Raw genomic sequence first — 144,179 nt, 5'->3', positions numbered from 1 at the left:
GGATCAATGGGCCAAAGCCAATGGTAGGAGGTTCAACAAGGCCAAGTTCCAGGTCCTGCACTTGGGTCACAACAACCCCATGCAGTGCTACAGGCTTGGGAAAGAGTGGGTGGAAAACTGCCTGGAGGAAAAGGACCAGGGGGTGCTGGTTGACAGCCAGCTGAATATGAGCTGGTAGTGTGCCCAGGTAGCCAAGAAGGTCAATAGCATCTTGGCTTGTATCAGGAATAGTGTGGCCAGTAGGACTAGGGAGGTGATTGTCCCCCTGTACTCAGCACTGGTGAGGCCCACCTCGAATACTGTGTTCAGTTTTGGGCCCCTCACTACAGGGAACACACTGAGGTGCTGGAGCGTGTCGAAAGAAGGGCAACAAAACCAGTGAGGGGTGTAGAGCACAAGTACTGGAAGGACCGTCTGAGGGAACTGGGATGTTTAGCCTGGAGAAAAGGAGGCTGAGGGGAGACCTTATCGCTTTCTAAAACTACCTGAAAGGAGGTTGTAGTGAGGTGGGTGTCAGTCTCTTCTCCCAAGTAACAAGTGATAGGACAAGAGGAAATGGCCTCAAGTTGCTCCAGGGGAGGTTTAGATTGGATATTGTTAGAAATTTCTTCACCGCAAGGATTGTCAAGCATTGGAACAGGCTGCCCAGAGAAGTGGTTGAGTCACCATCCCTGGAGGTATTTAAAAGACATGTAGACGTGGTGCTTAGGGACATGGTTTAGTGTTGGACCTGGAAGTGCTAGGTTAACAGTTGGACTCAATGATCTTAAAGGTCTTTTCCAACCTAAACGATTCTATGACTCTATATTACCCCATGCTTAGGTCACAAGAAATTGGTGGTCTGGAGTGCCGCAGCACCCACACGCCCAGTCTAAAACATTTTGGTGTACTCTGGATCTTTCAGGGCTAGATCTGCAGCATTTGAGAAATAACCTTTGACAGCCCTAGCTCCTCCAACACAAGAGGCTGAAGTAGCAAGGACAACCATCGCCTGTGGAGAGGTTATTGTGCTGGAAGGGTGTTTGGGCCTTCAGCTATCCATTTCATGCTAGTGCTGCATGTGGAAGGGGTGATAGGGGAGCGAGTGAGACCTGGCAGAAAACACTCTGCCTTTTGGCTGAAAACATTGCCAGCCTCTGCCCACCCCAATGTGCCAGAGCAGGTGGTCTCACTCCAGTCTCCCCAAACAGTAGTTCATGCAGTATAAAAAAAAAAATGCAAGTGTAATTTAACACAACGTGCCACCCCTGCTCAGCCATGGCCCGGGCCTGATCCAACATGGAGATTGAATTACCTCCCAGCTCTGCAGGGGGAAAGCCCTGCCATCACTGGCACATAGCTTGGCATGCAGCTGCCTGTGCCTTATCTAATCCAAGGACAGAGAGGGGGGCCCAAATTCCACTGCTGCCCTGTCCCAGTCCGTATGTAACAAAAAGACTCGTTACAATTCCTTGCAGACAAAACAAAAGTGGTTCAAAAGGACTGTGGTCCTAAGCCCAACATACTCCATAAGCCCTACGGACCTTGCAGCCCCAGGAAAACACATAATACCTGAGCAGCTTGAGGCACGGTGAGCTTCCCGGCCAGTGGCACTCACAAAATGACTGGGGGGTTTGCAAGTGCTTTCCCTCTGTCATCTAAACCCATTTTGTTTCAAAGATGAATGAATTTAAATAAAGGTCAAGCTAAAGTTAGGAACATGTGCGTACGTATATATGGATAGTCTAAACACATACTTTCTAATGTTCTTTTTCTTCTCACCTTTTTCCACCCAATTGTTCCTAATTGAAAATGGACCAAATTGTGCTTACATCTGTATATGGAGATCAGTAAATTTAAGTAAGCTAAAATTCCAAAATGAGATTGACTTTCCCTGCTTAGACTCAAAGGCAGTTTAGAAATCTGGCATGTTGCACGTTGTTGTGCCCTAGCCCTGCTTAGCATCAAGCCCTGGGAAAGCCACATTGATTTTGTCTAGTTATTCCTCTGCTTAAAGCTAAGCAGGGCTTGTGAAGCAAGCTCTGAATCTTAATGGTTTACTTTCTTTTATAAGGTGAAATAACCATGTAATTATATCATAATTACATGGCAGTAAGCAGAAATTACAGGAAAAATATTGCTGAATTACTGAATGCAATTATGCAACTTTACACAGTTACTAGAATTTGCTAAGATTGTGTGTGAATCTAGGCAATTGGTCCTCCCTGGTAACCATATAATTTCATTAAACTGAACTCCCATCTTGGAGGACAGACCAATCATGTATTTATGTTGTAATGATACAGTAATAATTACCACATCCAGCCACTGTATGGAAGATACTGTGCAATCAGTTCTGAAGACTTACCAGACATGATAATTTGAAGATTGCTCACATCATATGCATCATAAATTCTGTAACTTAAGCCTAGATTCTTTAAGTTTCTGACAGCTTCTAACATCTACTGCATGCTTAGAAAGGGAACTGCTTCCTTCTGCCTAAGAACATAACCTTGCTTTGTATTCTGAATCAGAGAAATGCTGTAGCCTCCAGATGTCATTACAAAATTTCCCTGCTTTGATTGTGTTTTAGTCCAATGTAGCTGAAAGAATGGAAACAATTGACAAGATTCCCAACGTTCCTGTGTCCAGCATTACAGGGTACAGTAATTTTCTAATTTTCTAATTTTTAGAAGTTAGAATAATAAATTAGGAATAGAAACCTCAGGATGACATGATACCCACCTCTTGAGCAGCTTCTCCTCCTTGATCCCCTAGCTCCTGAACTCCGTTCCCTCACCCCTTCATTTCCGTCATGGTCAGTTCTACTTCTTGTGCCTGTGTGTGAAGCTTGTTTTTCTGGGTGGCAGTAGCAGCAGAGGTGGTGACAGAAGGCTTGTCCCACTAGACCTCCCCTTCACAGACCAGCCTGATGCATGCTGCTTTCACCCAGCTTTTCCTGGGGATCTACTTAGGTGCCCCCATAACACAAGCCTCTCTGTGCATCAGGAGCATTTTGGCACCTTCCAAAGCGTTTAACTTCGTCATGTTTGGCATCTTGCCATGCATGCAAGAAACACAGCCAGACTGCTTTTGCATTTCCTCCATGACTCCTGTTCCTTAATTTGTCATGAAATCACATTTAGCATCCCAATTTTCACATAGCCAGCATGAAATGATGAGGCCTACCCCTGTGACTTATGAGAAGATAAAGCTACAACAGGAATATTACTTCTCAGTTTGGGCACTACTTCCACCAAAATGAGGACATTGCTGACTTCCAACGAGAGAAGAAAGATTTTTGGCCATTCGCAAGGCCTGATCCATTCTCAAGGCCTGATCCGTTCTCTGTCTGTGCATGTAAGAATTGTATCTAGTCAAAACCTTACCTTCAAGGGTATCATACAGGTTTTATAATCATGTTATCATTCCCTTTCCTTTTCCTCTCTCTTACAAAATTGCTATTGGAATTATTATTGCCAACAGAGGAAACCCTCCCCCAAATCCCTGCATTTAAAAGGAAGAACATTTCCACAGAAGATTTACATAGTGAACATGTAAAAGCTAAATTACAGCTTTAAATGATTGTGAATTGTCACATACAGGGAAAAACTAATCTTTTTCCTCCGTAAAGTATTACTTACACCAGGGCTTGTTGGCAGCATGAAGGGTCTGTGAGCTGCAAGGCCAGATCAGATTATTTCAAGAAAAGAGAAGACATCTTACAGTAAAAGAGCACGTAATGTTAAAGCACTAAGGAGAGATGTAATCTGGAGAAGAGGAGGAAAGACACATCCATTTTAGAGAGAAGAGGAGTTTTTTTGAAGGTGAATTTAGGTGTGGGGAAAAGGTAAGTGACTGTATGGGGGAAAGGATCTAAAAGATTTTAGGCAGGGATTTTCCTGACACAGATTTCCAAATTGCTCAGTTACCTTTCTTTTCCTGACAAATCCAAAGCAAGACAGCCATACCCCTGTCCTTTTCCTACCATTTTGGCACTGCGGTAGAGACAGTCCTGGCTACAGGTCATGAAATGGGAAATTTGGGCTTTCGATGACCCAGGAGGAAAACTAACCTGAATGTCCAAACCGAAATATGGATGCAGAGAAAACCTGTTTTGTTACTGCTTGGTTGTTCTGGCTCACGGTAGCAGCATTCTCATACTCTTCATTTGTGTTCCTGAGTTAGTGCTCTCAGCACAGAACTGAAAACCTCCAAGTTTTTCTCCCAACTATGATATTTTTTTTGTGCCATTAATTTTACTTCAATTTGTCCATATGTGAAATGTTATTGAGATTAATTCCCTACCTCCCAATTACGTTTCACCGACATTTTTCATGTCCACATCTCCTGTCAGAAATCTTTTTAACTACATGAGCACTTTTTTTGTAAATAACTGACCTCACAGTAATTTTCTATTCATTTTTTTTAACACATGACAACATATGTCACCCAAAATTTAGGCTTGCATTGTTTTAAGTAGTTACCAAAATATATTTTGTTACTGAGTTTACAATAAGTAGATGAAAATTTCTAATGGAACATTTTACCACGGAAATCCAACATTTCTAGCACATTTTCAAATGTTTCTTCTGCAAACACTATTAACAATGGTGCAGAAAGATTATACATCTCTAAACATTTTAAAGGTGAAAAAGAATTTTTAGCAGTTGAAACACAGCAGCTACTCATGACTTTTATGAGAAAGGTATACCTTTACTTCATGTATAATCATATAAAATAACTTGCAATTGTGTTAACATGCTGGCATTCCTTTCTTTTAGCAGGAAAAATTAGTATGCATTTATTTAACCTGTCATTACATCATACTGTACATCAGTCACTATGCAATTACAAAGGTAATGGTTACCATGTAATACTGACAAAGCCACTGTTTGGCTTTTGTAATTGGTAGTCAGTAAAATGCATTTTCCACATGATGAATGAAGTAGCCAGCAAAGCAGTCAATGATGCATGAGATTTGCCAGAACAAAGATTAGTTTTAGAGTCCTGTATGAGCTCGAACATACAATAGTGTGCCTGTTTCTTGTTTTTTCAGTTCTGTTACAAAACTCTATAGAGTAAGTTCAGCAGGGGAGAGCAGTGGAGGGAAAAGGAACATATTTTGGGGCAGGGAGGGGAGGAAAGAAACTCGAAGGATAAAATTTGCCATGTGTAAAGGTCAGTTCAAGACCCATGTCGGTCTTAAATCACATTATTTTAATTTAACCCCCTTCTCTTTCTGCAGCAGCTCTGCTATTGGCTGCAGTTCCTTGACAGAGCCAGAGATGCTGGGACTAAAGTGAGGCATTTAGTAGCTGGAGCTGATGCAACATGCAGTCAGCATATCTTCCCACAGGTACATTTATCTCTCTTCCAGACAGATGAGGACAGGCTACCTTTAACTAACAGTTAAACTTGGCTGTCTTCCTCCCCTCACCTCTTATGAATTTGCTCGTGCAAACAGATAAACCCTCCTAGAATCAGTTCCTTCAAGCATTTGTGAGGGCCATATTCATACTTTTCACAGATACGAGTTGATTCATGGGTGAAATACTGTCATGCTGTAAAATCTGTTGAAGAACCAGCTGCAGGGAGGGATTTGGTCTTTTGTACTGAATTACATTAACTTAATGACTAAAAGTTATTGACGTTGCAATAACTTCCATGTTTTGAACAGTAATCTATGTCAGATTTTAGAAGTACTTAGGAATCTGATTCCTCGTACAAAGTATGCATTACAAGCCTACATATCTGGATAAATCTGCTTTTTGGATTTTCACTCAAAATCCATGGGAGTGAGGCATTTTGTGAGCAGCACCTCTTGCTGCTCTGTGACTCTTTGAGCACAGCACTTGTATCCCTTGGTGCACCATTCCCAGAGAGGCACTTGGAGATCTTCCATGGGGTTCCCCTCAGCTGTCCAACACACCATCTTCACTAAGGGATCAGGATGTTGATGACTATAAAATAGGTGAACATTGGAAGTGTGGAAGCTGGCGAGCTAACAAGAGTGCTTTCTGCTCCTGCGCTGCAAAAAGCTTCACGCTCACCCCAAAGAGAAAAAAGCTGCAAAATGTATTAGACTTACCTGACAGCACCAGTCACTTCTCACACAGACACGCCATAAACCATGGAGGCTACTTTTCTAATCCTCAGACTTTCTATAGTATAAAACAGACGACCAGTTCTAGTCCTAAAAGGACCAAACAAACAGAGCTCCACTTTCCCCTTGCAGCAAGTTAAGCCTCCAGTGGCTCTGTCAAACTGCAACCTGAGCTCTGTCTTTTGAGGCCCCAGTCACCCATACCATTAGCCCAATTAGGACAAAACTAAGCAGCTAGGAAAAGAGGAACACCTCTCCTATCTTCCCCCTCACAGGGACTGTGGAAGTGCATTTCTTCCAGACAACTTGTGGGACCCCCAGGAATCTCAAGAGCCAGCTGAGATTAATACACAATAACCACGAATTTGCTCATGCGGGCCTGACTTCGATGTGATTAGGATTTTACCCGGTGCATTATTCTTAGACACATAAACTAGATTTTATAGTTGAGCTAAGGAGTATTCTGTCATGTATTCCCCTCAGAATCCTCCCGTCTGGCTTTTCTCCGTGTTCCCTAAATCCATACATGTACAACTGATTTAATTACTGTGTAAAAAACAGTAACACTTCTAGCCTCATCTGTGCAGGTATTGCATCTCTGACAGGCATCAAACTCACTAGTGAAAGACAACTTACAAGAAACAATTGCTTATAGAAAAATCTTTGCTCTCAGTTTTTCTGGTAATCAATGACTTAAGGAACCTCAGCCATTTGCAGTCACTTTCTGCTTTACATCTAAGGCTTAAGGTACAGAGTTCTGGATTTCTAGGAAAAAAATAAATCTCAGGGAAGGACTGTCTATGCAGCCACTATCAGTTGTATATTTAGTTTTTCAGAATATCTGAAGGCAACCGTGGTACAAGGAAGTATAAAGAAAGAGTGAAAAAGGGATTTTCTAATAAACTGTGTGACAGCTTCCCAAGGTAAAAAGCATATATTTGATTTCATTAGACATCTTACAACAAGAGCAGTAAAAACATTCAAAATGTGCTACGGAGTAGTGTTGCATTAGCAAGGGGATGGTCTGTGTAAGTTATTTTGGCTCTTCTGACTCTATAAATTCTTTTTAATTGGCCTTTACTTCTATCTCTCACACTTTGCAGAAAAGCAAAGAATATGAACAGCTTTGGGCAAAGAGGGAGCTTAGAAAATTAAAACTCCATGTTTCGATTTCGTCTAGATCTAGTCCATAAGAACAGGTTTTTTGAGTATGTTTTCAGTGTCATTTCAGTATTATGCATTAAGAATCCACACTTAAATACGCACACTGTTTTCTGTGTCTTTTAACAACACCAAACCTAAACTGTAAGCTGTTGGCAGTACCTCTTCTGAGCTATTTGCCTGAATTATTTCTGCAGTAAATCTCTACAAATGTCCACTTAAGCAGTAAGGGTCATAAATATCTCATGGAAGCCATAAAATACAACAGAATTTTGGAAGTCATAATTTTAATGGATAAAACTGTGCTATAAAAGAAGGACCTCTGGGACCAAGGCTAAAGTAAAATTTATCTAAGCGAGCTGCGATGCTAATCCATCTGCAAGCGATAAATTATCTTATGTCCCAGGTGTGACATATTATCCAAAGGGTGCCTAGTGATTAAGGACACAAAGGTATAGATGTGGCTGAGGTCCAAGAAAGCCCCAAGCAATTAGTGGTGACTGGAAATTGTCAACAATTCCTCTGAATGTTTGATAGTTTCCTCTGTGCTCAGGTTGGCCAAGGCACACACTCCCGAGTGTCTGTGCTCGGTCTCCAAAATGTGCACGGGGCACAGTGGTAGGGCCTGGCTGGAGACCCACGCAGCTCTGGGCAGGATGCTTACAATCTTTTCAACAATATACTAACACACCCTTCCTCAGCTCCCACTGAAGTCAGGCCAACAATTAGGACCAGGAGAAAAAAAAAAAAAAAAGAAAAGGAAACCGGGAATGCTTTCTTTAAAGTACGTAAATAGAAATATTTCTGTTTGGTCAGAAACAAGAAAAAAAAAAAAAAAAAAAAACTTAAAAAAGTCCTTTCTGTTCTAAAGAAATCAAAAGTAATTCTTGGAAATGCTGAATTGCTTTGTGGTATCATTATAAACTGCTGCAATTCTGAAAAGTCTTTCGAAGGGACCGGCAGAGTCCTCATAAATTAAAAACAATAAAATGTTTAGCCAGCAGGCAGGGTGTGTTGGACTGGATACTCAAATCCGTCCATATCGTTATACAAACTGATTATGTTTCAAACAGTAAAAATGGCGAGCTGTTAATGGCAGCAAGTGTGTTTACATAACTTGGTGTCACTGGAGGAATCAGACACAAACTCCTCGGATTCCCTTATTTGCAGGGAGGATGAACGGGATCCGGATGAAGGGCTCCCCCAGCGAAACCCTGAGCCTGCGCGCTGGAGGGGCCGCGCCGCTCCTGACGCAGGCTGCTGCTCCGTCAGACGGCCCCGGTGAAAGCTTCATCTAGCTGATAAAACACTCGTTTCTGGAAGAGGCTGTCTGGATTATCAACATTATTCACGGGCTGCAGCAGGAGAGGGAGAGCAAAGATATTTGGGGTTGTACTTGCCAGCTGAGAGTGTCTGGCACGAAGAAGGATGACACGCACTCCCTCAGTGGATTAGATGAAGCCTTCAGATTTGAAACCTGTGCTCTGCTTCACACCCAAACCCATGCCGCAATTGCCATGCTGGCAATCCAGCACACAGCTGGATTACATCACAACCCTTTGAAACCCTCCTTGTGCACCAGGTCCAACTTGAGCCCGCTCAATGTCGCAGAGGGATGGTGTGGCGCCTGGTGCCACCAGCGCCTTGGTGCTCGCCCCTGCTTTCCCCTGGTGCTGTCGCCCGGTTCTCCTGCTAGCCTACAGCACACGGGCATGACAGCTGCAGCACTGCATGCATTGGCTGTCATGGAGGGGATTGCAGAAGGGACTGTCTAAAACCAGTCCTCACCACTTTTATTCCCAGATCTCCATCTTGCCAGGGTCCATAGGATCGACCATCTGTTTCGGGGACCTGTGAGAAGGGAAAGCTTCCAGAGCAGCTCACAGACAAGACACAGCATAGGACATGTTATGAACATATGAAGAGGTAACACTGCTTCACTGTATGGCCAGGCTGGGCTGGATGGAGAGGTATCTCCCAAACAGAACTAAGAGTGACCATTTCAGCCCCTGTGGTGAGGTATTGTCCACCCTTGCTGGAGGACTCAGGATACCCAGCAGACCCAGGCTAACACAGTCACACTGAAAGTCTCATTTTGCATTTGGGAGTTCCCCTCAAACTGCCTGTAAGCCTGTCATAGCTCACAGTCACTGCATCTCTTCAGGCCCCACCACAGCCATGCACAGGCATGCTGAGAGTCCAATGCTTTAACTTCCAACAATCTCTACCTGTTCGTTTTCTGCCTGAAATAAGTTGGTGCCTATTTCCACAGCAGTGTGCTGTATGTCCAATTGGAAGGGTTTGGGGCTCTTTATCTGCCTCACTGTAGCTTCCCAAATCCCCTGCTAACACCAGTGTTCTCATGCCCGTACAATCACATTGCAAGAGCTGTGCTCCTTCCCCAAGTAACTTAATGTGGAATAGTTCACCCCTAGAAAAATTACCAGCATTTCTAAAGATGTTCTCATTAAACACTAATCAATATGAGGTTGTTTCTGCAGTCATTTTCCATCACACTCTCTTTTCCCCGATCAGTCTTTTTCATTCCTTGCCAAAAACTCAGGGGTTTGATTAAAGGCTTTGTTATCTTTTGACCTGTCACGGAGATGAAACCACACTGGAAACTTCTTCCCTATCCACTGAGAGTAATCCAGCAGGGGTCAAGCTCCCTCCTGGGTGCCAGGGAGTGTGCTGTATGCCCCGAGGGGCTTAATCACATGGAGAACACCAGATATCATGCAGCAATATGGAGAGGAGAGGCTGAGGAGGATCTGCTTTGCAGGAGAACAGGGTCCACGACTACAGCCCTTCTCTGCCTTGCAGAGGGATTCACTCAGTTGTATTTAGAGTTTGGTTTTGCCATTTTGCTGAGTACAGGCTCCTTCTCTTACCTTTAGGCATCAGGGTAAAGAGGAGTTTGCTTGGATGACATTTGATGCATATTTTAAAGGATGGTTTTTGTAAGCCATTAGAAAATTGGCTTCAACGAATATTAAAAGATCAAGACACAGTAATTTTGCCCTCCGGTCACCTTACGAAAATTTTTAGAAGCTAGACAGGCTGTGGTGGGGAGGAGAAGGACGCAGGGAGAGGAGGAGGGGGGAACACTCTCTGCTATCCAAGGACACTGGGTTGCCACTTACATCCTGCTACAGTTCAGTTTATGAAATGCAAAGGGACCCTTCAGAGGGCTCCACCTGAACCCAGTTTATCAGTATCCTTCCCACATCAAGTTGTTGTGACTCACTGAAAACTACCGCAGAGGGCTAAGCAATCCTCTGGTGCTGTTAACAGTCTGCCCACCGTGCCGCAGCATCCACTGATCAAGGGACAGGAGAGGCAAGCAGCTGAAGCCCCCATGTGAGAGCTACACGCAGCCACCATCACTAATCAGTGCCTTTGACTGGATAGTGAGGCTCTTCTTACCTTCCCTCCATTTACAGTAGCTCATCAGGCTGAGTATCAGATCCTTGCTGGCAGACCAGGGATGATGGGCTATAAAATCGTTAGGAAGGTTTCTTTGGGGTGTCTGCACACTAACTGAGTTGTACTGGATATTTCAGCTTGCGTATGCCACAGAGCCACGGTTCAATAAATTCACACAGTGCTACAGATGTCTCTGTCAAAGTTAAACATAAAAAATGTTAATTTCACTTATTTCACTCCAGAAACTGGAGGGCTATGTGTAGACCTGAATGAATGCAGCTTTGGCAAATATAAAATATAAATACAAAAAATATCTGCTTTGAAAAGCATCTAGGAACTGAAAGGTTTTCTTAAATCAAGAAGATGAGGGGAAAATGTAGGCATTTCTAAAGTTCAAATGTTTTGTTTCAGTGGCCTTAAGACAAAAAAATTTAATTTGTCATTTCAAAATATCATGTTTAGTTTGATGTTGGCTACAACTTTAAGTAAAAGAGACAAGAGTTCAATTTCCTGAAAACAAGGTGGTTTATTTCGGTTTTCCACAAAATCATTTCTTTGAGTTATTTGGGGGCTGGTTAGCTTTGGCCAGTGACCGTAACCCTTGCTGTGCCTCCCGCGATGCGGGTCAAGGTGTGGGGACCCCATACCCTTCCCCGTTCATTGGGTCTCCAGGTGACCTGCACAGCAACTTTTCTTGTGTCTCTCCTCCGTTTTCTGCTTGCCTGGCTGGGCTGAGAGCTCCTTGGGGACCGGCACTGTTGTCAGACACCTACTCGTGTGGCTCCTGGCATGCTGGTCTTTCTGTTTACATAGGTGCTGCTGCAGTGGGAGCCCTTTAATAAATGTCTCCCCTCTCATATAAATGTTATTATAACTGCTGAGCACTGTAGAAAGTCCCACACCTGTCCTCTCCCAAGACTTTGAGAAAGAGAAGGGAACGCGAACCAGCTGCAACTGGAAACCACAAAAGGTTTGATCAGAGTTCATCTCTGAGGTAGCCATACCAACCGTGCTATTCTAACCAACATTTGAACCTACATTTGTAAACAGAGCTGACATTTGTTCCCAGGAGAGGCTGCTGATATGTCATGCACACACGAGCTGTATGGGTGTTTCTTCTGATTCTTACATGCTGGTTACAAAAGGCAAATAGCAAATCCAGGCTGATACCACCTCCCAGCTCCTGTCATGTAGATGTAGCAGGTGGCTGGTGCAGTTGGGTACGTAATGCTTGGATGTCTTCAGTCCTCCAGAATTAGCCATGAGGCTTCACTAAAAGACTCCCTGAACCGTAATATAAAAATAAAATGTCAAACATAAGCTATACAAAAAAGGAAACAAAAGAAAGGCTGTAGTTATAAACGTAATATGAGCTTGCCAAGGTCCAAGCTGCCACAGACGTTGCTGTTGTAGGTTTTAATGTCCTTTGAAATGGAAACCATTAGCATCTCATGTATAACAATTATAAATATACAGTAATTTACAATCTTAACCTGGAGCCCATTGCATAAATCATTGATGTGTTTTACTACTTTTTGGAGGCATTGGAGGAAGGAATAGGATGCTCTTGCTCTCTGCCACAATCCCCATTGCTACCACAACCCCCATGAACACCGTGTGACAGAAAGGAACATCAGTGGGATAGAAGAATCCAGTATAAGCAGTTTTCACTCTTTGGGGGGTTTTATTTTCACAGCCTGTGACCCTTCTGCTCCTCTCAAAGCACGAGCACTGGCAACGGGACCACTAAGCAAGGTGCAAGCACTTGATGGGGCCCTTTCTCCTTGAGACCTCTGCAATGGCTTTTAGTATTTCAGCAAACTGGAAGGTATGCCGTTGCAGGGCTATATTTCAACACAGACACGGGAGGTTGGATCACCCTGGTCCCCCACTCTGGTTTTGACAAAAAGAGAGGAACAGAGCAATCCGCCAATAAGATCCAAAAATGTCCCAGGTCTGGTCCAAACCCAGAAACTCACAGCTAAGGATCAAACTTTAAATCTGGTACAGAACTGTAGACTGTGAAAAATGTGGTGTGATGGTTGGGAGGAATGTCTGCACAACCCTGGGTAGAACTCTTCTGAAACCACAAATCCCACTCAAATCCCACCTAGATGATAAGGAGTCCAGACCACTGAGCTTGACTTTTATTTGACTGCAAGACCCCAGGCAAGCTTATTAAAAAGCGTGAAAAAAAAAAATCAGCTGTGGGTTCTGCCATACCCATTTGTTGAAGCTTGAAATTAGAACCTTTGCCAGAGAAAGCCAGGCCAGTGTGTAATATTACATATCCCACGTGCTGAAAAACAGTGAAATGAGGAAACCTCAGTGGCTTAGCAAGGGACAGCTGTCACAAGAAAGAGGAGAGATATTTTTCTTGTTTTTCCTGTGCTGGACCTAAGCAAACTTCCTCCCCTTCCTAACAGGGTGGCATAACACAACGAGGTCCTTCTGCAAAAACTCACTGAGTTTTCAGACACAGCTTTTTTTCCAGAAACTTTTCCCATTTACTACTTGTAGGATCCACCGCTGCCTTTCTCCCCAACTCATCACCTTCAGGTTGTTCTCCACCAAATCTCCTTCCCTCTCCACAGCACAGTTGTAGACCTCATTTCACAGGCTCCTTTGTCACCTCCTTCAAACACAGCTGCCAATTCCTTTCTTTTCTGTCCTGTCCACCCCTCACACCTGCCCTTCTGGCGCTTTGCCTCTCCTCCTCTGCCCTGAATTTTAATTCCTCCCTTCAGCTGCTGTCTGCGACTCCTACGTCCTCTCCAAAAAGATTTCAGAGAACTGGGATTACATTATGCTGTCCTCTTCCTGGACCATGTCCTGTGGTTAACTGTATCCCCCTCTCTGCCTGTATGTATCCCTTTCCCCACCTCTCATCAGGACAGCCATAATGGGCATCTTCTCTCCTGTATGGGATGTGTCCCTGTGCTTTATCCCCCACGCAGCACTGCCTTGGGCTCCTCCCTGGCTATAGCTTCCTTCCACCTGCCCTTCTTCCAGGCACCCACTTCCCTCCCACCTTCTGGCTTCTGGTTCTCTTCTCTCCTCTCCAGCCCCCCCATTAAAGACCCAAACAGGATCATAGAGGGTCATTTCTTTCTTTATTTTCCTATAGTACTCTGGCCCTGGTTTAAGTTCTATACTCACCAAGAGTAACTGACCTACAAATTCTGCAACATCTTGTCAACGAGGACGCAAGATTGAGTGCCTTCTGAATAGCGTTCAGAGTGCTACATTGATGATTTCTAAGAGAAATCACTGTTCAGCTCTAAATTTCAGTGCTGTTTGTTTTGGTATTTGATAGTGTCCTGGTTTGAGTGACACAGGACTATTTTCTCTTCTAATGCTTAGGAAAACTGCACTTTTAGAAGAATCTAGCATCTGAATTTGTGGAAATATTTACTTTATAGCCAGCTATGGTGTGTGGGTTTCAAGATCTCAGTGTTTTCGTGCTCGCCAGGTGCAGGGAAGAGGAGGAGCGAGACCCGGGCACTTGACCCAAGCTGGTCAACAGCGTTATTTCATACCATGAAAATCACATTCAATACGAATTAGAAAGTTTGCTGCGAAATGCCCGCTCTCCCTTGATGGTGGCAATCCAGAGAATTTCTTGCCCCGGTGCCGGACCCCTGAGGCCTTCCCTTCCTCCCGAAGCCATAGCGCTCGCGGTGTCCCACATTTGCTGTCCATGGCTGGGAGTGCACAGCTTCCCACTGGTATCATTGGCTGAGTGTAATCCTTTTATATTTTATATTGGTATTAGGATCAATACTCATTCTTTAGTACTACTAATGTTAATTATTTAGTCTTATACTATTAAATCTCTTTATATTTCAACCCCTGGGTTTCCTTGGTTTTCCCCAATTTCCCTTCCCGGGTGGGGAGGGGTCATTGGGTGATATAATAATTGTCAGAACGACAATAAATTGTTGTGGGTTTCTCAAACCATAACAGATAGCTAAAGACTATTTGGTACTAATCTATTACAACTGACTTCTATTTTGGTTTATGATGATGCAATGACTGTAGTCATGTAGCAACACAGAGAGAAACAATATGGCACAGAGTGAATTTAACATTCACACAGGTAAGTAAGTAGTGGGTCAGACCACAATGCATTGCATTAACTATGCTTGTCTGACAACTCCGATTGAGGCATAACTCAAAAATATACTCTGACTCTTCCCAGATAAATTATTTCTGTAATTCATTAAACTGCGTGTGCACATCTTTCCAGTGAAGCAAGAATTTCTGAATTTAAAGACTTAAAGAGAAGACTGCAGGGCAAACAAGTAAAGTTGTCATGTGTAATGAAGATAAAGTACTTTTACTATAAATTTAATTATGCAATAAAGTGCCAGTGTGGTGTGCAAGGAATCTGCTCAAGTTTCCCAAGGTTTCATTCATTTTATCTTGCATTCTTGAACACTAGCAGTCAGACTTCCGAGAGAATAGATTAAAGTACATATATTACCTCCCCTCATTACTTGTCTTCTTAGAATGTGTCAGAGACAATGTTAATGTAAATTCTTCAGTTTAAGACAGCAGAAGCCAAGAAGAATTCATGTAAAGGTAATTAATTATTTATTCAGTTTCTGCATAACACATTCAAATATAACATCTCCATTTCTTTGAATAAAGGTATCAGTGGTTTATTGCCAATGTTCATGCACCTTTCCACAAACACATTGCCCCGCATCTTTGGCACTCTGGTTTAGTTATACAGATGTAGATCTCTCAGATACTTTATCTTCGTGACAAATATGATTGTAAACTCAGTGATAATTCTTCTGTTTCTTGTGTATTCAGTGATTTGCTACGAATAGAGGACTTGGGGAATGGCTATGTAGTGTTTACAGAAACAGGATTATAATTGAAGTGAATGGGATTTTCCCTATTCATGTCATTTTTAAGACAATGAATGGGCTTGTATATATTTTTGTGTACAATGATCCACATTTTATACTGATATATCCTGTCAGAGCCACACTGTGCCTTCAGTACAGCTCAAATGAATTCGAACTCCCAGGAAATTCAGCCCACTATTCCTTAGGAGCATTTGTAAATATTTCCCTGAGAAGACAAAAGTAGTCTCAGCGTATTCCTTGAACACAGTCCCATGTGCAGCATCCCCTTCTGTTGCCTGTCATGTTGGTCATTCCAGAAGGTAATCAGGTGGTCTATGGGCATCCCACATTTTGTTCTGCGTTTGGCCTGCAAACTGGTGGTGTTCTGCTGTACAATCTTGTGGCTTGCTGTATACAGATTTGGGCTTGGCTTGTGTTCGCTGTGGTATAAAGTCATGTAGGAAGGATTAGAATCAGAGTCTCAAGTAAGATGGTTTAGAGCCCTATGGAGGTTTTCTCATGGAAGGGGGAAAAACCCTCCCACACAACCACCTCTAAGAAGGGATTACCTGTTTTCATTTACCACTGAAACAAACCCAAGCATCTCTGAGTTGGTTTTGTGGCTAATGCACAGCTGGTATTGTGAGAAGTGCTGTAAGTTGTGGCTCAATCCTCCTCTCAGCTATGCCCATGTAAGGCTGAAATGACTGTTTGCTGAAGGAGTAATCCAGTTTTACACTGGCATAATTGAGGCCAGAATTTACCCAAACAGTAGAATGTCTTTGTCCCAAGAGAGAGAAGAAACTAAACATAGTGAAAACTAAGCAGCAAACGAGCACTACTCAGAGGTGCACTAATTTATATCAGCTAAAACAGTCCTTCATATTAGGCCATGGTTCTGGAAAACAATTTGGTGCGTGCTTATCTTGCGCCATCTGAAGACAGTAAGGCAGTTAAATACGTACTGAATTTCAAGCTGATGCTCCTGAGACTGTAGTGGTGATAGTGAAGACTTTTGATGAGCACCCATCTGTGCTGCAGAGCAACAGAAATTAGGTGAATGTGTTGGGTCACTGTCTGCCCTCCACTGCTGCAAAGCAACCTCTGGACTGAGCATCAGGGTCCAGAGGGACCACATGCTGGTGGGAGCCAGCCAAGTCTGCAGGCATGGCTGGATCAGTAGAAGATCCTGGAAGCTGTAGGCAAGGGCGGTGGTAGGAACCAGCTGTGTCTCACAACTGTAACTGGGAATAATTGGGTTGGGTTCATGTTATGCTCAGCATGGCATTACTCTGTTCCCTTAGAAATTCTCCGTATGCTTCGTAGTCTCTTTCCAAGACCCCATTTTCTGGGCAACTGGGAAAGTAGTTGCTGCAAGAATGTGGCAAAAGCCATGTCCCTTTTTTTTCATATGGTATTTAGTTGTGTAACATGGAAAACTCTATGTCGCACAGGATATTTGGCAGCTCTTGCACTTTATAGAGTCACAGACTGAACTCTTGGATGGCTGTGTATCAACAGCTGAAAAAGCTTGCAATCAGTAATATAATGGTTCCCATCTTCCTTCATCACCAAAGGCTGTTAGTGGGAGATATGACCCAGGAGTTATATGTTCCATAGTGGAAGAAAACTCAAGTACTGTGGAGGCTAGAGATTAGAGTGGATAGGTTATACAACTTTCAAGAGTCCCTAAAAATAATGAAAGGGATTACCTATGCTTTATATCTAAAAAATAAATTATAATAAAGGTTTTTGTTCCTCTTGGTGTTAAGCTTTTCCTGTTCCAGATCTCATATACCTCTCCCTTCAATTGACAACAGACCAAGATTTTTAGATAAATTTAATAGTCTTTTTTGCATCTCTGCCTCTTTCCCAAAGGTGGACTTGACCCTTGTGTAGAAGAGGAGCACAGCACTCTACTGCTGTGCAGACATGCTTGCTGTGTAAGCAGCATATTTACTTGAGACCATGTATGTTTTAAGTTTCATAACAGGACTGCTAAGGTCAGAGATAAAGCTTGAGCACCATGCTGTTTGCAAAACATCTCAGGGTGACTAGAAATGTGCTGGAACAGCCACATTATATACCCTACGGAGCCACAAAACTTTGCTTCTAGGAAGTGAGTCCTGCTTGGAACAACAACTCGCACCAACTATTGTGCAGTAAATTGCACATTTTTTTCCAGCATCAACCTCATATTTTGGTTTTCCCTTGATACCTCTGATGTTTTCACAGGCCGTGAGCTGTTTGTGTATCTCATGTAGAGGACTAGGTTTACTATAGGTGTTAAAATGGCATCATACTGACTAGGAAGTTTTGGCAAGTGCTCTGAAATCAGCCTTTGTAACATGTCACTGTGCCTTCTTTTTTCAGCGTGCACGTCGTAGCAGCATATGGCTGTACATACCAGGGACACTCCAGGGACAGCACAGCACTATGTGGTGGGGTACGGTGGCTGTGCTGAAATTCTACCACTTTGCTAGAGCATCCTTTCAAAAACCTTCACAGCCTGACCCAAAGTCCACTCCGGGCAATGGGAATCTTTTGCATAAGGACACCCTGGTATGATTGTGAATCAAATGTGTTTAGGTGAATGTGCAGTATGTGACTTTTGAGAAAAGTCAAGGTACCACAAAAGGACAGCCGTATGTCTTAGGCAGTAGGCAGGATCAGTGAACTAATGGAACTTTAAGGAGCTACAGTAAAGCTTAATTATTTTCACATGCATGTTTCAAGACAAGAAACTGGCTCTGTGTTTCCATACTAGGTTCAAAGAGGAAAAAATATTATATATGAATCCAAAGATTTATAAATCAGAGATATCTCTTTTCAAAATTTCCTTGTCAGAAAATTGGCAAAATTCTGCCTGTATGAAGTTTCGTATATAACAAAGTGCAATAAGATGAAATACTGTCTTAGGAACAGAGAGACAGGTTCCATGAAACCTCTCTGCAGAAATATACATATTTGCTTAGAAATCCATGGAATAGATCACTTTGGAGCATTTGTCTTTTTATTTTTGTCCTACTTGGCTTTAGCACATACTCCCAGGCACTCAGAGTGTGTTACCACATTGCTTTTGCACTAAGCTGTGTCATGAAAAAAAGGGAAGGTAGTGTTGATGAATCCAGAATATGTTTTGTGCAGGAAATTCCTCTCCTTTCTTCTTCATCTTGAGGGATCATGTTGAATTTCAAGGGTGTTTAAATGGCTTTAACGGAGCTGGTGTGAAGGCAGAAGTAGTTTTTATATATAGCAACTTAGAGCAGGGAGGGAAAGCAGCACGTGTGCACTGGAGGGACAAGGACAGAGCTACTCAGAAACATCGTAAATTAACACAGTGTGATGACAAATGAAAAAAAAGGGACCTTGTTAACAAACCAAATTGTTATTACAATGAATGTTTATTTTTAGAGTTACAGGAGGTATATTTTAGAGTAAAAAAAAAAAAGGAGGGAGGGGGGCTTTCGTTCAACATCTAAGCACACGCTTCTGCCCTGCAATGCAGGGAAACAAGGAGAGCATTGGATTTCACAGATAGCACCACAGACAGCTATTAAGGCCTAATCCAGTGTCACATTTCTGCCCAGTGCTGGCTAACTACCAGCCCAATTTGCTGGCTTTTCTCTCCCTGTGTTTTTTCGTTGTTTCAAGCCATGCAGAGACTTATCCTAATAATGGGTCAGCCGAATGTGTTCAATTGAAGGCCACCATGGGAGAATGGCAGGATATTGTCTTTCCAACAGCAAGTGAATTTCAGGCAGCTTAAGGCGGTATCCATTTCACTATAATGCTGGTTTATGTTACAGCCCTTTTCAAACTTCTAATTGCCCTGTACTGCTGACATTTATAGACATCCCCTACTTTAAATGAAAACACAACACTGAGGTCAGGAGGAGGTTCTGGGACAGCAGAGATCCCAGGTGAGACCAATGGAGGAAATTACTTCAAAACTTCCAAATGCCAGACATGTTGGCGTGGGGGGAGGAGAAGAGAGACAAGAATAAAATCCAGAGGTGAGGGAGACCCTATTCACAGTCCCAAAGTTATGGATGCTTAATAGTGACTCCTACTTAGCCACATGTTCAAGGCCTGGAGCACAGCTAGTTCTCTCTCTCCTCAGTTTCTCCCCACTAGGTACAAACATTTTAAAATATTTATTTATTTATCTGAATGTGTGACTCTATTTTGACCCAGATCTTCAGCTTTGCTAAATTGGTGGAGCTCCAGCAAAGTCATTGACTTTATGCCAGCCGGGAACCTGGTCTCACTGGAGTGAGGAAATGCTCTGCCTATGACAGAGGAGAAAACTCCCAGATTGTCTTTCTTCTGTCCAGGCTTCTTCATCTGAGGGAAACTGATTTAGCGGTGGCTGACGGTAGGAGATGTTGCTACATAGGCTGGCTCCTGCATTCCAACATGCTGCACAACCTGTCAGCCACAACGTGAGGTGCATTAAATGGCCAAAGTGAAGAAACAAGACATGTCTCCCATTCACACAAGGATCTGTTAGAGTTGTAGACTTTGTCTGCTCACTTCACATTACCTCTGTGGAGTAAATGGCTCTGTTATGCCAGGGGCAAAATACCTTGCAAGAACAAAAGTGAAGGGATGCTACCACGATTTTGTGGAGTGTTATTTGTTCTCCACAATTATCCTTATGCATTTCCAGGGAGCCAAAGCCTGTCCCTTGCTCCCTGGATGCTTGGCACACCTGGAGCTGAGCTGGGCAGGGCAGGGTGGCAGAACTTTCTTCAGGAGGAGGAATGCACTTTCTTCATTCAGCCTGTTCAAAGGATGCCCATACGTTCAAGGCATCAGCACATCCTATGCAAGAGAAACTTGCATCAATGCGAAACGATAGAGAAGAAACACTGCAGAGCCACAGCCTCAGTGCCAGAGAGAAAGGCTGCAGCTCCTCAACAAGGCACAGAAGTACATGATACCAGGATAGCTCACAGATCTGTGGAGCACATGCAAGTGGAGAAGACACGGCAGCTGTAGGGACCCCTTGTCTCTCTATCATGAATGCCATGGCTCCTCAAGAAGTCTTAACAGGTCATAATTTTGTTCCCGCTGAAGGATTTCCTACTGCTTTATTTTTTTCCCTTGTGTCACTATCACCTTTTGAAAAACAGGATTATGAACTATGAGACCGTGACGGAGGGTACGTGATATCGGACTAGAACTTGGACAATACATCAGATTACTATGTTTATATATAATTCTATATTTCTGTGATTACAGGTTGATATTACTGACAAATATTTCTAACATTTTTATATAGCAATAAAAATATCTTGTAAACATTGCCAACTGTGTGCTGATTTTAAAGTCCTGTGTTTTATTCTGCCATAGATACACTTCTACACTTTTCTTGGTGTCTTGCACATTATCTAGTAGACATGCACCAGCTACTGTGCAAGGTATTCAATAGCTGCACAGTGACAGGTTAGAGTACTTCAGGCCAGTTATTTAGGTTGCTAATAATGCTAATGATTTAAATGCACCTCCAGTGACTTTCAGTGGGAACAAATGACAAAACATTTTTGAAAATCCTATGACAAATGTCATCACAGCTTTGATTCAGTTGCTCATACACAGATACTCAGTGTCACTCCAGAGATCTTACAATATCTAAGAGGGGGTGTCTGCCACACAGGTCTGGCAGGTATAAATAAGGACCTCCAAGAGAATCATACATTTCAACAGCTTGAATATCTTTATGATAAGGGCAGGGGGTGAGGGTGGGGGAACATACTCTCCTATGTTCAGGACAACAGAGACCTGGGTGACAGTGCTTATGGATCTGACCTCTCCTGGTTGTAGAAAGTTCAAATTCAAAATTATCAACCCAAAGGTAATTTCTGGTAAAGAAATGAGGCTTTCATTATGCAGGAAGAGGTTCACTTTGCTTCCTTGTGGAAAAGAAACGTGGGTGCCACATAGCCTGCCGGTAAAATTCAGAGGAGATCTGCTTACTTTGGTGGGGAGGATGTTAATCTACCACACTTAAAGAAAAAGCCTGGCAAGATTCCTCTTCCTGGGATTTTTGCGATTATGTAAAACCATAGAATAGAATATCACTCAACCTGTCGCAGGGATAGACAACGAGGAGAAACTCAAATTCCTTTGACATGGTGTTTGCCCCAGTTTTGAAAATACCATTCAGGTTTTAATTAACATCTTATTAAGACAATGAAGTTTAAGGCATAAGTGAAGCATTATAAAGCATATCTGGACTTAAAGTAGTTGTTTCTCCCTATGTTTGTAGCTGTTGCTATCTCCAGGCATCAGCAGAAGCTACTTAAGTTCCTCTTCATAGAGAGGACAGTCGAGTCTCATAGGACTGATGTGATACTTTGCAAGCTGGGACATAGGCGGGGAAGTGACTACTGAGCAGAATGCACAGGACAGTCCTCCTTCTCGCCTGCAACTGCTCTCCATGTTTTTGCTCCTCACTTACAGAATCGAGACTTAAAAACCTTGTCTTTCTTTCAGCATCCCACTGTTGTGTCAGGGTTAATCAAGTAGCATTCTCGCTGTGTTAAGCTTTCCCTGGCTTTTCTGCTGGTACCTTCGAAGGCCTGGGCCACAGCGATCTTGTTCGGCTTCACTTTCTGCCCGATCCATCCTTCTTCCACACTGCCTGGGAAACTCCAGAATTGGAGACGAGGAAAGGACAGGGAGATCTCTTGCAAATGTATTCATGCAATATCCCGTCTTTGACTTTTTTTTCCAGAGTGGTGACAACCTGAGTCTGTGTTATTAATAGATCCAGTGACTGCAAACAAACTCACCTGTTATTTTATTTCGTTTTTGTGAGAGACGATATTTCCATTAAAAATTCTCCAACTCTTGCTGGAGTATAAATTACATTTTCTATTTCCTCTTTCTTCTTAATTTCTTCCAAGTGACAACACTGTCTAAGAAGGAAAAATGTCATTCTCCTAATGGGATGTGTCCATTCCCTTAAGCCCTGGTGGGGTTTTATCTGATGCTTTTTTTCCTTCCTGATTCTAGCTGTTCATGAAAAAAGGTCTCTTCAAAACAATGTTTAACATAAAGATATTTATGAATGGGAAACCTATTTCTAATGCAGCTCCTTGTTCTTATACTGTCAGTTCTGAGCAGAAACTCTGACCTATGTTTCCACTGTTTTCAGATTTCAGCTTGTTAAAGGGAGCATTCGGTATGCAGCACAGCCTTCAGCCAACATTTCATTACATTTTGGGATCCAATTACTCAGGCAGAGGGGTCTTTTTGTAAGTTGGTGTAAGTTTCCTTTTCCTGGGGAGGTTTTCTTTTAATTCCCTTCTGTCTGCAATCTCCTACAAGTATTTAGCGATATTTTTTAAATTGTGGCAGAGCTACAAAATAAATATCTTTTTTTTCTTCTTTTTTTTTTTTTTTAAAAAAGAACCAAATCCAGATGAAATGCATCTCCAAGATTTTTGAGTGAAAACAACATTAAAGGATATCTAATTAGACCTACAGTAATAACATCACCATCCCTGTTATGGGACATATATATATATATAAAGGCTTGTGATCTGCTGAGTTAGGAAGTTAGCAAGCTGGAGGGTCTACCACAATTTCTGAGCACCCAATCAGCTACACCACATATTACACACACCATGGAAATTATAACCTACTCTACAGTTTTTGTGTAATCAATTTGGAATGACCAGATTTGCTCTCAAAACAAGACTTCCAGGATGCAAAACCCACAGATCTGAACAAAACCACAACTCCCTATATGCAAACTATCACATTTTTATATAGTATAGTGAATCTAAAGAATTTAAAACAAGATGCAGAAATGAAATGCCGGCAAACTAGTCGTGCTGTTTGCCTACAACCACAGAAAATTATTCTGGATGTCCTATACAGCCTTTAACTTTTTAAGGAACATTTAATGAGTATATAGGAATTGCCATCTATGAATCCAGGCATATAACCTCACCAAATCCTAATATAGCATCTCTTCTGCATGCTGTTGCTTGGCTTCTGTATGCCAACACAATCTTTAAATGGTAAACTGTCCAAAATGCTGATCTGTGCTTGTGAATTTTAAGTAACATCTGTTCTTTACAATTTCAATTACTTTGCTTAACATTGATGTAAATTGTTGGTGGAGTTTGGGAGTTTTTTGGTGGTTTGTTTTTGTGTTTTGTTTTTTTTTTTTTTTAGTTTTCCCTTTCTACTGTATCTATTTGCCATTTTATGCAACATTGAGTTTTGATGCTTTTATTAATCTTGGCAAAACCCAAGAAATTGAATATCATAAATAAGTAAATCTGGTCAATTTGGAATAGCCCATGGCTGCCATGCATTGAAGGAGGCATGGCAGACCAGTTCTGTTCAAACAAAGGTACAAGGCAGCATCTTACTTTATAAAAGCCCCATCTATTTTGCCACATTTCTGTTTCCTCATCCCACATATCGTGAATATGTTGGTTAGTGAAGTGTTCCTCACTAGAAGATAAATTTATCCCAGGCATTGCAGAGTCTGTATTCAACCTATATTCTAGACTAAATCTTTTTCTAGACAATCTGTTTAATACTCTTTCCTTGCTGAGGTTTTAATAAGGAATGTTACCTGTTTTCACATCCAACAAAGTATTTTTACTGATCAATTTCTCTGTAAATCATCTTCTTTCTTTTCCTTTATTTTTGCTTGAGGGGTACAGATTTGAAGCCATCAACCTAAAGCTCAAGACACCTAACTCCCAGACTCTTAAATAGTCCATTTGCATAGCCTGGGGAAAATCTCTCCATCTTTACTGACACGGACAGAGACGGGGGGGGGGGGGGGGGGGGGGGGGGGGGGGGGGAATGGAGAGTGTTGCCCTTCTCTTTTCCACTGCACTGTCCTCCTGGCATTACCCAGCTGAACCCATCTGGCCTCTCTATTTTAAAGATTCAGCCACTGCTGCTGCCTCAGAGGATAGACAGACATACCTTTGCAGCACTTGAGAGTGTGGGTTGAAAACTGCAAAGAAGGTCTAAGTTAGCTGCCCTGAGCAGGCTCTGAGACAAACTAAGAGAGCTCATATGGATGGCCACGTCATCCCAGCAAGGGATGTGGCAATGAGCTCTGGTGGGCTTGTGGTAACTAATTGACAGGGCAACCAACTGATAAACTACTCTGGCTAGTTAAGCAAAAGTACATCTGCCCATATCCTTGGTTCTTCAGGCATAAATAGGAATTACGTCATTTTTCCCTCTAACATACCTTAAGGATAGAAACATTGACGCCTGTAGTGGTTCTATACTACAGGAACAGGGACCATACTAACTTCTGAAGAGATACATTTCTTCACAACAACTGGCCCCCACATTTTTGAGGTCAAATATTCAGTCTTCTAAATTCAACCAATTCACATCACACTATTAGTACCCTCATTTCCAGGACATTTTATGCTGCTATAAATATTACAAGTTTCTTAGGGTCATGAAACTCTGAAGTCATTTGACTAGAGATACGTACACAGTAGATATCAGCCCCTCAGCTCCCCATTTTTGCTTCCCTTTTTTGCCGTTTGGGAGAAAAAAAAAAAAGGATGTTTACAATAATTTTTTTAATGGATTTTTTTTATGACACACTTTAAAATTGCCCAAATCCCTTTGGCAAGGAGGGATAAGAGAGTGTACAGAAACTAGGTGGCAGGGCAGTTGTCTTTATTTTATTAGCTGGATCTTACCCACAGCTGGAGTGGGGCTCTTGGAGGGGCAATGCTTTTAAGACAGTGATATACGAAGGACTGAGAGCAGTGGTAGCTGAAGCTGTGATCTGACTGGAGGGGCTGTACAGCCTTGTGGCCACAACTGCCTCAGGTAATACAGGAGCACATATTGCCCTGGCTGATGGCTCAGGGACCAAAGCTCTCTCCTCTCACCGTTGTGGCAAATCCAGGCTTGCAAGTTATGGCTGCTTTGGATCAGAGAAACAAGAAAATAAGGAGCAACAAGTGCCTGGTTAGAGAAATAGCCAAGTAACCTGAATCAGCTTGCAACAGAGGTGTCTGTTTTGACACATAATAGCACAGTATCTATAGATCTTTTCTGGGCTCCACAAAAATATTCTGCTTTCTGTTGCGCTCAATGAAATAGATCTGGATGCCATGTACCCCTCCTGTTATCACTAAAATATTTGAACACCTAACCCCTTATCTCCGTCATGCTGTGGATCAAAACGATGACTGAGTGAATGTTCTGAAACTTTGTTAGTTTACAGTTATTAAAAAAAAAATATTTGCAAATAGAGCAAATAGGGAAACAGATTTACCATGTTTTAGGAAAATGTGATGGGGATAAGGGGACAAGATTTCCTGTCGTGTTTGGTCCATACTGGGCCAAATAATGGTTAAGCCTAAATCATCTCTGCCTCTATTCTGCAGCTATTTGGAGAAATCAACACTTTTCCTGAGCACTAACAGGAGGTTCTGATGGTTCACTGTTCTCAGACAAAACCGATTGCCCAAGGGCTGGGGACCCAATGCTCCTGTCCTTGGGGCAGAGCTGTCAAGAATGAAGAGAATTTGCAGAACACTGCTTTGTTTTGCTGAAATCGTCTCAAATTCATTACATCTTCAAGAAAACACACGCACACATTGCACAGAGAGTGTTCTGCCATCAGGAAAATATTGACGGGATGTATTCGCAATAAAGAACAAAGGCATAAAGATCAACAGGACTCTGACAAAGAAAAGTATTTAAACATTTTGAAGTATGCGTTCAGAGTAAAACATCTCCATAATCACTTTGTTGAAGTGTATCCAAAATACAAAACTAACCTACTTATTTTTTTAGAAGTGAAGTTGGACAATGTGGTTCTGGTTTTCTTGCATGTCGTGCTGTATCAATGACATAGCTCAATGCAGTACAAAACCTCTGGCCGTTGAGAACAGTTGAATTTAACATGCAGTTTCAACCTGCAAAAATTATCAAGCCCAGTGAAGAGTTTTTGCATGCATGTATATGTACAAGCTCATCTACACATATACAGTCTAAATGCGTTTGCATGACGTCCTAAGCTGTTGCAAGGCATAAAATGACAACACAGCCAAGTAGCCCACCATAGCACACACCCCTATCAAACAGAATAAGACGTAATTGCAAACTGCAGTGTAGTTTCACACAGCTTAAACAAATACATTATTTACTGGTGAATTTCCTGGGAGGGCTGGCGGGGAGCTAAGGAGGTCCTAAAGTTCCTCTCGCATCAGCCCCCTGAGCCGTGTTTCCCAGGGTAGCAGCCACACCACTGGTCAGCTTAGTTGCTCCCACCATATCTGCACCCCGTACTGTCATGTCTCCTCTATGTCCAGAAAATTCCTTTTACCATGTTATAATATATGGAGAACACTCTAGTATGATTTTCAGTCTACAAAGGCAAGTACTTTAAGGAGATGGTCCTCATGTAACCCATAAACTCTGAAGTTTTCCTACCACTGGCAGCATCTACTCATTGTGGGCAGAGGGGAAGTCTGAATTGCAGCAGCCACAGCTCAGTTGCACCTTATGTAAAATACCCTTCTATAGGAATATGTGTGGAAAGATGTGAAGGCAATACATGCCACCTTCCCTACGCCTGGAAACAGTTGTGCTTTCACTCACCCCCCCTAACAGACAGGCAGACATCTGCCTCTGGGAGTGATCTTCTCTCTCTCCACTGTCAGAAAAAAGAAATTTAACAAGTCTCTGCCCAAAACTTAAGCACTATTGCCAAGGATCTGAAATTAGGTGGGATGATTCCGGGTTTCTGTGATGATCTGCCATGGTCCACCTCCATCTAAATTTCTAGATGCAGCTTCAGTAATGAGACATTTTAATCACTGAAACTGTCCTTGCCTTGTCTGACATTACACACTGCCACATACCTATTTGTTCATGACAGTCATTATTGTAAATGAGCCTAGCAGGTAGTCTTGCATGGCACTTCACCATCATGTACCTTGGCCACGTATCCTGAGACTTTTTCCTAGCTTTCACACTGACACGGTAGCTAATTATAAAAGCAAACTGTAAGCCTAGCTGTTTGCCCTTGCCTGTTGCCAAGTAATGTTTGGCTTGGTGTGTGACAATAGTATTAAGATGCTTGTACCAAGGTTGATATATAATAAGAAAATGATGTTCAGAGGAAACAATTGCAATAAGTAACTTTCCTCATAAGGAAAAGAATCAGAAAACTATTCACAGTCTTAACATTTTAAATGCTTTTTCACTTCAGCAATAGCTTGTATGTTAGAGGATAAATTTCTCTTCATGTATTAAAATTGCAACCATCATTTCACTTTCTTTGATATTTATAACAAATAAGGAAATATGTAGCTCTTTTCATAGACTCACAAAACCTAATAATTTCTTGAGGGCTAGACATCCAGCCCTGAAAGATCGGGTGAATTTTTTTTTTATATAAAAGAAAAGAAAAAGAAGATAACATAGCTATCCAAGTAAAGTTTGGGGTCTGTGATTCCAGAGCTGTCTGGTTACTTTATCTGTGACTTTGATCCAGCCAATGTCTACAGCTATGTATAATTTTATGTATTCTGACCTTCGTGCAGCCAATGACCAAGAAAAGATAGCTAGTGCATAATGAATTGCAGATTCACATCCTAATGAGTATCACAGCACAGCAGAGATCATCCTTTTCAACATCAACGTCTTTTCAAGTTGTAATAACCTGACTAAAATTAACATACTTTCTAAGGCATCAGAAAGCAAACAAAAATGAAGCCTTGCTCAGGATATGTATTAAATTTTTGTCTTCAGGATTCTGGGGAAAAGCAGAATTCCAAAATTTCTGAAACCTTTTCCTAGTTTAGCTGTTTATTTTTATATGTGTTATGTTCAGTTTTATATCCTAAACCCACAGGTTTTTTAATTGAGCCACTTAGAATCATATGGGAGAGTTGAGCTGGCATTCCTACTAATGCTGCTCCAGTATTGACAAGTTCCTGACATGTAATCTTTTGCTTTTAAATTCCATTTGGTTGTCAAACTCAGGCATAGATTGCAATAGTTTATCCATACATAGTTTCCTAAATTCCCATTCAGTTGATAGCATCATGTTCTTTTGGAAGTCCCAGGAACTGAGAATAGTTATTATTTTCCTTGCTCAGCAGTCAAAGGAAATCTCGGTGGCATCTGCTCAAGTCGCTGAAACACAGAGGAGAAAAAGAAGTGCCACTGCCTGATATTCATGTGCCTTTAATATAAAAGCAGGAAAGCAGACCTCTTCTTCATTTTTTCCAATTCATAACTGTTCCAGCTATTTATGGCTTGCTCTTTCCACCCAACCTTCTGGAGGCATTTCTGTTCCTCATGACCCTTCAGCACTTTCTCTGGATGCCTCTGCCTGTAAAGAAAGGTAGGATTGGATTTTGATTTATCAGCTAAGTCCCTGATGAGAATGAAAATACTTTTCCTGTTGTGGGTGGAGGAGTGCCTGCAATGGCTTGACCTGCCCTGACAGCTCTCAGTGTTGTCTGAAACATTTGTTTTGGGATGTCAGCCATTTATCTCAATCAGTGTTGAAATTTTTAATAGGAGACTACTGGAAAACAATTTTCTGTTAGAACTGTTTTACCTTTACATAACAAACAACAAAATACTTAACTTCCATATGGAAAAAATCGGAAGAAAAACGGATAATATATTTTAATATTTTACCAGCATTATGCATTATTGGGCCTTGTTTAATCACATTTCTAATTTAAATGAATATCTGGCTCCTCACTGCATCCAGAAGAAAAAATACTTTCACCTCCACCATGTTGTGTACAAAGACACAATAGCAGGTTCTAGAGACAGAACGTTCTATTTCTGGATGGCAGATGCTCTGTAGTGTAATCATTATTCATTGGCTGCAGGGATTTTCAGGCAGGCTGCCAAACAGCCCATGTGCCTCTGCTTATTGCCACATTTCTTAAAGGTAAGCTTTTTAATTGGAAAAGGGAGAGATCATGTGTGATTTGCTATGCAGTGCTTGACAAGTAGTTTTGAAAATTAAATGCCATGCTATTTTTTCACATGCAGGAAACTTTGAAGAATGTGATCTGCTTCTCCGACAATCACACATTAAATTATAAAGCTCCATAGAACACAACTGTTGATAAGAAGAGAGGAAAACTGGGAAATTGTTTACACTGGGCTGCAGTTCAGGTCCTTAGATAAATGCATGCAAAATGTAATGCATATATCCACCATAAAGATCAAGCGATATAGTCACTAATGTATTCCTTCTCCAATGCAAAGTGCTCTCACCGTGTAAGGTTCATCTCTACCAAGACCTATACCTTCATCTATCTTTTGTACAGTATACCACTCCCATATGGAAGTGGATAAAACACAGATCTACAGATGAGTCTAGTTCCAGAATTTGATGGGCCTGAAAAACATATAGTTTGCATCTTCTAGACCCTATCTAAGATTTTACAGTTGTCCAGATCACCAGATCCTTAGGTCTTGATCTGTAGATATAGGATGTAACCCTAGAGGGATAAAACTATACGACTTTGTCTTAAAGGAACTAGAATATGGTAAACTGCAAACTTGAAAGGCCCAATCTTCACTTTTGAATGTCTAGAACCCATAAAAACCATTTCTAGCTTTTAGCTTATTTCAGGTTGACTTGTAAGCCTTGATTTCAGCACCTCCAAATGGAAATGTCTTCCAGACATATAGATATCTTAATAGGTACATAGTTGGAATTCCTCTTCATGTGTGTGTCAGCAGTGTAAATGTGTACATCTGAGCTGATCATCTGAGCTCTTCTTTCAGACAGTTAGAGGCTCCAGTAAGGTGCTGCTCATCTCTTCCTGAAGTAGATTTCTAAAGTAAATCTGTTAACCACACCCTAAAAATGCTTTTTTTTTTTCTTTTAACATTGACAATAAAGAGAAGCTAGGGAACTAGGTTCCATGTACACATCTGCATTGAAGATATTGCACCCACCTTGCGTACTAACCCACAGGACTAATGAAACACAACCAAGTTTAAAAACTGGAAGCAAGAGGGACAAACTATGAGGAAAGAGTAGAAATGCTAACGCATTCATATAGCCTGGTTAAGCTGTGACACAAGCCCTCCTTCACATTTTTCAGCATCAAAAATACCAAGAAAGAAAAAGAAATTTTCCTGATGTGCTGGTGTTGCCCAGCTCTATCTACATCAGCTGACTGGCAATAAGACTGGGTTTGCCTGCAGACTGCAGGGATGACCCAACCTCTAACATGGGAGGAAGGAGACCAGAGGGTACCAGCATCCCACCTGCACTCTAATGCAGCCATGAGGCCCTGTAGGAGCCACCATCACCTCCTGTGCTTGCAGCCACTCCTGGAAGACCCCTTTCGCCATCCCTCCTGCATCTATCTTGAAGATTTTGTGATGTATCACCAGGGGTCAAGAAGACTTTGCTAAGACACATAGGTAGAAATAATGAAGTAGAAATAAGAACAAACACAATAAGTATATGGAAAAAAAAGTTTCCTAAAGCTTCCTGACAGTGAACTCTCAACAGACATAAAAGAGAAGCAGCTCATTCCTTACAGACGTTTTCTTCAGTATCTTCAAGCCTGATCATTGGAGGCGTTATTCAGCAGACACACAGCACTCTCACAAATTCCCAGACCTGGTTGTGATCAAAAGGTGTGAGATCCCCTGACACAGCTGAAAGTATCCCTGCAGGTAATCTGCTGCTTTAGCTACTGTAATAACTTTAGATATCTGGCACTTTGCTCCACTTCTTTTAACCATACTAGTGCACCTGCTCAGCTCTCTTCTCAAGATCTCCTGTGAAGCACCATTAGATTACTGCTTTCCACAAAATTACCAAGACATGAATAAAGATGTCCCGACTCTCATGCTCGCTCCCTCTCTGACTTGTCTTCCCCTTTTAGGAAAGCTGCCTGACTGAAGCTGTCGGTTTAAATTATGTAGACCAAATCTGCTAAGCTTTCAAACAGTATTTTATGAGTAGGCATTGTCTTCCTCCCACTTGGAGAACACCACCTTGGTTTTCCTCTTGCTTTTGCACGCTGATTGTTAGGGTTAGGGTATTCCTTAACAGAGTTGTTTTTTTTTTTTTCAGACTATGTAAAAAAACAGGTTTGTAAAGTCTGCAAAGGATGGAGAAGCTCCATTGTAGGATATGATGCTGAACTAGCCCAGGATAGATTAAAGTCATAGTGGCCAAAGCTGTGCTTCTGGGGGTGGCCGTGGGTTATTCACTTGGCAGGGATTTTTATATTGTTGTGGTTTAGGCCAAACTGGCCATCGGGCAACCAACAAATGCTCCCTCCCTACCCCTCCTCAAAGAGAGAGGCAGTGGAGGGAAAGAGAGACTTATGAGTTTAGAAAGAACTAAACTACTTTAATGAAATAGTAAAAATAAAATAAAAAGAAATAATGAAAAATATGCAAAACCATATCAAGCTCCCAGAATGAAAATCACATCATCAGCTGCCACTGGGAAAGTCCCAGACTGGACGCAGTGATGGATGGGAACTGGATTCCGGATCTGGATTCAGGATCGGGATCAAAGGCAGACGAACAAACAGTCCTCCTCAGATGATGGCCATTGAAAAAAGAGGGCTGACCCTTTGATTCCTCAACTTTTATACTAAGCATGAGGCAGATGGGATGGAATACCTTGTTGATCAGTTTTGGGTCACCTGTCCTCTCCGCTCCTCCCCGCAGGTGGGACCCCACTGCGCTTTTCCACTTCCAACCCTCCTTAAGGGCAAATAACAAAGTGAGCTGCCCGTGGCTGTTATAGCAGTAAGTATAAGCAGGAGCCTCTCTGCATACCATTCCTTGGCATCAACTATAAGCATTGGTCTTATCACTCTGAGAGCAAACAGTGTCTACACAATATGCAGTTAATTTGAGTAGTTAGAAGAGGCCCAGCTAAGAAGTAAAATTACTGAAAAAAATTGGTCCTGTGTTACCTCAAACCAGGACACATATGTACATTACCGCAGGAAAGCATCCTACAGGTGAAGTGGCAGGACAGAAGTTCTTTTCCATCCTCCTGGGAGCATGAGGAGGTATAGGGGCTGGCAAGGTATGGAAGAGAGAAGGAGGATGGACCCGTCTGTCAGGAACATCAGAAGCTCCAAGCTTCTGGCCTTGTTCCTCAGCTCCCCAGCTAAACAAGGGGTCTGAGGTGTTTAGGAACGAAGGAAAGGAGCATCTCAGAACAAAAGAGTCTGCAAAATGTTCTCAAATGTCAAAGAAGTCCTTGGGGAAAACAATAAAAATTTAAAAAATAAGGGGTTGGAGTCTGGTCTGAATGATTAAGCAGTTTTTTCCATCTCTAGTTTCTATGACTTCATACTGTGTGTTGAAATCCAGACTCCACTGAAACTGATGATGAAACTCCCACTGAATTCCAGAAGCCTGGCTTTTATCTGTAGTGTCTAAGGAGAACTTTTGCTAATTCTAAAAGTCCTAAGTAAGTACTATTTGAGGAATTTCCAGCTGCCATAAAAGCTATTGTTGTCTTCCTAGTACTGCAACCATAATTCCATTTGAAAAGAGATCTGTACAAATAAAAGTATTTGTGCAAGTGTAAGGCTGCCTTTCTGTTTCTCACTGTCTTTAACGAGATGTTTCCACTGATCAGTCTGAGAGTTAAAAACTAGTTATCTTACAGATGGGTAAAAAAAACTTAATGAGATCAAAGATTGGCTCTCCAACTCTATATGGTCTGCATGCTGCCTGTCAGCCTTTTTTACTCTAACAGTTCCTGCTACTCACAGTTGGCAGCTTAAAGTGAAGCTCCCATGCTCCACCAGTCTATAGCTACAAAGGGAATAGGGCAGATCTGCAGGGAATTTGGAGAAGCCAGTTTGTTCCACACAGATGTGTCCATTGCAACTGCTATGAAATATGGAAAGCAGAATACTTTAAATGCTCCTTCTCTCTCCATGCTAGACTCTGTCCTCAGCACCACTGCGGCACGGGTGTCCCGGGTTTGGTTTCTTTCCTCGGCTGAAAAAAGGTGACACCATGTCTCCCATGTAACTGCAATTCTTTCGGGTTTGGGAACTATTACGGGGAATGCAACATATCATTTCCCTTTAGCTGCAGTGGTTTAACTTTTCATTTTAGGAATAAAATATTCATGAACATGGTAGGAAGGAACCAGTGTGAGTGCATCTCTGCGGTTTAGTGCCCCTCCCTTCATGATGGAAAAGAGAATGAGAACTTTCTCAGGAGCAGGAGGGTATTCGATACTGCTCTCGCTTCTTGAATGTTGTCAGCCACAGCATGTTCTCTGAAAAGGGTGAGAAGGACTGTTGCCTCTTCCAGTTGTCATGAGGGGAAATCGCTAATGAAACTGCCTTGCATAGACGGGATTTCTGTAGGCATTTTCTCACTTTTGGGCAAGGAAGGCAGAGCAACCTGCAGCCTGTGGATCCCAGGATCACTCAGAGCATCAGTCACTGGGGCTTTCTGGGTTTTCTGATTTTCTTAGGACACATATCCTTCTCATAGTGTTTCCCCTTTCACAGTGACAGCAGGCACTGGAGCATTTCCAGTCCATCCTCTGACACTGGAAGTGCTCAAGCTTCCAGTTCTGGAATGACCCAGCTGTTGCATGGATGAGCATCAGTCCCGAAGGGGAGGACAGGCCCGTGTTTCCTCATCTGTGCCCAGGTTTCTGCTTGCTCCCATGGCACCTGGGTAGCCTTGACAAATGTTCAATCTCAGCTCCCACAAAGCAGCAAATGCCTAAAGCAAATCAAAGAAGTTAGGTTTTCTGAGTCACCCTAGTTTGTAATTAAAGGGAATGAAGAAAATATACAGAACAAGGGTGACAGGTTGTCACAGCTCCACACAGCACAGCACAGTTGTGCTTACTGTTGGCTTTATCCAGGAAACATCATTTGATGAGACTCCTTTCCACATCATCTGTATGGCAGCATCTATGTCACAATCCTTTCTCACTGTAGTGGTTTGGATAATATCTGCATAGTTTCATTCCTACAAAATTCTAGTGGATCTTGACATTGACTCTTTGCAAGAGACTTTTCCAGGTTCTTTCGTTTTTAATTCATTGTCTTCCTACACTGCCTTGAATGTTCCCATGTGGTTATAATTGCTTTTAGCGAATCCATGCGCCTTAAAAGAAGCATACAAGTCAGTACGTTGGCACAGCCCACAACAGACAGATTGCAAAGTTGTGTTCAAGTTTTTTGAGGTCACTTTCTTTACTAAGAAAACTGGAGAAGGATGTACGAAAGAGCAAAGCTAACTTCAGAAAATCCTGGTGACAATTGTTCCAACCTACAAATGCCAATTTAATGTGCCATTTTGTTCATCTGATGAGTAAAATGGTGAGAAAAAAAGGATTTGATCAGAACCATGTGCACAGCAATATGAATAACATTATATGAATATCATTAATAATCTTTCTATCAAAGAGCTGGGGGCTTTTTTTCTTTAGTTTTCCATTTTAGATAAATTTCCATTATTGCCTGTTTTTTTCAGACATCAAGGTCTCCTAAAAAATCCTTAGATAAGGTTTGAATTTAGCAACCATAAAGCAAAACAGATACCTGTTGATGGCGAGGTAGAAGAAAAATTGTTGTGCAGAAAAAAATATTATATGGCAACCAGCCTTCCATCTACATTTCCCAAGACAAATAACTGTAAGGCTACAGTTTTTGACACCTCTAAATCTGTTCCTGGATCGTTCTTCCTCAGGTATTTAACACAAGACATATGAATTGATCAAAATGATACATACACACCAACCTTCCACATGTTGTGAAATAATTAAACTAAAATGCATTAGATTATCACCATATAAATTAGTAATAAGCCATTGTCATGAATGAATTTATATCAATTTGGATATGCTGCAAGTCTGGCCAAACAAGCAAAAATTCCCTCTTCTGGGGAAATTCCTTGGCATCAGCTCTACCCATATTCTAAGAATAAGCAATTAGTTGCTTGTGTTTAAAACAGCAAAGAAAAAATTCATGGAAGCAAATAGCTCTTCCCCACAAATGCTTGCAGACTGAATATTCTGAGAGAGGATCTTTGAGAAGCTAACAGTAAAATATTATGAGACACGAGAAATATTTTGACCAGAAAAATCAGCAAGAAAACAACCAAAATGATCACTTGCGTGTAACAGAAGGCAGAAGTGCCAGGGAAGTTTTTTGCCATGTAAGAGACTGGTTTCTAGCAAGAAGAAAGAACTGAAGAATGATAGTTTTTGTAAATAAGTCAACAAAATAGAGTCTAATAAATTAACTCACATTAACACAAAGTATAAATAAATCCCGTGTTTATATTTGGATGATGAAAAAAGAAATGACATTTAAATGAAAAAGTACAAGTTTTTCCACTGCTATCAATACTATAGTACCTTAGCAGATTGCCTAGAAAATGATCCAAACAAGACAGCAAAGCCTGCCTGTGCTTACTGGAATCATGTTTGCTGGAGAGAACTAGGGTCACACTACTAAACAGAATTAAAGCTGCTATGGCGGGTTTAGTAGCCAAACAACAGAGAATATGTTGGAAATGTATAGTGCATTTGTCAGCTAGACTGTGGCTTTCTGAATACTTCCAAACTATAGACATGGAAAAAAGTTTCCAGGAAATAAGATCTCACTATACCTCCCAAAAAACCCAGACAAAATATGGAAAGATATTTATGAAAGGCTTAGATTCCCCTCTTTTATATATTAGTGTTTGGACTCCATACCCATAAGAAGCCCCAAAGAACGTATAGCTTACAAGCTAACACGCCATCTTTGTGTGCAGTGAATTATGAATGGATAAGTTTTGCAAATGTCTGTACAAGAAAGTGTGCTGTGATGGAGTCAAGGTTGTCTGGGAGAGCACTTGTCTTCCTTTCCTGTGAGATTGTACCTTCCCTGTGATCTCCTGCCTTGTTCACTACAAACATGTCATATTCTGCAGCAAAGGAGCCAGGAACCTCAATGGACAAAAACTGTGTTCTGACCATATGATTCTGTTTCTATGTGAGTATATGTACTAAGGGACACTTCACCTCTTGATCTGGGTTAGCAAAAAGAGGAGGCAAAGAAAGAGAAAAAATGAAACAATGAAGTAATAGAATGAAGTGAAGTGAAGTGAAGTGAAGTGAAGTGAAGTGAAGTGAAGTGAAGAAATGAAATGAAATGAAATGAAATGAAATGAAATGAAATGAAATGAAATGAAAACAAATCAAATCAAAGAGAAAGGGAAAAAATGGAACTTTAGGTAGGTTTCGCAGTGTCTTCTTTAACAAGCATTTTATGGAAGAAAGCAGCCACATGTCTGAGAATTTTGGTTTTTTCTTTCCTTGTTAAGCAATTTATTTTTTTTTTAATTGGGATAACTTCATAGTAGCTTGGTTTATAGTGTGGACCCACAAGCTACTTTCCCTGGCCTACCTGAAAGAGTCATGAGCTACAGTACAGAATAAGAAGGTTTAATGATGACATGAGTGTGGGAAAGGGAACAACTTTGCCATCAAAGTTGTCACTCATGTAGCTATCCTGAGAAAATATGATATACCAACTACACATTTCAGAGATCCTTAAAAATTTTCTGAAGAAGTTGTTGTTGGTGTTGTTATTTTCAGTTCCACTGTCTTGGGGATTTCTGAGCTACAAGTAAATCCACACACAACCTCCTGGAAAACTTGGAATCATCTATTCTAAGTTATTCCTATTCTTGCTCTAATGAATAAAGCTGAGAAAAAAATAGTATTCCTGCTTTATAAGAAGTGTAGAAGTTCTGTTATTAGCTTTAATTTAGAATTGCAACAAATGTATTTTTCAATTTCCTACGAAATATAATTTTTAAAAAACGTTGTGTTACTTATTTTGTCACCATGGCAAAATGTCATATCGGAAGTGCAAGAATTTTTGAAATCTTTACTAAAACTTGGGTTTAGGCAACACATGACAAAGATTAGTGGCATCTGTAATTTGTGTAAACCTAATAAATCAGTTGTGCCACACACAACAAATATGTTGTCAGCTTCAGTAAGACTTTCTATAAGAGTGGGAGCTACTTCACTGATTAAAGGAAAGATAAATGCTGAGTTCCGTTCTCAGATATATTAACACAAACCTGGAATGATTCCAGTTAAAGTCAATCAAATTACTTTAACTTCCCAAAGAAGCTGCACTGTGGTGCAATTGATATCATCACTCAATTTTCCCTCGTGTAGAACATAAGAACAGTGTCCACAATCTGAAAGTCTCTTCTAAAAAATCTATTCATACAATTCTATACACAAGTAGAAAAGATTTTTGAGACTTGCATGTAATTATTTTGCTCTCTGAATTGTGAAGTTTTCCTGCGTTGTATCATGGTCATGCTTTTTTGCATACCAGGAGATATCAGTAATGGCCATTAAAGTGTCCTGTCATTTAAAAAAAAAAAAATAATTACAAAACCGTCATGACATTTGACAGGATTACCATTTGCAAGAAGAAAATTACACAAATGCAAGAAGCTGAAAGGGTGAACATTTTCTTTATTTCTTCATATTAACTTCCTTGGATATTAATCTTCCTACGGTGTTTCCAACACTGGGAATTTTGTGGGGGAGATTGTCAAGAGTGTTTTCTGTCCACTATTAATTGGCTTCTGTTGGTGCCCATGAATTTAGACATTCACTTTAATAGCAGACTTTGTCCAACATGAAGCATACTTGAAAATTGCTTCTGCAAGTTACTAGTGACCGGGAAAAATGTTTTCCTCAGGCTGAGCCCTTCTTTGGTTAAGTATTGTCTCAAAATAGATCCCACAGTGGGACAAATGTGTTTGTTGCTTAGATATGGTCTGCCAGATTTTCATGTGGAATATTTCAGGCCGAGGAGGGAGAATGACCTGTACCGTGCAAGTTCTTCTTGGGCGTTTAACACCCACAGTTTGAAACTCTAGCTCTGTTTATTTTCTCATATAAAAACCAAGTGCTTGTTTCTGGGTCCTAGCTTTGGACCAGACCTCCCTGCCAGTGAGGCCTGGCAGGAATGACTGAATAAGCAACCGCTTTGGGTCATGCTAAAGTAACCCCGGGTTACTGGCTGGAGAGAGCGGCCAGAACTTGCAGTTGCTCCTGGGCTGGCTGACAACTGAAGCCTGTTGTTGCTAGCCCTCCCCCTGACCTTCAGCTTGGCTTTTGGCTACTGATTTTGTTTTGGTCCCTGAATCCAGATCTTCATCCAAAACACTGACTTGGACCATGTGCATCCTATTGCTTAAACAAAGGTCATGTGATGGGCTTTTCAAGTTTGGAGAGTAAATCTTCAGAGTCTTATGTCTTCAGAGAGTGTTTCGGAGCATGCCACCCCTGATGAATTTAATTCAGGTGCTCCCTGGCATCTGGGTTAGATGAGTGCGGATGTGAACAGCTACAGCAGAAAGCCATCCTCTCATTACTGCATCCAGATGTGCACAACTCTCGTATGAGGTGCTAGGACTCATAAGGACATATCCTGTGACTCAGAGTGCTGTATGAAGTGGCACTACTCTGAATTGTTTTCATTATGTGTTAGGAGAGACCCTGTTCCTTTCCAGATGCCTATGCTGAAGTGTTCACAGCCCACCAACTCAGTAACATTTCCTTCCTATTTGTTATGCTCCATATTTCTGTGCAAGATTTTTGTTCTAACAGATGGCAAGATACAGGCTTTACAAACCTGTTCTAGCTGTTGACATGAATCCAGCTTTCATTTTGTAGCCCTGGAGCAGATTTCGTGACGTGAGGTGTACAGTAGAGCAACCTGGCATCCAAGGAAGGCAGCTTGGCTTTGTTAAGAAGATCACACAGATTACAAGTGGATACAGCAGGTTTTAATAACTACAGCATTTCCTCATGCTGATTGGCAATATTGGAACAGAATGCCAGGACTGTACCACCATTCTTTCCGGGGTAGCCTTTAAGAAGTTGCATGAGGGACATGCTCCAATGCAGGTAGGGACACACAATTCAGAAACACGCTATCGAGCCAGAAATGCGCTGTTAGTAAACATCTCCCTATAAACTGTCCTTTAAATTGCCAAAGGTTTGTGGTTTATAACAGTTTAATGCTGACAATTGCAGGGATTGTAATGAAAGGTGAGCTATCGCTGCGGTATTAGTACTATTGAAGATGTCTAAAATTCCTGATATTTTCAACCAAATCAAATATTGGGGCTTCTATCTAGTTTTTTTAAGCTGGGCATTGTGAGGGAAGATAAAAGCGACACTGTAGGTTGCTAATCTCTTATTAGCCTACAGTGCTAATGTATTTTGAGGCTGAGGTGCCACTGGAAGAGCTGAACTTAGCTGAAGAGTAGGACCTTGGTGGGAGTATAACTGCCTGTGTTTGCGGACCTCTTTTGAGCTTTGGTGACAGAGTGCATCGAAGACTGAGGAAATGTGTGTTACAAGAAAATGCTAGGAGGTCATTTTCCAACACGCTGCCTTGAAATTTCTGCTACAAAGGAAATTGGCCTGCACCACTGTGCAGGCAGGGATTGAAATTTGGGCTAATAGGAAAAGGATGATAAGCGAGGTTGCAGGACACCTGCTCAGCAAGCCGCTGTGGGACCTACACACTTTGCAAGTGCTTGGGGCTTAACATTATCTCAGATTAGCCAGTACATTGACGTTACACACTGGGCTTCCAACTCAAATTTTCTCTGAAAACTCGAGGTAAAAAAAAACATACGCATCAATATACCTATGCTTTTTGATCCTGTGTTTTCATCCACAAGAATTGCTGGGTTTCTATCACTAATGCTTTCACTGTGCTCCATTTGGTACTGTAAACCACTCTGAAAATGTGGCACCTCTACTTCGAGGTTGTCCTGAGTGGCAGTGCCAGGGACCAAAAGTGAAATAAAGAAAATGCAGGTTCTCCCCTTAACCAAAGCTTTATGTGAAAAAATCTCACTTCAGTTCAGGGAATATTTTACACTCCACTAAGAGATTTGTCAGTACTAGGCAATAGCTGGACCAGCTAATGGCCCCACAGTAAGAGTAAAGGGCTGCTGTGTGGCTGGCTCTCCTCTGCCGTTCACTCCAGTCTGGTCTTCCTTCTTGTCCTTAGAGAGGTAAAAGAATTCCAGTTTGGGGTTGTCTTGACTGAAAGTTGCTTACTTCCCTCTGATCCCAAAGCTACTAGTGACTGTTCCAGCTCTTCTTGTCTTTCTGTTTCTAGACAAGTTTTTTCCTAGTTTTTCAGAAAGAAAATGGGCCTTCTTCTCAGGGAAACAGTAAGCAATTGGTCCAGCTTCTCATAGTATAGACGGGATCTTAGTGAGCTACCAGACAAAACCACTGGTCTGGCTTACAGACACCAAGAATGTCAGGTGCAACAGATTTGCAGAGACTACTGGGGCAACTCCAAGTGCAAGGCGGTGCAGACAGACTATTAGAAACAGTTCTGAGAAAGTTTTGGACGAAGTTCAAATCACTGAAATGACTAATGTGTTTCAGATTTGGCCAAGAAGCGGTATTAAGGCTTCATTTTCAACAGAAGGGCACCTACCATTAAACTACGTCTTCTCTCTGGCACATCACTTTTTACCAAGTTCACTGTTGCAGCAATTTAATCACTGGTTACTTTTACTACCAAGGCAAAGTGTTATGTGAGGTTTGTGTGTAGATAGGTTGATTCGTTCTGAATGTCCAAAATATGTTTGCTGCAGGCTGGGTTTGCTGCTAAGTAGATAAACCACATCTGAAGCACTAATGCTCTCATAAACTGGCTTGTGCTTTCTGATCATTTCTTTTAAACACAGCTTCTACTCAGCATCAAAAAACATTAGCACTTTTCAGAGAAACCAGATCCCTCAGCTTTGACACATGATTTAGCACCCTGATCATTACACAACACATGGTTTCAAAGTGTCTGTTGCAATTTTAAACATGTGTGATGCTACTTGAACTACACTGTCTTTTTCACAAACTGCCCTGGGGAGTTTATTGAACATATTTTCAATCAGGTTTCCTGGCACTTTAAGTATAGTTTTCTCAAATAGCAGGGAACGTTGAAGCACTACATGAAACAAAATAGTGCAATGTGGACTAAGCAGGTGCAGCTTTCATAGCCTGTACTCGGAGGTGTTGTGAATTCACAAGTGTTTTGAGTTATTCCAAGTTAGTTTTGATCTGTCTTATCCCATTTTGGCATTTGGATAGAGTCTTAAACCGAGTATAACACAAATGCCACGACTGCTGGAAAGCAACAAGAAGTTGCTTCCTGCCACTTTAATTTCCTCCTTTGGTATCCTGAGCCATTTGTGGGAGACAAACTCCTAGCAGAAGCAGATCGAGCACTTCTGAGGTAGCACTTGCTTATACCGATATGGAGTTTTTCATGGTCAAAGGAGTGGGTGAGAGAGTTTAGTTTACAGTGGGATGCCCCCTTTCATCCCGCTCACCACAGGCCCACATAAGTGCTAGTGACAGCACTAGGGAGGGATGTGGGAGTGAAAGACTGAGCCCACAGGACAAGATGAGACCACCGCTTTCAGCAGCAGATTAGATTTATACCAGATTCAAATGATCCTGGAGGTGTGGCATGAATAACACCCATTGCTCACAGCCACTGAGGAAACAAATCAGCCCAGGCTATGCATATTGCTGAATCAACTCCTTTCCTACAGCTTCAGAAACACAAAGCTGTGCTGCCTGCCAGCAACAGGAAAGAGCAAAATGTGGATCAGAAGCTCCAGCCTGCGAGAGGATGAAGGAACTGAAGGAACTGAAGCTCTCTGCTCTCCCCTGAGCATCACTGACTGCAGTGCACCGGGAAGATGATGCTGATGCCACGTTTTTGATGGGCAAGTCCTGGCAAGGATTTCTCCTTGACAGCAGCTTTCTGTGCTGGCTGTCTTGACCACTCATCCTTCCCAGTGACAGGTTTTGTGGATCCACAGCATCATGCAACAACTCCCATGCTGCAAGCAGCCGAGACAACAGCCTTGCATCCCTACATCAGCCAGGGCAGCTGAGTGGGCGAAAGGAATCCCAGCACTGCCTCGTGGCACCCACCTACCCCACAGCAATGTCTGGCTGGAGCTATCTGAAAGCCAGCTAGGTACTTCACAGCTGTGAACTGGGCTTTTCCAGCAAAAGCTCTGTTCTGTGAAGCCTCTTCATCATGTCAGCCTTGCTGGCTTTGGCCAAATAACGGAAATGATGGAGCTTCTGCAAAAAACACTTTTCCTGGGAGTGCATTCAGTTCCCACCAACTTCAGTACCAAAGTCTGTGCTAAATAAGAGACAGAATTTAGTCCTACCTGTCTTAATTTGGGCAGGTACTATTTCCAGGGCTATTCCAAAGTAAATGGGGTAGCTGCCAAAATATCAACCCCTTCACCTTGTGATTGCTCCCTGGTGTGCCCCTGTTTCAGCAGGAGTAGGTTAATAAGGAAAGAGCCTGCTGAATTACCTTAACCAGCTGAAAGAGGTATATGGTGCCTTGGGGGCTAGCTCCAGTCATCCAAGTTTTCCTGCAGACACGGATACTAATTGGCCATGAAACCGAAAGTCATACCTATTCTGAAATGCAGCTTAGTGAGATAAGCAAATCACCGTGGGCTGCTTCAAACCCACTATTCCAGAACTATGGACTGATGAAGAAAAAACTCTTCTCCTGAAGAACGAAACCAAATCTCACCTTGTGTGTGAAAGGATGTAACAGTATCAGTGTCAGTGGTATTTTACTAAGCTGGGGGTTCTGTGCTGTGAAGGCTCAGCTGGAAGACATACACATGCTTTTTGGGGTACTAAAAAGATCTGGTTTAAAATCATGCAATAATCAGAAGTTGTAGAAAGCTGCACAATTAATTAAATCCAAAATTCTCAAATATAGAAAAGAGAGTTGTTAGTTTGAATACACAAGAATAATACAAACGTCTAATCTCAACTGATTTTACCTTTTCTTAGGCAAGACATACACCAGGGATCTGCCACTGTGAAAGTTTGACAAAAATTGTATTTTGAGTCATGACAGTAAAGGTTACTGATCAAGATGAGTTCTGGCACTTCTGAAACATGGTTGCCTGACCCTTGGAAACATTTCTTGTCACTCCAAAACTTGTTATCCCGCTCACGCTGTTTATTCTCTTCCTCAATTTGTCAATAAGGCACGTATCACTATCACCAGTAAGCATACAAGTTGACCTGGCATTTTGTTTCTCACATGGGAGAACTGTTTCATTGTAGGCAGTCATGGTGGTATAAGATGATGTGGGGTTCATAAGATAGCGATCAAATCAATGAAATCATCATCTGGTTAAAGCAGAAAGCAAAACATATGTGAAATAAATTTTAAGCCAGCAGAAAGAAAATCCAGTGCTGTCATCACCCCAGTGCTCTATCACCTGTACAGAAACAGTGCACGTGTGCTGGGTGTTCTTGCCACCCACCTCCTAAACCCATGTGCATGCCAATCAGCCCTATCGTGCTATCATAAAGCAGAATTTATACATGCTACAGCAACTGTGGCAAGAGTGCAAACCATCCTCATCCAACGTGCTTTCAGGGAATGTGCAGAGAAAACAATCAAAGGCTTTAGAAGGTTTTGGGTCAGATTTCTGAGCAAGCAAGAAGCCTTCATTCATGAGGGAAGTGTTCTTTGATATAAATAGCTTTATATCTCTGGAGTCTTCTTCCTACCTTCATAACCACTCCTCCGCTGTTGAAGGTTGTTACTGCTCTACGGGGAATCCAACATCTGGGCAGTGGGTTTTAATTATGGGACAACTACCCCATAATGCAGAAGCAGATATTTTTACTATGCTTTGGTGTCAGTTGTTTTTTTTTTTTTAGAGGAGGTGTCACAGGATGATTGCAAGTCTGGAATTTCCCCAGCTAATGTAAAAGCCCTGACTGAGTGAGGCTGAGAGCCAGCGGACTGAGCAGCACTGAGACACTGACCTTGGTGTCTGCCTGGAACTGGAGCCAGCTCCAGCTCCTCCACTCCCTTCCAAGATCCTTCTCCACATGAGCTAGAGCACAATATTTAAAATTTGCTAATTTTATGCTTCCAAGATAGCAATTGCAGGACAGATAATGCCTGAGCCACATAAACCTAACTGATGGAAAGATAAGCCAGTGCAATCAACTCAATAAATTGATACTAGCAAAATGAGTTTATGCACTAGCAGAGTTGATCAGTACTTTGCATCATGTTTTTGTAGTACCTCTTGATCTGGTAGGAAGAGCCTTTAAGATGGAGTTGCTGTATTGGTGAACCCCAGCCTCAAGTACTGTAGTGCCTAAGCCATAATAAACCCTCTGGACCCCAGTATGCCAGGAATGCAGAGCATAAACCTTCGTTTTCCCCCTGCACGGAATCAGAATAAGCTTGTCAGGGTTTATTAGCCTGGTCTACATTGGAAAGTGGCTGAATGGCCTTGGAAGTAGCACAGCTGACTTACATATTGTGAACCTTGACTTAATAAACCCTGCTAATTGGAATTAGTGATGCATGGGTCTGCTCTGGGGTTTCTGCACCCATGGCATGGTTAATTAATAGTCTAGATAAACCATCCATAGATAAAGACTGACAAGGTCAGACATACCCATTTCAGCTATCTGCTCTCTCTACCTTCCTATCCATCAGTTTCTTGGTATTTCCTCTGCCTTCCCCAGTCTCCTACGCTTCTAGCGCAGGCATGCGCAGCACGCAGTGCAGTGCCTTTGGCATACTGGAGAAAAAGGTTGAGTGGGAAAAGACAGCCGGGCAGCACATGCTTCCTCTCCAGCCACGGGTCTTCCCTGAGAAAAAGGAAAGGATTACTTTGGTACATGCTGTGTTGGCTCTGTCTACACTCTTCTGGGAGGCGAGATCAAACCTACAGGCCAGATTCGGCCTGCAAGCCTCTAGCTGGCCGTCCCTGCTCTACATGTTAGAGCAGGGCTGAAAAGCAAAAGCTTACTAAATAAAGATTTGGGGTTTGCCTAATGAAAGAGAATACAAGAACAGAAAGGAAACAAATCCCTCTTCATCCTACACCAAAGACTGTTTAAATTCCCCTGTTGATTTTGCACTGGCAGCAATGAGGGCTGTTTCCTCTACAGGTCTGCCCTGGGAATGGCAACTTTCAGCCAGGCCTTACATCCTTATATTACCTCAGAGCACACTCGCGTTGCTACACAGCACCATACAGCACCATGCAAAGAGATGATTGATGATGCCGGAAACAAGATCACCAGCGCAGTGCAGCACTGCACTGAGCAGCTTCTCCGAGCGCGGCTCATTTGCCTGGGTCCCGTGCCATACCGATGTGGTGACGCTGTTTTTGTTCCTGGAGTAACCTCATCCAGTGCCAGCCCAGACATCTGGCACCGAATCTCATCACATAGGCTTGTGTTAACTGTGAAATTTATGAACGGCAATTACCAGTCCACATTTCTAATTCACTTTACTGCTTATGTGTCCACTAAAAACTAGGGAGGCTTAACCATAGGCCCCCATGGAAGGGCTGTAGTTGGACTTACGTCTCTGAACCTGGAGTTTGATGCACACGGTGAAGGTTCATGTCTGTTAATGTCTCTCATATTTCTTCTTCACTCCTTGTTCCTTATCCCAGATCTTCTCATACAGGCACAAGACCACCTGCAAGAGGCACGGATGACATTTGTTCAGGGAGTTTGCAAGGCTGACTCTTTGGACTCCTTCTAGGCAGAGCAGCACCCACAGTCAGTATGGTCACTGAAAACCTGTACCAGCCTGGTCTATCAGCAGCTCCTATTTCTTATCTCTGGGGGTTTAATAGCACTCATTCATTTTACCAAGGCAGGTTCTTTTCTCCATGACACTCACGGAAAATGTGTCTGTGCCCAGTGGGATGCTCAACATTGTCGTGCCACAAAATGTGTCCCTAGGGGGGTTTGGCAGCAGCAAAGGCTTGAAAGTTGAAGGAATACCCCTACAACGTCATCTGTGTGAGACCCTCACTGGTTTACTGCTTTCTGAGGAACCCAGTGACTGCACAACAAGCCCAGATGCAGCAGCAGTGTCTTGGTGGACTCTATCACCAAAGCTTTCTTTCCTCTGTTGATGGTAAAATGACTCATGTGTCCTTGAACCTGAGGGCAAACAAACTGTGAAAACCTCTGAGAAATTCGGAAGCGGTGGCAGTGTTTTGCGGCATTGAATGCCAGCGCAGAAAACCCATCTCTGTAAAATGTTCCGACGTTGCAATATTTCAGCTACGCACTACTAGAAAGCATCTAATATTAAGCCATAGATCACCAGGGGCAGAGGCTTCTCATTCCTTTGCTGCAAAGGCAAAAGTAGGTAACTTGCGTGTGATTTATAGGGAAAACTCTAACTAGATGAGTGCAACACATACCCTGTGCCAGCGGCAGTAAATCCAAGTCCTCTGTGCTCTCAAGGGAATGGTTCCTGCAGTAGCCTGAAAAATATGTGCAATGCCTTTGAAAATCCTGCGGTTGAGTGTTGGTAGAAAATTTCTCACCACCTTCCTACATGGCTACCTGCCTGTGCTGAGAGACTGCTACAACAGCAGCAACTGCAAAGATTGCCTGGTATCAGGCCTTATATCAGACTCCCCAGCTCACTTTTGCACATAGTCACAAGGTTAAAAATTTTATCTACGTTTATAAAGTCTACCTTACAAAACGAAAAAAAAAAAAATTATATCTAGCTTTGAAAAGAAGGACACTAATTGCAGGACTGCAAGGTTTAAAAGTGATACTCCAGGATTTTGGAAAAGTCCTGTTCAAATTACTAAGACAAGTTCAGAGGCTGGTAAAGGGCAAGCCTGAAACCAGTATCAGTAAAATAAATTTTTCTCCAGCAGGGTCCTGAGAATGTGTGACTGATTATCAGGTAAAGCGGCTGGAGCAGGCAGAGGAGGAATTCAACTGGCTGTTGTCAATTGTAAGTTGTTTTCAATTTTTATTTATGAAAATGGGTTAAAAATACATTTATCTTAAACTCTGCCCCACCCTGAGCAAGCTCAACCCGTGCCGCCTAAATAACACCCACAAAGAGTGGAGGGAAACGGGAGGTGAATGACTTGCTCAAAGTCAAGCTGTGGAATAGCAGAAAAGTTAAAGGGAAAGCAGATCCCCATGGCGCAGCACTGAGCATCCTGATGCAGGACATGTCCCCATCACCTCCAGCAGCCGGGCTGCAGCGGGGCGGGTCATCCTTGGGACAGAGAGGCAGCAGGGACAACTGCCTCCCACCGTCCCCAAAGAAAAAGTCTGACCCTGCTGGGTTCAGAGGCTGCTGCCTCCGCTTCTGCTCCTGCAGCGAGGTTTTATTTCTGCCTCTGCTCAGAACAGACTGGTCCAGGTACAGTCTCCTGGGACGATAAAATAGATGCCAGTCTTTAAAGTAATGGCATTTGCCCCCACCTGGAGCAATATAACCACCACTGCAGAGGGGAAAGAAAAATTAAACCACTCTCAGAAATCTAGGAGATGGCAGGTGTTAGCCTCTTTAATAAGAGTAATAAAAATAATGACTTCTATTAATATTAGGTATCTGATTTCCAGTGTTGAACAAGAAAAGTGCAATACCTGCCATTTTAAATTACTCTGTCATGTTTCCATTCCTTCCTTTCCCCCAGGGACTTCAAAAATCTTGACAAAATGTGTATGCACTCTTCAAATATTTCCTGAGGGCAGTGGGGTCCATATGTTCTGAGGACCAAGTTTTTCTCTCTGTGGGTCATTCCTGATGACATTTAGACTTTCTGATTGGTATATATTGGCAGCACAGAGCTAGAAGATGATGGGGATTTCCCCTTGCAAATATAATGCAGTATTTTATAGAGTTTAAGGGCAGTGCAAAAATAATATAGCATTTTACAAAGATTAAGCAGAACACCTCACTGTTTGCATTTTGATTATAACTATGGCTCCTAAATTAGAGTGTCATTGTCAAGGTAAGAGTGATATTTTATTTAAACTGCTGCTGAACATATGGTGTTATTTATGCCTCAGACATCCATAGTAGAAAGAATTTTCTAAGTCTAATTTATGCTGTTAGCGAGTAGCCAGCAAAAAGATGAGACCTCACTGTTTTTACTAGCTAACAGAGTGCTGTTTTAGATTAAAATAGTTAAGGCATGTATTTTTTTTGAAGGGAAAAAAATTCTACACGGACTTGTACAGAAACCATGACTAATGTAAGTGTAGATCTGTATCCTTCCTCCGCTGTCAGATCTTGCCCATGACACCGTCTCTGGTTGTCCTCAGCTACCCATTGTACATCATATGCCGTGACCTTCCCCTCTATCAGCAGTTTTTGATGAAAGCGTTATTTGAACAGGTTGGGGCGGGTTATGTGTGTCAGGGGATGGACGTGTCTGTATTCATCTGTGCACGTGCTGAGAATCATTTGCTCTTTTGCTCATATGGAAGATGAAACTGAAGTTAAATTTCAGATCAACTTTAGTCCTAAGTAGTGGCAAAAGGTGCAGGAGGTTTTGTGAGTCGGTGCACTCTGAGGGATTTGGTTGGGTTTTTTTTAGAAAACAGGAAATGAGAGACTACTTTTATAAACAATTTAAATATATTTCAATTCTGAGTCCTCTCTCCCTTCTTCACCTTCCCAGTACTGAGGGAAGACTTGAGCCCGTAGACTTCACCTTAATGCACTTCTTAACTCTGCTTTGTAGTTGGCCTTTAGAGCTACAAAAGCTCACTTTATTCAAAGCTTGATCCACCTAATCACTTCCACCAGAGAACAGATTTATTTTGTTTGAATGTTAGCTCTTGCTCATATTAGAGAGCTAGATAGGGATCTATAATACAACAGATTATGCTAAAGAAAAACTTGATGGAAAGGTGTGATATTAATCATTCAAAGGGAGCTGCTAAGGGTGCGAACAAGTGGTAATGGACATAAGAATTCTACTTTTCAGACAGAACTTTTAAGGAATATCCGATTTACACTTTTTGGTATTTTAGTTATGTAGAAAACTTACATATTATATATGCATATATTGAAAAAAATAATGAATTTAGGTTGTCCACCATGCCATTCATTTGCATTATGCAGTGGCCACCCTCTGTAGCCAGTACAGGCATCGTGCTGAGGCGTCCCCACAAAATGTCTTGCTGGCAGCCTGGTGGGCTTGGGCAGAGGGATGGGCAGGAGAGGCAGAGAGACAGAGCTCCCTGAGCTGGCTCTGCCCTGAGACACGTCCATGAAACAGCACCTCCTGCTGGGCACATAACAGGTCAAGGGCTGGATTTGGTGCTGCCCTCATGCTCCCAGACCCCCTGATACCACCCTAACTTCTAGAGCAGTGACTTCTAGCCCGTTTCCACCTGCAGGCTCACTGGCAGCCGTCCCCCTGTTCGTGCACGGCCCCACCGCAGGCGCAGGGAAGCACCAGGCTTGCAACAGGGCACTGCTGCCACCATCTTTGCCAGCAGGGAGAAAGGTCAGTGGGGACCAGCCAGAGTGACCAGCAGGACAGGGTAGCTCAAGGTTTTTGAAGCATGTTTTGTCAAGAGAGACTGTTCATAAAAACCAGGGATAGCGTTTCTGCCTGTTGTTTAAAAGAAAACGCACATGTTATTGCCACTTATTTCAGATAATCTTTGCCAAGTGCTTAAGTTTCATGTTCAAAGACATTAAACACATGTTTATATCCAATTCAGCACCGTTATTAAGAATTTTCAACAGGATATGAGCAAAGTCAATAAATCTGGAAAGCAGCCGTCTGACAAGTCCTACGACTTGCAGTCAGGACATCCAGTAATACCACAAACAGGGGCCGTGACGCTTTCAAAGGCAGTGTACGGTAACACCAGACTGTGTCAGTAGGTAGTATGATTACTCCAACACCCATGTGGGCCAGCTCGATGTCTCTTTCTCACAGCATCCAGAGATAAGGACTTTATTTCTGAAATTACACTGTTGAAGGAAGTGGCTTTGGGCTAAATTCTCTGGTCCATTTCTTAGCAGGCTCTCAGCTCCATCAGAGGTGGTTTTGCTTGGGTACCAGAACCAAGAATAGAGGGACTGGACTTCCCATCAGCTCTGAGAATGAATCCAGACTCCCCGCACCTTCCTGCTGCTTTTTTATATTCTTTTTTTTTTTTTCCTGCTTGTTTCCCTGTCCTTGTAATTCTTCTTCAAAGCCTTTTGAAAGGGTCTTTTTATTTCTTTAGAAATCATTTGTTCAAAATTCTAATGCATAGGATATGCTTTTTAAGTCATTTATCCTCAAATGCTCTATGTGTACAGCAAGTGCGAGACACATGCCTGCAGACTTGGGCAGAGGTAGTCTCTCAAACTGCTGTTTCACACACCATGGTCCATGTGAAATGGCCAAATTTCATCAGAATCTGCAGTTTTATTTATGCCAAGGCCACTATCTTTTAAAATACTTAATTATTTTAAAATTTATTATGTGATTGTATTTTTTGCTCTCATTTAGACTGATGTAAACCCCAAATAACGTCACCAAATAAGATGTTGGTGTAAATGTAGAATAGGTCAGATATGGCTCTGACAAACCTCCTTGGCTCTAGAGGTGAATAATGGTTTAATTCTGTCACACGATGGTGGTTCCTGTATTTGTTTCCCCTGCTTTGATGAGTGGGGACTAATCTGGGGCTTTGTTCTGACAGCAAAGACCTGATAGTGCTAAAGCCATTTGCAAACAGCCCCTGACTTCCAGCCTACAAATCCCGAGCTATTCCTGTCCTAAACATCTCCCCGGCAGATTCTGCCAATCATGACAAATTGTGTGAAATTTGTGGTGAATTTGTGATGTGGAGAAAAGTCCACTAGGGACTAATTTGACACCATCAGATGCAATTTTCCTTTATTACCCTAAGGCAAGATTTAAACTAGTTTCCAGGGGTGAGAGGTTACTCCATTAACCCAGGGCTGCCACCTAGACACTCTGGAGCATCGCTAAGTGGATGTATTTCTCCCATTTCCTCAGTCTTTTCTGGCGTTTTCATTTTAGGGTGGCACTTTTATTCTTAGCCTACAGATGGACACCTCTTTTCATCGTGGGACCGAACTCTACCAAAGCCCTTTCTGTAGGATTTTTTTGCAGGAGAAAACTGAGATTTAAGCTTGGTTGTTTCAACAGATCTGGTTAACCCTCTGTTGTCTGGAGAGGGGAATAAGGAGTGAGGATGGCAGGCACTGAAGGCCCTGGGTGAAGCTCAGAATATAAGGAGGCAGAGATGGGCAAGGGTGTGTGGAGACATGGAGCAGAGAGTCAGCTTAGGTCCTGCAGAGTACCACCAGCCATCCCAAACCAGAGTCACCTCTGCACACACCTATCCCATGAGTACATGGGCACCCAGGAGGAGACCAGAGCTTTTGCACTGGCTTCAGCTGGGCATCTGTCTTTGTGTGACCTTGAGCCTAAGTCACCACGTCCCCTGGCGTCTTGGGTCTGCACGAGGCTCTCCAGGCAGGCTCCCCATAGCACCTGCCCAGGCCCAGCAGGGCTCCCTAACTTGGGATTCATCCTCAACCAAAGCAGCTACTTTGCTTCTGGATCCCAGCAGGCGCTGGAAGCGGTACAGCCGTATTCTCTTGAAATCACCCCTTCAGCTTGGTGTTCATCCATGGCACAGTTGCCCTGTTATCCACATAAACAGCACAGCAATAACAAATAACTGTGCAGGTGTTAATGCTCACCAACACCAGGTGAGATTGCAGAATCATGTCTAATACCCATCTGATACTCATTGAGGACCCAGTTCCACCAAAGTCCACCATAACAAGTCAATAGCCCGAGTAAGAATGGCATTTGCAAAAGAGCTCAGATTGCATAAGCTTTTTTTCCCCTTCTGTTTTTTCAGGGTTTTTTTCCTTCTACGTTCGACTTCAAAAAAGTCTAGTTTAGCTTAGTTCTGTCACACTGACTGCCAGGGGACATGTTGCTGGTGTGAGATTTTGCAAAGGACAGAAGGAGAGCTCCTCAGTCTTTTCAGCGATGAGTCAGAAAAGCGAGGACAAAAAATGAGAACTTGCCTCTTTAAGCCTGGGCATGAAGCAGGCTCTTCTTCGGGTGCTGTGTGTCAGTGGTTTAGCTGAACCAGGGATTTCTGCTGCAGCAGAGGCATAGCCACCCTGACTCTACAAATATTGCAGTGTTTGTCTTTGGCAATAATTTGGAAAAGGCACTGCAGTGGCAGGAACAAGAATCCCCAGGGGGGCAGATGCAACATTCTCCATGGTTTTAATAGCTGGCAAAAATCCTGAATGGTGAGGTAGTTCTGCCTCTTTTAAAATGCCTTTTTGATTGTCAGGAAGAGCAGTTATGTGAATTAAAATGAGCTAGTTTTAAGAAATGAAATCGAAAGACTTATATAGGGTTTTGGATGGGTTTGACTTCACGTCTTTAATTAAATTAGGTGAAGGCAAAATGTTGGGGCTTGATAGTTATTGCAAAATAATCTGGATAAAGACTGGTTATAAATTTGAAGTTAGTTAGCTACCCCTAAATGGTTTTGTATATATGTGGACATTCTTGTCCTGAGGCAGACAACTGGAAAGACTGCAGGCTGGATCACCTGAGAGAAGAAATCTGGGCCACAGTACTTCTGATGACAGCATTGCATTCCTATCGTTAACTAGGAATGCATTTCTATCCTTAACTAATGCTACTCACTGTCCTTCGAGAGCTGCCCAACATCCTCGGGTTTTGCCCCATGCCCTCTGCCTTTTTCTCCCCCCAAGGCCCTGCGGGAGGCAGACCCCATTGCCATGTAAGAGTGTTTGCAACATGCTCCTCCAGGAGGGAGAACACAGGCTTGGGGACATCTGCTTTCAAGATCGACAATTGCTTTGGGAGAAAAAGGAAAAGAAAAGAAAAGAAAAAAAAACAACAACAAAACAGGATAAGCTATTTAAACTGAATTACTGGCATTACTATTTTCACCTCTCCACAACCTAGCCATGACTTACAGAGCATCCTGAGTTTAGAGTTCATAATTCCAGCTGACCTTAATGGGACTATTTACACAAGAATTATGTTGCAATAGCTAATAGTCTTGGTTGTGGGCAAGTCTGTTTTGCTGTGTCTGTGCTGATTTTCATCCAAAGAATGTTCCCACTGCTGCAGTTCCACCAATAGGTAAGAATAATCCTAACGCTGCTGTGACTGGTCACTGCTAATTCAACAATCATATTGTCTAATCATGGCCCAGGGCAGACCGCAGTGTTTGCAGTCCATGCTGCTGCCCGTTGCTGGCTTGTCCTCACCAGATCTCCCATCATTAATACCACAACAGAAGTTCTGTGGGTGGGCAACTTGTAAGGAAAATGTGATCTTCGTCAGGTCCTCTCTGTCCCTGCTTTCTTCACGGACATGATAGCAGTAATGATATTTCTCAAGATTACTGTGAAAAGCAATGAATAAATGCTTTGAAGATGAAAAGTGTGAAATATTCTGTTTAGTTATAAAAGCAGAGATGAGGCAAAGGCAGCAACCAACCATCTAATTTAAATAATATATCTTTTTATAAAGTTCTAGTGATGCTGGTTTCTGCATGTGACAGAGGGCGGTCAACCTCTGTACATAAACAATGACACCAGGAGATGCACTTCCTCATCATGAACTTTGGAAAACCTGATCCATCTCATTCAATAATTAAAAGAAAAATAAGGAAAGGAGAGAAAGAAAGAGAGAGACAGAGAAGGAAAATATGTTCTTTGAGCCGATGTGAGGTGTAGGGTGATGTTTCATATTAACCCTGGCTTCCTCTTCATCCAGCTGATTTCTTTGAATAACACAGCCATAGTTCATCCCCTGGTCCTATGGCTTGTGTTGTTCCTCAGGGAGGCTCAATGTTATGGTTAGAAAGAGCTAAAGGAAAAATGCTGCTGAGGAATTTAACTAGATTTTTCAGTCTAGCAGCTTTGTAAGAAAAGGGGATGCATTGAAGCTAAAGTTTCTAAGAGAAATAGAAGGGGGTTTATTCATACTGTCAAGAAAGTTTGGAAAATTTCCAGCCAGGACCAGAGAGAAACCATTGGATTGCACTGGGTTGGGTTTGGTTGGATTGAGTTAGGTAGGGTAGGGAAAATCAAATCCCTGTCCCTCCTGTCTCCAAACAGGAATATCGAGGTGCCTCTCCCCTGACGTAAACAGTGATTTCTGGTCAATTACTTCCTTTTTCCCAAGTCAGCTAGGACTTTTCCAGCAGGGAGACTGGCACAGAGGAAGAGAGATCCTCCAGCCTGCAGTGACAGTGAAGCTCAGCTGCTGTGCAGAGACCTGGTCACCCAACCCTGTGCTGGTCAGACAGGTGATGAGAGCAACATGAGAAATGTGCTGCTCCGGAGCTCAAAAGCTGGGAAGAGCACTGAAGGTAAGCTGCAGATGATGGGCTGGAAAAGCCTGTGTCCAGGTGATGAACACTGTTAGGTAAGATGTCCCATTCGATTCCTTGCTGCAGGGTCCATAGCAAATGTAACGGCAAAGAGGGACATGAGCACGGTTCTCCCACAGAACAGACAAGCTCCCTCAGGAGCTTGTCTGGCACAGGCAAGGAGGCACAGGCATAACAGGGGAAGGTTACAGTGCTTTCCAGAGGTCTCCAGAGGTCAAAATACCTCAGGCCTGTGTGAAACAAAGCCAACAAGAATGATTTTGGAAATCAGAAATACCAATGAGCTAGGATTTAATTTCCCATACTCTACCAGTTGCCTGAGCTTCCTTCTATGTGTCCCTTGGTCTACACAGGAGAGTGCAGAAGGGAGGTTATTTCACCTAACTTCAGGCACTTAGATATTTTAGGAAACAATTCGACTCATCTTATAGACATCTATCACAAGACAAATAAATCAGTTGTAAAATACCTGTCTCTTTCCACTGACTACAAAAGCAGTCTAGATAACAAGTCCATATGCAGATACGTGGTCAGATCAATTCTAACCCTGTGACCAGTCCCCCCTCACCCTTCCCATTTCCCCCATGAAAAAATACGGATCCCCCACAGCACAAAGCTCAGCACAGGCAGAGCTCTGCTTGCAGAGCCACACCAGGATGTGTTCATTGATGAGTGAAACCAGGTTGAAATTCAACTGCTAGCTCTGGCCTCCCACTCATTATCTCCGCTGGGTGTTTAGATCTCAGGGAATTTGTGGAGTTTCTGGGTTTCCAGACACCAGATAGTCTTTTCTGTGAGGCGGCGGGTATAATTCCTTCAGTGACTGTGGAGGAATCTCTAGAAAGGAACCTCATGAGCATTCCTCTCTCTTTCCTTTAAGGGGAGAAATTGAATTCATGGTTTTCTGACAAATGCTTGTTTTCTGCTGTTGTCAGAAAGCCAGGAGACATTTAGCAGCTGTAACAGTGGAAGCTAAATAAAAGCAGAAAATTTCCAGTCTGCTGCTACACTGGATACGTACGCAAAGTGAGGTTAAAGAGAGGTAGCGCTGCTCCAGGAGACACCGACACCCAGCATAATTTTTGAAGTGGCACAGCCCTCCCTCCTCTCCCACCTCGATATAGGTTTAATCCCTAAAAACACAGCCCAGTGGCCACTGCAGAGCAAGGATAGCTGCATATTCAAACCACAAATCAATGTTAAAAGTGGAGTCACGTTTTTAAATAGAATATGCCCACAGCCTTCATCCAAGATATTAGTGTGTAACTGATGGGATGTTGTATCTGATTCAGAGTTATGTTTCTTATGTGAAGTTACCATGTACTAGATGTAGTGTCTCACCAGATACTGAAGTCATACGAAGTACTGTAGAAAATGATCTTCAATACAAGCAATACCTCCATTTCTTTGGGATGTGAAACTCTTTCACTTTCTTTTCTGCTTTTGATTCCTAGGGCTCTCTTTCCTTCAAAGCTGAAACTGGTATTCGCTGGTTTCAAGGGCTATTTATTGCTGTGACAATGACACATCACTCCAAGTAATGCCTCTTAACTATTATTAGCACGTATCTGATCTGAAAATGTACCAACACGTTCAAACAAAAATGCTGTATTAATAGACAGGCCTAAAATAAATAAACAGGAAGCAAACAGAACTTTTTAAAAGAAGGAACTGCAGATGAAATACTTTAAAGATAAATAAACTTTTAGATTTGACTCCCTCTAGAGTATTTTTAAGGAAAAGCTTGATACAGGAGATTCCTTTTTCGTTGCAGAAACTCTCACACGGCAGTCCCACGGAAAGGTACATCTCTCCAAATGCAATAAGCCCCTTGTGCTCAGCAGCCTCCCTTCAGTGGGGCTCTCTGGCTGGTGCTGGTCACAGCCAGGCCCCGGCAGGGCTCAGGCCAGAGTGCCTTGGTGCCTCACCGAGACCCAAAACCAAAGGAAGATCTTTTTTAATAAGAGGTGAAAGAGCCATAATAATGCACGTCTGCATTTTCCAGAAAGGGGACCAAATCCTGCCTGTCTTCGTCAACTAAAGGCAGCAGGAGGGCTTTCATTTGGTCTGTAGTGACGAGTCAGAACATAGCGGATCCATGTCTGTAGGGACCTCTTGTAGTACAGTTCTGTACTGTAGTACAGTCCTCTTTGACCCCTGGGGATTCAAACAAACTCAGCATAGTGTTGCATCATAGGCAGATCCCAAATGTCTATGTTTTCTAGAAGGAGGATCAGTTACTTATTTCAAAACGAGCAGTGCCAGTGTAGTTACCGAGGTCTTCGGAACCCTTTCAGCAAAACTCCCTCAGTCCTGTTGTGCACAACACAACAAGGAGCACCAATGTTCCACCATGCTACCAGTAATGCTCCCACTACCCCTCACTCTGGGGGAGCTGCAAAGGATTATAAGTAGTAGTGAGATATTGAACAGAAGAAAAGGCAGCACAGAAAAAGCAACTGAATTTTCAAGAAAGAGCTCAGACACAGACAAAGTCTTCCAAAGCATTTTTATCTGTTTCCAATGAAAAACAAACAGAACATCAAATGCATTCTGTGAGTTTCAGATATAATAATGAAGGGGGAATAAAGGACATGCATAATTTTTCACCTCTCTTTGCTAGGCAGTAAGATGGAAAGATAGCTGTAGGGAAAAAAAAAAAAAAAAAAAAAAAAAAAAAGTGTAAATATACTGTAGCTGCCTGGACCTCAAAATACAGAAATTTGATTTCTTACTAACTAGCTCCATCACTTCCCAGCACGTGACGGATTCTCAGTTACTAGTTTTCTAAAGCCATAAAAGAAAGGGGGGGCGGGGGAACAACAACAACCCCCCCAACAAAAAGCTAGCATCTTTTTAGCTGCAGAAATGTGTAGATAAATTCAATCTGACTACAACTCGTGTACTGCACTGCAGTCCCTCCAGGAATAAATTTGGATCACTATGCCATAGACTCCAAGGGGTCAACATGACATATTGCATCATATCCCCCTACACGAAAAAGAATTCACTAACAAACATCACTTCCAAAAGTGTTCCTTTATTCCCCTTTCACATTATAGTTTCTTATGAAATATTTTAGTGGATGACTTTGGTGCTTTGCCACATTTCTCTCAATCTATTTATAAATGTTTGGTTGGAAAGAAAGTCAACATTACAGGACAAACACTTTATAAACCTTTACTATTTTCATATAATACTCGAACTGGAATTGGTTTTGCTTAAAAAAAAAAAAAATCTGGAGTGCTGTGCAGAATGACATAAAATCTCCCATGCTTGTTAAAATGCAAAAAGAAAAAAAAAATCAAAAAGTATAAACCAAATTATTTATATATCATCTAAGGACACAGAAACTGTGCCTTTTATGAGTTAAAAAACCAGGCCTGCCAGGTAGACTCCATCCTGCATAATACGTAGCTGGTAACAGCCTTCAGGCCAATCACTGTTGTTTGATTATAAGTAGAATTGACTAACATGCCACTGGAAAAGCGGCAGCAACGGTGAGTGTGTGATACACACACACACACACACACACACACACACACACACACCCCCACACACACATCCCAATACTGGATTAAACAAATGTTTCACACTTTAAGGCTCTGGCTGCGTTTGGAAAAGCCCAACTGGTTTCTCGCAGGCAGAAAGGAGCTGGCTAACGCGCGTGATGCTGCAGCGCTGGCTGCTAATGCACCCTTCCCGCCCCACACACCCAGCGACTCGCTGCTTGTTTATTTAAATGACACTGTTGTTTGAAATGATGGGGGCTTCTTATCCTCTTGAGTCATGCATTCTCTGTCTGGGATCCTCTGTTTAGGCACTTTTAGCACCTAATTAATTACTAACTGCAACAAAGTCACGCTGTTTTGCAACTCTATTGCCTTTGTTAAGAAATCTCAATCCTGTGTTAGAATGTGAAAGGGGACTGTTATCTACCATATGCCCTGCTTGACTCCATCTTACAAAATTAGCTTTCTAGTTCCTGAAATACATATACATGTGCTCTTTATAGCCATACCCCACGGTTAAACAGCCTGGCTGCTGTTAAATAGACTGCCAGTAACAATTGTAGAAGCTACTGTTGCAGATAAAAAACACCCTTAGCTCCACACGTTATAAATAAATGTTTTATCCAGAAAGGTACAATTTCTTAACAACGATCGTTAAGTCCTGCTGCAAAATGCCTTTTTATGAATCCGCGGGCACTAAAACCCTCTCAAACAGTTAACTGTTAAAGACAAGTAACTAACAGATTAAGCAGTTGGAGATTTTATTTCACTTTTAGTTGGCAGGTTGGTGGGATGGTATGATGTAAGGAACCGTGGAACTCTTCCCGGCAAAGCCCTAAATATTATAGCTGTATGTAACTCTGCAGGCACATTAAAGCAGGTTGGTACGAGAAGTTTGATCCAAACAGGAACTTTGATAGCTGCGTAGAAAAGCTGTGATCTAAGAACCATCTTCAGCAGCAGCTTAGCCTGGAAGCACCTAATTAAATCCACAGTGTCCTTCCTCGTTTGGGGTGAATGCTTCTCGGAGTTCAGTCCCTGCAGAGACCCAGAGCCAGCCCAGGCAGGACTCCTGGGTGAGCAGCTTGTGGGCCAAAGCTGAGCATACCAGAGCTAAATTCCCTGAGGAGCTAGACCCAGCCACCAGCAGGACCAGACCCTTCTCAGCAAGCAGTGTGCAAGAGCTTCTTTATAAAACAGGGGCAGGAAAAAAGAAATGGTAATGATAATGCCTTCGCTTAGTGGTTGGGATAGATGCAGCCAGGAGATACCAGTTTCTGCTCATAAATTTCTGTTTAATGTGATATGTGCAAGCAATCTTTTAAAAAAAAAAAAAAAAAAAAAAGACAGAAATAAAGACTTCCCCTCATGTGCCTTAATATCAGTTCCTTCTTCTGGTCTGACACCGAGAATCTGGTCTCCTTTGCTACACAGTGGCACAACTGCAGCAAGCAGCCTGTGGAGTGACCCCCGCTGAAGAATCCCCTAAGCCGGACCCCAAGGTGCTATTGCGCTCTAAATCACACTCACACTGAAGGTACACATGGACCATAGTCTGCACACACTCTGGCGAAGTCTTATTATTGCTGGGCTTTTATATTAAAGGGTACTAAGAGAGAAAGCTGGCTCCATTCTTTGAAAGGAAGGATCTGAATTTCTCCCCTGATGGAGGAGGCTGGCTGGCTCAGGCATGGCTGGATATTCAGCTAGGTAGAAAACCCCAGCTGGCATGGATGTCTCCTTATTGTCAGCTCCTGCTGGCTTTCAGCTAGGGATGAATGTTGGTTCTCGTAGCAGTCTGGAGGGATGCACTTATTTCCACAGTTTATTTGGGGAGTTTAGGCACTAACTGTTGAGTGTTGGATGTCACTTGCAATGCCATATGCCTAAAATATAAGAACTGTTACTCCTAGGTTGAAGATGCCACCATTTATTTCATTAAATCTCGGCTTTCGAGTTGTAGCTGTCTGATGCCTGGTTTGCAGCTTGTTCAGTGTGGTAAATGTTGATCCTAGCTTAGCAGAAGCTCCACATCACTAAATCGTTGTTCCGCTATCAACCATCAGCCCCATATGACAAAGAACTGAGTCCTGAATTAAAACACAGTGTGGTTCTTTCTGGTCATGAATAGTGGTCAGAAATATGCTGGAAGGTACACAAAAATGGTAAGGTTCTGACTGAGGAAGATGTGTCTATTTGGAAAAATGCAAGGGCTTATTTCAGTTCCGATGATGTCAGTGCAACTTATGCATCTGCTTCATGCTCTCCAGGCATAGAGACTGACATCAGCTTGTGCTTAAAGGTTCTTCTCAACAGAAGACCCTGTCTCTGGTGCACCAAAGTGAAGAACATCCTTCTTCAGGCTACCATTTTGCAGCTTTTCCAGACCTTCAATTTACACCTTGAAATAAGCAACAAGAACATTTGAGCACAGATTTATTGCTCAGCATTATCTGCCTAATACAATCATATGTTACTGAAATATTTCATAGAATAAGTATCAGTGACACGTTTCCCAACGTTTAGTGAAGGACCATCTCCTGTAACATTTAAAGTCACATAATAGTCGTCTTCACCTGATAAAATTCTAATTAAGTGCCACAAAGTGTGGCCAGTGGAACAACTTTTTCTCTTGTGCCGACCCTGACAGCTTGTTTCAGAGGGACAGTGCTGCTGTTTCACTTTATTTATTAACATGGGACTCAAGACCCATTTTGTATAGCTCAGGCAGATTCCTGCTGCCCTTCCCTGACAGCACAGGGCAGGGCATCCCATGCTGGCACACTCTGTGCCTCGTGTTGTGACAGTGGCTGCCCAGTCCCTCATCAGAGCACAGCTACTACCAGCCCTGTAGCACCTCTTATGCCTTCAGGTCACCAGGGCTGAACCGCTTCAGGACTTCCCTGGCAATGGGATGGGGTTTTGGGGGACAGTTAGAACTGCAGCACATGAACTCCACCCACCCTGTGCACCATCATAGAATCATAGAATTGCTGAGTTTGGAAGGGACCTTTAAGATCATCAGGTCCAACCATTAACCTACCCTGACAAAACCACCTCTAAACCATGTCCCCAAGTACCACATTTACCTTTTTTTTAAACACCTCCAGGGATTGGCGAATCCACCACATCCCTGGGCAGCCTATTCCAATGTTTGATAACCCTTTCAGTGAAAAAATGTTTCCCAATATCCAATCTAAACCTGCCCTGACATAACTTGAACCCATTTCCTCTCGTCCTGTCTCTTGTCACCAGGGAGAAGAGGTCAGCCCCCACCTCTCTACAACCTCCTTTCAGGTAGTTGTAGAGGGTGATAAGATCTCCCCTCAGCCTCCTCTTCTCCAGGCTAAACAACCCCAGTTCCCTCAGTCCTTCCTCATGAGATTTGTCCTCCAGACCCCTCACCAGATTTGTAGCCCTTCTCTGGACACGCTTCAACACCTCAATGTCCTTCTTGTAGTGAGTGGCCCAAAACTGAACACAGTCCTTCTTCATGCCCGCCTGTTCCTCTATAGGCACACTAGACAACATGCCCATCACCCACACTGGGGTGTGAGCATGCACGTTAAGAAACAGGGTTCTTCTCTACCCCCTGCCTTTCCAAAGGACCCTACATCTGTAATTTTCACCTTCAGTAGTGATCTTGCTTCACTGAGCCCTTTGAGACACTCCTTGCCCTTACTGTTTTACACATCAGGCTTTTCATTCCCATTTCCTCACGGTGAAGCAGACCCAGGAACTGAATCTGCAGGAAATAAACTTTTTTTTTTTTTTCAGGATTTCATTTTTTTCAGCCCGGTATTTCCCTAATCCAGTGTAGGACTGCTAGTGCTTGGACCGTGACAGCCCAGGAAGTGGGAATGAACAAGTGGCTTGGGCATGTGTGGGATCCACTTACCACCAAAGAAATTCACAGGAAACACTGCCGAAGTGAGAAAACAGCTCTTAACTTAGGTGTTGTGAATCGCCCTCCCAAATACTCAAACCATAGGGAGGCCAACGCCTAGACAAATGGATGTGTCAGAGTCCTGTGAAACCTTTGTTGCCGGTTACTCACATCCTCCGGCTTTACCCAGTTATAGATCTATCTTATGGGCTGCCAGCACAGGAGAGGTACACTTGGGCAAAGCATTAATTTAAACCAGCGCAATTATTCTGCCTTCTGGGTGGTTAAAGTTAGTCTAGACCAAAAGCAATTTATTTTTTCAACTTAGCATAACATTACAAAAACATTTATGTTAATCACTTCTGTTCTAGGTTGAATATTTACGCCCAAAATACACAGATACTTCCATGGCAATGCTGAGATTTTTTCTTGTAGATACAGTTGCTCTAGTCACAGATTCTCCAAACACAGAAAAAAAGTTGGTCTGCATCCCGAAGGTTTTACAATCTGATCGCAAGTCCAAGAGACGAACAACTGATAGATGACTACAGGGAAACAATGACTTAGCGAGGTTTGATCATCCTTGTATTAACTGCTAAAATTTCCCCTCTGCCAAAAAGTTCTCAGTTTCATTTTGAGGCCTTCCTGTTGGACTTTCTTAACTGAACTGCATCTGGAAGGCTTGGACTGCAAAATTTGCCCATGTGTTTTTCGCACAAATATGCCTTTTTTTTTTTTTTTTCCCTATGTACAATAAAACAACAATTCAGCTCTTTTCCAGTGTGATCCAGATCCAAACCTCTCTTGGATTGATGATGGGTCAAGCTGACAGCAGCAGGCTTTGAACCTGGCCCAGGCTGAGGGATAGTCCAGACCGACATGCTAATTTAGGGCCTGATCCTGCAGGCTTTGATTACACTGGGATTTTATTACAATGACAGCATTGCACAAGACGGTGATGGGAAGAATCAATTAGGTCATCTAGTCTATTTGTTGCCAGTGTAGGATTGTTCCCTACTTCACATACTGTTAATGTTCTGCCATTACATCTTTTAAATATCTGAAGCATAGAGACATCATTAAAGATATCAGGACTGGATCTTTGGGAACCAGTTTATTCTTTAAAAAGTACACGTATTCTCATAGGTTCAACTTATTGTGAGTAAAGCCTTTCTCTTCGCTCATTTCTTTTAGTTTATTTAGACTGCGCACTTATAATCTTCTGTTTGTGATACTAACAGCTTTTGAGAATGCTCATGATGTTACAGAAGATTAACCTCCCGAATTGAACACGATTAAGCCCATATGGGTTATTGTAGGAAACACAGAGAAATAGTACAACTGTCAGATTTGGAAATATGCAAAAGAGTAGTGATACAGACACACACACATACTTTTATATATATATATTTATATAAGTGCGTGTGTGGTTTAGGTAATTTCTTGTATATTTGTGCCTCTCTGCATGCCTTGCCCACTCTGTGCCTGCTTCTTAGTTTGTACAGGAAAAAAAATCTGGGGCAAAGACTGTCATGATTTGGGATCTTGTCCAGTGCCAAGAATATTATTGGTGTTTAACAAATAGTAAATGTGTCGGATTGTGCAACCTTTACTCAGGATGACTGCTCCAGTTCTCTAACCCTTCTCCCTTCAGCAGGCATTACTGACCCAGGTCTGTGGGGATGCTACTGTGGATACCTCCTCTGTGGTAAAGTGTGACCTCTGCCATCTACATCCTGAGCAGCACCTGGAAAATGAGGATATTGTATTGGACACAGTATGCTTTGTTTTCAAGTTATGTATCAGAGGTAATCCAAGGCCTTTATTTCTTTACTGTGTTTCCCGAGTTGAAAAGGCAAATTAGTGACCCTTTTGTTCACTTACACAAACTATTTCCAGTCTAGAGAAGAATGACAAAGGGTTAGCATTCAGCTGTCCTGTTCACATGGCTAGTTTTTACGACTAGAGTGCCATTTTAAGCAAGCATAATATCAGCTATTAATTTAATATTACTGTCTTATTTTGGGTTTTATCTGAGTATCTTGGGCCCACCTCCTCTCTTCCCCAATTTGTTAGCTATTCTGAAAACTGAAATGAACATTTTCTAGCTGTGTAAAGTTGCATAGAGAAATCGCCGGGCAGGAATTGCAATAGTGAAACCACCACACACTATTCCTCTTTGATTCATTTCTTTTTTTAAAGAACAAACCAAACCAAACCAGAACACCACCTAGCTGATTTTACAGTCTCCTGCTGCTGGTTTTAATTCAGCTGAGTAAAACGGAGGGTTCTGACATCTTTGACTTTCCGGCAACAACACAGACCATCAGCCATCCATCCCCCTCCCCACCCTCTTTAACAAACCCCAAAATAGAGGCGCACAAAACCACCCTGGGAACTGTTTCCGATTCATCCATTTCAGTCGCAAGGAAACCCTACATCCAGCTCCCTCCACCGCGTGCACCGCTGCTGGCTCCTCACGTCCCCCGGGCCTGGCAAGAGGAGGTTTTTTTGCAAGCCGGGTCCCCCCGAAGCCGGCAGCCCACCGGCCGCAGGCCCGCGCGCAGCTGTGCGGCCCCGTGCAGCCAGCCCGGCCCGCTGGCTCTGCCTCCCCGGGGCTGATGTCAGCCTGAACTTTGCCACCAATATCTCATCGGGATGAGCGACATAAACAGAGAATTGCACGCCAGAGTTTTGCTCTGGAACAGGCTCCTTCCACACATTTCAGCAATATAAATCTTCTCCTTTTATCGCAGAACGGCAGTAACTGTTTATGGGTTCAGTTTGTTATTGTTGTCGGGCGTTTTTTTCCCCCCTAACGGAGCTGGTTTGGGGGGGTAACCTGGCTCTCCCGTGTCCTCTCACCCTGGCTCTTTTCAGATCCCATCTCGAGTCAAGGCGCAGCTTTTGTTTTCTCCCTGGTCGCTGCCTCTGCCCCTCTTCCACAACAAATAAGCGACCTCTCCCCCCTGCCGCTGGTCACTCATGCGTACCCTGCCCTTCTGCTTGGCCCTCGGTCAGCACTCACTCCACAGGTCGGTTTTGCTGAGGCTCTCGGGCAACCCATGCGGTCCCCGGGACCATCTCCCAACACATCTGCCCCACGCATCCCGCTGTAGCAGGGACACATGGAAGGGAAGGGGCCGGAGAGGCAGCGAGGGGAGTTTCTCAGCCGTGCTTTGTCAGGGCAAGAAGAGGGAGTGCACTCTCCGTTTGTTTAATGTTTTCCTTATGTTTCTCGCGGAGCGTTTATTTTTTGACATGCTTTCTCTGCCCACTGGTGCTAATGCTGCTCGAGCGAGCTGGCTGGCTGGCTGCAGGTTGGCTCACATGCGTGTCCCGTCCTTTCTCTGCAGCCTTTGTATTTATGCCACTCGCCCGCCTTGCTCAGAAATTTCTACACATGCACTAGCACAGGAGAAGTCTCAGTCTCCAACAAAACCCAAAACACTGAGGCGAACGCGCTTTCTTCATGTCAGCGTAGCCCCTCGGCTTGTCTGCGGAATGACTTTTATTTTATGCCTCTCTGGCAATCCCACCCCATCCGGCTCAAGTATCCTGGATTAGAAAGACTTTCCCCAGAGTCCTTTTCAAAGGGAGCCTCCCACAGACCTTTAAATCCCCCACATTTTATGGTACAGATATTTAACAGCTCTGAGAGGGGCAGCGGGGGGAGAGCCTGAGGAAAACAGTTACAAATAGCGTGGCTGCTCCTCACACCACCGAGAGGTTCCTGATGCGATCAGCCCCGTTTTATCCGGCTTTCTCTCTCGTCCCAGCGATAGCCACTGCGATAAGAAGCAAAGCAAGAAAGGGTTCAGTGAAGTCGACGGTTTTCCCCTAAATCAGCCTCACCTCCTCCCTTCTAGACCTCCCCTTCCCCCTTATCCCCCCGCCCCCCAAAAAAAGAAACCCTTGCCGGAGAAAGGAAACACGATACCCTTCTGTCAAACGGGCGGCCGTGCCTCGCAGAGGTGCAGCTGAGCTGCGCTTTCGCTGCCGGGACTCTGGTGAGGGTCCCGGCGGCGGCGGGGAGGCGGCTGCGGCCATCCCCGGGTCCCGGCGGCGGCTCGGCCCGGCCCAGCACCGGCCCGCGGTTCCCCTGCTGCCAGCCGGCCCTGGGGACGGCCCCGGGCCCCGACGGGACACGCGGCTTTGCGCTGCCCCGTCCCGCCGGAAAACCTCTGTCCCGCGGGGAAAGGGCAACAACGGAGAAAATCCCGAGGAGAAGGAGACCCTGCACCCCCTCTCCCGTCTCCCCATCTCCATTTCGAGCAGGGATGTGGGGGGACAGATTCAGGCAAAGGGGGGTGCTGCGCTCAGTCCCCCTCCGCTGGGAAGGGGCCGAGCACACCGCCCCGGCCCCCCGGAGAGGAGGTGGGGGGGGCTCCTCTTTACGGAGGGGCTGGGGTGCGGGGGGCAGCGGCACCTCCGCGGGGACCTCGGGAAGGCCGGCGGCGGAGGGGAGGGGAGGCAAGCGGAGACCTCCGGGCGGGGGCTGCCCCCAGCCCTGGCCCCGGCCCCGGCCCGCCCCGCCCCGCCACGGGGGGCAGCGCAGCCGCGGGGCCGGCGCGGAGCGGCGCCCCCCGCCCGGCCCCGCCGCTGGAGGATGCTCGGGCGCCGATGCCCGGAGGGGGGCTCGGCCGGACGCGGGGAGCCTCCCCCCGCCGTGCCGGGGCGCTGGGGCTCGCCTCCTCCCGCCCCGCCCCGCCCCGGGGCCTCTCCCCCGGGGCCCCGCTCCGGACCAGCTCCCGCATGAAGCCCGGGGGCTCCTGGTCGGCGGGCGGGAGAGCCACGGGAGGGGGGGGGGGGGGGCCGGCCCACCTGCGCCCGGCGGCTGGCGGTGCCCGCGGCGCAGAGCGCGGCTGCTCCGGAGCGGCGGCGGCGGGGCTGGGTCCTCCTCCTGCCCCCCCGCCACTCCCGCCCTCGCACACTCCTCTCCCACCGCCATCCATCCTTCGGTCCTGTCGGCACCTCGCCCGCCCGGCGCACACACGGGCGCGCACAGCCGAACGCACCCACCCCCGGCACCCCCACAACATGCTGCCGGCCACCGGCCCGGCATGGACCCCGGCGGCGGCTGCTCGGCTCCTCTGCGCTGCTGACTCCCCTCTGAGGTTTGCGGCAGGTAGCGGGGTGGACGCTTGGAAAGTGCAATAGGAAAAGCGGAGGGGAAGGGAAAAGAGAGAGAGGAGAAAAAAAAAAAAAAAAAAAAAAAGGAAGAAAGGAAAAAAAAAAGGCAAAAAAAAAAAAAGGCAAAAGCCATCAACCCCGCCAAGCCCAGCTTTGCATCTCAGTGCAGGTATTTCTGCTGCTGTGTTCATCCTTTGCCGCCTACCACCCCGGTTGTTTTTTGGTTTTGTTTTTTTTTTTTTTTTTAAAGGAAAGAAAAAAAGAACGAAAAGGAGAAGTCGAACTCTCAAAGGGTTACTATGCAATTGCGACTGATTTCTTGGTTTTTTATCACTTTGAACTTTATGGAATACATTGGCAGCCACCACGCCTCCAGGGTACGGCGACAGGGAAGAAGTAAGTGCGAAGAGATTTATACTTTGATAACTTCTGCTTCCTCTCGTTGTGCTGTTCACCTGTCCGGGGGGTTCTTGTGCCCCCGGTGCCTTTGCGAGGGCGCTGGGAAGCAAGTTCCGCGCCCGCGGCACGGCCGAGCGGGATCTACGGGCAGTTTCATTGAGTTGGAGGGATGAAGGCGATTTTTGACCTCTTTCTGCTTTTCTCTCTCACCTCGCCGGGATGAGCAGAGCTGGCTCCGGGAAGACCTGCGTCTGCTCTTTTATATCTTAATGGCTGGTAAAGGGGAACGTCCTTTCTTAGCTCTTTTCATTTCCCAAAGGGAAAGCGCGATGACGCGACAGGTAACTTTTTGCTGGGATGCCCTAAGAGCCTTTCTCCACCCCGGTCACCGTTTAGCGACCTGGGGGAGGACGGAAAGAGGAGCCCCCACCCCAAGAACCAGCAGCACAGATTCTTGCTATAGGTTAAGCCCGGCGCCCGGCGATGCGGAGTGGGGGGCTGGGGTGTCGCGGCGCTGCCCGGGTCCACTGACTTCCAGCTTTCAGTCGCCACCAGTCACCTCGGTGGCACCGTCCGGGAGGCTCCTGGGTCATCCATCAGCACTGCTCCGAGGTTGTGTGGCCCCTGATATTCTATTTATCTAGTTATTAAATCCAATGGGATGAAGGGAGTTGGTCCCTTCTGACTTAGCCAGCCCCTGATCAGTGTCGCGTGGGTCCGGGGTGGCGGCAGGAGGGAGCCTGGAGGGCCCGGGGCATCCCCGCAGGCCGGGGGACGATGGTCAGTTCCCGGGGATGATGGCAGCATCTCCCTGGACGCTGCCGCCCGGAGGAGGCGATGTGGGAGACCAGAGGCGAGAAGACACCCCCCCCCCCTCCCTCCGACATCGGGGCAGGAAGGAAAAGCGAGGCAGAAGCGATCGCTCCCTCGGGAAGGCGCTGTCCAGGTCGCGGGGCGCTGCGACGGGCGGGTGGGCTCCGTGGGGCTCCTCCGTGGCGGGCAGCACCGGGCAGCTCCGAAGACCCGGGTAAGCGGTGACACCACCCTCCCCCGGCAGGGCCGCAGGGCTGATCCCGGCCGTGGCGTCGCAAGGAGCCGCCGACTGCGGCGAGATGCGGCAGGGGGGGGCACCGGGACGTGCCGCCGATCCCGACCCGCCGCCCCGCCTGCGTCGGACCCGTCGCCGTTTCTGGGGAGGCATTTTCTGCGCATCTACCGCGGATGAGCTGCTCATGCCTGTCCTCTTTCCCTGACAGTTGCAGATACTGGGGAAATACCATAAACCACGGCAGCGTGCGTTTAATCAGCAAGAAGCAATGAAGTTACTTCTTCGGGGAGGGGACGGAGGGGTTACTATTATTTCAATTTTTTATTTTTTTTTTTTTTGCTCACCGCTCGCTCCCTTCCCCTCCTTGGCATGGCTAGCCCTTGAAAGCCTCCTTTGTATGGTTTGCCTCCTGCACACAAGGTTTGATTCACCTAAAGTGCCCCTAAAGCGGAGCCGAGGAGAGAGACCGGGACTCCAGCCCTCCCATCCCCACGGCCGCGGAGCGAGGGAGCGCTAAGGGCTAAGTAAAACATGTCAGGGCATCCGATTTATTATCCTTGGCAAGGGAGGGCTCCGCAGCCTCCATCACTTCCCACCCACTCCTTTAACCCCTGGCAGACGCGGGCCCACAAGCTGCGGCCCCCCGCCTCCCCCACCCATCCCAGCCCGTGGGGGCTCCCCGACGGGCGCGGTGGAGGGGTTCAGCCCCGGGTCGGGGGGCATAGCAGGGGTAGGGGGGCAGGATCCCCCCCCTTCATAGGGCGAGGGTCGGGCAGCGTGTCCCCCCTCTCCTCCTCCCGTCCTTGCTCCGGCACCTGGTGAGCGCCGCGCCGGGCCAGAGCCGGGCCGGCGGCGACCTCTGCTGTCCTCTGCCGCGGCGGGCAGCCCACGGCGGCAGGTGCTCGGCTCGGCACGGAACGGCACGGCACGGCCGCTGCCCCCACTCCTGGGTGTGGGGGGGGAAGGGCAGGTGTCCCTCCTGCCCCCGGCCGGTCTCGGTGCTGGGTGGGTTTCCCAGCATCGGGGCTGCTGCGTGGGCGTGTGGTGTGGTGTGGTCCTCATGCGGGCGCCGTCCCACCCGGGGCGTTCTGAGGCACCCCCGTGGAGCCGCGTAGTTTTCGGGAAATAGAGGTGGAAGCGTCGGCTGCAAATCATGAGCTGGTTGGTACGACGCAGAGAAGGTACTGAGTACTTGCTCAAAGTTTTCTGGTTAAGATGCAAGAGTTAGGTTAAATTCACAGCAGAACGAGTCGCCGCAAAAAAAAAAAAAAAAAAAATCACAGCTAGAAAGGGTCAGAACGGAGATCTGGCTCATTATTTTGGCAGTGAAGACAAATAACCATCAGAACACCTCACCTGGACACAGTGTACATCGTCCAGTGGCTGAGGTCTTCAAATCGGGCTGGCTGTAGAACACGCTTTGGTATAACTAGTGTTACTTGGTGTGAAGCGAAAAATAGAGCGCGAGTGTTTATGTAAATTATTATAACAGAGGTTACGGTCACTGCTTGCAATGGTCATTTTGGCTTTAAAAATCTGTGAAATGCTGTTAGTGAATACTGGAACTTGAAAAAAATGATAGCATGCAGATAAAGAAGACACCTGTCAGATTCATCTACAACATGGAAGACTTTCTCTGGATTTCTCTTTCTTTTGCCCAGATAGTCTACTTTAAGCAAAAGTCCTAAACACATTGTTAGGGATTTTTTTTTTTTTTTTCAAATTTCCATTTAACCTATGTATTTTTAAATACAGTACAAACCATGTGCCATGAAGCAGTCAGCGAGCCCACGTTACTTCATTTTGTTTAATATCCGAGCACGCCATTCTATGTATTATATTGTAGACTCCCACATTTTAAGATGAAGGAATAATGAAGCCTGGACTGACTAATTCAGAATATGCTGGGCCAGACTCTCAGCTGGTACAAATTGAAGTTTCTTTGTTAATTTACCCCATCAGATGGACCTGGTCCTGAAGCATTACTTATTTTATATCTATTGCCAAAGTAATCTTTACTAGGAGAAAAGTGTGGTCTGCAGTTCTTTCATTCCTCAAACTCCTACTGAAATTTCTAGTTTGAGCATCCTAAATTTCTGTCTCACAATCAGCAGTAAATGCGTAGTTGGCTGTACCGGGGCAAAACTCCTCTGAAGTCCGCTGTGGAGTGCAGCGGATTGGGTCCATAATTAGACATAGCAGACAAGATCAATAAAAGTTCAAAAAGCAAACTTATAATTAGCAAAGAGATTTGTTTTTATTCTGATAAGAGCGATTAAGATTAACAAATTAAGTTGCTTGTTTGGGTCCTACAAGAGAGATTAATATGCAGCCCAGTATAGACTAGCATACTAATAAATAAGTAGTTCTGTGTATCTGCCAGTGATTACAGTTTGCTTAGGAAAAAAGTAGGATAAAGTCAATAGTCCCAAAATATTTTGGTTATGTAGGCCACCACCAACCCTCAAAACTTAGTACTGAAGATTGTGCCCTTTTCTCATTGACCTTTTAACTGGTGGAAATGAAGCATTGTTTGCTATAGGTCTGTGAATGACTGGCAGACCATCTGACATGACCCTGTGGACTACCAGTGAGCCACAGACTAAATTTGGAAATTGCTAGAATAAGCAAAGTGATAGAAAAGTCTGCATTTGTACCACAACTCCTACATCTGGGCATAAAACTATCAGTATGACTTAGTGGAACTGCAATTTGGATGTAGAGCTACCATGATGTATATTGTTGGTAGCCCATCAGTATCTGATGTTGGCAATTGCCTCCTGCCTCTTGCTGTAGTGGTATGAAACCCGGCGGTCGTTCCTTTGGTTGCTCCTCCATCGGTTCCTCTGTTGACGCGGGACTGCAGGTCTTCCAGCATCTGCTTCTGGTCAGGGTCACGAGCGGAGGGCTCCACCCTGCAAACACTCTGCCTCTGGCTTAGTTTGCATGCAGCTACTTACGAATTCAAAATTAAGCAGATGTGTAAAACATAGCTATATAAAATAAAACGAAACAGGAGAGAACTGACAAAACACAAACTGGCAAAATTATTCAGGTTTTTTATACCCTTGTGGAGGATGTCATTTACATGGAGGTAAAATAGAGGAATTACGATATTAGTTAAAATAACACTGCATTTTGGAAGCAAATTTGTTAATAGTTCACCATCAATATATATATTACTGATAGCTACATGTATGTTTAGGGTTGGCATGCCACAGGTGGTACTGCTACATACTCTATATAAAATATAGGCGGTGTTACCAATTTTTTTAAAAAGAAATAATTTAACATCTGAATGTGATACTTTAAAGCAGAAGTTAGCCAAGCAAGCAGCCATCGAGTAAACTGAATCTGTCCTCGGGTGGGATTAAATTATCCACTGTTAGTTCTCTTTCAAAGTATTTGTATGCCGATGATAATTTTTTTATTTTCTGTGATGTTTTCATATTACCATTGTCAGAGTAAATACTTTGCTGGTGACAAGTGCATCTTTTTTTGCAATGAAACTATATTTCTCATTTTTGGATGAGATCGTGTTTGTTTCGAAACAGACCGTAAAAATTCCTATTGCGGTCATTAGAAACAAAAGCAGACGGAGAACTGTTTTAGCGCATTTTCATAAACTGTGAACGTATTTCATAGTAGTGATATCTTAAACAATTAAATATTAGAAAATCAATACCCACTGCTCAAAGCGTTAGAAGTATTATAGGGTTAGCTTGCTTGCTTTGTTTTTTTTTTTTATAACTCTACGTGCATGTAGGTCTGTCCTTGAAGTATACCAGCTGCATGTGGAACGATACATGTTATTATCCCAAGAGACTAAAGGACGTTACAGACCAGTTCCCATTTCATACCTGGCATCTGAAAGGGTGATAATTTCAAATTTTGTTTCTCTCAGCTACTGTCTCATACTATTTAAAATTCATGTTAAACTGCAAATACATATATCACCACAACATCTCAAAGCCATTGATGCAGGATGGTATATCAGCAAATACATAAAAAGTCGTATTTCCCTTTGCAGGCAGAATAAAATATTGCTAGTACTAACGAGATGGTTTTAGAGCTTGAACCTGCCTCCTTTGCTTGCAGTGGAGAAAGTCCCGTGGACCTCATTGCAGCTGGAGAAGGCTCTTTTTCTGCAGGACCTCAGGAAACATTTTGAGTTTGGAAGAATTCCTATGCTTAGAGTACTTGCAAAATTGCACGATCCAAACATGTACGATACCTATATAGGAAAAAACAATGCTCTGTACCTTTCGCAACCATGATAGATAGCCTGCTTGAGAGGCGATCTCTTTTTTAAGCATGTGAAAAGAACAGCTATTTTATTACTTTCACCTATTGAGCCAACTGAAATCAATAAAGTTAACTCTGAGATTAATTTCTTCTTTTAGGCTTTGTTATTAGCGTATCAAGCCTTTGCAAATCCCCGGTCTGTTTCTTATTCTTGCTGTAAATTTTTCGCTGAAGATAATGGAAATTATGCCTAATAAAATCTGAGCCAAGACTTAAAAATCAGAATTACTTGCTATCTCTTGCTTAGCATGCTCTTTTTGCTTTCTGGTTAATAAAGCTTAGTGTGTCGGCTTGACCACTGCTGTTTATCGCTGACATTAACAAGCTGTCTAACGCTCCATAATCAATCATTTATAGACAGTGACTAATAGGAAAACTCATTTGTTAAAACTATGGAGATTCTTAAGAAGTTTTTTCCCCAACAGTAGATTGTCCCTTTTGCTCTTGAAATTAAATGAAAAATTGCAAAAAGCTGGTGGAGGAGATATAAAAGCTAATAAAAATAATATTTTTGTCTCATTTCTAATTTTGGAGTCTGAACTACTCAAAATCACTTTGCCAATTTTTTACCAAAATAATGCAGAACAAAGCAAACTTATCAGATGACAAAAGGCAGCTGAAACCATGTACGTTTTTATACAAAAGTCTGTCTGTCTGCTATTACCACAAACAATGCCGCAGATAAAAATATTCAGAGAATATTTATTCATGCAAAACATGTTATGGCTCTCTCAAAAAAAAAAAAAAAAAAAGAGAAGAGATACAACTTTTTTAGAAATAATTGAATAGCTGATCTTCTGGCCGTGGCAGAACGATTACTTATTAGACACTTTGTCATAATAAAATCCAACAGATTTTATTAGTGATTACTTTAACCCTATTTTTGTTGTTAGCAATGGGCAGTGTTACTTAAAAAGAAGGAAGTATCGCACTACGGTTATATGACAGCTGACTAACAAACATTTTTGTGTGTTTCGATTTCTAGATTATGAGCTATAGACTATGCATTTAAAAATGTTAGTATTATCTACTTGTGTAAGCAAAAATAGCACCCGCTGAAGCAAAGGAGCCACGAAACTTACACCCCTCCAGTGCTGGTAGGGAAGAACTCAGCTATGGGGGCCGGAGCTGAACTGGGAGAGACACGAACTGTGACGGCACCGAACTCCCACCTACCCCGAGCAGCACCCCGGCCTTGCGCCGATACTTCAGCTCCACACAACAGAGTAATTAGGGGGAAGAACGTAAAGAAATGCATATAGCGATACGTTTAAATGAAAGTAAAACCCCGAACCACAGGTCTACACCGAGTTCTGGTAGTGCGCTGCTACGAACATTATCCTTTCAAGCTTCTTATTGTGTGTCAGTTTTATGTCCTGACACATTTCATGTTTCAACTTGAAAGGTCCTAGATGGGATTTCAGGCGTTTGATATTTCCTGCAGGGTAAAGCAGATTTGGGGGCACTGTAAAATAAAACAGGAGCTCACTGGTGGGTGTTGGAATAGAACGATGTGCGATTCCTGCGGCTTCCTGCAAAGTGCGAGGGCAGACACAGCACGGCTCGGATCCAAGAACAGGACTTGGGTGCCTAAGGTGTGTTCTGGGGCGGGATTTAAACACCTGAGACCCTCGCCTTCAAAGCCCTGCTTAGTTGTCACCTCACCCTTGACGCACGGGCATTTCTCAGATGTTTTGCCATTTCGAACACGCAACTTCAGCTTACTGACACTGAGCCTCCACCTGGCGCGGGAGGCTTCTGAGCTCAGGTCCCTTCTGCAGAGACTTTGACATTTTCTCTTCAAGAAACCCAGGGTAAAAAAGGCAATAAATAAATCATAACAAATAGTAAAAATAACAGTACAAAGCCTTTCCACAGGGAGCACGGGACTCTGCAGGAGATTTCTCACTGACGCTGGAACATAGGCACGCACATGCCTGCTCCCGTACACGGGCCCCCTCCAGCCCTTTCCTCTTCTGTGCTAACGAAAACGGGTGCGAGCAAACGACCTGAGATTACATGCAAATCCAAGTGAGAAAAAGTCAGTTTATTAGAGCAGATCAACACAGTTGATTCATGCTGGACAGAAGAATTAATTTGACTTAGATTTTCAGCTCCCGGACGAATATTTCAGCTGCTGAGGTTTTGGATACATTAAGGGCAGGAAGGCTGCTGCTCCCTTCTTGGTGTGTTTCTAAAGAAAGGTGTGTTTCCTTTCTTTTGTTAAAGAACATATTGGCTTGCAAGGGCTGGGAAGCACTGCCAGAGCACCTAAAGCCCCTGGAAGCCAGGATTTGAGGCAGTTTCTGACCCCAGCGTTTCCCTGTGACTGGGCTGGCAAGCCCTTTTTCAGCTTGCTGGGGTTTTGTCAGTCCCTTTTGGAGGCGCCCAACTCTTTCCCCCTACTGAAAGGCAACTTAAAAGGCCCGCTCAGGGCTGCCAACTGTACTTTGATGGAGGCGTCGATGGAGGGCATCGCTACACAAAGCAGGGTTGTTCGGAACTGCATAAATCCTTTATCAAGCACCAGCTCGTCCACCCCACTTCTCTCCAAATAACTCACCAGGTGCACAGCTGCTCTGGTGACAGCGTTTCGGTGGGAAGTTACAGCAGAGGTAGGGCTTGAGCCCCTTTTCCTCATCTTCCCTACAAAGTGAGGTTCTGTTTCAAGGGGAAGGAAGAGGAGAAGGCTCTCGTGTGAACCAGAAACGGAGGAGCAACCAGCTGGTGGAAGAAGATTTCCATTGCATTTCCTGACTAACATTTACAAACATCTACATGAACCAGAGCTACTAAGACCTGACACTTTAATATGTTTACAAAGTTTATGTATGTTATCAGCACATGTAATACTCCCAACAGGATTTATTACAGGTTTCTTTAGCAACAACGTTTTTTATTCATAACAGCTCAACTGGTCAGAGAGAGGAAAACAGCCAGTTTCTTCTGAGCGCGCCTCCCACGCACACTTGCCCTGCGTTATTGCATTGCTTATTCATGAAGATTACAAACACCAGTGTCGGCAAGTGTTTCATAACCTTGTTTCCTTTTCCTAGAATGTTCATAATTAATTTCACTTTTTTCTATGCCACTGAATAAGGAGTTGCTGGTTTTATTTTACTTTATGTTACGCTGGCGAGTGAAGAATTATGCCTCCAAAACAGAACCAAGTGGGACCAAAGGATATCTATTTAACATGGGAGTCAGAAGATGTTAAGTGCATGTATTTAGCAAAGACACAGAGATGGATGAAGATTCCAGAAAGTTTTAGTGTAACACAGAACTGAAAATAATCAGCAAAGACAAGACCTCCTTGTGCTGGGCACGATGGCCACAGATGTCATAAAATCTAATAGACAAGATCTTGAAGGCAGGAAAGGTAAACAAATTACATGACTTGGTATTTTGCAAAAAAACAGCTTCTGTTTTGCAGTCCAAAATGAAGTCACACATTCGTCTTTTGTGTTTATGTTTTATGAAGAGTTGAGCAATTAATGAGTTTCAGGCTTGAGGGTGTATTAAAAGCAAAAAGTAGAATTCTGTACGAGAGTAGAATTTATAACTTATGCTATGTCCTGGATAAGCATTTTTAAGCCCAATCTCCTGGCTTTAGGAATGAAGCAACTCAAACCTGCTATTTAAGCTACCCATTGAGGGGAAGCTTCAGTGGTGTAAGAATTTATCAGTAGGATTCAGTTGTGAGTGAATGTCAGCAAGAGGACATCCACGTGGCTGCTTAGGCCATATATTACTTCTTAAGAAAAGACCAAAGTTATTTCGAGGAACAAGAAAATATAAAACCAAGTTCCCCTGGACAGATTACAGACAAAAATATTTCCCTTTCTCTGTTGGCATCATTTATTTCTGCTGACAACCTATAAAATTAGCATGATTTGAGGATGCTTACTCTCTTCCATGACTGGGTACCATGTTCTTTCATCTGAGTAGTTCACTGAGATACTAATCATGCTTTAAACCCTCAGCCTCTTTCAAACATATGTCTTAGAACAAGTAAGCTGTTACATTACTAACTTTGAGTTCAGCATATTGCAGGAAACAATGTTAACAAGTGGTGACATATATTATGGTTGTGTGTCTCTTAGAGGTCAAAGTGGACTCGATCATTCCATGGACTTGAAAATTATGGAGGAGGTTTCAAATAGGCTTTCTTCTACAATTTTTCTGTGATGTACTGTGGCCAGATACTTTGATGAACACAAGCCTTCCCAAGCTTTGTGGAGGTTAGAAGCACTGGGTGGGGACTGACCGAAGTGGGGCGGGAGGGTCTTATTTGCCAGGATCTGGCTGGTGACAAAGGAAACTGTAATCTACCCTTTCAAAATGAGGGCGGGCTGTTATTCACCTCTTTCTGAAATCGTATCACTTCCCAGCTACACAGTGAGCAGAGAAGTTCATTTCTTCCTCAGTATGAATCACACCTGCGTCCAGATAAAATAGATTAATCAAAATAGTAGTCTTTTCTTGCATTTCCCTGCTTCACTGATTATGTAAAAAAAGAGTATTCTAATCATAGCTACCACTAAAAGACCACCAAGCATTATGAAAGTCAATCCATAATCCTTTCTGAAGCCTTGCATAATTTGTTGAAAAATAAGTTATTCATCTATGGAATTTGCTGGTTGGGCCTTCCATCGTGGTTCCCTGACTGACTGTGGTTACTGCTGTGTGCACCAAAAAGGGTCTGTGTTTTTCAGCTGGACATCTGCAGAGACCTTGGACACATCTTGTCCAAAAGAGATCAGCCACAGAATGTGCAGTACTACATATAAGAGAGCTGATTCAGAAGAAGAATCTTCCATCTCATATTCCCTGACTCCTACATAAGCCTTCTCTGGCTTACATACTTCATCCCCTGCAACCCCCTAAGCCTACAGCTGTAGTCCTAGATCTCAAAAAACTCCTTTACTCAGCCTGTGATGTCCATGATGTGCTAAAAAGACCTTTTTGACCATCAGCATATATAGCACTTGACAAAGGTGTCAGGAAACTGTAAACCTACCAGAAGTGCAGGGTGGGGTTTGACACCGTTCACAAAATATTGACAAAAATCATAATTTCGATGAAAAACAAAAATATTTTATAGAATATAAAAATATAATTATCAAATTTAAAATAGAAATTATGAATAAAATTAATATAAATGCTCATACATTGTCATCTCTCCCTTCTCCCCTACACATTCTTATCTGCATCTGTACATACACATTCACATACACACCTAAATTTACACACAGACACAAGCAAGAATGAAAGGTCTTGATTTGTTCTCTAAAGTATTTTCACTTTGAAATTGTCTTAAAATATAGGCAAAATAACCCCAGACAGAATAAGTTTTGTTTCAAGCCACAAAAAGCCCTTTGATTTGTCTGAAAACCTCAACTCTTCTCCCACTTCTTATGGTCTGTTCGGTCACAGAAAACAAATCCATTAGTTTTACACAGGTGAAATCCAACACTAAATTAAAAATAATAAAATAATTAAAAATAATAAAAATGCATGGGAAGCTTGGTAGCGGCCCCTCTTCTCTTTCTGTTGAGCCTGGCATGCCTAGAAAGTTATACGGACCCTTACCTTTTTGGTTGTGCACAGGTGAAACTTTTATGGCTTTGCAAATGACATGTATCACTAGGCTGGAAATTTTATTCAGTGAATAAGGAGGAAAATAATGTTCCTTAGGCTGGGCTCTGGGTGGGGGAAATCAGCGGTGTTAGAGGAGAAGCATCTTTCCTTGGCCCCGTGACAGCCCAGCAGCACCACTGCTGATGTTCCCCAGGGGGTGTCCGTGCACGTGGGTGTATGTGTGTACCTGCATCTGTGCGCCTGCTGAGGGAACAGCGAGAAGAGTTAATATTCCTCCCTTTTATCAGAGAACAGAAATGTCGTGATCGTAAGGCTCGTGCCCAACTAACACGAGGTTTTCAATTAAAGCCTCCGCATTGTTTTTAATGGGAGTTGGTTTAGGCAGAATAAACATCTCATAAAGGTTAAGGGATTGATTCTGCTTCTAGTTAGAACTCATGTCAAGAAGCAAATAACTCACGGAGCTCTGCCAGCATAAAATTTGCATGTGCTCAGAATCCAGCCTAAATGTTTATACAGGCTATTAAAAAAACACGATAGTTGGTGGGGGATTTTTGTTCTCACTCACCAAGAAAAGGAGCAGCAATGCAATCTGCACTTCTCTTCCTGAGGTGCTGGTAAAGGTTGTGAGGGTATTCCACTGCCTTTTGTAAGGGAACAGCTGCGATTTGCCACTTAAAAGTGTGGGAGGGATAATGTTACTGCTTTCCCCGTGCTGCACTTATTCACCCTGCCCAGTACTATGTACTCATGAGCTTTCTCCTACTTTGCCATCTGCTCAGCTACAGTTGTCAAGCTTCCCTCTTGCCCTCTCTTCCTACAGGTATTGAATTTGGGCACTATTTCTCAAAGTAGTGACTGAAGTAATTCTCAGAGTGAGAACATACAGCAAACCAGAGTAGCTAAATGAGTGAGCACAGGGATAGACCCAAAATGCTGCATTTTCTGAAGTGGCAAGTGGTAGAGGAACTCTAGATCAGCTCCATTAGCCTGCCTGATTTAATACAGGTGCGGTCCATGTCCTCCTCACTATCCATAACATGCCTGGATCCAACCCAAGCCCAATGGAAACAAGAACTAGCAGGAGAATGTAGTGAACCAGAGCAGGCACACCGGGATTCACATGTGACACTGCTGTCTAATGTATATGATAGTGCGTCCTCTGTCAAATGAACTTTTTAAATAACTTTTTTCTCATCTTCCTATCGATTCCTGTTATTCCTTAGTGTCACCCTGAAGGAACGCTCCCTTAGTGTTCCCTTTCCCTCGCTCCCCTGTTTGTACCTATAAGCAAGTTTCCTTTTCGGCATACTTTTCCCTTTTGATGCCAAGCCACAAGTTATTGCAACTTATGGTTCTGAGCCCAGGGTTTTGAGGAGAAATGGTGAAAAGAGAACGGATGCCCTTGAGCTGTGGTGCGATGACTTGATGATAGCAGGGGTTTTACTGGTGAGAAAAAAGAAGCAGTGAACAACAACTTTGATTTACAAAGACAGATTGTAAAAACAAGCTATGAATCTTTGCGTATACAAAACCAAGTGAATCCCTGGAGCCTTTGTCAGATGTGCCCTGGTAGAAGTAAGGAAGAACCTGGAAAAGTTTGCTGTGATAGGGTACATAGCCCTGAGGTCTATCAAATACAAGAATATGAGGCTCGGAGTTTGGTAAGTGGGGATCTGTTCTGAACGTGTCCTTTGACATCAAACATGGCTATGGCTTTTTGACCAAGCACAGATACCAAAATATTCACCCAGTTTGTCTACTGCTCTCCACGCAGCAGTAGAGGACCCTTCAGGGACCAGGAGAAAAAGTTCACTGTTTGCAAAAACATTGGGGGGAGGAGGGGGGGGAGGAAAGTCCCCTCCATAATGCTTTGCATTTCCCCACAACTTTGTCAGGGAGTGCCATGATGGACGGCAGGGCAACTGGCCTCAATTTAGTACAACTTACAAAATCATCCTCCTCAGCTGCAGAGTGCTGTGGTGTCGCAGAAGGGATCGGCAGTGGAGTTCATCAGCCAAACTGCAGCGTGAAGCACTGCTTGCTGGATTCTATGAGCAATTCCCAGCTTTTAAAATGCCCGATGGTCCTAACTTTCCCTATGCCAAGCCTTTTCTCCAACACATTTAATTCCTCAAAGCTCTGCACATCTCTATTCTCTTTTGCGACAGCAGTTGAATAATGTCTACAAATGGAAATATCTACTTCTCCTCTTGGCTTGCTGTGGAGTCATAACCCCCTCCCCCCAATATATTCAGCCTAAGTGGATTTACGGAGTTAGTCTGACAGTTTCTGAAACAGAAAACCTCTGGTTAACGGCAGCGCCCAAGCACTGCTCTCTCTACAGGCAGGCCAGTGCTGCTTCTTGCTGCTCTTTAAGATGGACTCCCTCCGATGACGTGGGGACAGAGGAGATACCACACCCTGTCCAGACGTCGGCCTCTTGCTGAGACAGCTATCACGACTGCCAGCTCTTCTTGAAGGTTTTACAATGTGTACAGTTTCAAACAAACATCAGATGAAAGCAATTTTGAGTCTAAACCAAGCACGGCCAGGTTTGCATTGGTGATTTATTGGTAAAAGTCATCAGGTCCTATTACCTATTTCTTGAGCCATCCAGTTCTTTGGCTTCCAGCCATTCCTAGGGCCTGATTCTGTTCCTATTGAAGTTAATGGGAGGTTTTGTCCCTGATTTCAATAGGAGGCCTTTAACTTTCCAACTTTCTGTCTATAGAGGCTTGAAGTGCTTCCAGGTTTCCATCATAGTCTGCGGTTCCCCTCTTTAAGTCAAGTGGACATTAACGGATTGCCTGGGCCCACACCTTTGGATTTAGGAAAGCGCTCGATCCGATTCAGCTCTCACTCGCACACCAGCTTTATACCTCGGTGGAGTCCCTCCTGATTTATACTGGCAGGAGAGCGAGGTCCAACGTTACTTATGCCTGGGTCATTGCCAGCAGAACGCGAAGAGAATTCAATCACTTGTTATCCCCTTCCCTGCACCTCTCAATCACAGCATATACGTCCGTATATATATGTGGATATATTAGAATCATCTGGACTCTTTTAAGTTATTCGCCATTGAAACTGACTTCAAATTCAAGTTTTAAAGTTGAAATAACAAAGAAGGAAAAAAGAGCCAGAAGGGAGCCAGCTGCAAGGGCACTCACAATTTTCATCAGTCTACGGGACACTCCTAATAACATATTTTACTACTTTGTAGTGAACTTTCTTTGCTTCTGCCATAAATATATTCCCTATGCTGTAAATGAATAGCTTGCAAGCTCAGTAAAGTTAATATAGAAGAATAAATCTTAACTACCTAATGTCAGGTCAGAAGTATAAATCTTATCTAATATGCCAGGTCAGAAGGAAAGAATACTTTTAGCTGAAAATAGCAAATACTTTCCAGTGCAGAGTAGGAACTTATTTTTCTCTTTAAAAAAATATGCTGCCCCTAATAAGATGAGTTGAACAGTCTCCTTTTAGAATCTCCAAAAGAAAAATAAACACATAGAGCAGAGTTAATTTATAAAATGCTCCAAAGTTTATCTTGGCAGAACAGTTTTAGCCAGTGAGATTTCTCTCCCCCTCTCACATGCATTCGTACACATACACACTCACATACGCACACACATGCGCGCACAGACACGTCTCAAAATTAGGACAGGGCCTTACAATAGCAAATACTACAGAAAAAAATCTATCTGGATAAATTCAGAGATCCTGATTCAGGCAAAGTTCTCACTTTCAAATCAATGGATTCTTTTCCAAAGCGAGACAACAATCCTTCCAGCCTTTTTGTGTAAGTACAGACCTGCCGTGTCACAGCGGGGAGAGCGAGCCGCACCAGTGCCTCCTGTCTCAGGTCCCCCTCCCACGCGCTGGCACTTCTGCCAGCTGTAAAGCAGCGATGCAGTTGCCGTCCCCTCCTCCGGCCGGCCCGGGGTCCCCCACTTGTTGGGCACAGCTGGACAGCTTGGTGGGTGATCTGTCAGCCAGCTCCTGCTGGCGTGCGGGTCCCTCCCAGGAGCTGCAGGCTCCCACTGCTGCCCATCCTCTGGTTCCTCCTCCACTCCTCCTTCACACGCACCTTGCACATCAGAGCCAGACAGCTTCAGAGGCTGTGGAGGTGAAGCCCACCAAAGGCTTTCTTCCAGCCTCACACGCTTAATTTTTTTTTTAATTTTTATGTTCTGTATGCCTGTGCCAGGGAGCCACAAAACCAGGGGAATTGTGGAGGCTGCAGGTCTAACAGCCAAGAGACTGCCCGGGTGCAGGGCACAATGCAACCAACAGCAAACAGCACCATGTCCTATGCTGATACCCCCAAACAGTTGGGAGCTCCTCCATCTCGTCTCTTGCAGCAGCCACTGGCCTTCCCGACAGTTTATTTACTTCAGGGTCTGCAAAGCAAACAGTCACTTCCCTCAAGATTGGCAAGAATAGAGGCAGTTTTACACGGCTGAGGCTGGTGCACACACAACTCTCTGGACCATCCTCGCTCAGCGCCACCAAGTTACAGAATGCAGACCCTCACTTACTAAAACCCCACAGAAGAATGCAACAACGAGTGGGTTCCTTTTCACTTCTCTTCTCTTTCCTTTTTGGATGCTGGGAAGTTGCCAGTAATTTCCAGCATTTGGTCTGACAACTGTTCTACTGTAAATATTTAGAAGAATCCATTAGAGATTAAACAAAGTGTAAGTAACTGCTCCTAAGTGATAGCTCTTATTAATGTTTGCAGCAATAGGCGCTTTGCAAATGCATATGAAAGTCCTACCACTAGGCTGCTTGGAGGAAAGGGCAAGACAGAAGGCAGCAGCCAGAACACAGTGTAATTTGAGCGTCAGTGTGTTATCATTATAAATAATCAGTGCAGAGACAGCATTCTGTAATGTGTGCACCATGCTTGCAAATCTTCTAGACAGCAACGGGTAGAGTGCGCTATCCTGACCAATATTTTAAATGATCTGTATCAGGCTGAAAAAGTACTCAGAGCTTCAGTTTGGACTTCTTTGCCTTTCTCTGGTCTGGCCCAAAAATATTAAAAAAATAGTTAATCCAAACCCACCAAGCTCCCTCCTACCCCAAAGTGTATCAAGAATCATCATGTTTACAACAAGCTGAGATGAATGAAGACATATAAATGCATCTACAGTCTAGCCGATTTCTTTGCAGAAAAAATGTATTATATCCCAGGAACAGAGTGGACAGCAGGTTCTGTGCATGTGCATACCATAGCAGAATTTTCTCTCCCCCCAAATGTTGGTGATACTGATTTTTTCCCATTTAAATTACATTATATATTGTCAGTTTGTGGTGAGTAGAGTGTGCTGGTTCCAATACAGAAGAGGTAAAAAATGGATCACGAGACTTGGCTCTGGTGTCCACCTTGCACTGGTTAGGTCCTGCAAGCAAAAAGGCTTGGGGCTTAGTCAGGCCACTCGTGATGCTTTCCTAGGGTGGTATGTCTGACACTCAGGAATAATGCATGTAAGGCATCACTTCTAATTTTTTAAGCTGGCAGCCCCCTTCTACTTTCCCGTCCCCTACCTTAAACAAAATGTCTAGGTAGTCTTTAGGAGTTTTCTGTGCTGCTCGTCCGTTCATTTTAGTTCCATACCCACATCTGACTTTTCAAACTTAGAGTCACCATTTTCTATATGCGAGTTTAGACCTTGACTAAAGAAATAAATTAAAGCAAGCTGGGTGACCAGGAGACCTGGATGTGAGCTGCAAAGCAGGAACATGTTGACTTGTTGGGTACTCCCATGGTCGTGGTGGCTTGCGGAGTTGCTGGATTCAGTGTCACAGCAGGGAAGAAGGATGAAACTTGTTAAGGAGAAGTTTGGTGCTGCAGGTTTCCCAGATAAAGAAAAGGGGAAGATACAATGCTTGCGATCACCTGAATCGGGCCTCAGCAAGTTAAACAGAAAGGTGGTGGCAAAGGAAGTTATTAACAGCTTCCTTACCAGTCCAGATGTTGGGCTGATGTCAAGAGTGGAGAGGAGGGTAACATCTGCTCCTGCTTCACCTCTGCACAGTCAGCTAGTACCCAGCACAGATGAAGTAAATGTGTTGTTATCACCAGTTCCCAAGCATGACGTGGACTTGAAGCATAGGCAGTGGGTGCAGTACATTCTTTGAGGTGCTGCTGAGGCAGGGCCACCTCTGACATTTGGCTGAAGTTAGTAGCTGTCTGCCAGAGAACGACCGCTACAGGCTGGGTCTGGCCTTGCACCACATGTCATTCATGGCCAAAAGCAGGAGAAAGCAAGCCACGAAACCTTCTTTAGGCCTTGGTCTTTCTGAACTTGTTTATAGGCTTCCAGGTGCTGACACTCTTCCACCTCCAGAGCCAGTAGCCAGCAGGAGGAAAGGGTGAGGGAACTGTCTTGAGCTTGGCAGTGGCAAGGACGATGAATATCAGGTAGGATGTAAGACGATTTATCTTCTGTACCTCCATGTGTGCATATGTGGGAGCTTCAGGAAGTCAGGTAGAGGAGGTGCTCATGCTCCAGAAAAGCTACAAAGGGACAGACGAGATGGTGTCTTCAAGGAAGAGGAACATTAGTAAGGAGTGTTTCTAAGCTAGTGGGCTTGGATAGCTGGGAGCAACTGGAGTTGATCTGCACAAAACTCCCTTAAGTGACCGTATTCACCTTAAAATAATAACAATAAGAAGCAGCAGCAAGAATGCACCTTTCAAAACCTGTACAAATATGAGCTCATTTTTCATATTAATCCCCTTGACAGGTTTGCAAGAGGTCGTTGTCATAATTTTTCAAAAAGAGAAAAGGGGGCGGATAAGTTATCTTCTAAGACCAGCCAAGAGCAGTGATCTCATTTTAAGACACACAGATCACTTACTTGCAAATCTTGCTGAATTCCAGGTGGTCAGACCTCATGTACCACAAGGAACAAATCTTCCATTGGATAATTTGGCAGGACTGTGTTGATTTTTACAGAATGATGACATTTGACCCAAATAAATAATTTTATCATCTCCATTGTCTGCAGGCATTGAAAGCATAAACACCAACAACTGAGCTAGTCATGGGACGTCACATGGCAATTCCCAATCCATCTCATCTTTAGGCAGAGATTTAAGATAGTTGAGATAGACTGAGCCCTAGAAATGTCTGTTTGCCTCCAGTGTCTAAGAAGTCTGGTGCCCCTAAGCCCAGAGGATCTCCCTGTCTCTGTCCATAGAAGAGTTAAACCCACCAAGACCCATGTTGATACTTGAGAAGCCTGGACAGCTGGGTCAATCGTGGACATCCAATCTTCAGTGCCTACAACCAGGGGAGATTAATGCTAGCATGGTTCCCTAAGTGCAGGCACTTTAATTTTTAAAATTAGACAAAAATCTTTCAGAGGTGCTAAAAAATAGTTGAAGGGGAACCGACCCTCCAGAGATCTTAACTCCTACTCTGGAGTCATGCTTGAATGTTAAAGGGCAACGGATATTTTAACTATACGTCATTTCAGGGGGATTGCTGGGATATCATTTCCCCTCGAGTTTGTGATGCTGTGGGCCATTCCCACTTATCTTACAATGTAATGATCATGATGAAAACATTTTTTCCTCAAAATTTGCTATTCCGTTGCCATATGGTTGGTTACAGCATAAGCACATGCAATTTGAGTGTGAAACTCCTGCTTGAGAATAGAAGAACTTTACAGCTACTTAGCCCAGATGTGAATGCGTACCCCGGGATCAGCGGGAGGGGCAATCCAGTCCTACGCTTCCAGAGCAGGAGCCACAGTGCAATGGGGATGAAAGAAAAGTGTAAACAGAGAGGCTATAATAATAAAGGTAATTTTTCTTCTTTTGCTCACAGCCATGCTGGCTGAGGGAATATGCTATTTAAGGCAATGGTGTCTCCAAATTCAGTATAAGAAAGCACCTTAAACACTCCTCCCAGATACTAGTTTGAAGAAATAAAGTGTAATCCATGCTGTAGTTCAGAAAAGGCAGGAACAGTAAATAACTTGGCTTGTTATTCCTTCTGTTTTTTGAAAGAGGAGAAGTGTTCCATCATTTCACTGCATTTTTACATGAAACAACATTCCATCTTTACATCCTCTTTAAAATAGTAACTTATTAGTTCTTTCTTCATTTCCTCTGATATAAAGAATAAACAAACTGAGGAAGAGACCATATTGCTTAAGAATTTTAGATACATGTTTAGGTTGTAAAAAGTTAAAAGGTACTGTTAATTTTCTTTTTTTTTTTGCCAGTAATTTCATATGAATGTTGAACTGCGTTAGACAAATGGTTAGGACACAGCAAGAGAAAATTATGTGAAATCAAAAGGATACTTTCTTGAGATTCTCCCCTTCTCTATCCTGCACAAATATATCGTGGTAAAATCAACAAGTCTCCTACCATCTGTTTGCTTACACTGATGCCTCATCCAGCAGATATGCTACATTGAAACCTTATGAGACATAAAAATCCAATTTTGTTCATAAGGCAACAATGTGGAGTTTGTTTTAAGGAAACTGAAGTTTATTTTATTTCTGAAAACTCCTGTGAAGCAAGTAGTTCTCAAATCACAATGAAAATATTGGATCATCACCCTATATTAAAAATATGGCATTTTTATATGCTTTTATCCACAATTGTTTCATTCTCTTTTTTTATGTCATCAGAATCAGATTGATCAGCTTAATGCGACTCACTGTGAGTAAGAAAACGATGATATTGCTGATGCTATCTTAAGGCAAAATGCTAACTAATGGCTGGCCCGCCAGCACGTGCAGCCCCTAGCCAGGGGTACAGAGGCGAGGAATGTCTGAAGGTGCCTAGCAAAAACTGTAGGACCCACTCAATGGTTCCTTTCTGAGGCACAATAATTTATGGTTAAGCTACAGCATGCTCTTAGAAAGATGTCTGACCTCTTACTTGAAGCATACATGCGACTGAGATTATACTGCCTCCCTGAGACTGTGGCAATGATTTAACTACCAAAGCTTTCTGAAATTTGTCTTGGATAGTGCAGTTGAGACCGACGCATGTCCATTTCCAACTGTTGATCCATTGTACTTTTAATTACAGTAGCAGATAACTTTACAGCATCAAATATTTGGGGGGCAACACTTAATTACAGACTAATTTTTTTTTCCACCTAGATAAAGAGATGCTGTTGTAGCGTGTGCCTCAGGCAAGGCTGGTTTTGGAGAAAACACTCCACAGAGCTAGATGCAGTTTTTACTATGCTTTTTTATCTCTAAGAACAGCCATGACTGAGGCTTTAATGTACCCGATCTCAGCCCAGTTCTATGCGAGTGTGACTCTTTTGGTGTTAAACTTTCATGGAGCTGTTTTTTGCTTATAAAGTCATAACAGAAGAATTGGAGCGGGGTCTACCACAGTGTTGTTCCTATGTTGCGACCAAAGCAACTGTGCTCCTGAAGGAAGGGAAGACCATGAAGACATCCCGGTGCCACTTTCCCTCATGGCTGTGCCCGACCTGCCACCAGCAGCTCTCAGGCATTACGTAGCATCAAGACGCTTCAAAGCTTAGAGACGTTCAGAGGAAGAGAACAGCAGTGAGGCGATGCACTGACCCTTCCGAATCCAATCGCTCGAACTGAGCTATTGCTCCAGCATGGGCATTGGGATGGCTACGCCTCCTCCTTGCAATACAAAGTGGAATAAGGCTGACAGCAATCATTCTGGGTTTGCTGGTAAGAGTCACAATTTCAGCCCCAGAGGCTCCCCAAATATCTCCGTTCAGACTGGTTATAGCAGCTATCAAACAGGCAGTGCATTCCCTTTCTTGTAGTGTTGTTGAAGAGCTGCTGCAGTCACCTAAGAGAAAGGCAATATGACCCCTAAAGCGTTGACTCACATCACGGACCTGCATCTTACTTGATTGCTATGAAGTGCCTTGAGGACCACAGAGTGACAGGTCCTACAGAACTGCACATATATTTGGAGTCTTACTGTTATTGCTGCTGTTGCTATTTGACTATATCATGTTCTTGGGTTTTTTTAAATATGGTTGAAATCACAATACAGTTTGCAAAAATTGTATTTATTCTCTTTCTCACATGTCCGCAAAAAACTTTGTAATTATTTTCCCTGATCATTTGGCCTCCTTTTCACTTGGCTTCCCTTTGAACACCTCTTTCTAATTTTCAGTGAGAACACCTTTGTTGCACTGGCTTTTTTCCATATGGAGTGTTACATATGATGTTGGTATGGAAAGCATTACACAGTAAACAGCAGATTTAAGCTGAAAAAGATTTTAGAGATTAACGAACGTTCTTTGAATCTCTCCTTTTATAGGACAATCAGTTTGATTCTTCCTGAAATCAAAGCGATGTTTTCCTTCCTATCAGGGTATAGTTTAGTAGCCCCTTATAAAATTATTTAATAATCCCAAAGTTGAAAATCTTTATATTAAAAAAGCAATGAAATTATCATCTGTGTCGGGGCTCCTGCTGAGACACAAAGCAACGGGGCTGCTAACTCCAAGCACTGTAGGAATCTTAAGTCCCAGATATAATGGCAGTGATTTAAAATGCATGAACATTAATTTTAAAAAGTTAATAAATTAAAATAGTACTTTTGAATTCACATAGCTATGCTTTTCTCTGCAGAATTAGGGAAGAGAATTTGCTTTTTAGTCATTTAAAAAAGAAGAAAACAATAATGGTTTTGCTCTTTGGAACACCATGAAAACATAGTCATTATGTTGAAAATATTTTATATTTTATTTTCTCTACTACAAAATTACCTAAAAATATTGAAAAGTTAAAAAATGAAAACTAGTCTAAACTTTGAATTAGTTAATGGCTGAGAAGTTCAAGACATTATTTTCAAAGTTAGTATGTTAAGAGTTAGGCTTTTGCCTACTTCAGGAAGATATGTGTCTGCTCCAAGCACAAGAGCCTCTATTCAAGAATGTGTCCTTAATTTTAATCAGGTATTTAGGTCTAATTGAAGTCAAGGGGTCTGTAACACATGTGTGAAGGTAACCATATGCTGATGTGCTTTTTCGAATGGGGAGGAATTTAGGCATGGGCTTACATGGTAATTGTTCAGGGTTATTTTTCAGTTGGGTCTGGGTATGTAGAAAGTAGCGTAAAAGGGATCAACAAACATTAAAGCTTGTTAACTTGGTGCTCAGTGTAGAGGAGAAAAAGGGCCTTTTATTTCCCTGAAATTTCTGACCTTTTTTGTTATTTTTCTTCTCCCTGTTGCTCTTTGCTCACCAACCACAGCTCTCGTTTGCTGTGGACAATTCCCAAAGGGAACATTCCTCGCTGGAGTAACTTACCCAGCTCTTTTCCTTAATTTACAGCGAGTACAGCACCCCTTGCAGAATGCATAGCAGACCCTTTGGCTGCAAGCCAGTGCTAATAGCATGTTTTCCAATAATCTAATCTCTTCAGTCACAGAGCAGAAATCAGAAAGTTAAAAGAACTGGCTTCCCAGCTTGTCTCACTCTGCCTTTGAAATCTGTGCATGGAAAGGTTGCGCGAGCGACTACAATAAATTGTTACCACACTTGCACCCATGACTCGGTAGTTGCGTTCATAACAATCTGATGTATATGAGAGAATCCTGTATAAAGCGAAGTTTTATGCGGTGCCAGGAACAGAATTGCACATGAAGGCTTTCATGTGCAAAGAAGCCAGGAATTTCAGCCAAAGCTGAGGACATATTGTAAGCATCCATGAATTAAACACCTCAGTGCTCCTAAGAGATAGGTATCATTTCTCCTTTGCAGATGAAGAAATTGAAGCCCAAAGATGACAAGGCCAAAACTTTAAAGTTTTGGTCTAGAAGTGAAGCAGCAATCCTTCAATTGGACACCTAAATAAATAGCTGCATTTTCCATCCTCTGACCATCTGCATCTTCCATGGGCACTCTGAAAATCAGGTTCTGTACGTAGGAATGAAGCGGGAGGTTAGTTGTCTCACTGGAGGCCCTGGGTTTGAAAATGTGGATGCTAATACTTTCAACTTTCCCGTGCTAGAAGGGGACCATAAGCAGGCAACTTCACCAACCTTCAAACCCAAGAACCCCTGGCTTTCTCCAAAAGCACATAACTCGGTGGTGCTGTTAGGGGGGCTTCAAGTATAGGAAAAGACAAAGTAACCAGATGTTGGAAGTTCACCTATTGCTTTTAGTTTCTTCCACACTGTTTGTTTCTTTTTTATCTGTGGTGGACTGCGTATATGTTTGCTTTGGGGGTGGGGAACCCATACCGTCACAACGATTTTTCCTCATTTCTAACATTATGCAGACCTCTGGTGGTCTACAGATTACAGATTGATAACTGGGTCCATCACTCTACCCCAGGACAGAATCCCCTTATGTACAATTTTGCTTGCTGTCACCGGGGGCATGTACTTGTGGGGAACTGCTACCTCTTTGTGAAAGTAAATTACTTGACTTGCTTCATGCAACTCCATGAGGTCGAGCAGTCAGTTAAGAAGGATGTTTTCATACTAGGGCACAGTTCAACCTTTCCTTTCACTTATTGAATTTTGGCATCTCTTTGTGTCATTTTTTATCACAATTTTTGCTGCAAGCAGCCCAGCATTTGGAGTGGTGGTGTTGCGGTCATCTCATATCCGAGCCCTGTCTCATGGCAGCCCAACCAAGCGGTGCCGCAAGCCACTAGCCACCAGTCGAGCTGCCAAATATTCATCATATTGGATGCTTTAAAAATAACTGCTGTGATTTCATGTTTTTCTAATATCTAGGGGATGTTTGGTTTTCACCGAAGCCTAACTAATTGTTGGTATAACTTACATTAGACAGTTCTATTTGCAGTAACGGGTTCTATTTCTATCATTTATTCTGCATCAGCTTAACTTAATTATTTTACAGCGTGACAAAACAGAACTGAACAGTCCTCTCTTCCTCATTACTGCAGTTATTAGAAAAATGTTCTTCAACGGAACACTGTTGCAAAGTGCCAAGGATATTTTGCAAGCTGGCTAAGGCATCCAGCACCTGAAAAAGCAGCTCTCAGGCCACGAAATGGCAAATGGATCATTTCGTCGTGCAGCAGGTTGGGTAGGAAGAGGCGTCTCACAAATTTGTACTTGGATGTGCAGAGTAAGGTTAAACACGTGCCCTCAGGATGCTGCTGTGATCCAGCCGGAATTATGTGACTCCTACCATTGCTATTGGTGAAATACTTTAGCAAAAGTTTATTTGTAAGACCACTCGTTCAATTGTGCATAAAAAGTGTCAGATATCACTCTGCATGTGCATCAGCAATATTAAACAACATATCAGACAAATAAAGTCGGTCATCTCTAAAAGTTATAATTCCTAGATTAACCATTAATCTTTCCAGATGTTTGTGTCGTCAGTTTACTTTAAACTGGTTTTAAAGACACATAAGGCTTTATTTTTTTTTTTTTTGCTGTTGTAGAAAAACACTAAAGTGGCTTCAAAACCTTTGACTTTATAGTTCTTTCTATAAAATGTTTAATAACACGCATAACACTAACCCTAAATTTCCTAGATATTTCATTCTTGGTTTTATATATAATAATATAACTTTGTTTTTCTTTACCTGGTATTGTCAATAGGTGGCCTCAGTTTATTTATTTTTTTACTTTAGAATTTCCTTTTAATTTGAAATTCTGTATCTTACCATTCCTTACCACCTTTACATTGTTACTATTATTATTTCAAACTAAAGCCACTCGGACAATCATTGACAGAACAAAATTCCATTAGAACACGTCACTCTTTAAAAATAGAAATATTTCACAAAAAAGTTTCGACATAATTTTGTAAAATTTTTTTTCAAGTAACTGAAACCAACTATTCCCAATAAAGTGAAACAGATTGCCTTTTAATATTTTGTGGAATATTTCATAAATTTTTGCACTTTATAGCAATTTTGCATGAAAACCACTTTTGAAAATCCTTGTGAAATAGCATTCCCATCATCCCCTATAGATGTGACCCTTATGGGCAGACATCAGAGCAGAGCAAAACATTCATAGAGATCTTTAAGCAGTTTTACACAGATTTCCCAGTTGCTGCACAACCTCTCCAGGGCATCCTCAAGAGGCTGGAGCAGCCTGGCAGCTTTCAGTCTTAGGTTGCAAGGGAGGTGGTGGTCATGGGGCTCCTCTTAGGGGGAAGAGTGCAGGTGAAGGCGGGTACGGGTGACCTGGCTTCATCCTGCATTGACCCAGCAGCCATGGAGGGTGTCTTCTACGCTGGAGGTGGCAGCAAGGGGGCAACAGGGCATTTTGGCCTCTGCCTGGACCTCTTCGTACCACTAACGCACCCAATAGGAGTGCTGCAGGCAAACTGGCTTCAGAGGGAAAGCTGTGGCTGATTGGCTTACTGGCTGCTGAGGTCATAATGGCGCTGCCTGCCATTTACCTGCGCGGCTGCCTGCAGCTCATCTGGTCTGCGCATCAACTGGCTACAATGGTCACTACACCCCACACAGTATGAAGTTTCTGTTTTCAAATACAGCTTGTGCATAAGCTTTCAATTAATTTACCTATCCGGAAAGTTTGATGTGTCAGCTTTATACTGTTAAATGGTTTTGGGATAAAGAACGTACTTTTGCAGATGTCACATTAAAAAAAAAAACAAAACCACCACCAACAAGCAGTTTTAATTCATTTTAATTTGTTTTCTCTTGCAATCAACCAAGCTGTTTGGTGCGCAGATCCTCAGAGAAGTGTTGGTACACCAGGACATGAAAAATGAACTCTATCCCCGCTTCAGCATAAAATGGACGATAGCCTTGATTTCATCACCAGCACCCCAATAATTCAGCTCAAATACTTCCTAGCACGGCTTTATCTGGGCTGTAAACTGCCTGCTGTGTAGCACTGCAGTGATGTTAGATGTATTATGGTTTTGGGGAAGTGAATGATGCTTGGTGCGAGCGCTAAATTTCTTTCATGTGGGTCAGCATGTGAGGCGGCGAAGCCGGTTGGGAGGGGAAGGCTCAGACTTCAAAGAGAGGGCAGCGCGCAGAAGGGGTGATGAAACAAGCCCTAACTACGTGCCATTCATAGTTACTTCACAAGAAGAGCCAGACACGCGGAGCTGTTGAACTGAGCTAGTTTCTCAGGAATCAGACGCCTACTTAAATCTCGCCCATCCTATTACTTAAGCCCAACCAAAACAGGCTGTCCAATCTCGCTGCCCTCTAAAAATCAGATAAGTATACTCCGAACCATGGGCTACCTTAACGTTGATTAACAAATTAGTGAAACCCCCACCCCCACCTTTTCGCAGGAGTTTTGCTGTTGACTTTGGTGGGCCAGGACTTCCGTCAGTGAGCCCGAGCTGACTGGTGATGAAGTCTCTTGTCTGTTTTCCATCAGAGTTGAATTCGATTTCATATCATGCTGTTCATGCTTTGCACTCAAAAACCTTTGACTTCTTTTTTTTTTTTAGACTGGCATGGGTCCCAGTGGCATGAGGGAAGGGTGAAAGTAGTTGGGTCATCATTTGCTGAGTGTTGATAGCGTATGCATCGCTGCACAGCACTACAGCAGAGGAGCAGCCGCTAGAGCTAGTATTTTAATCGTTAATTTAAACTTGGAATTTTGGACAGTATTTTGTGTCACTGGCAGATGGATGGTCTGGTCAGCCTGGAGAATTTACCATTTTTCCTTTACGAACATTTCAGATCAGAGTTTCTCCTGGTTACAAATCGTAGAAAACAATTTTTAGAGACCTTCCAGTACTGTGATACTCCTTAGTATCTATACTCTGCATTCAAATCTTGATGTGAGACTTGAATTTAAAGAGACACGTTCCCCTTCGGTGTCTGCAGGCATCAGTCCAGACAGTTCCACTGCAAACAACATACTTCTGGGCTTTTAGTTAGCTTCACTACAGTATGAATTTAATCATTACACAGAAAAAAAATTATTTCATTCAGTACAAACTTTTGATCAGTTCCACTTAGGAAAATATACAAAATTGACAGGATATTAAGTAATTGACCAAAGGCACATCTGAGCAACGCCAAGGCAGTGGGCTGGCTTGCTGTCTGGCTTATTAATTTTTTAATGCTGTAAACATGGTAGTAGAAAATCATAGCTTCGACATGGGATTACAGGCTTTTGCTGTCTAAACCCTTCTCCCTAGTCCCCAGCATGGAAAGTAAAATCTGTTACATCCTGCTGTTCTTTCTGTGGTTTCTGAAACAAAACTTTGAGAGAAAAACTCTGGTCTCAAAAGACCCTGTGGGAAACAAGAAACTTGCAAATGCTACTGTAGTTGTGTAATGTTGACAATATGAGCTGAGTGATCCTTATACAGCTTGGAAGTACAGGAGCATCTGTGTAATACGCAACAATAAAAGTCTCCAGTATGTTAAAGGAACAAAACAGAGAGGCAAATGGTGGGGGAAGGGGGGTGGGGGAGGGGCACATGCTCTGCTGCCACCAGAACAACCTGAGCACCAATGAGCTTTGTTAGAAACACATAAACGATAGATGGAACGTTAGCATCAAGCAGAAAATCAAGCAGAAAGACTGCATATTTCAAAGAATGAGCACGTGCAATATAAAGCTGTGCTTTTTTACCTGATAGAAGTGTGCGTCTCTCGTAGGGAAGAGACTGGGGAGTCATGGAAGTCACAGTGACATTGACAACTTTTTGAGTTGAGAGGTCTTTGTGTATACGAACAGCATAAAACCACCTGGGGAGCTTCAGGATGGCATCTTGCAGGATTAGAGTATTAAAATAGTCTAAATATATGTGCATCAAATATAATCTCTTTCCGAAACTCATGCCTCCTTTTTTCATCCTAGCACAGATGCTTTATTTGCAAGTAGCTGAGTCTGACAAGTGTCATGATATGTCGGTTATACAACTATGAGGTTATACAACTATTAGGTTATTACTCTTCATCGATCCCATACTTTCCCTTCTGTAACAGGTCTTCTTATCTAGACAATCAGGAGGAGATAATGTCATTTAGTTTTCCATTTTTAGAGAAGATTCATAAAGTATAGCCTTGAAGGCCGAGTTGTTGGAAACAACTACAGCTGACTCTAAAAGTAAGATCCGTAGTTGCTTACAGGATTTAGAACTTGATGTGTGAGGGTATTGCGTGACCTGGTCCTACCTTTACCATCACTACCGGGGTGCTTAAGGCAACTTGCCTCGGGAATCCTCTTTGGTTCCTATATTGGTTAAACTTCCTTGATCCCTGAATTTTGGTGGTGCTCCATAGTACGTGGGAAAAAAAAAATCAATTTCCCTTCTCTCTCCATGAAAAGAATTTTTCAGTTATTTACAAAACTCTCTGGAATGAGAAGGAGCCATTTGTGGTTGCTGTGGCTGATTTCTGTTGTGCTGAAGATGCTAGGAGACTGCATAAAACTCCGCACCCCTGGTGAGATTTTTCAGCCTGTTGATGCTTTTTCTAACCAAATTCAGGGGAAATGTGCTCTGGCAGCCAGTATACTTCATTTTCAGGATCACTTTGCCAGACATGTGTTTAATAATGATGAGGCATTCCCCAGTGAGATCTTGGCCATTTGGGCTGAGGGCCTCCTTGTTCATAGATACCACTACAGAACGGTTATGGATACTCCCTCAGACTGTGGGACAGTCCCATACTCATGTTTCTGTTGCTCTTTAAAACTGTTGACATTTGGTGAACAAAATAGGTTGGTTTCTCTTCCCTCAGATGGGAAGTGCCTCTTGAGGAGAAAAATATTCTGTCAAGCCAGGCAGATGTTTGAGGAAATTTTTTTTCAGTCCTTACGGGATCTTTTTCCTTCAAAACATAGGAGGACACTTGAGGATCTTTGTTATGTGTTTTGTACCATAGAACGCAGCAATGCTTTGCAGTAAAACTGAAGTCAGGCAAATCTCTGGAGGAGTTACAATCCTCTTAGAAATAAATTGTGAAGTATTTGTGAAGCACAAATCACAAAGAGAAACAGAAGAAGTGAAGCCTTTTAGAATGATTTTTCCTCTTTGCTCCTTTTGTGGCTGCCTCTCCTTTCAAGGCCACCTCAGAGTCCTGTAGATCCAGGGGAGGCTGGACGGAGAGTCCCCATTCCTCAGGTATCACCACCGGTTCAGTCGCATCCCAGAAAACTTATGGCCAATCCAATATAGCATTTGCCATGTATGGGTCTATCTTCCCTACAGACCTCAGCTGCTGCCCCATCATGACATGTCAAGTCCCTTGCCTCCCTGTGAGTGATTTAAGGCCACGCGATCAAGTGGAGCTTAGCCTGCAAGATTGAGCTCAGGTTTCATCTTGGCCCAGGCTGGCAATCTATTTAGCAGTGATAACACAAGCTTATCAAACTCGTGTACTTGCTCTCCCAGTGCTGTCCCACCACTTCTGGGCTTTCTCCTTGCTCTGCACTGCATGTTGTCTGCATGTTGGTTCCGTGTCTCTGCCCCACCATTGTCCGTTCCGCTTCTAACGCATTTCCACACAGAGAAACGCTGTCCAAAAGAGAGTCTGAGGAAATACGCTGCGGTTTGCAAACTGAATTCCTTAATGACTTTCTCATTAGAAGAGCTCACTGCCAAATGCTGTTTGCGTTTGCCTAAAGGACGGTCTGCACGATTAAGAGTAGCTCTGCTTTACATGAAGTATTGTTTTCAGGCCACTGCCACAGGCAGCTGCTTCACGCCGGGCAAGAGAGAGAGAGAAACGAACACCAGTGAACGCACGGAGCAATCGAGCGACACGAGAAGCCATGGGATATCCTGTCCCAAATTCCCTTCACCACAAGGGCTAGTGCCACACGGGTGCCACGTGGTGGGTAAAGCTGAGGCAGGGTCTGGGTCTCTTGGCGAGGAGCAGCCCAACTGGGGAGGCTGAATTCCAGAGCAGCTCTGCTGTGAAAATATTTCCTGTGAGAATGTGCAAGCCCCAGAAACCAGGAGTAGCAGCAGCTCTCTAGCAGGGATGGATTTCATTTGTCTAGCACATCCATTTCAAGAGCGAGCCTCTAAATGGACATCTTGTTGTTGTTGAAGATTGGTGATGAGACAGTGCACCTCAGCTGCAACAAATGGGCAAAGAATCTTCTACCCCGAGCTTTTTCCCTGGCTGTCAGAATATACACCCACCTGGATTCCTCCTGCATTTTCTTATTTTCTTTTTTTGATCCCATAAATTTTAATCTCTATATAAAGTAAAACCGATAGAAAAATTTCATTGCAAAGGCTTTAGAAATTATTTGATGCATGCCGTCAAAATCTATCATTTCGTCATGGAAAGTTCAGATTTGAATTCATCTCCTTGTCCATAACTTTCTGTTTTTAACAGAGAGACCACAACTCATTGTTTCCAGAGCAGGGCTTTGGAAAATATCCTGAGCAAAGAAAATCCCCAGTGATTTCATTTGCTAATGAGGCTTAAAACTAATATCTGCACAAACAGCTTGCACAAAAAAAGACCTCCAAGCCAAAAAGGGCTTAAAGCCAGGCAGGGGAAGAGAATAGTTCAAGATTAACTTAGTGTCTTCTCTGATCTCCAGTATTCAGGTTTTATATAAAGAAAAATAGCGGGATGGATTCTGGACCTAAAGCCAGTTACGAGCCTTCACATACATACATACTCTGTACCTGACAAGACAGCAGGCCTGGCTGACACCTGTGTAAGAGTTGGGGAAGAACTTGTCTGTGGGTCTCTGTGCTCCCACCACTTGCTTTGCCCACTGCTGTGCTGTATTTTCCATCCTTGAGAGTCTAGGATTTCACTGTGCTTGAAGAGCGCTTGAATACAAGAGGGCAGACTGCTCAGTGGCTGGTAGGGTCATCTCTAATGGCAGACACTGCTCCTAACAGCCCACGCATAGAATACTTCATCCTCACTGAAGTCAGTTCCAAAGGTTGTGGAGAATTTTTTGTGTTTCATTCTATTTGGCTTTATAATGGAGCAGGTAGCACCAAAGGCTGAGCGGTTATAAGTGAGAGCATTTCTTGGACCTATTTGCAATGCTGAAGCCCAGACCTTCTGGTTCTGCAGCCAGTGCCCGACCCATGAGGCCACAGCACCTGCCCCTCTGCCAGGAGTCTGGACCTCTCTCTGCCCCACTTACCACATCTAAACCTTGTGGCTAACAGGAGTGGTCTGCACTCTCCTAGTGCTTTTTCACCTGTAGTCTTCAAAGCATTTCTTTAAGTGGAAATACATTACTTATCAATTTCTACTGTTGACCTAAGTATAGAAATTTGAACACCAGGTGTACTGTGGCTTGATCTCACCAGATGGGGTTTATGTTCCCAGCTTGTTGCAGCACATCGCTTAAACTCTGAGATCACAGTGTCTGATACGGGGAAAAAAAGGGGGTAAAACTTCTGGTTGCTTCCTCGTGGTTATGGTGTGCAGTTGCTGAAGTGCTTGAGATCTGCAGGCACTAACACCTTGCTGCCATGACAGAGGAATAGTAAGGGCCAGTTCTGTACCCAGCGACAAGTTCCCTCCCTTCCGCAGAAAGATGTTTCAGAGCCTGAGTTTGCCCCGTTTCCTTCTGGAATCCCTTCAAACCCACTTGGCCTCCGCAGGAGGGGAGGGACTGACCCCTACATCACAGGGATCAGGCAAATGCCTGGATTTGAACCAGAGAGGGAGGAGGCTGAGAGGTAACGAGAATGAAATCTTCAGCTGGAGCTTGGAGATGCCTTATTTCGGACGTGCTATCTCATTTCCTAGACACGAATATTTTTCCTCCATCATTTATTTTCTCCCAGGTTGAATGACAAAGCCCAGTGCTGTGCTTTCAAACAGTACCAGTTTCTGGAGCACTCAGCCGTCCCTGCTATGCTTCTTGCCTGAGTCAGAAAAAGGGTCCACCTATCATTCAGAGCAAGTGCAAAGAGAGACAGTTTCATCACACGGATACAGGGCTCAAAGAAATGCCAGGCACAATAGGATACAATCAAAAAAGGATCCCTTTAATAGCTTTTAAGAGAAAAAATATCTTCATTTAAAATGTTAGTTCTGACTTTTCAGCAAGACTTTTGGACTTTTGCTCTGTGTATTTCCAAGAACAGGAGTTTGTTTTGCTTCACACATTGAATTATAAAATGGCATGTAATCAACCTTTAAATGGAGCTTGTTTTGCATATTTTAACTTATTCCATCCTCTGCAATACTAACAATATGATTCTCCATTTGAAACTACAGGCTTTCGGGTTTTTTCCGTGTTATTTGTATGACATATATCCGGGATGCATGAAAGGAGGCAGAAATTGTGAAAACGGCTAGAAGTGCACTTTATTTTGTACTTCATACTTCTGGAGTTAAAGGGAAGATGGAAATCGGCCATATAATGAATCTCAGCTATAGAGAATTAGTATCATTTGGTAATAAAGTCTTGCCTGTCTCAAGGGCTCACACACAGCGCTTGACCTCAGAGCAGTTGCATGTAATGTTTTCTCTGTAGAGAATCTACTCATAATGACGTGTCACAGGTGCTCACACATAATATGTTTCCCATCAAAAGTGATCATCCATATTTTATATAGCAGCTTTGATGACAAATATTTTGTACCTCAGCTGCTTTTTCTTCCCCCTGTCAGACTTAATGAAGGAAAGTCATGGATGGTTTTTAAATAATGTCAGCTTTTTAGATCATGTTACTGTGGCTGCCTTTGAAAGTAGTTTCATACAAGAGACACAAGGCAAGGGAATGAGAGACAAGGACATTTTCATTTACTTAACTTTAAAAAGAAAGCCAATTTTTCAGGCTCTTAATTTCAAAATCAGTATATTTTGTATCTTTGGAATCTTCTCAGAAAAAAAAAATACGCTACACTTATTGAGCACTCAGTATTTTGTGAGTCTAGTGAAAGTAAGTCTGATTAACTGAATTGGGGTTGCAGCTTCCCACTATGCAGAATGCCGTTTATTCTCATAATAACGGTATGTTCTGGTTGTAAAAACACTTTTCTCCAGGTTGCTCTACAAAGTGAGTGCCTCGGCAGGCTCAGAGAATTGGGTTCTTATATTCTCATTGGAATTGCTTGTCTGCAGCAGGGCCAAAGTTTGCTCTTCTCCTACATGTTCAGCCCTACTGAGAGAAATAACCCTCATTCCTCATTCTATTAATGAAAGAGGAAAAATGAACTTGAACTCCCTTTGAGGTTTCTCAGATTGCGGGACTGGTCATCAAAACCTCAGAGCATAGAGGAGCTCTTTTCCCATTCATGGGCCATGTCTTTTCTGCCAAAACTGTAAGTGAACAAAGTGCAGAGGTATTCTTGAACTTCCCTGCCACCGGGCAAACTCCCCATAGCTTGCAGAGAGTGGTGGCTTTCAACCTGTAAGCCATGGATTCATATGGGCTTCTGGTCTGCCAGATCTGCCCTTTTTGGATCCGCAGAATGGAGCTGACAAAAGCAAGTTCATTGTGTACGCAAGCTATTTAGCAGTGTCTGCAGAAAAAAATAAAATCAAAACACTAATATAGGCAATCAACGTATGGCACGTGCATATTTATAAAATTATCACTGGCCTGACGATAAGTCAGAACAGGAAGCTGATAGTGTTTACAAATAGGATTTACAAATGTAAATGAGGACTGGATTTCTCTTATATATGAAATATAACCAGGTGTCTCAGGTTGAGAGATGAAAGCTCACGCTTAGAAAAATGCCTGGGTTTTTCAAACAAGATGAGGCCAAAAAAGAGGGGGACACAGGGTCTGGACCTATTTGATGTTTAATTATTTTTCAGATCCAAATTGGTAACAACTTCTAAACTACAGGAAGATGCAACACACTATAGTGTAGTGTGTAATCAGTAATACACTGATTAATGTCTGCTACTAAAAAGATAGTCTGCAATAGCATCCTCTTTTCTGCTACCCCCAAGCTCCTAAAGAAGAACTGAATAGTCTTAAACAGTGAGTGTTTTCCTTTCTTTGTCTGAAGAATTAGAACAATTCAATTTAAAGGCAAATATAATCCTACCTATGCTCCATGCTGGGACTGGAGCAGGGTAAATGCCACAGTTAAGTCTGAACATCAGGTTGTAATTGTTAGAGATTAAAAACATGCCAGAGAGAACATTCCAGGGAAGGAAGGAGGGTGAGAAGGATGGCTCTCCTGTGTCTTTTTATTAAGGCAAATTAGCATTAGATCTTACAAGGGCATATTCCTGCACAGCAGAACTCAATCAAATGGCATTTAGTAAATGAAGAAAATTATACACTAGGTTGATTTTTAATCATCCAGCTAGGAAAAGCAAAGATAAGTGAACACGTATTTATCTGCTGAGCCAAATGCGTATGAGACAGAAAAGCCACTGAAAATAACTAAAATAAAAATAACTGTTCTCTAGGATGCTGCTGTTCCATAACATCTATTTCAAATATAATTTGCTGCTAGCTGTTTCTGCAAGACGTGAGCACATCAGCTGAGCTTCTCATTTTTATGCAGATGAAATAATCGCTGAAATGAAATGTCAGGTCATAAGAGACACAAGAAAAAATGAAGCAATCTTTAGGAGCTGTCAGAGAGGTGGATGGCCCACCCTTCCAAGTACAGAGGAATCATTATTTCATGGTCTTGTCTAATATCTTGTTCTCTCACTTTTTTTTTTTTTTTTTTAATGCTTCTCAGTGCATCCTAATGTGAGCCAGGGTTGCCAAGGAGGGTGTGCTACGTGTTCTGACTACAACGGATGCCTGTCATGTAAGCCCAGGCTCTTTTTTGTTCTGGAGAGGATTGGCATGAAACAGATCGGAGTATGTCTTTCCTCGTGTCCAAGCGGATACTATGGGACACGGTATCCCGACATTAATAAGTGTGCAAGTAAGTGCTGGGGAAAAGGGAAGCGCATGAATTTGCTTGTTCTCTCTTGAATGCTGTGTCCCCTCAGGAGTCAAGTCAACAGAGAAACAGACGGACAGGCCATGTCTTTATTTGTTCAGTTCTTTTATAGTAGTGCAGTAAACATTAACCCAAGCAAGAAGTTAAAGTGAAAGATCACAAAACAGCCTAAAGCTCAGGGATCCTGGCTCTGCATGAATGACCTGCCCAGGACCCAGGTGATGGTGTCCTCCTCTACACCACCACATGAAAAGGAAGCACCAGTAGGTGCCAGGCACTGCCCTCCAGCAGCAAGAGGGAGCGGCGGCAGCTCCGAAGAGCGGGGACTGAGGGATGCTGAATCTCCATGGCTGGAGCCTTTTAACCCACTGCCCTTACCCACCTGACCCCTGCAAGAAGGAGAGAAGATGGCAGGTGGCATTCTTTGGAGATGCGGTTTGCCCTAGTCTCTCTATAGCTTGTCTCACACTCAGTGTAGTCCTCTAAATGCCTGTAGCAGCTGGCCACATTTCAGCTGGCCACTTTTCAGCCTGCTTTGGGGGAAGTTACCGATTCACGTTGCCTTGGGGCTGGGGGACAGAGAACTCTACCACTCTGGCAACATTTTGGCCCCACTATGTATTTTGAACTATAAATGAACTGGAAAAGATTGCAATGTCCTCCCCGCTCCTCTTTTTGTTGTTGAATTCACTGTTTTTGATCCCGCAGGTGATATAAAAACATAAGATCGACGGCCAAGCAACTCTCCCAGTTTTAACCTGGTAATAAAAGTTATTTAATGAACGGACCCCAGAGTAAAATCTTACAGAGTAACTTGACACTGTAAAGTATTTGCTCACTTTTCAGCAGTGTGTGGCCTTGCATATCAGACATGTGCCGTACACAAGTTCTTATGTATTTCTTTTAAAAATATCTGAGAACTGGGAAATATACCACTAATGCCAATTTGGGTAGTCATATAGAGAATACATGAAATACAACGGGACATCTGAGTGGATGTCAAGGATTCATTTGAAAAAGAAAAAGATGTTGATGTCAAAGACCCTTAAGCAGATTCTAAATTCTGGCATATTTTTGTTTCTCCTGGATGAATGGAGACAGATAGTGTGGAACTGGCCCAGTACCTGTGCCCTGTGGGGTTAATTAGTACCTATGCTCTGTCAGTATAGGGCAGAAGATGTATATTGTTATTCTGATGGGCTGTACTCTGTCTTCTGTTTGCATAGGTCTGCAAGAAGACAAGCAGCGTGAGGCTGTTCCACAGCAGGCCATCCTTATTAAACCCTCACTCATGCCAAGGTCTCTTGTGGCTGGCCTCACTGTGTGTACAGGCCACGAAGAAGAGCTAAATAGAATTTGCTTCCTTGGAAGATTGTTTAACATTGCTAGAATTGTGTGATTCTGATATATGTGAGAGAGAGCCCATGGCGTTTCATGGCAAAGAGCAACAACATTGTTGTTTACTGTTTGCATTTCAGAATGTAAAGCTGACTGTGATACCTGCTTCACCAGAAACTTCTGCACAAAGTGTAAAAGTGGGTTTTACTTGTACAGTGGAAAGTGCCTTGAAAAGTGCCCTGACGGGCTGGAAGCCAACAATCACACGATGGAGTGCACTAGCATCGGTAAGTCTGGTCCCCAGGTGTCCTTCCTGGTTTTCTCACAGGAGATGGGGGATCTAAGGAGGGCATGAGTTGCAAGATCAGTTACACCACCAGGGAAGTGCAACTTAAAATGGAAATGTTCTGCATCACAAGATGTGTTCCCTAGCATAACAAACTCAAGGTATTTCCCAAGTCTGCCATTTCACAAGAGGCACAACCTCAGTTGTGCCCCACAAACACAGCCTTGATACTAAGGGCAATCCTGCCTCAGGAAATACGGCCTATTTGGTCTGCCCTGAGGTAGAATGACATCCATCTCTTGCTTGTTCTGTTATTGTGTTATGCAGCACCGCTAACATCAAAGGTTCAAAAATCCTGAGCCAGACCTCACTTGTAGTTGAAAGATTAAAATACTAACTGCTTTGCTTTAGCTCCCTTGTACTACCTGAGCCTTCAAAGCATGCGTGCGTCAACATTTTGAAGCATACCTTCACAAAGGTGAAGGCTAGAAACTAAAACATTCTGGGAAAAAAAAAAAAAACAAAACCCAACCCCCCCAAATGGTATATGGGCATCATCACCTGACTCCAGAAAGTGAGGATTAAAATAAAACACCAAATAGTGCGGCACTGTCACTGAAGGAATGAGATTGGCGACACTGGTCCTGTGACTCACTGGCTGTGGAGAAGAGACCTGCTTTTGTATCTCTCTGGCCTCTGACTCACAATCTCCAATTATTCAAGCCAGGGCAATTTTGGAGGTCACCACACCTAACTGTCTGCTCCATCCCTTTGCCACCCCTCCGGCTGAAAGCAGAACGAGTGATATATTTGCCTCTGGGCTGCTGCAGTTGACATCCTCTGCCATGGGCATGCCGAAGCTGTGGCAAGGTTTAGCTTATTTTAGTCGGCCGGCTGTGAATTGTGGTGGCTGAGGGCTGTGAACTGCGGTGGAAGCGGTAACCTCTTCAGCCACCAGCAACCAGGGAGCACTTAGGCGCAGTCTGGCCGTGATGGAAATCTCCTCCCCCACAGTATCATGCACATTGCTCTCCCTGGCATCGCGTGTTTTGGAGGGGAAGTAATGTAGGAATAAAAATAATGTACAGTAGTTTGGCGTTTTCCTTCTCAAATATATATTAGTTCAGGTGGTAGTGATGGTTTTTACGGTTTTATTTTCAAGCAAAGACTTTCATCTTTGAAAGAAATTCAAGGGATCGTTTTTATTTCTTGATGGCTGTTTCCAAGTGCTGTAGACTTAGCTGCTTTAACAATGAGTCAGTCTCAACTAGGAAAAGCCATTTAAAGCTACGGAGGAAAAACAGAACCTTTTTGTGCACGTGAAGGCCAATTATTTTAACAGGAGAGCTCCAGTGTAATATGAAAAACAAAATGACCCACATGACAATTCACTGGAGGAAGGCTCAGAGATTGCCTGAGGTCAGTTATATTTTTAGGTTTTGAAAAATTTGGAAGTAAATTCTCGAGCTGGAAAAATGTTAACTTACAAATTCCTCCTTATAGAGCGGCTGGAAGTCTTTCCTTCTTCAGCAGTGGTTTATAGTCTTAAGCACGCATGTGAACATAAATATAAATGTTTACTATCTTTTTGCAAGAGAAGGATACTGAGGAGACCGCACAAAAGGACAGTTATTAAAAGCATGTTGTTAAGCTTCCAAGGTTACTCCCATTTTTGTCTACACTGTTCGGACAAGTGTCTAGCTGCACACCTTTTGAGTTCCCAACAGTACAGGTTGCACATTCAGATCACTGTGATTTATAAACTGTAATCCAGCCTTTTCTGAAAAGCTTGTGTCCCCCCCAATCCAAATTCTCCTCTGCTTTGCCTACTTACAGCTTGTATATGCTACAGACGGTGGCTCTTTCACTATTTAAGCTGAATACCAAGCAGCAGGTCACCAAAGATACTCGATTCTTAATGTAATGCCTTTTGATATCAGTTGGTCCTATATAACTCTATTGATTTCCAAATTCAATACCTCTGAGACCAGCTGCAGCAGCTTGACCCCATGACTTCACTCTCCTTTCACATAGGCATGACCAAAGTTTAATTCCACTGAAGCTACAAAGATTTATACCTCCACAAAACCAGAGCAACCTCAGAACAAGGCCCAGTAACTGATTTCATTGAGATCAATTGCGTTGTTGTTGTTGCCCCGTTTCAGGAACGGAATTACAAAACAGCGAGTACAAAATAGTAACTGACATAATTATTTGACATTATTTTGTGCAGTATATCCTCAGCAGCCCAATTTCTGTCAACTCACTGCTGCAAATCCTGATTAATTCCATTAATTTTTGCCACCTTTTGGCTGATGCAGAATAAAATGAATGTAGCATATGCATTGTGTATACAAAAAGATATTGGCCAGGCTCAGCTTGTCCTATGTTTATTGCAGTGCACTGTGAAGCTAGTGAGTGGAGTCCATGGAGCCCTTGCACAAAGAAAGGAAAAACATGTGGTTTCAAAAGAGGAAATGAAGTAAGGGTCAGAGAGATCGTACAGCATCCGTCAGCAAGGGGCAATCCTTGCCCAGCTACAAGCGAGAGCAGAAAATGTATTGTACAAAGAAAGAGATGTCAGAAGGAAGGAAAAGGTACTACGTTATCATCATCATCATAATATGAGATTGGTATTGTGCTTGTTTAATAACTCACATCTGAATTCCCAGGCCTCGATTGCAGGCTTCACCAAAGCTCCCATTGATGTGGTGTTCTTTGGGCTGGAGAGAACTGTGCCCTTGCCTGGAGTAAATAAAGTCCTAACGCTGCTCAAAAAACGCGCTTCGTGTGATCTAGAGAGGACAGGGTGGGCTGGATGGGAAGGCACATTCTCTCTCGGTTCTGCTGAATGAGCTGCCAAGATGAGGGGTCGCATGTAGAGCTCAGAACAAAAAGATCCATCATAAAAGATGTCAGGGGGGGAGTTGTTTGTTGGGTATCTGGCAGCCAAGTTTCACACTTCAACCATGGGATTACTCCAAACCAATTTGTATTTCATGCTTCCTTACAGGTAAGACCGTAACTCTTGCAATTGCAGCACTGTGGCCTCTCTCCCACCCTGAACTCCTTCTACTAGCTTTGACTGAACAACGTGGCCTGATCCTGCCATCTGCAGCTGGCTCATGAAGTCCCAGCATGGGAGAAAGACCACAATACTGCATGGCAGCCAAGGGAAACTCCACTTGGTTTCAGCCAATAAGCAAGAGTGCCAGCAGAACCACCCCTCCATGCAAGCCAGCTCGTTGGCTTATTCCCCATCACGGCACCCAGTGAATGGCATCCCACATGTTAAGAATGGGAGATGCTTAAGAAGTCTATGAAATAATAATTTATACAAATTTCACCCAGTAGAGATTGTTGTTCTGTTGTTCCCTTTTCTCCCCGTCTTGCCATGGGGAAGTTACTTGCTTTGTCCCCGGTGCAGTTACTCTGCTTGGCACAGGAATGTTGATGGAATATTTCCTTTTCCCCATCCCTCCCATTTCCCCTATCCTTCCCATTTCCCCATCCCTTCTATTCCCCCCTTTCCTCCCAACTCAAAAGCAAGGTTTCACTCCTTTTGAGGATGAGTGGAACAGGTGGAGCAGCTGCCCCCTGTGTGAACTTCTGTGAGCCAGCGTGAGCTGCTGGTACCAAGTACTAACTTACTGTTCCATAGTTAAATGATCTCTAGGGTTGCTGCAGATTACTTATGGAAATGTTAAAGGGGTTTGGAGCTTGCAATCCCTTTGAAGGTTGGCTTGTTCCCTCCTGGGGATATACCTCATGAGAAGGGAAATAATGTAAGAAGGAGGACCTTATGAACCAGACAGATGCAGATGCCTTCTCCCCCTGACCCAAGAACTGGCTAGAGCTACTGATTTATGGGAACCTATGGAGTAGATGTCACCTCCTCCTCCTCGTGTCCAGCAGTGCCTTGAAGAGGTAGAGAGGTGTATCTGCTTCAGGGAAGCAGCCAAGGCAAGCTATTTATGAAGTCCCTAATGCTTAGAATCTATGTCCAAAATGTCCATGCTTGCTTCTGCTCCTGCACGGTGGCACAACTTGGAACACAGCCTCTCGTTAGCCCACTGCAACTGGGGGAAGTGTCCTTTTTTGTCTACCAAAGCTAATTTTGCCAGAGCAAAAAATATAGTACTGAACTGTAATTTTGGAACTGTGAAACTGTTTTTTTGAGGCGATAATGATGTTTTGTATTTGCTTATGACAATTTGGCAGTCTCTTCAGATTGGACAAGACATTTCTCTTTGAGAAATGCCTGCTGTTCCTGCGTAGTAAGTACTTTAGAAGAAACTACTCACGTATTTTACTGTCAATTCTTATTTTACGGGGTCTGAGCCAAACCATACTTGAAAAATACTGTGCACCACAAGAATTCATTCACAATCATGAATCTTTTTCTTTCTTTTTTTTTTTTTTTGTTTCTGCAATGTGCATAAAGGTGGGGTATTTTCTTCCTTTTGAGCAAGTCGCAGACTATATTCTAGCCTGTTTGACAATTAGTAGATAATTCCTTTGAAACCAATGCAGGCAGATGGAACCTATGTTCCAAATCTACCCATGCCCTTGGAATTTATAATGTTTGTGTTGGAGAGCCATTTTTTTTAATGACGTTCTGAAATCCACCACTATAAACTCAGTGTCCACAAAAGTCTGTCCCATTCACTTTCACACACCTTCACAGGGAGATTAATTTTTTTTTTTTTTTTAAAAAGATAGTTCTTCATAAAACTGGGGGAATTCACACATAAAACATTAGGTTAAAAATGCTTTAAGGCATGGATTATGGTGACAAGCCAGGAAACTGAGAATTAAGCTAAAAGTTTTCCTTCTGTTCCTACTGGAATGGGGAAATGAAGCTTTCCAACTTTAATCTCCCAGCAAATTATCTTCCCTAGTGCCACTGTCCCTTGTTACACAGAGAGAAACCTCTGTTCTTCTTTGAACAACAGAATAATTGCATGACAAACCAAGCCAGGCTCTGTTCTTACGGCTAGCTGCGTCCAGTCAGACAGTGCAGAAGGAGATGACAACAAAAACACTTTGGGAAAGGGAAGGAAAAGCAAATATGTTCGTATTTACTGTTAAGAAATATTGAAAATGCTCTTTTGTATTGTATGGTTCCCCATTGCTGCTCAGGCATTGCTTTGGAGTTTAGCTTTCACAGCACCGGCATTCGAAGTCTAGCAGCAGACCCAGCAGTTGCCAACAGTGCTGCTAATCTTTTCTCCACGGCCGTGAAGAAAGAGTTAGCTTGGTCAGCCTCTGCCGTTTCCATGTTGACTAGATGTCTGTGGCCGAGGGAGTTAGGGCAAAGACCACATGATGACGGGGTATGCTCGTCACAGATGCCTCAATGACTTTGCTCGAGAAGTTGAGGTCAGAGACAGGATGTTAGTCAGTTAAGTCGCTGCTATCGCACAGAAGCAAGGACATGTTTCTGGAATGGCTACGCAAAACAAGATAAAATGGATGAAAAGGGTTTTTTTTAATTTCCATCTGCTGGTGTGTCATTAAATCTGGTGAGATCTATTACAACTCTTCTTTTTCCCTCACTGGCTATAAAACAAAGTTTTACTGGGAGAAGGCGCTATCATTTTCAGAATGAATGCAAACAAATGGGAATAATGAGGATACAAATAGCCCAACTAGCCCAAAAGGCTCTTTTTACTCATTATTGCACTAAATTAGTTGATCCCAGTGTGTTCTGACATGGTACTCCCATGTGTTTCACATACATGTTGTTTTTATAGCTCCGTCCCATCCATATCTCACCGTAATTTATTTCATAATTCTCCTCTTTTAATTCCGTGAGGGTCAGTTCTTTTTAGTCTGCATGACTATGATTTTAAGTTCCAGTTTCTTCTTCTTCTTCCTTTCTTTCTCTCACATATTTTGTTTTGTACCCCCAGTGCAGTGCACTCTTACTTTTACCCTTCCACACATAACATCTTCTTGACTCCTACCTTTCACTGATAGACATACATTGAGAGTCACATGTTTCCTGTAGCCATGTCCATTAATGGCAAACGGCAAATAGATGTATCAGAAAAGCATAACTTGCAGGTCTCTTCAAACACGGCAAGTTATCCATATTATTTCTTTGCCTTAATAAATGTGCTCTCACCAGACACAAGTCCCTTTGGACTGCTGTCTGCAAACGTGTGAGATGCTTGACTTTTACTGGCCAAAACCCAAATATCAGAATTGCATACAAAAGTATCTGTGGGGAAGGAATTGCATGTTTTCATGCATGAGTAATTCTGCCAAGAAGAGAACATTCACCGTATGACTTTCTGTTGAGTCCCAACTAAACCCCTCAGAGAGCAGAGTGTTTTAAGTGCTTTCAGGCACCGTGTTCTGATCAGTTTGAAGCGACTAAAACCACCCACCAAAATACTTAAGTGTGTAGTTTTGAACAAGGAAGACATCTTAGAAAGCTGGGTATTATGCAAGCCAATAGATAGGCTGCATTGGTTACACAGTTGTATTGTTGTAAACAAATAGATAATACATTTACATTGTTGATTCTTCCGATCATGATTCATTTGCATGCTGGTGGCATTTAGATGTTCAAAGGAGACAACCAATGTTAACTGTGTCCAGTTCTGTGCAAACGCACACCAAAGGAAGCTCCTCTTCCTAACAGGCAAAAATTCAAGCATTAGACATGAAGACACGGTGGGGTGACTGTAGAATAGCATATTTCTTTTTCACCATGGAGTGTAGGAATTGTCACCTTGTAGAGTCTGAAAGCAGAATACTGTTATGAAAGGAAGAAGGCAATTTTAGTCAAAATTCTCAAGACTGCAACTGCCTGGAGGCAAGGTAGCTTGCCAGTTAAGGGCTTGTGCTGTAAGGAGAATACAGATATTATGCTGCGATCGTTTTTTTAGTGTACAGCAAGAATAAGAGAGAAAGCAGCGTCTTTGAGATGAGGAGCTGAATTCTAGATGCAGAATGGTGAACAAAAGGGAACCAAGGGAACAGGAGTTGTTGTTGAGCAGGTCTAACAAGGAAGGGTATATATTTTGGGGAAATAAAATGGAATAAATGCTTCTGTCCTGCACTGCATACATGTGAGTATAAAAATCCAGGTTTGAATTGAATAGCTCAGAGAACTGAGACTCAGGACATCTCTGTTGTTTCTTTGAACTAGTTCCTCCACCCCTTACTGCTATACATTTGCATAACGCTTCAGACATATTAATCAGATCATGTCTGAAAATGTCTTCAGTTAGCTATGGTGTGAAGAAGGAATCCTATCAGGCATCCGTGAAATTTCCAAAACCACCACTCAGCTAAAAATCCCAAGTTATTCATCAAGATTTTACTTTAGCTGAAAATAATGTAACTTAATATTAACAAACTTAAAATATTACGTAATAAACTAATTTCACTCACTCAAACTCATTGAGTTACTCACCCTAATGTACACACTCTGACTCCATATGGATCCACGTAACAATGGAGCACAGAGGGCTCGGGAGTCTAAACTAAGTGGTCCCTTTATTATTTCTCAGAAAGAAAAGTTTCTGCAGTTGATCTCCGGTTGAGGTGCACTAATTTCATTAACAGTCAGTTAAGCTGTCCCAGGCAAAACAGAGAAAGAAAATCAGACCGCCTACTAAAATCAAAGAAAAGATGCGTAAGTTGCATTGCATTTTAAAATGCACGTGTAACTACAGTAGTGAAGGAAAACATTTAAAATCAGTGGGAGTTTCACCACTTCTTTGTACAGGTTTTGAGCCATGGCACATAAAATCAGGGTTTTGTGATCTTCACAACCCTTATAAACTCCTATATAGCCACGTAAGACTTGCATAACTATGTGCCACATCAATGTGTTTATTCATGTGGTAATACTTAATTTTCCCCAAACATTCTGGACTGTTAGGCCTCTGGAACAGTTGCTTGTGCATTTTGCTGAGCCGTGTTGTCCCACTGGACAACCTTAATTTGTCGTGGATGCGATTTTCACAGAAAGGGTTTTGCTGTCTGAGAATTCAGAGAAGGAATGACAAGCTGGGACTCTACTGAGCCTCCATAGACTTGGCAAGAGCATGATGGGATTTACTGCACTTAAGCCAGACAGCAACAATTAGTTGTTTTTGTCAAAGCAAGGGTCATGTTAGTGGTGGGGTTAATACTGCACCTGGGGAGGGAGATCCACAATACTGCAAGATGGATTCTAAGAAGATTCTAATTTGCCTCCTGAAAGTGCCTGTTTCTTCCCAATGACTGTTAAGGACAGCCTAGTATGAGTGATCTAGACTTTTACCCTCTAACTTTTAAATTAAAGGGCACGTTTTCTCCACCTGCACAGTAATGACTTCACAACACTGCAAAATCTAAACCAAGGTCCCCACAGGCTGACTCTGTAAGCAAGAAGAGCATGTTTCAGGGGACCCATGGGTCAGCCACATTAAAACAAAAAGTAGAGTTGAAAATACTCATTCCCAATACTAACTTCATTTAGTGTTGGCAAAATCAGGGTTAGAGCAGTGTTTAGCTGTGTTTGTTGATAAACATCTAGTAATGGTTCTACACCTGCTTATTCAAAGGTGAATTGACCTTTATTGAATCATAGAATCACAGAATGGTTTAGGTTGGAAGTGACCTTGGAGATCATCGAGTTCCAACCCCACTGACATGGGCAAGGGACACCTCCCACTAGACCAGGTTGCTCAAAACCCCATCCAACCTGGCCTTGAACACTTCCAGGGACGGGGCCTCCACAACTTCCCTGGGCAATTCATTCCAGTGCCTTACCACCCTCAGAGTGAAATTTTTTTTCCTGATATCTATTCTAAATCTACCCTCTTCAAGTTTGAAGCCATTACTCCTTGTCTTATGACTACATGCCCTTGTAAAAAGTCCCTCTCCAGCCTTCTTGTAAGCCCCCTTCAAATACTGGAAGGCTGCTGTAAGGTCTCCCTGGAGCCTTCTCTTCTCCAGGCTGTACAACTCCAACTCTCTCAGCCTGTACTCATAGGAGAGATGCTGCAGAACAAGCTATGTCAAGAATAGTCTGTTCCTATACACTCCACATACCAAAGATCAAAGTCTCTTCCCAGGGCAATGGAGGCCCACACCAGTCCTATAATTCCTCAGTGTATTATTTTTAAACATTCTTTTCTGATTTTAAAAAAAAATGTAATTGGGGGAAATTCTGGATATTTTTGGTACTGAGTATTTTTACTTAATCACATTTAAGTCCTAAGCACTGCTATGCAGGAAAGTAAGATATTCCAGTCACAGCTCATCCCAAAAGTCACATCCTCTCCCTCATGTATAGCTCAGTGGCATTTAAAACAAGAGGTCTGGAGCGTGTGAGCCAGGGAGACATCACAGCACACAGTTCGCTCGTATAACTGTGAGAGATGGGGTGTCCTGTGTGAAGGTCACTAGTGTGGTTATGGTTAATGACCCCACTCCATGGCAGGTCACAGGACTTCTGAAGCCTCAAAATGAACACAAAGCTAATTACTGCATCCCTGTGTTTACATACTGCATACGCCAGTGGGTCATAACTCTGGCCTTTGCGAGCCTCAGTTACTATAATTGAGGAATCTGTCTTGTGAAGAGTTTGGTTGTTTATTTTCTGTTTGTTGCTGCCAAGAGGACCTCTCATTTCCTTTCCTTGCAGGGGTTTTGACTCTTTAACTTTAACACATTTCCAGCCTCCAAGGGGAAGGCTGTTGAGACTGGGAATCCGCGAGTTGTAACTTGAAGGGAAATGGCGTCCTGGGGATGCCTTGAGCAAGGCAGGGCACGGAGAGCACAGGGCTGCCCACTGCCGCGGGCCGGCAGACGGGGACGCGGTCTAGAAAAGAGACGTGGGTGAGAAGGGTTAAGAGGGAAAAAGAGGACCAATATGAGTCGGAGCGATTTGTGAATCCAAAATAGCTAGTAGTAGAGGATGTACTGGTTCTACAGTTCAAGGGCTGAAAAGGTTGGGAAAAGACATTTTTAAGCTTTAATCCTAGCATTCTCAAAATTTAATCACAGGCAGTTTTGAAAGTCTGACTAAGTTACTACCTGCAAACTGAGACCTTAAAATCTGAACTAGTTAATAGTAATACTGTGTTTTGCTGCAAGTATTTTTATTTTGTTTGTGTTAGTGTGAACACTAAATTCTCATCCTACCTCCCGGTTCTGACAGATACGTATCAACCGCGCAAGTCGGTAATACGTACACGCTGCGTGCCTCTGCACATAGGGTACTATACATGTATACACTGTGTACTTGTGTGTCATGCCAAGGTTGTATTCTCTGAATAATATGCATCTCGAGGAACAGCCAGGCTGACGATGGCTGTGGCTATGCACCAAACTGCCAGGCCCTCAGGTATCAAAAGTGGTTTTAGCCTCACGGGGTGCTGGGCTGACGCCGTCTCTGTGTTTCTCGGCAGATCTTCTCCTCTCCTGCTGCCAGCTCCTCTCTTGCCACCTCCCATCTTCTCCCTGTTCTGCAGAGCCTGGGAGCAGAGAGGAGGTCGCTCAAGTTGCCCAGAGGTCCTCTGGAGTGTGCTCTAAAAAATGTGCTGTACACGCTGCGGATAAACAGCATCAACCTCATATTAACAGGAATGGTGACAAAGCTGAGTAAGAAGAGTGTGGTCAATTGCCCCCGTTAAGGGAAGTGAATCAGAAAATAACTGATTGCATTCTTCTGTTAAAATGTGAACGATGTGAGAGCTGTTATCCTCAGATCACTAAACCAAATAAGGGCTAGAAATCAGCTCTTTTTCTCTTTCTGATCTTCCCTTCTGGTGCCTCCTTGTGCTCCAGAATTGGCTGGCTGACTATCTTTAAGTTGCCTGAGCTCTGTGGGAAAAACAGGAGGGAATACAAAACTCTCATGAACCCCTCTTCCCCCCCCTTCCAAAATGCTCATCAAGTATTCATTCAGCACCAAATTTCCAGCACCTGCCTAAAATCTTGCCTCTTGAATAAAAATGTTTGGGATTGAGAGGAGCAGCTCAAGCTTTAGAAGATGAAATCCACAGCTGTGTCTGTACTGCTACAGAAAAGCAGGCGAAGGTCTGCTCCTTGGCCACAAGGCCAAGGGCCACCCTCTGGCTTGCATCCAAACTAGCCAGGGCTATTCCCTCCGTAGCAGATTTGACCTGCTGCAGGTCAAACAGAGTCCTAAAACAAACTACCAGTTACGCTGTGCAGGGGTCTGCCTGGTCTCCGGCTGCCTTCTCTGATACAGATGTACTTTACTTATCCATGGCACCTTCGCCTTTAGGGAATTCACACTGTTGAGTTTTAAGGAGAGGTAAATAGGAAACTGTGGCTACTCTCTCCTCTCAGCCCAGGGCAGAGACCACGTGTGAAAGAGCAAAGTATTGCGTGTGTCCCCTTGCCCTGCCCGCACAGCTTCACTTGCCCATCTTTCTCTCCACACTGGTCTTTCTATCACTTCTCACAGCTGATGCTTCCAAAGTCCTCGCCCTAAGTTCTAGTGCTTTAAGGAGCTCTTTCTGAGGGAGCGACATTTTTGTCACAGCTGGAAGAGGAAATGAGGCTGTATGCCACAGCAACTTGACAACTTCTTTCTCTTGACTCTCTCTTTCTCACCTTTGGGCCCTATTACCACAAAGTAAAGGAGAACGTGGCTGCCGACAGCAGGGCTCACCCAGCCCCTCGCCACCTGAAGAGCTAAACCCCTCGCTATTTTGGCCTGTGTGTCCTGGGAAGAAGAACAAATGCAGGAGAGAAGTTTGCTAGTACATCTATCGAATTTAGTCCAAGAATGCAAAACATTTGGGCTATGTGAGCTACAGAGTAAATCAGGCAGTGGATGTTTCAAGTCTAACGGTGACACACGCAGCACTGTTTAATCAGCTAAATCCTGGGCTGTGCAACGCTTCCATGTATAGCAGTGCTGTTATAACACTGCCAATCGCGGACAGCAATGGCACTCATTCACTATTGTATTATAGCCACCCGTCTTTTAAAGGTCCTGATCCAAGACCCACTGAAATCCCATTGACTTCAGAGTACTTTGGATCTAGCTGTAAAGAAGGGATTTTCAGCATTCCTTTGTAACAAAGTGAAAACAAAGGAGCACTTTTTGGCTGCTGCTTCTCCTCATCTTACTGGATATTTGTCTACTCTTCCCCACCCAGGCAGCTCTGTTTGCTTTTCCCCACCCAGGTCTCTGCATCTCCAGTCTCGCCGTCTCTTCTCAGCTCACTGTCCCTGCCAGCTCTGACACCTGATGTAGCCTTTGGTCTGCTTAGGCTGCCACCTCCCAGCTCTCTTCCAGCCTCAGAGCTGTGAAAAAGAAAACACTTGCTGCCATAACTTTCCTTTACAAAGGTCCAAAGGAGCTTCAGAGCGTTCCAATGAGATGGCAACATCCAGAGTTATTATCTGAGATCATAAAGATCAGGAGAGAGGTTGTGGGAATCTCCATCATGGAATATTTAAGGAGGTTAGACAAACATCCATCAGAGACAGTCTAAGTATAGTAGTTCAGCTTCACAGCCTAGTAAGGGACTAGATAACACTTTGATAAGCATCTCTAAAATTGCTGCAAAATTTCCACAAAATTTTTTCTTGCTGGTTGCCTTCTGTAAGACTTCCACAGAGAGACGGTGTACTGCACATTTACAGAGCACAAATCCAAGTATCTCTATCCGTTGACAGCAATATAGGGCCTCCTGCTGTCTTTACCAAGCTCAGACTTTTATTTGGGCCGGAGTCAAGGAACTGAAACCAACTTTCCTTTCATTTTGTCCAGTTTAGTCATTTGCATTGCTGAAATATCTGTTCATGTTCCTCTTTGCATTCATCAGCTTTGAATCATTGTTACAGGAAGAGTATAGGGCTGGATTTTCTTACAGAAAATTTCACCAGAGATGTAAGCTAGCACCTCTCTGCCAAGGAAGCTATGTATATTTTAAGAGCAGATGAAGATTTCTCCCATGAGGGTCATGTTGCTCTATGCTTAGGCCTGAAAATAAATGAGCTAATTTTAAGGACTGATACACACCAATACTATTTTTCAGTAATCTTTGTTGAAGCAATTTTGCAGTGGCAACAAATAAAAGGGGAGGGAAAAAAATGCCCCACATTTATCATTAAAGGATGTGGTGGCCATGCAAAATTGAGAAAAAGCATTTCCTACACATTCTTTTTTTAGTTCCTTGATATCCAAAATGGTAGCAAAAGAATTAACCAGTAGTCCATGAGTGAAACATACACAGGTGTTCCTAAGGCTAGAATTTAAGCATTAACTGTGGAATTTTTCTATCATTTTTTGGTTTACAAGCAAAATGACCCAGTAATGAAATTTCTCAATTCTAATCTAATCCTCTTCAATATCTGTGGCAAACAGTAGCCCCAGTATAAAGATTTACAGCTACAGTTATGTCTCTGCTTTGTTCTTAAGCATGTATTTACTTCTGCCCATTTGCTTTCTGAAATTCTCTCCCTCATTTGTCATCTGAAGAACTCCATTTAAAAGGAAAACAGGCTTCAGACATGAAACACAGCTACATTCCTGAAACATGAGATGAACAACCTTTAATTCATGCAACCTTTCATTTACAGTAATGTTTAATGGATGGGCCAGTTTCATTATGGACAATGCCTCTCCCTGTCATTAGCCTGCAGAAAGGTCTAAAACTCTTAAGTGTTTAAAGGAAGACTGTTTCAGGCTCTGTGCTCTCTCCTTCCCTGCCTCCCCCCCTGCCCATCACCCTTTCTGACCGCCCTTGTTCTAAGTGCGTAATCTAAACGCTGTACTCTGCAAATTGCACTTATTGTTGGCTTCGAGCTTCGAAGGACCCTTCTGAACACTTTTTATACAAACCCTAACAAGGTCAGAGTTGGAAAAGTCTCAGCTGGTGGACTTGGATCCCATGAGCTAGTGACCATTTATAATTAATATTAATGAATGGCAGATGACAGATGTTTATTGCTTAAGTAGAAATGTGCATTGCTAAACCAGAAGGCTTTAGTTTAAATCCAGAGGAACTGACTTTATGTCTTGTACGGATGTGGGTGGTGGGAGGGAATGCCAGTGGGTGATCCAGCTCCTGCTACCTTTAAGCATGAGAAAGGAAACGATACTCTGTAAAAAAGCATTCTCGGCTCTCTATTCGATTGGAGCATGATGTTTGGTCCTTCAAAACATTAATTGAAGTCAGGAGGACTCTGTCCACTTCAGTGGCTCTGATTTGCAGCAGTAGTGGTTTTTATCCATAGATCCCAAAGCTCTTATCTCCATTTTACAGTTTTGGAACCTGAGGAAGTCTTAGAAGACGATATTTTAAAGAAAAAAGAGGTTTGTCACTGAGACGAAGGATCACGTTCCCAGCCACAGTATATTTTATGTTGCTGGATTTTTTTTTTCCCCAGTGGTCTTAAATCAAACTAAAGCTATGATGGATAAACCTCTTAAGTTTAAATGTGACACGGTGGAATACGCAATATGGAGGTAGAAGAGTCTCTGTGAATCCCTCTGAATACTACAGGCTTAAGGTTGATGCAACTCACTCTTTCAGAGCACATATATTAACTTCCTGGACATACAGACATCTTGGGTAACATTTTCAAAAATACACAAACAATTTTAAGTAACTTACTGGAGTTGGAGTAAGGGTCTATTTTCTCTGGATTCTTTGGACAAAGCATCCTGTTCCTTTTAGTATCTTACTACAGTATGTGTGCACCAACTGCTTGCTGGTTTTTTGCCCCTGAGATTTCTACACTTCTATATTACAGTCTGAAAAGTGTTTATGAGCATGTCATACCAGACCTTTTACAAAATATTATTGGCTTTAGCAGCTACAGGGTTGGTCTCAGATGTTACAGAAGAACGCCTAAGGAGTTGCTAGCAAAAGCAGGTGGCACTCAGATCGGTAGAAATAGTGAGTAGTTTCTCCTTTTGACTAATGTAAAAGCTCCTGGAGCAGGCAGGAAAGTGATTAGTTGCTCAGTTTTAAAAAGAAGAACAAACGTATTCGTTGACTAGTGTACAGTGGGTTGCTTTGACAGGAGGCAGGAGGCGGCTGGAAAGAGAGCCTGCTGGTCCCCACAGCCCCAGTTTTCAGAGGCTAGAGAAGGTCCTAACTTCTTGCAATACAGTGTAGTACAGCAAATACCATTCACTGAACTTTTGCTTCGGGTTCCCTAGAACCTTTCTGCAGCCTTACAATTCAGCTCCTGTAACCAGCCCTGCTTTTTGGGCTGTGCACACCCCACAGGCCCAGCTGGAAGTGTAAAGCCTAGGATTGCTACCAATTTACCAGCACTGTTGTAGCACTCTTAAGACACCAGCCAAGCACCAAGCAGAAAATCAAAGCATGCCTGCAGCAAGTTCTGCTGAACTGCCATTGTATACTGCTGGTAGGAACTGTGCTAGACAGGACACAGGGCAGATCTCCTGGTGGGGTGGCTAAGGGGTTACAGACTTTCCTTAGCACTCGGTGGTGCCCTATGTCATAGAATGGTTAGAGTTGAAAGGGACGTTAAAGATCATCTAGTTCCAACCCCCCTGTGATGGACAGGGACACCCTCCACTAGACCGGGTTGCTCAAAGTACTCCACATATTGTTTTTTTTTTTACTTCCCCTTATCCACCAAGATTTCACCTCGAAACACCACAGTGAGTGACCACATGCAGCTATGGGGCTGTGACCCCCATAGGAATACCCAGCAGGCAGCAGTGACTCTCCTATATTCAACATAAAAGCAGGTGCCCTGTCTGCCTCAGCCACAGTGGGAGCAGGATTTGCCTAAAATCCACCAGCCTCAGCCTAGCTACAAACACTTCTACACTTCCCAAACCCACCACTCCCTGGAAAACATGACACATTAAAGGAGCACCCACCTCCTTCCCCCATGGCTCTGTGGAGCCTAAAACCCCAACTTTCTTAGGTCTGGCTGCAGGGAGGCGATAAGGACGCCCTCCGCATCAAACAGACTTTTTGCTCAAGGTCTCGCTCCAGTTTCAATTTTGCTTTTCAGGTTTCTTAAATGCACTCGGTGCAGCTGGGATTTTCTCCCCGCTAGTCCTGCATGGTGTTTTTAAAGAAGCACCACTGGCGGAGTGATGCATGAGAGGCTGCTCTCTCATCTCAGTAGGAGCTGCATCTCCTTTAACCTTTGGGCTATGCAACCTCGTTCTTATCCGATCTAAATGGCGTGGTGGTCAGTTTATAAAGTATACTAAGTGAAGTGGACTCCAGTGATGCACTGTCACATGGCAGACTCATTCTTCACATTCCACTTCAAGCTACTCATAAAGCCGGCTGCTCACTTCAGTGTGCAAAGCCTGTGTTACTACAAACAGCTCTAAACGCACAGTTCATTCCCAGAGGGATTTAAAAAGAATAAACTTATCACATTCTTGGAAAAAAAAAAAAAAACACACCAAAGACAAGACAGCCTGGATAAAATTTACACGGACAATTTATATCTGTGATTCATTTTAAATTGAAGACTTACGGGCAATGTTAAAATATCTGCATTCAAGTATTTTTCATGCATGTCCTCCATGACCCCTACTTAGAAATCCTTTTTTTTTTTTTTTAATATTTTGTAGGGCTGAACTTTCCAAAGAAATGGAAAATACCAGATTATCAAAGTCATCACATTTCCCAGAAACTTGCTGATTTCAATGGAGCCCCAGTGGAAAGTAGGCAGGTTTTGAAACAACTTTGCCTTTGTGTTAGGTTTCTGCCTAGTATCCCACCAGCTTGTCCATTGGGTTGGCCTTTGGCAACCCACTTGGCAGGGTGACAAAGACTCGAGAGCCTGAAAATCTGAGATCCTTTTGACAGCATCTTGGTCACCCTAGCTCCCTGAGCTTCCTAGGGCTAAGCTCTGAATCACTTTGGCATTAAAATTTCCTGACCCTTTTTCAGAGGCAGCCCAAGAGTCTTGGTGATCCCACAAGCTGCTCTCTACCTGGTGAACTGCCAGGTATCCTCTCAGTAGGTGAGAAAAACTCTTCAGAAACATATGGAGATGGCCAAAGTGAAACGTCACGTCACCCTTTTTGAAAGGGGACCTCTGGAGTCCCCCCAGTCTGTATGAAATTCAGAAATCTGACCTGTCGTTTTAACCAGCATGAAAATATATTTGGAAATATTGGCACTACCTAGAGAGGGACCAATGCTTTGACCGGCGGAAGCAGTACACACGCAGTGGAGACACAAAAAAGAAAGAAAGAGTCATTTTTCAACACCTGGTTTTGAAAAATATCCTTGAAAGAAAATTATCCCTTCATTTACAGCAGAGACCAACCTTGGTGACCTCCGTGTGTTTGAGCACGTACAACAGAGGGCAGAATCGGGCCTCCGGCAAATTCAAGTAACAGCGCCCTGGCTCTGGGCTGATGGTTTTGCTGAGTGGATCCGTCAGGGGCTGCCGTCCCCCTGCGTGTTAGCGACTGCTGACTGGCTGACCCATCCGTCAGGCTGGCCTGGTTTACCTGTGGGACACACATGGGCTCCCATCTACCTGTCAGCACAGGTGTCACCTCAGGCGGGAACGCAAACAAACCGCGCTTAGAGTGGAGGGGACAAGTGAACCGTGCAGAGCGGGGCCAGAGGGGCATCCTGTTGACTCCTCATCTTCCTTTACCTCCCTGGCACATCAGGAAACTTAAGGAGATGTAGGGAGGGGGCTCCAGGGGGAGACTATAGCTGCACCTATACCAACAAATGAAATGGTGGAAGGTGCACGGGTTCCCTGGCCCCGGTATCTGGTACCGAGGCAGGAACTGCTGGCCTGGTCTGAGTGTCTAGAGTTAGCACTCGCAAATCCCCCTGCAGGATCCATACTCAGTCGTCTGTATAGCCCAGCTCCAAGCCGTGGTCGCTTAGGGAAAAAGGCGTTCTTATGGATGCATCCAAACATTGGGGTCGTATAAGTATCTTCTGAATTGGCAGGTTACATCCATGCAATCGGTTTAAGTAAAGCCAAGGAAAACGTCTTTTCTCATTTATCCCTCCCTTCAGAGCACTCTGAGTACAAAAACAAGTTTCGTTGGGTGTTTTCTCCTTTTTACTATTGTACTAGAAAGAGTTCAAATGTCTGTGGAGGCACTAGCATCTGTCTCTTATCATGTATAACTTTTCTTGATTATTTCTAGAGAGGCAGACTAAACATGCGGCTCTGACATAATGCAGCATCACATTTTTATTTCTGGTTTGCTCAAAAGCCTGCACCAGCTGAACTAAGTCTCTAAAAATGACTATATTTATGACCTCAATCCGGGCTAACGGGAGAGCTTGGATTATTGGTGCCTAAAAGGAAAACAAGCTATTAACGATTTCTGCCAATATCCTGACGCTCTAACAACAGGGTAAGGGGTATTGATACCCATCACTACTATCGCCCATCTTTGTGTTGGCATCTGATTCTGTTAGTCTTAAAAGAGGCTTATAAGGTGGATTTGGACACTCATCTACCTTGCCACTTTTAGGAGAGCTGTAAAAACAAAATCCCATTCAAAAGCTGCCATTAACAATCTCAAAGCAAGCTTGGTGAGAAAATGCCACTTTCCGAAGTACCAGCATGGTCTATTGTCGCTTCCCATCCTAAGCAATCCACAGTGTCTTTCTGCTCTGATAAATAGCCATTACTTTCCTGTCCTTGGAAGCTGTGTTCAGAGTTTATAAGCTGCGGGTTCTTATAAGATGAAAACTGCTATATAATTATAAAATTGCTGTTGTTAGCACAACACTAGTCCTGATTAAAACAAGGCTGCTAACAAATTCCCTTACTCCCAACAGACAAGTGCAAAGGAAATAAATCCCCACAGGCACTGGTTTGAAGAGACAGCAGTAAACGTCTCCACAAACAGCAAACAGAACTCATTATAGAAATCCTCCTCCTCTGGCTGCTTCTTTGACTGGAGGATATTCTTGTAATTTCAGGCACTGGCAATGTCTTTTCTATGACACAGGAAAGGCAGCCCCAACCCATTTCTGCTGCAAAGAGGTCATCACAAAACAGTTAAGCCAGGGACTTTCCATCAGCCTTGCTTATGAGCCCATGAGTGTAGCAGTGCCATTTCCCAGGCAGCTTACAGAAGAAACGATGCCTTCCTTCTTCCCATACACCTAATGGGACACAACTTGCTCTTCATCTGCTACAGCAGCAAAACTTGACATCTCCTGTCTCGGCACAGCTGATCTGCTCAGCCTCCTCTCTTTCCTCTCTGCCTGCTTTATGGAAACAGCTGCTATGCCGGTCTGATCTATTACTGTATTTAGACATTGCGTTCTTGTTCCCCCTAATGTGCCTGCCTCGGCATTGTCCTCCTCTTGCAGGGACAGGCTAGCAGCCACAACATCAATCAGAACATTTTTCAAGTGAATGCAACCTAGCAGTCCAGATCCTATTTTCAGAGGCAAATGACACTCAAGGACCCTGAATCTCATAGAAAGACTTCTTAGTCTTAGGCTCCAGCATTGCCTAGAGCACATCTAAAGAAGTATTTCCATTTTCAAGATGAGATAGGTCACATAAGTACAAGTTAGTCACTAAGTCCCCTAATGCAGTTCTTCAACCTTAAGTGGCAGTATCATTTGAGGTATCTGGGGTTATCCAATATCACCACATAGGACTGTGAATATGACACATGCCTTAAGACCTGTATCCATCTGGACTGGTAGGTGGAAGCCAGGTAGGCTGTCCTCATGCATCTCAACAGCAGGAGAACCTATGTTGGCCAAATCAATTGATCCTTGAATGCCTTTGGACCTTAGCTCCTTTAATATTTTTACCCATATTCACTTCAGCAGTTGGTGCATCTTCAAGAGTAAGGCCAGGAAATTGCATTGAGCTGTGTAGCACCTGGGTCATTCTGAAGTTGTTGACCCTCACCACTTTGGTCACCTGAAAAAATTGTGTGATTATAAAATAGGGCCACTATAACTAGGAAAACAATGATTGCTGCTAAGAAAGTTATGCTGTTTAAACATCAAAAAGACATACCAGATGAATCAGCCGCTCGTGCCTTGTGAATGAAAGGAGAATGTCCTCTGTGTCACTGGGTAGTTGGGGGTTTGGAGGCTTGTTACCTTGGCAAGTAGTGTGAATACACGCTACAGTCTGTGTTCCAGAACAAAATGTGTCACTTTTCTTGAAAATGAAAGCAATCTACTCATTTGCATAATATGACACAACTGTACGGTAGGTGGAGCTGTAGTAAGTGGTTGTAGAGCCTGGGGCATGCTCCTTTTACTGGTACCTTCGCTCGGCACATGTCATGTTGTTGTTGTCCGGGTCGTGTCATGAGGAAAGGGTGACAGACTTTTCACCTAAGAGGACTAAAAAAAGTCTCTGACAAGGGTGTGGATGGGTGGGAAGAAGGGCAACGCAAAGTCGTGGCACTTAGCCCCCAAGTTTTTGTACCCCTACCAGGTGGGGTACAGAGGAGGTATTGGGGCACTGGTACCACAGCACCGGTGCTGACATTGCTCCAGTAGCAGGGAAAGTGCTGAGAGGTCAGCCGAGGCTGTGAGTGGTGTGAAGGAACACTGTGGCACGTTACAGCTGTGGCTTGTGGTCTTTTATTATAGCTCTTCAGCTTATTACAGTGTAGTGGGGAGGATTTTGTGGTCCGTGGTGACATCCACAGTAGAAGCGCCAGGATCCTTCAGATTGGGGCCTATTACATCAGTGCCTGCAACCCCAACAGGCGCAGTGCAGTGACTCCTTTTGCCCCTTCTGCTCCCCCAGGGTAAATTTCTTTATGGGATTGATCTTTCCAGAAGAAATACAATCATCGCAAATGCCTGACACCAGATTCTCGTCCGTCTGGGTTTTCCATGAGACCTACCCTGTGACACCCCCCCACCAAAGCGAAGCAGTTTGCACAATCAGATTTTATGTCTTCCTATGGTGGTTTGGGGTTTCAGTGCCCACAGAAGGGAGAAGTGAACAACTTCCTCCCTTTACTCCATAAAATATGACTATAGGTTTAGTGGAAACACTACATCTGATGCAATAATGCAAAGGCTTCTCTGAAACACTCTGGCTTGCATACTTAAAGATGTACTCAGATGTGGACTGAATTAATACAGACACAGGGATTTCTTTGACCAGGGGCTATAAATTAGATTAACAAGAACTCAGCACCTTTAAGCTGATTGGACTTGCAATTATATTGTTGTCTGAATTAGTTTCGTGTCTGCATTTAATTTGAACTACTGCACTCCTCAAAATTATAGCATGTCTGTAGACTTTCTTCAATATACAAAGCTGCTATTATCAGAAGTAGTAAAGTATCCCCTATCGACAAGTACATTCACTGGACAGTGCCTACAGACTGATTCTTCCAGTGCAGTTGGTTGATTGAAGTTTTGGTTCTGGAATAAAAGCTATTTGAATGCCAAATAATTACTTCTCGGGACTGTTAGAATCTCATGAATCCACATCTTTGTGAGCAAAATTCTCTTAGAAAATGTTTTAATATCGCCTATCTAAACAGACTTAGTCTCCTTTTTCTTTTTCTCTATTTCTTCTCTCTTTTTCTTTTTCTTTTTCTTTTTCTTTTTCTTTTTCTTTTTCTTTTTCTTTTTCTTTTTCTTTTTCTTTTTCTTTCTTTTTCTTTTTTTCTGTTTCTTTTTTTTTCTTTTTTTTTCTTTTTCTTTTTCTTTTTCTTTTTTCTTTTTTCTGTTTCTTTTTTCCTTTTTCTTTTTCTTTTTCTTTTTCTTTTTCTTTTTCTTTTTCTTTTTCTTTTTCTTTTTCTTCTTCTTTTTCTTTTTCTTTTTCTTTTTCTTTTTCTTTTTCTTTTTCTTTTTCTTTTTCTTTTTCTTTTTCTTTTTCTTTTTCTTTTTCTTTTTCTTTTTCTTTTTCTTTTCTCCTTTTCCCTTTTTCCTTTTCCCTTTTTTTTTTTCTTTTTCTTAGGCTCTATTGAAACCACAAGAAGCCAGAAATAAACGTCAGCAGCGTTAGTTAGCCCCCGCCCCGCGCGCCCCCGCCCCGCGCGCCCCCGCCGGCTCCCGCGCACGCACGGGCCTGGCGCGGCGCTGCGGCGCCCCCGCGCGGCCGCCCCCGGCACCGGCACCGGTCCCCCGCGCCGCGCCCGCTTCCGAGGGGAGACCCTCGTTTAAATGCGGTATAGCCACGGGGAAAGGCACTGATGTGCGTGTGCGTGTGTATGTGTGTGTATATGTACACACGCATAAAACGCGACATGTTCGAACACAGAAGGGTTTTCTAACAACAACGTTCTTCAAAAGAGAAACGCACATTTGGGGCGGATATTTGCTTCTTCGTGATATTACTGCATCGTTTCCTTCTTTGATGGGCTTCAGTTTCCACGCTGCCCTTGCCTGTTTGTTCTTCTTCAAAACGCGAAGTAGGTCAGAGGTGAGGCTGTAAACATAATGGCCCACCTCATTTTCGCACTTTTCATTTTGCAGACAGCCCAATGCCCAAATTTCCAATGAATCTCCACAACGTCTGGCATCCAGTTCAACGCGCTGTTATGAAGTGGGCTCCCAGCAAGCGGCAGGAAGAAGAAAAAACTACTCGGGAGGAAGTGTCTGGGAAGGAGAGAGCAGGGATACCAACAGGCAGAGAGATGCATGCAAGAATGCAGCTCCAGCTGCACCTCAGTGCTTGCAGATAACTGCTGGTGGAATCTGCCCTTGGGTCTAAAGTGAACCAAGGACTGACTAGAAGTAACATTATACTGTCATATAAAAACTCCCGGTTTTTAAAATAGCAGGGAAAGGAGCCAAACACCCAGCAAAGATGACCCTTCCGTGCGTTATTGCATTAGCAGAACAGCGCAGGTCTCAAGGGCAGATCTTTTCACGAACGGCAGCAGCATGGAGGCGATGGCATTAAAGCACGTGTAAAATCGCACAGAGGACTCCAAACTACCCATCCTCAGAGCAGGAGAGAATTAGAATGGAGTTTTAATTATTTTCCGGAGATGAATTTTGTTTGTCCTTTATGATGCCAGTCTGATTAAAACAGAAACAGTGATACACGCCTAGGTGCAGCTCTAGCTACACAGAAATAGTGTATTCTTCGTCTATTCACACACATACATATAAATACATACATGCTGATCCATGTCTGAAAGGGCAACCATCACACGTCATTCCAACATACTTAAAGAATCATGGCTAGGAAGTCACAGCTGAAGGATTTTGGCTAATCACCAAGTGAACAATGTCAAACACTGAATGTCTGGACAGTTTCCATTCGAGTAACATTTCATCTTGGGCCAACCGTATTTACAAACCACTGGGACGAAATTCCGTACTGTCATTTATCCATTAGTAAGAGACAGCATTACAGCTGGGGTAAGATACAGGCTCACTTCTGCACGCGGCTCTCCCGCTGGTGGCAGCTCTCGCTGAGTCTCACGTGACCATTCTGTGGGTCTCCCAGGCTCACCTCTGTGCATCTTAGATGGCATTGCCAAATTCAGAGAGGGATTCTGCAAGTATGCGGGCATATATGCGGGCAATCTCTGACTGCTTGCCTAAAATTTGAGGTTCCATTTTACATTTAGAGCATTAGTGCATGTTTCGGAAAGAACAGATGAGAAAGGCAGGTGTTTGTCCCTGCTTGACTTAACACGTGTATCTAAACCCTCCCTTGCTCTCTGACCTCAGGCAGTGACGGTAAGGAACTCAGAAGCTGTAAAACAAGCCCATAGAGCTACACAACAAGAAGAGGCTGCAGCATATCCTCACACCTTAGTTTTCATCCTTGCTTTCTGCCTTCTCTCCACCTCCTCTGGATCTCTCTCCCTTTATCTGACCTTCTCCTCCTTGGATGGTCAGCTGTTCTCAGAACAAAGCCACCGCCCCTGCACCTACTCCCCCACTGTGACCTACTCCCACAGAGCCCATTGAGGCACCAAAACCTCCCAGCCCTGGTTTTGAGTCTGGAATGGGCACAATTGTCTGTGTTCAGCACCCTCAACAAGAGCTATTGCCAGGTTTGTGTAACTCCCCCAACATTGGTGTAGGAAAGCCTGGATTATCTTTGTTGGCATTTAAAAGCAAGAAGTATTTTTGCTGTAACAAAGAGGGATAGATTATTTTCAGTAGTATCGTTACCAGGACATCATAAAACAGAGTTTTGCCAGACACTTTCCAATACTTGTCCAGAAATTTCTCCATGTAAGGAGGCATACAGGCCAGTGTGACATAGTATCGTGAAAGTCTAAGGGGGGTTGCTTTTGAAGACATCACTGGGATTCATCGAACCACAGGTGAACTTCAGCTGCATAGCTCAATAGATGAACCAGTTCCACACAGAAAAATTCTAATCTGTTTTAGGCTTGTGTGTACATACAAGTTCGATTCAATGTCATACCTGCATTGGTTTGTAAAGCAAATAGAAGGAATGGAATCATAGAATCACAGAATGGTGATTTTTTTTTTGGTTAGAAGGTTAGAAGATGGTTAGAAGGGAGCTTTGAAGATCATCTAGTCGAACCCTTCCCTGCCATGGGCAGGGACAGCTTTCACTAGACCAGGTTGCCCAAAGCCCCATCCATCCCGACCTTGAACACTTCTGACGATGAGGCATCCACAACTTCTCTGGGCAACCTGTTCCGCTGGCTAACCACCTCAGCATAAAGAATTTCTTCTTTAGGTCAAAGCATAAATGCACTATACAATATCATCTCCGCAGCCCATACACAAAGTTTTAATGTTCCTAAGGGGACGGGAAGCTTTATTGGAGACGTCTGTAGCAGTAACAAAATCCTCAACATCTTACCTTTATAAGTATTTAAAGCAATAATGTACTTGAATACTTAATTTTGTAATGATGGTCTAAAGCTTGAGACTTGGAACACCACTTTTTGGTCTGAAGAGGGTCACATACCTGTGCTGAAGCTGATACTTTGTTGTGGGATTCATGCTGCAACACCAAGAATCCCCCGGGACGTGGTGTGGTGGGGGTTAAGGGAGGGGAGAGGGATTTTTAAAAGACACAGATGCTGAGCGTTGGCAGTGAAGGGGAGTAACATGATGGCTAATTTCCTCTCACCATATGCCCTGGGTCCCAGCCCAGATAAATTTAGACCAGCCAATAGTTAATGCTACCTGGCTTCAGCCATAGACGTCCCCAAACCGGTTGTGTTTTTGGTGGAGCACATGGAGCTGTGCCCCTGGCTGTGGGAGACGTGCTAGGGGTGTGTGCGATATTTACACCAGCTCTAAAGCACCGGGACTCCCTAGGGAGTTCTCGGCTCTTTGCTCAGAGTCAGACTGACGGGAGGTGTTAGTCCAGTGGCCGAATTTAGTAGTTTGATGAAGAGCTGGACATTTCTAAATACTAGCACTAATGTCCGGCTTCTACTGGGAGGTGCTAATCCAGGGCCGGTTTTACAGCCTATGGCAAAGCGAGGGAGGCAGAAATTGCAACAGTCTGAGCAAATCTTCTAACGTGCCATCATTTTTATTTCAGGGAAAAAAAATAGGGAGGAGAAAAGAAAAAAATCCAACAAAGACGAAAGCAAGGAGACGAGACAGGAAAGCAAAGGGCGAGCAGCCCGAAGACAAAACCGAGAACAGAGGGAAAACAACAACAAAACGCAGCCGAAGAAAAGAAAAGCCCCGAATAAAGAACAGAACCTGGCACCCGTCGACACTGCACACTAACAGCCCTCCATGATTGTTTAAGTCTTATGATGCTGCTATCTCTACCAGATCGCCCTGACAGATGCTCCAACTGTTCAGGCCGCAAGTGGACAATGCTACCAGTTATTACTAAACTCTAAACAACATTCCAAATACTTCCTATATTCTCCAAGCAACCATAGTTTATTAAAGAGATTGACATGAGCCAAGGAAAAAAAATCTAAAAATGGGATACTTTAAAACTGTTATATTATATGCTTCCATGCATCTGTAAAAGGCAATTAAGAAATTTTGTATATATTAATAATAGGGTATAAAATATAGCAATATAATAATGAATGACATTCAGATGAACAATGTTCTTTTTCTTTGTAAAATATTTTTCAAGTTATTGTTTAAGTATGAGGCAAGAGATATGTCTAAATGAAAGACACAAATCGTATCCCTTCATATATTGTACATAAATATTAAGAGGAGGAGGAAAATGTTTCTGAAGAGCCAGTAGGAACCCAAGGTTTTATAACCTCTGGTGGAGCAGGATGGGATGGCCCTGTGGTTCCCCGGTCCGTGCTCCAGATGCGGGTGAGAAACAGCGGGGGAAAGCCGTCAGGGCTTCACGAGCTGAGGGAAAAGAAGCAGAAGCATCTGCAGCTTTGAAGACTGAATCCCTGAGGTAGAAGGCAACGGGGCCAAGCTTGGATAGCGCTCTGATCTGTGGGACAACACGATGTTTTCTGGTCTAAACAGTGGTACCGTGTGTGCTGTTTTATGCTTTTTATACCTATGTGTAACTTAAGTCTACATTTCAAATCTTCTGGTGAATGACAAATCGTATTTGTAGGAGACAATGTTGAGTTAATAAAAACCAGAAAAATAGATCATGTAAGTACGTGTTTTTCACAGTCATGGTGTCACCTTTTCTACTGGGGGAGGGAATCGTTTCACAGCTTCGCAGACAGAAGAGGACACAACTTGTATCCACAATGTGCACCTAGTGAAAGAGTATCCAGGATGACAAATCTATCGAAGGATAGAAATGGCAAACTTCTGTTCAATTTTACTTAAATTCTTGCTGGTGTTCTTCTCTCTGACATGGCAGAGGTGAAAATCTCCACTGCTCAGAGGACAGACCAAACCCTTTGGTACCATTCTGGCCATGTTGTTAAGTGGCTAGAGTGACCCACGAGTGAAGCACTGCCTACGCTACATGCTGACTTGCTGCTCAGAAATGGATTTACCCATTACAGAAATGCGTTGAGGAACCAACATGCTTTATAGCATGTGTTTTGTTGCTGTGCTTTCCCCAAGGGCAGCTGCCATAGGGGTAAGAGCCTGCCCAGTGTGGTGTGTAGACCAGAAAACGTGGCAGGCAAGCCTTGCCAGCCAGTTCCTGTCCCTACTCACTATATCTGTTTTTCATGGTGAGTTTGACCTTAAAAAAGACTCTGTCTAACACTGAAGCTTGTCTCTCAGGTTGAGGAAGCCTGAGTGATGAGCTTCAGTGGCTTTTGAAGCAGTATCCTAATCCTCCAGACAGCGATGCAGGGTAGTTTCCTACGTTTTGCTTTGTAAGAGCTTCGTCTCTTAATGATATGTGTATAGATGCAGTAGTCTTATAACATAGGTGTTTAAGGCTCCTAACTTCCTTCAATTTTCATGAGAATGACTCAAAAGTTTCTGTAACCAGTCCATGATTATATGCATATCTTACATTTTTGCTCTTGAGAAGACTTAAATGCTAAAGGCTGAATTTTACAGAGATGAGCATCAGATGCACGTAACATTCATCACATACAATGAAGCCTGAACAGGTGAGAGAGAAGAGCAATGTGTGCTGAATGCCTGTGAGAGGGACCTAACAGTGGGAAACTGGAGCCGGGGTGGCTACCTGTAGCCTCTCAGCTCCATCATATAACTTGTCTACACCCTCCTCCAGAGTGAGCTGGTCTCAGTCTCCCACTACCAATCCTGGCAGCAACAGTCATCTTCCTCCACCGACATCTTCCCACCTTCTTAGCAGAAGCAACGGAGGAGGATCTGGTCTCAGAGAAGTGGAGGGTGGAGGACCTGTGCTCAGCACTGAGGCTCTGGGTGATGCTGAAGGGAGGCAGAGAGATGAAAGGAGAAATCCTGCTGCTGCCAGACTCAGAGGTCGGCACCAAAAGATGAGGTGCAAGCAGCAGTTCTGGGCTGAGAGGAGTTGGCATCACAATAGAAAGCAGCACTCAGTGCTTCAGACCCTCTCCTGCAGCTGCAGTCACCCATCTGCCTGGGGTGCTGGTGGGCAGACAGGGGTGTTCAGCTTCTCAGAAAGATTTACTGCTCAATTAACTTTCTCCAGGGACAGGTTGTTGGCCAGATGAAGTATTCCTAGTTGGATTCAGCAAACTAGACCATGAGCTGAACCACATGGATAACTGAACCCAGAGAAGTTTTGTCTGCAACTCTTAAAACTAACCAGTAGGATTGTGTCTTTTCCCTGCCTTAATTAAATATAGGAGTTAAATGGCAAGGGGTTTTCAGATGGAAGAATGGCTCTTGATAAAAGCACAAGCAAAAACTGTAAAAATGAACAAGAGTGTTCAGAGGGGAATTGAAAAGAGGCAAAAGCAAAACAAGGAGCTAAATCCTGAATGTCCCTGATCAGTTATTCTCTACTACAACACTTGGACGAGTCAAAGGAATGCCATTTATCTGGCAAAGACAGATAGAAGACTGAAAAAGCAGTATCAAGTAGTAGTTCAAGAGCTACAGGAGGAAAAAAGGAAAGAAGAAAAAAAAAGAGGGTGAAAGGAAAAGTAGAGAATCTAGGATACAAATGTGAGTTTTGTTATGCACTGCCACATAAACCTTTATTACAAACTCCAGTGTGCCTCTCCCTGCTTACTCAAGTGGCAGTGACAAGAGAGATGGTTTGTCTTACCAAGAGCAGGACTTGGAATACTATCACCTTTCAGCAAGGGATAAAAACGTAAAAGGAATTTGGCTCGTGGCAGTAATAATTCATAGCAATAGTACCTGAAAAACCATGATACAACTTTTCCTGGAAATGATCAAGGAAGATGCCGTCATGTTGTTCCCTCCCACACAGGATGATGTTTGTTAATATTGCCTGTAGCCATGGTGAAGCACTAAAAAGTACATCCAGCTCATCTGGGCAACTAAAATTTTCTCCAGTCCTGGCACTGAATGTAGACTGCTGTGGTGGCAGGTGAACTACTCCACTGGGGACTCCCAAGAAACTGAAGAAGAATATGGACCTTGGTAGGTCAAATATATATTGCAATAACACTTTTTGCCCACCTAGTAATAAATATGTAAAATATGTCAATGATTTTACAGGCTAACTGAGTAAGAGCTAATGGGGACTCATACGATCTTACTGGAGAAGATCTGATTAAGTACTGCAAGTAGCTGCGCCTAAATTTGCGTGAAACTTCTTTCCTGACAATTGCTTCCCAGTTACAAAATACCTCAAAACCTTAAAAGTCTATTTTAAGTTATTTCCAGAGGATTATGAACAGAGTAGGATTATGAACAACTTTTCTTAAAATGGGAGCTAAATTGAATGGGTGTTAATTGTCAGCCAAATTCATAGTGTGCTAATTATTGAAGAACAGGTCTGGAATAAAATACTAAATAGCAGTTATGGTCAGTAGATAAACACAAATGAGGTACTATTTCTGGCAGTTAAGCTGCTCTGGGAATTATAATTGGTAACAGAGAGGCAGAAAAATGCAAAAAAAAAAGCACCCCTATGGCCCAGGCTTCAGATCTGTCTGACCAAGCTGTAGCCTTTCCTCTCACCTGGCTCCACGCTAGTGAAGGCCCGAATAAGGGAATCCAGTGTTCAGGTATCATAAGCAGTTTAAGCTCTGAACAGCTGAACCCTTCATCGAAATTGTCCCAGCAGCTTTATTCTCAAACACCAGAGTGGAGTTGTCAGGCTGATCAAGGCACTAAATAAATGACAGGGTTTTGCTGTACCCTGTAGCAAAGTGGCAGCAGAAGGACCCGTCAGCAGAATGGGACCAGCACCAGTCACCGCCCACAATGAAGTTCTTGTGTCATATCCTCTACCAGCTGTCTCTGGATACTTGTGGTTGATATGCTGATGGGAAAGCAGCACACGAATATTGTTATTAATTCAGAAGTATCCCTCTATAGCCCTCATGAGTCACTGCCATTTATCTTTTGTGTCTGTCGTTTTAGGCCCTGAAACTTACTGACGGCTTAACTTTATGATGCAGCATGAATGTACCATGACTCTCGTACTTAATTGCTATGCATTGTTATTTTCAGAGACAGCACTGGGTTTTGTTCGCCTGGTTCACATGAAGTTGCAAGAATTCAAACAAGAAATTCTGCACAGCATGACATAACAGCGGATCACGGGAGCCACTCTTCACAGTGACATTCTGCACGCGTCAGCTGAAGCTGCAGTTTCAGGCTTTCCCAAGTCCAACAGCGAGGGCTTGGGTGGCACGGTCACATTTTCAAGCTCGGATCTGCCACTTCATTGCCGTTACTTAGCACAAAGCTTACACAGCAAAGACCTTGCAGTCTCGTGCAGCAAGCGTACTCTGCAGCTACACATCCTCAAATACTTCTCCCATATGGCCTCTTGTTAACGGGGGATTAGATTTTTCCTACTGTTTTGTAATAAATTGGCATAATTTAAAGAGGAGTTAAGTCAGCATGTTTGTTCACCATTATAATAACCCTTCCGTCTCTTACGTCTTCCTCTCCTAACTTAGCTGTGATATTCCTGGTGGATTTAGGCCTGCTCTTTCAGATCCAGAATGCTAACTGCATTTGCCTTTGAGAAACAAGACTACCCGTTGATTGGTTTGGCACATAAATTTCTGTTTTTTCATGGGTGGATGAAATTTTTGTTGATACTGTTCTCTAGAGCATTTCAGAGTACTAACAATGTCTCACAAGGCAGTCATCCAATTTCTTAAAAATCGACCCTCTGCACTCCTGCAGAAGGCTGGTTGGAAGTCCATCTTGCCTGAGGAACATTTGTTAAACATCTTTTTAGATATAAAGCTGTCTGAGAATGATCACGCACGTGTCAGCAAGAAAACGGACCTTTAAGGATCTTTGAAACTGGCCATCTAGTGTTGCTTTTTCAAATTCACTAAGTATTCACTAAGTATTTCCTAGGAGTAGTCTTAACATATATTTCAGCCTCTTGTGGCTCTGTTTCCATCTCAACCTTATGTCATCCAACCTGGGCTGTTCATGGAAAGGTCAATAACAGGTGCAGTACTCTCCACCTTTCTCTCTCAGCGCACACGCACATCTGCACTTACGCTGTGCATAGATCTAAATTACTCTGTCCTGCTTAGCTCACACAGACACTGTAGATGGATTTGGGTCATTAACCTTGTCCTTTCTGACTGGTTTTTGTTCAGTTAGGTACACATATCTTCTGAATTTCCTGTCTCCAGCTGAACTTTTGAAGCTCTGGTCATTGTGGTCCCACATAGAAGGGAAGAGTGGTCTCACATTCACCTCTATTCCTGCTTCTTCCTCCTGTCCTCTCCACTTTCTGCCTAACTGTCCTGTGCTCCCCCTTTCTCCTGCACTACCACCGTTCCTCTCCTTCTTCTGATCCGCCTTGGGTATCCTCACTGACAAATCCAACTGCTACCTGAGTGGCAAACTGGGTGGCATTTGACTTCTGAGTCTCCTCTTTTTCCTTCTCTTTCCCACCTCTCCCTTGCTTATCTTACTTCTGTTGTTTCTTCTTCTGAAGGCTACGAAGTAAAGCGAAACCAATCTGTCTTACTACCAGACTCGCTTGCAATCACGGAGCCTCAGCCTGGGGCAGGAGGGAGGGGTAAGCAGCCCCTCTCGGATAGAATCGCCGGCACAACTTTTTCTGTCATCAGAACTATGGAGGCAGGAGAAATTGTGCAGGTACCACAAAAGTAGGACGGAGTATAACAGGGACAGGAGGGAAAAGAGTTGTCAGCTGGTCCGCCACCTTTAAAAGGATGATGTGAACAAAATTAAACTATCAACAGCAACAACTTTTTCGTGTATAAAGGGAATAAAGCACTAGGATAAATAATCCCAGAATGAAACCAATCCGTCAATTCTTGACGTGCCTATAGGAGGAAACCAGAGATGAGGCTGGAAACAGAGGGATGGCTGGCTGCAGATAAGCAAGAAGTTGAAAAACAGACCGTCACTGTTATTTAATCTATGCATGAAATAACCTCTACTCACTCACAGTCTACCCCTGTGCACCTATGGCTAAACAGGTTAATAAAGTTCTACAGATGTTAGTACAGCCATTATCCAGGGAGAGCTGGTACAATCAATACCTTGCACTGGTGAAACAGGTACTTTCACAGAGCATGAGATTAAGGAACTGCTTTTGTGATTTTGTTTTTTTTGGGGGAACTGAAAAACAGGAGGGCAGTTCCCCTTTCTACTTTATGCTATAGCACAAAGTACCTGGTTTCAAAAATGGTTTGATCCTCACTATAGTGTCAATGCACTGTATAAATACACATCAGTCCATAAAATAGGCTTCTATGAAAAAGGAATATGTGGACAACATTTCTTAGGCAAATCAACATAACCTGCTCAAGGGTATGTTCTTTTTTTATAAGAAATGACATATTGTTTTATTCCGCTGTCAAAGTTGAACAATTGTAGAAACTTCAAAAAACATCTTACAGCAAAAGCATAATTCAAAATGATAAGGGAAGTTATTTTTCGTGGTGATGCTTTGTTCATAAAAGAGACCTTCAGTGAGTAAATGACAATGGAATCTGACATAATTCTGTTCTCTCTAATAATTCTGTTCTCTGGAAACAGGATTTACAGTTTCAGACAGCAAGAGGGGACTAAAACTGGATAAATTATCTCCACATGACACTGACAGATATCAGTGTACCCCTGCTAGTTATTGGAAAACTAACGTCCAAAAAAAATAAATAAACCCAAGGTCATCCTTTTACCACCCCTTTCTCCCCATTGTTAGAAGAGCATCTGGTTTTGCAAGGCAGAGACCGAATAGCTGGACAAGAAGCTGTCACTCACACTGTTTTTAAATCAGGAGATTTCTTGAACAGTGGCTGAAGTGCACAATTTTGTCACTTTTGGTGATGATGCTTCCACGCCAGGTGCTTATGTCTTGCTGTCACGCTAGTCACTAACAGGAATTGAGATTCTACTGTTCTTCCAGTGCCTCTCTTCCATTGAAGAGTGATTGACTATTCCCAGAGTGTGATGAGCTTCTATTTTTTTCCAGATCCTAGTTATTTCTTTCTGAAACACATTTCTACCCACCAGCCCCTGCCTTCTGTTCAGTAGATGGGCCATATGTAGGATAACTAACCCAGTTCTGCTGATAACAAGATTGTGTGATTTGGATGTCCCATGTGCATACGTATGTGCATTGGGGTCAGGGATGGAAGGACTGGTGGAGACTGGGTTTTGTATCAAACCCCTCTAAAATAAGGAGCACATTAGATGAGCGACCATTATAGCTTTAAACACCTTGAAAGCCTGGGAAGGAGTACTCACACATCTCAGCCTCTTGTAGTCATCCCTGAAATGAATCCCAAGAGCGCAGCCTGAGCTCTCGGGCTACAGGTTTGGTCCATTTCTACGTTTGCAATATATCGTGTTATTTCTGTATCGTTCTCCTCACCACGGATGCTCAGCTCCCTTCCTAATGGGATTCGTAATAAATGAACAGTCTTCCTGAATGATAATTAAGCTGTTTACATTATTGTCAATGAATAGTCAGTGCCGAGCCACTCGTGGTTCTCCATCCTGACAAATCCTCTTTGGAGTATGTTTCGGTGATAGCTCTCCAGATCGTCTTAAGTACAAGTACATATTCTACTCTTTATGAGTTCTTTTACCTTACCTGGTGTTATCTGAGCTCCAGTAGCACATCAAATGATGTAATTAGCATCTCTCATCTGTGGTTTCTTTTCACATCCTGTTTTCTACAACCTTACATTTGCTGTGCCTAATGCATTACTGAATCTTAGACATATTGTGCTCGCTGCTTAGAGGGAAGGAGAAAAGAGAACCAAGTATTCTCATGGTAGTGGAAATCTTGCCTGAGAGATCAATTTCTTGTTTTGGTTTGTTTTGCTTTTTTATACAAGGGAGGAATGTCAGCATAAGACAACTTCTTAAGCACATGCACCCTGAGACTTACATTTTCAAAATTAGTCCCAGGGGAAAGCAAAGAACGATAATTAAAAGTGAGTATTTGAAAGTCAGCTGGGCACCTTAAGCTGAGATTCTGGCACACCATTAGGGGGCCATCTCAATATAAGATCTTGAGAATTAAGCTTTTGGAAAGACTTAGAAGTTTTATTCAGCCGAGACACACTTGCTCAGGGATAAGTAAAAATTCTTTGCAATTTTCTCATGGGTCCTACAGCATCCTAGGAGCAATTTCATACATTAGGAAATGCAGGTCCTTTGCACTTTAGTGACTGTCAGTGGGTGGTTAAAAAGCACAATGTCTACATTGTACCTAAGCTGTAATTAAAGAGGTATCAACTATTTTTCAATATAGAAAGCTTTGTCTTCTGACTACAAGAATAAATAAGTCATCAGTCAGGAATGCTGGATAGTCATCATTTCAGGCCTATAAATCATACTTAGTGTGTTTTGTAACCAGCTTTTACTGAACTGTTACTTCATAAAAAAACATACCAGCAGCACCATGCATTGTATTATTTATTACTACGAGTGGGAGCTGCAGAAGCATCCTCATCATCCTTCAGCTATCTCCCCCTGGGGGAGAGCAATAACTGCCATGTTTTGAAAAATAGTTGACAGTATCATGAGGAATTTCAATATTAATTTGAAAAGTGGACTTTCTTGGCTTGCTCTAAGGCAACAGGCAATGCAAAGCATCTAGACAAAGTGGCTTATTTAGAGGATGCTTTGACACCACTGCGTATTTTCATAAACAGCTTTTAACCCGATCTTTTAATGCAGTGACACAGATCTGTAGGCAGGGTGTCTTTGCATATCATTTTTTTGTGTAAGCAATAACAGTGACTTATAATTCCATATAAAGCTGTCGGCGCAAACACGTGCTCCCTTGCACGAGCTCTGCTGAAGCCAGTCTGAAGCTCACGCAGTCTCTTTGCTCAGCTAAGCACAAGAACGAGCCTCTCAGAAGGCTGAAGCCAAAGGCAAAGAAGGTTCCCATGGGCTTCTGTGAGGCAGCAAGATGAAATTCAAAGGGGAGAATGCAGAGCACTACACGAAGGCCTGGACGCCTTCCTGTGCAACCTCATCTAGGTGTCCCTGCTCCGACAGGGGGGTTGGACTAGATGATCTTTTGAGGTCCCTTCCAATCCCTAGCATACTGTGATACTGTGATACTGTGATATACAAACTCCCAGAGTAATAAGAAAAGTCCCCCTTAGGCAGCAGTGGTAATTCACAGCTGAATGCAAACAGTGTCATGATATCACAAGGAAAGCAAACATCATACTGGGACACACATGCAGGAATATAGCCTGTAATATATATGAAGCATATATAATAATATATATAATAATATATATGAAGCAATTCTTCTGTTCTACTCAGCGCTGCTAGAAGTCTCAGCTGAAGTACAGTGTCCCCTTAAGGTACCACAGTTCAAGAAAGAGCTGATCTAACTAGAAATATTTCAGGCAAAAGCACTGAGAATGGTCAAAGCTCCGGAAAAATGTTCCCACATCTAACAGTATCTATGAAGCAGATAACAGACATACAGCAACACTGCCAAGGATGAAAGCGATATGGCCATGAATGGGAATCATTTGGAGGACAGCTGAAGGAAACAGAACTGAGGAATTCTTTATATGTATAAATTTCCCCCTTTCTGGATATAATAAACAATAACAATCATTGAAGGCAGGAAGCAAAAATAAAAATGCAGCACATGGCAAACACACTGAGAAATCTAGGTAGGTAAAACTAAAATATCCCTTCCATCCCATCTGTAGCCAGTTCATAATTTTACCCTTTCTCAGGATATGCAGTGCTTGCATTCCTAGCTCTCATATTCATACATTTAGACAAGAATTGCAGCTTTCCTATTCTTTTCCACACAAAATTTATCCTCCCTCTGTCCCCATGACTGAAATGAGCACTGAAGCCTCCAAATTCAGAAGACAAATACAAAACATAAACTTTATTATCCCCTTTCTTAGAGGAACAAAACTTAAGCTGTCGTGCTAGCCATCTGGCAGCTAGCTGTGCCAGCAACTTTTAATTTTGCTGGCCAGTTTCACCCTGATTTGGAAAAAAAATAATAAATCCAATAAAATTAGTTTGTACAAGGTAGGCATTCGACAGCCAGATCCTGTGCTGCCAGTCCACAGGTACAGACTTCTAGACCTGTCTGCAAGAGTGCTGTGGGGAGCACAGGGCAGAGACTGGGGGGGAAAAGGGAAGGACTGGGGCCCAAAGACACAAATCCAAATGAAAACTGGCTTCCTTAGTTTTGCTGCTCATTGAGTAACCTGTTTTACTTCCTAAACTTAACATCTTTAGTTCACCTTCATGATTTTTGGAGGGGAGGAAGGGTGCAGACAAACAACTTATGATTCCTTAAATCCTTGGTAGAACAGCACAATTTCCATACAGAAGATGTGCCACTGGCTCAGAGGTACCTGTTAGCAGCCAGGATTGCAGCTTTACATCGCACCTGAAGGATGCTGCTTGGAAGAGCAGAGCCCCCTCTAACATGACACACGAGCTTAGCCCACATGTACAACAACAGGAAAACAATCTCCGGAAGACCCCATTAATGGCCAAAGAAGCTGAACTGCACATACCTTGTGCGACACACGCCACAACCCTGTCTAGCCCAGGGAAAGCTTCTCCAGCATGGACTTGTGCCTGGAAGACAGTTGAGCACGGCAGGTCACTCCAGCCAGCATGAGTGTGAGGGAAGAGATAAGAGAGGGAGGACATTCACGCCACCACTCCACCGGCTCCCCTGGGCATCCACCTCTGTGTGCAACCCCCCCCCCTCGGTGCCGCTCGGTGGTGGAGCTGATAGTGTATGGCAATGCAGAGCCAACCCGGTAGTCCCCCTTTAGGTAGACAGACAAGATTTTAAGAACTGTTGATTCTGCCATCTGAAGATATAAATACACATGTTATATCTAAAAATAATGAAAATGAAGGACTGTCCCGTATTTCTTGAAAACCTTGGAGCTCCTTCCTTCCCTATCACATATAGCACTTCCCAATATTGAGCTAGTTTTCCCCCTACAGTGTATCCTGCAAGCAAGGTCCCTACAGGGATCCTCAGAAAGCAGAGCAAAGAGCTGCCTAACATAGTTGGAATTAAAAACCAAATTTTGGGACTGAATGCCCAGCTGGGTGCACCAATACCTACATCCACTCAAGCAGGTATGTAACTTCATGCATATGTTGTGATCTGGAAGTCAGAAACACATGCAAAGGGACAGAGAGAGACCTCTATTCCAAGTACCAAGATCCAGGACAGTGACATTTCACTGGACTAGCAGACAGCTGGGCTCACAGCTGAGTGTCCCAGTTTGCAGCAGAGATTGGAGCACAGTGGCGTTCCTACTGTGCGACTGTCCCAGTTTAGGCCATGCACGCTAAAGCACTTAGGATCACATTGTTAGGAAGTAAAGGAACACCTACTTAAAAAAACCCCTAAGATCTCTTGGACACGTGGGTGGCCTCAGTGCTTGAGCAGAGTCACCCATGCTCACCAGTAAAACACGGGTGAGCAGGGCAGAAAGTGATGTGGCCGGAGAACTGATCTAGGCACAAGTCAAGAAGCAGCGTTGACAAAGGCAGTGGTTAAAGGAGCCACTTCAAAGGCACCACAGGAGGCAAAAAAAGAGCCTAGTTACTGGTTTTAAGGCTGTGCTGTTCTCAACTTGCTGCAAAGGCTTATAGATGTTGGCAATGTCCAGTGTTAATCCGAGGCAGTGGAGCTGAGGGATGGATGTGTTTATGTACTTGAGCAATCACTGACTTTTCACAGCACTCTTGAAAAGTTTACAACTTCTCCAGCACAACAAACTTCCTGGTAATACACCGTCTGCCAAAAGACATTTCCTTACATCGTAACTGAAGGATATGAATCACAGGAGAGAGCCAGTGTCCCAGATCAATACTTATCAGCTCTTTGGCTGGAGGAAGTATTGAGGAAGAATGAAGCTACATGAATAACAGATGGGATAGAAAATATGGTAATGATAATATGCCGGTAAAACATATTTTACCTGGAACTTCTTTACTACTTGCTCTGGATCACGTTTTTCCCTCAAAGTTGCTATTACAAAACCAAAAAAACCAAGCCATCTTGCTTTTGTTTTGATCCCACCCATGCAGGGTATTCCAGACTCTTCACTCAATCAGTTTCAGCCTTAAACCTGGAGATATGATGTGAGTGAGTCACGTTAACACTGTTCTCTATATTCTCTGACTCACTGCGGTTTTGTATTTTGAAATTTGAAGTTGTTTTTGCACCATCAGCAATTTTATATAACGTAGTGAATTCCTTAGCTACAGTGCCCTCACTGATTTATTTTCTATAGAAGCTTAGGCGATAATGAAGACCTACCAAGGGACTTCTTACTAACTTTTACTATTTGTCACTGTGTTCAGATGATCTGAACAATGTCTTCTTTTTAAATTCAACGATGCATTAATAATACACATGAAACATAAGATTTGTGAAGATCTTGGCCTTAACATCTGACAATAATAAGGATATGGACAAATACACACATACACGCACACCTGTATATTCTCAAATATAACTTAGAGGGCCTGCTTTGTCGTAAAAACCTTGAAAGATCACCTTTGTCTTTTTTTTTACTCTATTTTCCATGCTTCTATTTAGACACAATGACCAAGGCTCCCAGCCACACCCAAAGAAAAATGAAATGCAACTCCCGAAGAAGGGCAGGAGCAGTGATTTCAGCCTATTTTTATTAGCTCAAAAAAAAAATATATCTGTGATCACTGTTTACCAGTCAGAAGGCTCCTGTGTAGTTTTCTGGTTTCCAGTAACTAACAGAGCCTAAGTCCCCTCCCAGGGTATTTGAAGTACATCCCAACTAGACTTTGTCTTTCCTGGCAATGTCCTCCTTGGCAGGTGGGTCATGAGAGAAGTGTTACAGTGAGTCAGCTGGCCCATGGGGTGATGTCTCCACAACCGACAGAGTCTCAGGCGAAGCAATCCTTATGTGGGAAAAATTTGAACCACTGATTCAGGGGTTGCTAGTTGGGGATCTGAGACTCAGAGGGGCCTAACACTATCATTTTCTTCATTCCTGTGTTGTGGACTCATAATAATAGCTTAATTATGGTTTTAATTTTGGAAATACAGATTATTGTTCTTCAACGCACAGGCCAGACAGATAATGATTTCTTTGTTGCAAGTCTGGCAGAACACAATGCTTCTTGTTTATAACAGCAACTGGGTAATTTATTTGCATGCAGGAGGTAGTTTGTTCCACTGAATACCCTTTAGCCTTTACTTCTCTGTTGTTCAGAAATAACACAGTATATTACGATTACAATTATATTACAATAAGCCTTCAATTATCGGGTAAAGCAATTTAATCAAACAAGAGCATGGCTCATACATAGCTGCAATTACCTGTAAAGTTATGGGTACAGGCAGTTAACAATACTGTCTTTCACTGCATCATGAGAAACAGCATCTCCTAATTTAAATATGCTCAACTACCAGCAAGACTTCCATTGTTAAAGAATATTATGGTAATTATTCTATTATGGTGTTATTCCACCTTACTACCCACAGATGGAGAGTGGAAAGATGAAAACTTTGGTGTCCCTTGTATACGTTGTATAGTCCCCCCGCTGCCACCACGCAGCAGAAAATGTTATGTGTAGCTCATTATATATGAAAAAGATCACAAGTGTAAGCTCATGTGATGCAATTCTTCAGCATCTTCCGTCATGCCAAAAAAGCCTTGGCAGCCTTGACCAGCGCAGCAGCTATCAGCCCTGTTAGCAACAGCCTCTCTTGCTCACAGCTGCCCTGAAGACCTTTGGCTTCTACCAGCATGCACGTAGTTCGGCACAGGCAAGCGTAATTCCCAGGAAGAATAGACACTCTCGGAAGCAGGAGTTGGTGACTTACTGGACCTGTTGCCTGAGTCAGCCTCTGTGTGTGACCCATCTGTTTCAGCTCTGAGGGAAAGTTCAGTCTGAGATGCGCATGCCTAATTTTCACCATCTCCATGGAGGTGTCTGCACAGGTTAGGTGTCTAAAGTCCAGTTATTGTCAATGCAGAATCGGTGAGTCCAGCCAGTGGAGCCTGGAGGGTGATTCAGTTGTCCAAAGGCAGGTGCACAGAGCCATTTTACCTTCCCTATCGTATCCCATCTGACT

The 144,179-nt window shown here is 43.3% G+C and overlaps 1 protein-coding gene across 1 annotated transcript; it reads left to right on the top strand.

The window, feature by feature from the left end:
- Window positions 1-67,251: 67,251 nt before the first annotated feature.
- RSPO3 (R-spondin 3) lies at window positions 67,252-130,636 on the top strand. The gene is made up of 5 exons (XM_082481832.1): window positions 67,252-67,801; window positions 102,338-102,529; window positions 104,026-104,172; window positions 106,550-106,768; window positions 129,600-130,636. Exons 1-5 carry the CDS (start codon window positions 67,705-67,707, stop codon window positions 129,791-129,793), a joined length of 849 nt encoding a protein of 282 aa, XP_082337958.1. The 5' UTR covers window positions 67,252-67,704; the 3' UTR covers window positions 129,794-130,636.
- The last annotated feature ends 13,543 nt before the right edge of the window (window positions 130,637-144,179 follow it).

Source organism: Vanellus vanellus, assembly GCF_965231255.1.
Source record: "Vanellus vanellus genome assembly, chromosome: 3".
NCBI classification, from domain to species: Eukaryota; Metazoa; Chordata; class Aves; order Charadriiformes; family Charadriidae; genus Vanellus; species Vanellus vanellus.
The sequence above is the reverse complement of the archived record's forward strand: the minus strand, read 5'-3'. Positions and strand labels throughout refer to the sequence as shown.

What these genes read in the sequence shown, in the direction of transcription:
- RSPO3 (XM_082481832.1), top strand. Translation starts at nt 67,705, where the DNA reads ATGCAATTGCGACTGATTTCTTGGTTTTTTATCACTTTGAACTTTATG. An exon ending in GGTACGGCGACAGGGAAGAA is followed by an intron (nt 67,802 to 102,337) that starts GTAAGTGCGAAG and finishes AATGCTTCTCAG; the next exon opens with TGCATCCTAATGTGAGCCAG. An exon ending in CGACATTAATAAGTGTGCAA is followed by an intron (nt 102,530 to 104,025) that starts GTAAGTGCTGGG and finishes TTTGCATTTCAG; the next exon opens with AATGTAAAGCTGACTGTGAT.